The sequence below is a fragment of the Lagenorhynchus albirostris genome, chromosome 6 (assembly GCF_949774975.1).
Source record: "Lagenorhynchus albirostris chromosome 6, mLagAlb1.1, whole genome shotgun sequence".
NCBI lineage: Eukaryota > Metazoa > Chordata > Mammalia > Artiodactyla > Delphinidae > Lagenorhynchus > Lagenorhynchus albirostris.
Window position 1 is genome coordinate 121366259 of NC_083100.1, and position 143053 is coordinate 121509311.

The window sequence follows — 143053 nt, forward strand, 5'->3', positions numbered from 1 at the left end:
TTTTATATGCCAAACACATCATTATGTGTGTGTTTGAAGCCGCAGAATTCTTAGGAGGAGGAGACCATGCCTTATCCTTGCATCTCCCACAGCCATTGGCACAGTTCAGAGTGAGTACCCAGTAACTGTTGGTCAAGTGGGCAAAAAAATTAATTCACTTGCTTATATAGTAGATTGCTTTTTACTTTTCTGTTTTGTTGCCCCAACAAGGATGTAGATTTCAAAACAAGTATTATGTTTCCCATATTCCCGGACCTTTCCACCCGAGATCAAACCATCAAATGCTTATCTCCATACACTTTTTAAGGGGTATTGGGTAACATTTTAAAATTTTCCTTTAAGTTTTTTGTTTTGTTTTGTTTTTTTGGCCACACCTCGCAGCTTGCAAGATCTTAGTTTCTGGACCAGGGATCGAACCTGGGCCCTCAGCAGTGGTAATGCAGAGTCCTAACCACTGGACCACCAGGGAATTCCCTGATTTTTCCCTTAAGTTTTTAAATAAATTTGCCGAATTCCCTATTTTATATGTAAAGATAGATAGATAGGGATATACATATAACATGTAGGTCTCTGTACAATCAATTAAGCAAATTGCATATTATTGTGTAGTGTTCACTGTTGGTCACCTGCTTCCACTTTCTTACAAACAGAACCGCAGCTTTGCTAAGATTTCTCCCTAATCCCCAGTTCTGTAGACCCCACTTAGATTCTGATTAGTCTATACCAATCATCGAATTTCCAATCTTCTTGCCCACGATTGATTTATGGTTGAGTACGTAACTCAATTCTGGCCACAGAGACATTAGAGTAAGGCTTCCAGGGGATCCTGGAAAAAGGCTTCCTTTCTCCTAAGAAAGAGACATACAGTATCTTTCTCTTTCTGAACAGTGTAGTATCCAGAAGTGATTCCTTGGAAGTGCAGCAGCCCCCAGAGGCATTGAGGGGTCCTAGTGTTATGGTGAAGGTGGCGGTGGTGAGGATAGCAGAGCAGGAATGAGACTCCACCTGGATGATGTCATCTCAACTCTGATTGTTTGGTACCCAAATCCCATGACCTCTTTCTTTCAGCTGAAAACATTTTGACATACAATGATTTCTAAACACTCACTAATCAAAAGTGGTAGCACAGAGGCTTGTTAGAAATGCAGAATTTCAGGTCACCTCGGAACGCCCGAATCACAATCTGCATTTTAATAAGAGCCCCTCCCCAGGAGATTCATGGACACATTAAAGTTTGGAAATGACCGAACTGATGCCGTACAATTCCAGCTGTTCTAGATCATCAATTATTTAATCGATTCATTTACGTACTTCACATTTATTTCACTTAGCGTTTGCAGTGAGCAGAATACAAGGGTATCCCAGCCTCTGACAAACTAATGCAATAAAATGGGTGTGACAAGAGGCACGGAAGCTGATGCACAGGGGAGCGGTGAATTTCCTTGCCTGAAACTCCTCGGTGGCTTCACATTGTGCAGAAAATAAAATTCAAAATCCTTAACACAACATTCAAGGCTCTGCAGGACCTGACTGCTGGCCCCTCTCTCCACCTTCTCCCTCACCCCTGGCTCCACTCTTCTCCCCCCACAGCCCTTTGCCTGGTGTGGTGAGTTAAAGCTGGCTGAAGGTTCTCTGGCACTCCTCCCATGAGAAGTGGGGACCCTGTGCCCTCCCTTTGAATCTGGGTGGGTCTGGGACTACTTTAACGGCCCAGTCCAGTCCTGCCGGAATTTCTGACCCCAAAATTCATGCAATAGAATAAAATGGTTGTTGTTTCAAGCCTGCAAGCTCTGGGATACATCTAGCTGCAGCAATGAATAATGGAAAACTTGGCTAAGTCCTACTCAGCCTAAGGACCCCTTCCTTAGAGGGGCTTTTCCTGGCTTCCCTAGCTAAATCATGTCCTACCCCATCATCCTCTCTCCCAGCCCCAGGTTCTTTTCCTTCATTGCATTTTTCGTAGTGTGTGATTCTAGACCGATGGCTTTACCTCTTTGACCTCTGTCTTCCTAGACCATAAGCTCAGCGAAGTTTGACTTGCTCACCACCATATACTCATCACCTTGCACACTGCCTGGCACGTGGTGGGACCTCCAAAATATTCAGAGAATTAAGTCATTAATGAATTATGCCAAGAGAGTCCTAAACTTTTATATATATATATATATATATATATATACACACACACACACACACATATACACACACACATATATACACATACACATATATACATACACATATATACACATACACACACATATATATACACACAATATATGTATACACACACACATATATATTTAGAACACACACATATATATACACACACATATATATACACACACATATATACACATACACACACATATATATACACACAATATATATATACACACATATATATTTAGAACACACACACATATATATACACACACACATATACACATACACACATGTATATACACACATACACACATATATATACACACACATACACACACACATATACACACACTATATATACACACACACATATACACACACACATATATATTTAGAACACACACACACATATGTGTTTGAAATATAGGCAATATATGTTCAAAATTCAAAAAGTAAAAAAATCTCCCCCCTACCCCTGTCCATAAGCCACCAGGTTCCCTTTCCTAGAGGTAACACATGTCGCCAGATTCTTATTTATCTTTCCAGGCATATGCTATGCATACACAAGCAATTATATGTATGCTTCTACTTGTAAGCAGTTCATCCCCTATTTAAAAGCCAAATTGCTCACTCTTCTGTCTCCTCTTTTTTCCACTTACAATAAATCTGAGTGATCATGAAACTGTGCCCCACAGAGTCCACAGGAGCTGATAACTAATAGAAATTCTTGAACTTGTCTTACAGAACAATAGCTAAGGGCACAGCTTGTAAAGCACTTTGCTTCTGTCTTCATTGTCAACAGCCTTCACTGATGACGTTTGCTTTAGTTTCTTTCCTCCCTCCCTCCTTCCCTCCCTTCCTTTCTCTCTCTCTCTTTAATTGCATACCTTCCCAGCCTCACTCAGCCCACTTATTTTACAAGATCTTTCAGCTCCTGCCCTGTGTGAGCCAGCTGGGGCTGGTTGAGACCACAGACCCTAAGACTGGGCCTGTGCAGATGCCCTATGAATGGCCTGTTGACCTCAGAGGACTGGAAAACCGCACCCCCCAATCATGGTCAGTGCCTCCATTTTGAATATCCAGAAGCAGGTATCCGAGATGCACCTGCACAGAACAGCAATTATCTCACCTCTCCTCTACCTCCAATCCCCTTTCCTCACGCCTAAGACCACCCTGCTTATCCCATAAATATCCCAAGGCCCTTGCCTTTGGGGAGGTGGATCTGAGACTGGTTCTCCCATCTCTTCACTTGGCTCCTTGTGAATAAACTCTTTCTCTGCTGTAAACCTTGGCGTCTAGTGGTTGGCTTGCTGTGAGTCCGGCGAACGGACCGTTCTGTAACAATCATTCCGTATCTGTACATAAGGTACCTCCTCATTCTTATTTTATGGCTGCGTATATTCAGTATTTTATGTAACCTGTCCCCTATTGTTGGATATGTGGTTGTTCCTGATCTTTCACCATTATAAACAATGTTGTAGGATTTCCCTGGTGGCGCAGAGGTGAAGAACCCGCCTGCCAATGCAGGGGACATGGGTTTGAGTCCTGGTCCGGGAGGATCCCACATGCTGTGGAGCAACGAAGCCTGTGTGCCACAACTACTGAGCCTGCACTCTAGAGCCTGCAAGCCACAACTACTGAGCCCACGTGCCACAACTACTGAGCCTGCTCGCCTACAGCTTGTGCTCCACAACAAGAGAAGCCACCCAATGAGAAGCCCGCACACCGCAACGAAGAGTAGCCCCTGCTCACCGCAACTAGAGAAAGCCTGTGTGCATCAATGAAGCCGCAACGCAGCCAAAAAAAAAAAAAAAAGTGTTGTAATGATTTATACAATGCATATATCATTTCTACAGACTTTTGCATATATACATTCACGTACATGTGAGTATATCTGTAGGAAACGTCCCTAAAGTAGAAGTGCTAGGCTGAAGGGTCTGTGCCTCTGTCCTATTGATAACTATTGTTGGGTCACCCATCATGGGCTTTGCATTAATTTTTGCTCCTACTTGCAAAGTGTGAGGTCATTTGTTTCCTTACAGCCTCACTAACAGAATATATTACAAAACATTTATACTTTTGCCAATCTGATAGGTGAAAAATGGTATTTCAGTTTGGTTTGATTTTATATCTCTCTAATGATCAGTGAAGGTGAGCATGTTTTCACATGTTTAGGAGACATTTGTGTTTCCTTTTCTGTAATCCATGTCCCTTACTCATTTTTCCATTGGAGTCTTGATCTTTTTCTTATTGACTTGTTGAAGCTCTTTATATATCAGGGAATTTGTCTTTCATTCCTTGATAAGTGTTGCAAAAATTTTTCCAACACTTGTCATTTGACTTTGCTGTTAATGGTTTTTGGCTTGCAGAATTTAAAAAAAAAATTTATGTTGTATTCATCATGTATTGCTCCATAACAAATTACCCCAAAACTTAGTGACTTAAAACAACTATGGGGAATTCCATCACGGTCTAGTGGTTAAGACTCTGCACTTCCACTGCAGGGGGCATGGGTTCGATCCCTGGTCCGGGAATTAAGATCCTACATGCCACGTGGTGCGACCAATAAATAAGTAAATAGTAAAAAAAAAAAAAAAAATTAAAAAAAAAACTGCAAGCACTTACTATCTGTCGCGATTTCTGTGGGACAGGAGTTCAGACAAGGCACAGCAGAGATGGCTTGTTTCTGCTCCATAATGTCTGGGGCTTCAGTTGGAAGACCCGAAATCGGGGAGGTGAAGTTGTCGGAAGGCAGTTGACGCTAAAGCTGCCAGCTGCAAGCGTAGATGAAGATCTTGCCCAAAATACCAACAAGTGGCCTGGACTTCTTCACAACATGGTTGCTGGGTTCACAGGGCAAGTATCCCAGGAGAGAGCCAGGTTTAAGCTGTGTTTCCTTTTTAAAATTTTTTTAAATTGAAGTATAGTTAATTTGCAATGTGTTAGTTTCAAGTGTATAGCAAAGTAATTCGTATATATGTATATATCCTTTTTCAGATTCTTTTCCCTTATAGGTTATTTCAAGATATTGAGTAGAGTTCCCTGTGCTATACAGTATATCCTTGTTGGTTATCTATTTTATATAGAGTAGTGTTGGTTATCTATTTTATATAGAGTAGTGTGTATATGTTAATCCCAAACTCTTAATTTATCTCCCAACCCCCCACTAGCTCCTTTGGTAACCATAATTTTGTTTTCTATGTCTGTGGGGCTCTAGGTGAGCAGGCTTCAGTAGTTATGGCTCATGGGCTTTAGAGCGCAGGCTCAGTAGTTGTGGCTCACGGGCTTAGTTGCTCCGCGGCATGTGGGGTCTTCCCGGACCAGGGCTCGAACCCGTGTCACCTGCATTAGCAGGTGGATTCTTAACCACTGTGCCACCAGGGAAGTCCCGCCACATGCATCTTAATTAGTATCGCTAGATAATTTAATTGCACTGGATTATTTTCAACCTCATGCAATGCTGAAAGATTGGTATTATTTTCCCCACTTTACAGATGAGGAAATCGAGGCTTAAAGGGCTAAAGTAACTTGCCCAGGGTCACAGTAATTGATGACTAAATTAGGAACAGAATCCAAGTTTGTCTGTTGCCAACCTTCTTTTCTGTGTGCCAAGTCAAACTGCCTTAGTAGGCAGAAAAGCAGGGAGCCTCTGGGAGGCCAGCGTGCACCTGACCTTTCTTCGCTCCGTCCAGTGAAGATAAGGCCTGGGGAGCATTAGCAACGCTGTCTTTCAGATATGGTTTTATTTGCTCTCTTTTATCTGATCTCTTTTAATGATAATATTTCATACAAATGTTTAAACGGATGCTGACAAATGGAGGAGGAAAGTTAGAGAAGTAAAAACTGCTTTCCTGAAAAAGCCAGCCCCCATACCAAAGTAACCAGTGGGCCCGAGCCCTAAAACCTCATGCAAACGTCAGTGTACACCTTTGCACTTCAGCACTGAATAGGAAAGCATTCCGGCCCCATCATTTATGGCTTATCAATAATGCATTAGCTTGAGTCCCAGAGGAGCTCACACGCAAGGGAGAACAGACCTTTTTGTTTGGTTTATTGATTAGCTGAAGGGGCAGAGCAAGTTCAGTGAGGTTTCGCTGGTGTAGTTCGTTCAGGGGGCTTAGACCTGGACCCCCAGGCCAGCTCCTCGCTCCCCCACCACACCCCTCCCCCAGCACTCTCTTCATCCCCCCGCCCCCAAACCAACCCCTGCAGCTCAAGCATCACTGTCCTGGGAAGCTTCCATAGTGTATGCAGGGCTCTTTTTGTTACAAGTGACAGAAATGAATTCGAAAGTTAAAAAAAATAAAAGTTTAAAAACTATCTGTCTGAGGGAACTCTATTCAATACCCTGTGATAATCCACAATGGAAAAGAATATGAAAAAGAATACATATGTATGTATAACTGATTCACTTAGCTGTACAGCAGAAATTAACACAACACTGTAAATCAACTATGCTCAACATTTAAAAATAAAATAAAATAATAAAAATTATCTATTTAACCACGTATCTATCTATCTACCTACCTACCTATCTATCGAGGCGTCCACCACAGCTGCGGGCAGGTGCCAGAGGATGGCTTCTTTGTCCCTTGGGTCTCTCCGTAACATTGGAAGGCTGCCATCTTGCTACCAGCTTCTGTGTAATATGCCATCACGTAGGTTCTGTTGGTGCCACTCCTATTGGCCCTGCTTCAGCCGTGTGTCCATCCCTGAAGCAGTCACTGTGGTCAGTTGGCGGGGGCAACTCTCCTTGCCCAGGTCTGGGTCACATGCTCACGCCTGGGTTGCCTGTGGTGCAAGTCCCACCCAAGCCACGTGGTTTGCGAGTGGGGACGGCCAAGGGAGCTCCTTGTAGCAGAAGAAGAGGGAATGGCGGTTGGCCAGACACAACCACCACACGCCTAGGAGGTTGAACCTTGTAAAATCATCACTATTCAAATGTAATTTATCGGGCTTCCCTGGTGGCGCAGTGGTTGAGAATCTGCCTGCTAATGCAGGGGATACGGGTTTGAGCCCTGGTCTGGGAGGATCCCACATGCTGCGGAGCAACTAGGCCTATGAGCCACAACTACTGAGCCTGCGCGTCTGGAGCCTGTGCTCCGCAACGAGAGAGGCCGCCATAGTGAGAGGCCCGCGCACCGCGATGAAGAGTGGCCCCCGCTTGCCGCAACTGGAGAAAGCCCTCGCACAGAAACGAAGACGCAACACAGCAAAAATAAATTAATTAATTAAAAAAAAAAAAAAAATGTAATTTATCTACAAAGATGATGAGTGACATGACAGCCTACTACATTAACCCTCAAGGCTTAGTCTGGTCCTTTAGTATGTATACGCTCCCATAGAATTCATCCCAGTTTATGATACCCACCATACATTCTGCAGTTGCTTACTTCAGCCAACCAATAGGTTTGTTAAATGTGTGGTTGTGCAAACTTCTGAAATCTTGACTACCAGCCTCAGTCATCTTTCCAGGCCTCCTGGGAGTGGGGTGCAATCACAGCACCATGGGCTTCATGCAGGCAATTTCCCCAGGCCTCTATTGGTCCGGCTCAGCACCTGGAACACAGTAGCTGCTCAATAAATAAGCACTGAGTGGATGTGCTTAGCTAAGTTCTCTCTCTCTATATATATATCCTAATTACCTGTTGAAGTAGTTAAACATAAATCTCCAGCCAACCATGTGACCCCTCTCCACAAAATGAAGAAAAGAATGAATCAGTTTTATTATTGAGTGACCATTAATAACCAGACTCTGATGCACATCACTGGCAATCCCATGGCAAAGACAAATAGAAATCTTACCCTTTTATAAAGCCAGACAGATACAATCCATAGCACACATGCTAATTGTCTTTAACAAAGGAAAAATAAAACTTCTCCTATCCTTTTGACAAGCAGGAAATTACAACTTGGAGCCAAGTGCTTGGGCTAAACTCCCACAGCGTTAGGAAGACAGGGCACCATCCTCCTTGACATTCACATTGCAAAGAGATGGTTCCAAGACCTTCATGAAAGACATTCCTGGGATGCAAAACTGGCAAGAGGCTATTGAGCTTTTATAAAGATCTACATACATCTCAAAGAGACAAATGGGATTTATAAGTTTTCTAGAGGAACTGTTGAAAGAAAAGGGAGAGAAGAAAAGCTCTCTTTCCCTTTTGATGCCACGGAAATGTTTATATTTCACTTTGGTAGGGGGTGGGGATTTGCACTGTAGGGGAGGAGAAATCTCATTCCCTCTCCCCTCCCAGGTTCAATGGCTGAAGCCTGTGCGAATCGGTCTGATAAAAGACAGATTAACAAGAGAAAAAACAGTTTTAATTACCCACTTATGCACGGACTTTCACAAGGAAACCAGAGTCCAGGAGGCAGCCAGATGATCGGGGTTTATTTATAATTTTAAAAAATATTTAATTATTTGGCTGCGCCGGGTCTTAGTTGCGGCATGTGGGATCTAGTTCCCTGACCAGAGATCGAACTCGGCTCCCCTGCTTTGGGAGCGCGGAGTCTTCACCACTGGGCACCAGGGAAGTCCCCAGATGATTGAGGTTTATATACTGTCTTAGGCTAAACAAAGGAAAAGTGGTTTCGGGGCTTCTGGGTGGGGAGCTGAGCTAGGAAGGAGGGGTGGCTGGATGGTGAATGAGGTTTGTCTCGCTGTGCAGGTAAGACTCTCTCGGATGATAAGGCTTGTCTTCAGGAGTAGCTCTCTTCCTGCTACAGAGACTTCTTATAAATGGAAATTTCCTTTACAAAAGGGCAGCTTTGGACTTTACTTTGGGCAGTTCTGGGGAGGTGAAGAGCTTTTCCTGTGTCTGCTGCTTCTCAATTCCCTTTAGCTCAAAAGAATCCTTATGCCAAAGCGGCATATTCGGGGTGACGTTCTGGTGCCCTTCCGTATTTAGCCTTACACTCTGCCTTACAGGGGTGATAAGAATATCTGTATGAAACAGTTAGGGAACAAGTTACCCTGGAACCAAATACAGGATCTCCCACCCTCAGGGTAACTTAAAAAATTTTTTTTTATTGAAGTATAGTTGATTTACAATGTTGTGTTAGTTGCAGGTGTACAGCAAAGTGATTCAGATATATAATTTATAGATAGATAGATAATCTTTTTAGATTCTTTTCCATTAGAGGTTATTACAAAATATTGAGTATAGTTTCCATGCTATACAGTAGGTCCTTGTTGTTTATCTATTTTATATATAGTAGTTTGTATCTGCTAGTCCCAAACTCCTAATTTGCCCTTCCTCCACCCCCTTTCCCCTTTGGTAAACTTATGTTTGTTTTCTATGTCTGTGAGTCTGTTTCTGTTTTGTAAATAAGTTCATTTGTATCATATTTTAGAGTCCACATATAAGTGATATCATACAGTATTTGTCTTTCTCTTTCTGACTTACTTCACTTAGTATGATAATGTCTAGGTCCGTCCATGTTGCTGCAAATGGCATTATTTCATTCTCTTTTTATGGCTGAGTAGTATTCCATTGTTTATATATACCACATCTTCTTTAGCCATTCCTCTGTCGATGGACACTTACACTTAGGTTGCTTCCACATCTTGGCTGTTGTAAATAGTGCTGCTATGAACATTGGGGTGCATATATCATTTCGAATTAGAGTTTCAGGGTAACTTTTAAGTTACTGTTGTGAGAACATGACTTCTAGCGTTTGAAGCGGTCATGACTTAGGTTTATATGCCCCACTCCACCTCTGCAGTGTAACTTGGAGAAAGGGATAGGACTGAAGACCTAGAAAATCATCAAAATCAAATAGACGCCCCTCTCTGACGCTCATAGGGGTTATAATGAATTTAGAGGGTGGACATACAGTTTCTTTCCACATCCCACCTAGCAGTACTTAGGGTTTCACATGCTCCTCCAGGATCTTCCTACTCTTCCATCAAGAGGCGGCATCTATTCTGCCTCGCCTAGAACCGGGGCCGGCTTTTGTGATTGTCTAGACAACAGAAAGCAGCGGAAGCAGCACTGTATGACCTCTGAGGCTGGGTCATAAATTACGGTATACTGTCCACCTGCTCTCTCTTGGGACAAGCACCTTGGGGATCAAGAGCCACGATGTAAGAAGCCCAGGCAGGGGACTTCCCTGGTGGTACAGTGGTTAGGACTCTGGGCTTCCAACGCAAGGGCCGCAGGATAGATCCCTTGTCGGGGAACTAAGATCCCACATGCCACACAGTGTGGTCAAAAATAAATAAATAAATAAATAAATAATACATAAAAGATAAGTTAAAAAAAAAAAAGAAGCCCAGGCACCCTGAGGCTGCCTAACGCTGGGACCATGTGAAAAAAAAGAAGCCCAGGCACCCTGAGGCTGCCTGACGCTGGGACCATGTGGAGGGAGCACGCAGAGATCCACGCAGAGATAGAGGGGGACCCCGAGGAGCCCCAGCCACTCCAGCCCCAGCCATCCAAGCAAGCATGTCTTAGGGTGACTCTGACTGCAACCACGTGAGACACCCCGAACCAGAACTGCCTGCCGAGCCCAGTTAGCCCCCAGGACTTCGAAAGGATAGTAAATCATTGCTCTGATTTTCCATCACTAGATTCAGGTGTAAGGGGTATAAGCATGATGGAGACAACTCAGGGCTGGGAATCAAAAGACCAGCGTTTCAGTACAGACAGTCCTGTGTGATCTGGACCTTTGGCCCCATCCACTTTGGTTTCTTCATCTGTTAAATGGGCACAATGATATATCCAAGTGGGGTTATTCTCCTTTTGCCTCAACCCTACCTTCTCCACGCAGAAGGTTAAACTCTGTGGACAGTTTCTTCCCCCTCTGTCTGCCTTGTTTCTGGCTTTGGGTTGGGTCCAGCCGATGGAGGACACTGCCAGGAGATTCTGCGGGCAGAGGAGAGGTCAGGGTATTTATCCCAACCTGACCCCTTGCCAGGCCACAGCTGTGACAGGGGCTGCATTCCCAAGGGCAGCTCTTGCCAGCTTCGGGGGACACTGCTTTCTCTCTCTGCTCCTTGTTAAAGGAGGATTATTCTGATTCTTGTTAAAATGGTAAGGAAGCCTTTATTCAAGACTGTTACAATAGCCAGGACATGGAAGCAACCTAAATGTCCATCGACAGAGGAATGGATAAAGAAGATGTGGTATATATACACAATGGCATATTACTCAGCCATAAAAAGGAATGAAATAATGCCATCTGCAGCTACATGGATGGACCTAGAGATTATCATACTAAGTGATGTTATTAAGTCTGACAGAGAAAGACAAATACCATATGATATTGCTTATATGTGGAATCTAAGAATCGGGTACAAATGAACTTATTTACAAAACAGAAGTAGAGTCACGGCTGTACAAAAAACAAACATCCAGATTACCAGGGGATAAGCGGAGGGAGGGATACATTGGGAAGTTGGGATTGACTTATACACACTACTATATATAAAATAGATAACTAATAAGAACCTACTGTATAGCAAAAGGAACTCTACTCAATATTCTGTAATGACCTATATGGGTAACAAATCTAAAAAAGAGTGGATATACATATAACTGATTCACTTTGCTGTATGTACAGCAGAAATGAACACGACATTGTAAATCAACTATACTCCAATAAAAATTAATTAAAAAAAGACCGTTACAACAGAAGTATTACAATAGGGCAGAGAGCTGGGGCTCAACTTCAAATAGAGCAAGAACAAGCGGGGATTCGTAGCCAGGGAGCAGGGTGAGGGCGGCAGTGGATGGAAGACTACTCAGAGGAGGCATCAAGACAGGGAGATTTCCTGCTAAACTGAGAGAACAGCCTTCTTGCTGAAGGCAGGGTGGGATTACACATCACAGGTGGGGGACGAGGAGCTCAATCAGACATCAAGGGGGGAGGATTCCCAGGAACCGAAGGCCGGAGTCTCGCTGAGGCTGGGCGTGCAGGCCAGAGACAGACGGGGCCAGGTCAGAGCCTAGTCGAGAAGAGGCTCAGAGGAGCCCGACCAACGTCTGGTCAAGGAGAGGGTCTCTGTCACCTGTCAGGCCCGCTACGGCCGAGCCCGGCACCTCACGTCCCCTCTCGGTTCCCTCAGTCCTGCCCACACCTCCGCACGGTGTTCTTTCATTAAACTTTTCAATGAAACCATGTGAGCCATGGGGTCTCCCTCTCCTTCAGCCCCTGATCGTTGGTCCTACCGACCTCTGGAGTTGTTTCTAGGATCAAAGGAGATGCTGCAGGCAAAAGAGCTTTGGAAACCCTGAGGGTAAGGAAGTCATCTTCACGATTGAGAGAAATCCTAGTGGCCCGCAAAGGACGCAGGGCCGGGGCTTTGGGCTCAGTCCTGGGCAAGTGTTTACCTTCCCCAAGCCTCCAGTTCCCATCCTATTCATCAGACAAAGTGAATGCCTCTCACTGAGTCTTGGAGGATTGGCTATGGTAACACACCCCAAATTACTAAAAGACTCCCTAGCACATGGCGGGTATTAAACACATGGTTAGTTTCCTACCTTCTCCCTTCCACTCCTATTCTCAAATTGTTTTCTCAGGCAGGTTTTACAAAGCCACTGACTGCATCCACGGCTTCCCACAGAGCATTTCAGATCTTTTTCTCAATACTCTGAGAGACAGAGCATCCTATTTAAGGAAGAATGGTTTGCCACAGGCCAGAAATTGATTGAATTGCCCAGAACAAATGTCGTTTTGCTTTTTCACTGGCAATCACGACACAGTGGTTACAGAAACTATTCAAGTAACACGAAAGTCTATACAGTAAAAATGGCACGTCTTTAACTCATGCACTTTCTAATGCACGTTTATGATGTCAGGGTTTAGGGAAACCCAGTTGATAACTTTTTTTTCCAGCCTGAATCTTGAACAAGTTGAGAAATACGATTAAGACAGATGGGGCCCAATATCACTTTTATTAGTGATAACGTTGGTCTTGGAGAATATGGCTTATACTTGTGGGCAAGTGGGTTTGTCACTGATAATGTTGGAGAATGTGGCTTATACCTGTGGCCTGGAATGAGATAGAAACCACCACCTGCCACTGACCACACTGGATCAAGGCAGTCAGAACCTTGACCTCCAATGACAGCCTGGCCCAGGGCAATCCAGTTATAGGCTCTCTGCTAGTGGGAGCACTGTGCGTGCACGTGCGTGCGTGTGCGTGTGTGTGCGCACGCCCGCAGAACCTCAGGCCAATCCTTATCCCAAATGCGTCAATCACGCAGAGCTCGCCTCACCTCCACGTGTGCAGGAGCGGGTGGGGGGAGGGGGAATTCAATGAGCTGACGGACTTTAAGTGCCTGAGAGAAAGATCTAGATAGGAGAGACACGAGGAAAGGGAATGGGCACCAGGGCAGAAAAAGAAAAACTTGGGTCTACAAAAGCCATTTGAAGATGCCTTGTACCGAGAGGCCAAAAGCCAACCAGGACATCTGAGGCCTCAGACTCAGCATGAGCGGCTGCCGGGCACACCTGCCTGATGCTGAAATAGCCTCCCGGGGACACCAGGAAGCACAAAGCCTCCAGCACAGCCCCAAACGCCTGGGTACACCGGATGGTCTTCCTCCGTCTCACCTGATCATCAAAGGCTTCTCAGTGTGATGGGTGTGCAACTTTCTGGAATGAGCGTGTGTAACTAATCAGAAAGAAAAATAAAGTGAAAATCGGAAATAGAGTAGCTGCCCCCCAGAATAGATGCCATAGCGATTTCCCAAGCGCCCGCTGTGTCCCAGGGCACTCGCCCAACCTTCTTTCACCGGAAGGTAGGTGGGTATTATTAGACGTGTTGTTCCGGAGAACAGAGGCTCGAAAAGGTGGCGCACGCCGCGCAGCGGCGGCGGGGCTGACCCGGGCTTTGGGGAGGGCTCTTTCCGTCCGTGGGGGTGTGGCGGCGGGGCAGGCCGAGCCCGTGGGAGCCGCTGCGGCCGCGCCTTCCCTCTGCCTCTTCCGCCGCCGACCTCCGCGCGGGCCCCCAGCCAGCCGCGGTGGGCGGAGGACTGCACGCCGCGCCGCGTCCTTATCAACCGGCCGGGCGGCGTGGCTCGCGGCCACCTAGTCCGAGGAGGCGAAGTCTCGGGTGGGGCCATGGCTCCCCGGGGCGCGGGGGCCGACCAGGGTCCGAGAGGAGGCTGGGAGCGCTGAGCCCGGAACGGGTGGTGCGCGCGGGCAGGCGGCCGTCGGGGCGCCCAGGGAGCGCACGCGGCACCATGCGCGCCCTCCTGCCTCCGCTGCTGCTGCTTGCCTGCGCCGCGCACGCCGTGAGTACGCGCGCCTCCGCGGGTCCCACGCGGGGTGGGGGTGGGGGCCGATCTTCCGCTGGGGAGTGGGAGCCCTTCCTCCGCATGCGTCCCCCACAGCTACGATCTCTCTCCGCTCCTCTCCGGACGGCCCGCTCCTCCAGCACACCATCGGCATGAGCCTGGGCGCAGGCAGCGCTGAGATAACCCCCTTGCCCTCCAGCCCACCCCTTCCTCCCGGCTGCGCCTGCGGGGCCCTCCTAGGCGGAGTTCTGGAGCCGCCCCTGGCCGTGCGTTTTGTGTGCCGGGCGCTTTGCCTGCGTTATCTCCTTGAAACCTCATCATCGCCTTTCGAGGTTGATGTTTTCACCCTCACTTTGCGGACAAGAAAAGCGAGACTTGGAAAGACCAAAAATCTTGCCCCGATAAAAGACAACTGGAACCCAATCCGTCTGCTCCAAAGCCTTGACATTTGCACACACACCGGGCTGCGGATGGGGAGACCTCCGAAAGCTCTGGCCGCAGCAGCTGCTGGTTCTGTGATGGGACCGCGTCTGCGGCTCTCCCCCTCGTCTCTCCTGTGGGTTTGGCTCCCCAATGTCTGTGTGTCTGGGGACTCCTGGGAGCAGCTGGTCTCCCCAAACCAGGCCCAGGGAGGAGCTGGCCGAGAACAGAGAAGGCAGCAGTGGGTGGCGTGTTTTTCTTTCTTTCTCGGAAACTCCAGGGAATCCGGGCCTCTCCCTGTGGGATTTGTGAATGGGAAAGTGGCTGCACCCAGACTGGCTGGCTGGAAGCGAGGGCGGGGGGTTGGGAAGTGGGCGCACAGATTCCAGAACCACCCTTTCCCACCAGCCTTCCAAACTGGCCGCCGGGGCCTCTGTCCCAAGAAACTTCCCAGGGAGAGCACTTGGGGACCTAATTCTGAGTCTGCGGTCTCTGTCCTGGGCAAGTCCTTCCTGGCGTCCAGTGACCTTGCCTTCCTGTGGTCCTATCCTGTTTGACTGCAAGAAAGACCTGCTTCCCGAGCTGACGGGAGTGTTGGCACGCAGTAGGGGCGGCTCTGTGGCATCCAGGCTGGCGTTTGGGGCTCTGTTCCCAGCTCGCTTGTAACTTGGAGCCTCTTGTCCCAGGGCTGGAGTTGGAAGGTGCTAGGGCAACAGCACCCGCTCGTTAGTCTGAGCTCCCACTTCGGGGAAACGCCACCTGAGACGGTGGGGACAGTTCGAAGCCCAGTGCAGCCTCCAGGTGTGTTGTGATTCGGTGCCCAGGGCTGGGAGGCAGCCGCTCCAGGTAGCTGGGCTTCAGGACTGAGGTTCAACCTACATTTTAATCTCAAGGGGACCCCGGTGTTATCTCAGGAATAAACAGAGGGGAAAGGAGAGCCTCCCCTTGGTTCAAGTCTTCTGTGTGCCTTGGAAGGATGTTTTATTATGCCCTGGTCCAGTTACCTCCTTTTACAGGGGAGCAAACTGAGACCCACAGAGAGCAGGGACCTTCTCCACATCAGTTGGTTTGTGGCAGCGCTGAAAATAGAGCCCAGAGCTCTGTCCGGGATGCTCTTTGTCTTTACGTGCATTTTCATACACTCCGGTACCGCTTTGTGTTCTTCGAGGTGGGTTCCTGTGTGTAAGTCTTGGTTCTCTGGTGATTTTATGGGCTTATCCAGACCTGAGGTTCACACTTCTTGGCAGAGAACTCCTTCAACAAAACAAACCGACTACTTCGGTTGGACTATTTCCCAGCCTATGAAACCCTGCTTTTTTTTTTCCTGTTTGTTTGAGGCGTCAGACATTCGATTTTGAAATTGAAGGGCATTCAAACAATTCTGTATTCATTTTGTGCTCCCTCTTGAGGGAAATCATAGGCATATTTCTAATTGCGGGGGGGGGCAGTCACTAAGGCCAAATGCTTATTACTATCCCCTCCCCTGCCTTTCCACACAGGGTGATGTCGGGAGGGTCCCTTGCCAGTGGACTAAGTGCTGATGGCTGATGGGGCAGTTTTCTGAGACCTGGGTAGGAAACCCTGGCCACACCTCGCCTGTCCCCACCCGTGTCTCTCATGAGGACTTCTACCTGGAACGCTATTATTCACCAGCACATCTGTCCTTCCCGATATGTTCACTTCGAGCTTGAGCCTTGAGACTTAGTCTCGCTCATCCTTTATCCCTAGAGCCTGTCCCAGCGTAAGGGGGAGTCAATGAGTGTGTGGGGGCTGAATGAATGCATGAATGAGTGAATGAAATGATGCTGCTATCCATAGTGGCTCTCCTCAGCTGGGACAGTTTCATATAGCAACAGGTAGTGAAGCATGACATCTTGAAAGCAATCGTTGCTTACAAAATTGTACACAGATACGTCAGCAAAGGAGGAGGAGTCACTCAGGGGAGGGCTTTTTAATCCAGGGCATCTGGCAAGCTGCCCATCCGAGAACCTGAGTTAAGGGGGGTGCAGGGCTGCTTTTTCCTTCAAGCAGGGTTTCTTAACTTTGACGCTGTAATCCTGGATATTAAACCTGGGCTTTTCACAAGGGGTGCTGGGAGCGTCCCTGGACTCTAGCCACCAGAAGCTAGTGCCATCTCTCCAAGTCGTTCCAACACAAAGTGTCTCCAGACATTGCCAAATGCCCTTGGGGAGCAGGCAGGGCAAAACTGCCCTGGTTGAGAACCGCTGTCTTAAATGTAATGTTTCAGGGGAAATGCGTGAACAGGATTCACAATAGGTGTCACTGGATGTTGGATTCAGGGTAGTGGGGTTGGTGACAGGGAATCTGAGCCGGAGAACAGAAGCAGGTGTACCCGATGGAGACCCACTTCCAGACAAGAAGACTTCTGCAGGGCATGGGTTCCTTGGGCTTCTCCACCCTCCCCCCCCCCATTCCATCTCAGTTGACTGCGCAGAAACACAGAAACTCGAAGGATGGGGTCTGGTACACATGGTGGTCCCCGCCCCTCTGTGGGCTACGTCTGGACCCAGAGGCTGACGAGCTCTGTGGCATCTGGGTGAGCAGAATTTTGGGAAGGCCTGCAAAGGCCACCAGAGGATCTGGCTACTGTGGCCTCTTAGAGGAAAGTCACTGGGAGTTTTGGACAATATTCTGAGGAAGTATCTGTGCGTTTCTTTTTGAGTGTTTACTGTCCCTAAGTTAACGTGACTGATGACGATGGTGGTGATGATGGTGAAGGCTTCCCTTACTGAGCACTTACTTCACACCAGGTACTCTGCTCAGTCCTTCCCGGCACTGATTTACTTCTCACACCAACAATCAGTACCCTCATTGTGCATATGACACAGAGGCTCAGAGAGGGGTGAAGCCACTGGTCAAGGTCACCCAGCTGGACACGGTGGCGTGAGGACCCAAACCCAGCTGTTCTTAGCCAGAATGTGGTCTGCTCCCAAAGAGAGGCCGCTCTGGTTTCTGGTGCCCAAGGCGCTGTCATGAAATTCTCTCCCAAACCGCAAAATGACACTAATTTCAGTTTAATCTAATCACTTCATAAAACATAAACAAAATACTGTCAGGACACAGCATTTTAATGAGGGGGCCAGAGGTGAGCTTGGGGTCACGAAGTCCAACAGGAGGTGTGCTTCCCACACTGTTTAGGGGAGTCCTCTAGGCTTTGGCACCCCCTTTAGGAGATGCTGTAGAGTTCCCCTCCCTCTGTCCCGTCCCCAGTATTCCCCATGCATGCCAGGGACAGGCAGAGCTTTCTTCCTGGCACCCCTTGTTGAAAGCGCAGACTTAATAGCCAGGATTAGAGCTCTGCCCACAGGGCGGCCCCTGCAGTGGCCCCTGGTTTGGCGCCTGCACCCCTGCCCTTAGCAAGCTGAGGTTTCTCACCACTGACCTTCACTCGGGCTCTGGAACAACCTGCAGCCCAAGGCAAGCCCCACAACACTCAGATCCTATCTGCTTGCTTACATGACAAACAGAGGGCTGCCCAGCATTCGAGAGGACGCGAGAAAACAGGGATCTCCTGGGACCCACCCAGCTTCAACAGGCCCTGTCTGACAGAGTCCAAGGGGCCTCTGGGGAAGGGACCTCCCCGGTGCATCATGTCCTGCCCGTCATGCTGCCAGGATTCCTGAGTTTTCCAGGCTTCAGAATCCCTTCGTGCCCCACATCAGTTCCCTTTACCTTGGCTCCCAGAGGCTCCCCCTGGTGTCTTCTCAGATTTCTGACCTCACCACCTCCTCTTTCATTTTCCACAGACCCGGTCTACCTCCCATTTCCTGAGAGTCAGAAAGAGGAAAGAGCTTCCTCTGAGCAACATCTTGCTCTCACAGATGTGTCTGAATTGTACCCTCCTGTGCCCTTCCTCCTGCCATAACAGAGCACCACAGACTGGGGGCCTTAAACAGTGGACGTTTATCTTCTCATAGTTCTGGAGGCTGCAAGTCCCAGATCCAGGGCCAGCATGGTCGGGTTCTGGGGAGCCCTCCCTCCCCACACGGCTTGTAGACAGCTGCCTTACCTTCACATGGCCTTTCCTCTGAGCGGGCAGAGAGAGAGAGTGAGTGAGCCCTCTGGTGTCTCTTCTCATAAGGCCACTAACCTATCAGATCTGGGCCCCAACCCCTTAGACCTCATTTGACCTTAATTACCTCCTTATGGGCCCGTCTCCAAACAGAGCCACACCCGGGGTTAGGGCATTAATGTATTCGTTGGGGGACACAGATATCCTGTCCACAACACATCCAGGCGGAACAGAGGCTCTGCTCCGGCCCACGGCCATCCCTACACCTGTGCTCCCACCCCCGCCCCTACCATGCTCAGTGACCTGTGTCCTGAGACGACACAGAGGCAGCCCAGTCCTCACCCACGACCCCTGCCTCCACCTCCGCCCATTTCTCAGCCAGCCGCACCCTGGCTCCCACGCGCCACCCACGGGCTTCAGTCACCAGGGCCTGTGTTGCCACATTCACTAGACAGGGTGCAGTCTTTGGTCTACCCGGGGACCACGTGACTGATGAGAGGAGCTGGACGTTAATGAAGAAAGAGATCAAGGTAGCAGGCACACACCCAGACTGTCCTGGTCAAACTGGGCAGGACACCCATGGGACCCCAGCCTCTTGGAAGCATTCCGTGCCAGGACACCCTGTCCCTTTCCCTGCCTTGGCTCCTACCCTTCGCTGTTCCCACCACACCTCTCGAGACGTTTCTCCTCTCGCACGGTCCCTCCAGTGGCTAGGCCCCTCCTCTCGCGTGGCTCCTCCTCTCGCGTGTCTGGCTCCTCTCGCGTGGCTGGCTCCTTCTCGCGTGGCTGGCTCCTCTCGCGTGGCTGGCTCCTCCTCGCGCAAGGTCCCTCCTCTGGCGTGGGCCTTTCTTACGCTCTTAGTCCCAGCCTGAGCGGGTCGTTCCCCGAGGCTCTGTCTCTGGCCCTTGGTCTTCTGGACCTGCTCCCTCTTACCGTGTGAGCTTCTTTGGCTGTCTTACCGCGTCACAAACCCAGTCTTGCTCAACCACACTTCTCTCACCTCAGCTCCCAGGCCTACATCTCGTTTCCTTGTGCTTGGAGCTATCGAGGCACCCAGAGCAGACGCACCATGGGAGCCACGCCAGCCCTGCCCTCAGCCGGCCCTCAGGCCCCCATCGGCTCCGTCTCGTCCGTCCGCATCCTCTCCGCTCTGTGAGGATGATTTACCGGGTGCAGCCGCCCCCCGGGGGCCCCTGCCGCCGCTGGTGGTCCATCATGACCTGGCGGCTGCCTTCCCCACGCGCTCCCGCCTCGGGCCACTCTGACTCCTTGGAGCCGGTGAGCTCCGGGAGCAGCACCCGCGTCCATTCGCCTTTGATTGCGGGGCGTCCTGGGGGCCCAGTAAGTGTTTGATGACGTTTTGTGCTTCGAACTGGTTGTACGATCGAGTGCCCTCTTTTTCTTTCTCATCCTATAAACTAGACTAGTATTTCTCTTGTTTCCCCCTTGAAACTATTCCTTTCCGGTCTCAATGTTGGCAGGTGAGTAATTATATTGTAAAGTGTGATGAGCAAAGTGATGCTGCGTTTCTTCACCTCCTTCAGAATTCAACAGGTTTTCATTGTATCTCCTCCCAGATTTTACCTTTTCGGGTTTAAGAGTCCAAAATAGCTAACAGAACCCTCTCTTAACATCTTTCCTCTCTTATTTTGGGGTCTGCCTCGTTATTTTCTCTCTCTGCAGGTTGGACTTTTCTATCTCCAAATTATTAATTAATTGGATAATTACTCAAGTGAATAAGAGCTTTTTCACTCCTTCAGAGATTCAAAAATTTACTTCCTCCATGTGCTTTCTTAGGAATTTACTAGAGAACGTGATTCTGTAAAACAAGGAAGAAGAGTAAAGAAAAAGGGAGTCCAGGAAATGGAACTCCGGCAGGGGGAGCGGGGAGCAGCCCCCAAAACCACAGGCCGGTGTTGGGAAGAGGAGGGAGGTCTGTGGGAGGGAGGGCTCCAGGGGAAAACGAATAGGACTGTTTTTCTTTTAACATCTTTATTGGAGTATAGTTGCTTTACAATGGTGTGTTAGTTTCTGCTGTATAACAAAGTGAATCAGCTATACGTATACATATGTTCCCATATCTCTTCCTTCTTGTGTCTCCCTGCCTCCCACCGTCCCTATCCCACCCCTCTAGGTGGTCACAAAGCACCGAGCTGATCTCGCTGTGCTATGCGGCTGCTTCCCACTAGCTATCTACCTTACGTTTGGTAGTGTATATATGTCCATGCCACTCGCTCACCTTGTCCCAGCTTACCCTTCTCCCTCCCTGTGTCCCCAGGTCCATTCTCTATGTCTGCATCTTTATTCCTGTCCTGCCCCTAGGTTCTTCATGACCATTTTTTTCTTAGATTCCATATATATGTGTTAGCATACGGTATTTGTTTTTCTCTTTCTGACTTACTTCACTCTGTATGACAGACTCTGGGTCCATCCACCTCACTGCAAATAACTCAATTTCGTTTCCTTTTATGGCTGAGTAATATTCCATTGTATATATGTGCCACATCTTCTTTATCCATTCATCTGTCGATGGACACTTAGGTTGCTTCCATGTCCTGCCTATTGTAAATAGAGCTGCAGTGAGCATTGTGGTACATGACTGTTTTTGAATTATGGTTTTCTCAGGGTATATGCCCCGTAGTGAGATTGCTGGGTCGTATGGTAGTTCTATTTTTAGTTTTTTAAGGAACCTCCATACTGTTCTCCATAGTGGCTGTATCATTTTACCTTCCCACCAACAGTGCAAGAGTGTTCCCTTTTCTCCACACCCTCTCCAGCATGTATTGTTTGTAGATTTTTTGACGATGGCCATTCTGACCAGTGTGAGATGATATCTCATTGTAGTTGTGATTTGCATTTCTCTAATGATTAGTGATGTTGAGCATCCTTTCATGTGTTTGCTGGCCATCTGTATGTCTTCTTTGGAGAAATGTCTATTTAGGTCTTCTGCCCATTTTTGGATTGTTTGTTTTTTTGATATTGAGCTGCATGAGCTGCTTGTAAATTTTGGAGATTAATCCTTTGTCAGTTGCTTCATTTGCAAATATTTTCTGCCATTCTGAGGGTTGTCTTTTCGTCTTATGGTTTCCTTTGCTATGCAAAAGCTTTTGAGTTTCATTAGGTCCCATTTGTTTATTTTTGGTTTTATATCCATTTCTCTAGGAGTGGGTCAAAAACGATCTTGCTGTGATTTATGTCATACAATGTTCTGCCTGTGTTTTCCCCTAAGAGACAAACTTGATTTTTAAAAACTGTTTAAAGGGAACTTTTCAGTACTAATAGCTCTTGTTTTGAGGAAAATTTTATATTAATTTTAGCAATACTTTCACCTTCACTTGTTTCTCCTCCTGTGAATTTTAAGTAAAATTATATTTAATACTTTTTTTAAAAGGGGGTGAACTATAGATGATAGTTTTTTTCTTCTTCATCTTTTCTTTTTCTTTTTTGTCTTTAAAAATATATTTTGGCCCCCTGTATTGGCAGCGTGGAGTCTTAACCACTAGACCGCCAGGGAAGTCCCAGTTTATTCAATTTTAATGGAAGGATAAGGGTAAAAGAAATGTGGGATGATTCACTTCGTACCCACTAAGATGGATATTATTAACACAGAATAACAAAGGTTGATGAGGACATAGAGAAATTAGAACTCTATGCATTGCTGGCGGGAAGGTAAAATGGGGCAGCTGCTGTGGAAAACAGTGTGGTGGTTTTTTAAAAAAGTAAACACAGAATTACCATATGATCCACACGTTTTGCTTCTGGGTATGTACCCAGAAGAATCAAAGCAGGGACTCGAAAAGATATTTGTACACCTTTGTTCCTGGCTGCAATATTCACAGTAGCCAAGAGATGGAAGCAACCCAGTGATGAATGGATGAACAAAGTGCGGTCTGTCCATACAATGGAATAGTATTCATCCTTAAAAAGGAAGGAAATTCTGCTAGATGCTACAATGTGGATGTGAAATGAGCCAGACACAAAAAAGCAGATATTGCATGACTCCACTTATATGAAGTACCTAGAACAGACACATTCATAGAATCAGAAAGTAGAATAGAGGTTACCAGGGACTCCGGGAAGGGTAACGGATAGTTACTATTTAATTGGTACAGAGTTTCTGTTGGGCCAGTTGAAAAGTCCTGGAGATGGATAGGGGTGATCATTGTACAACTTTGTACACTAAACCACGGTTAAAATGGTGAATGTTATGTATATTTTACTACAACTTAAGAAGAAGAAATGTAGAATGAAAAGAAAAAGTTAAACTGTCTTCTGATGTTTTTTTTCCATAGTCCCAGGGAAAAACACAAAGGAAGTTAAATTTTTCTTGGAGAGGTTCCCATTGTAGGTGTTCCCTCATTCCTCATCTTGCTCCATCGCTCTCAAGACCCTCTTTGCTGCAGCGCCCCTTTCTTCATTTCTAGCAATGCACATGGCCACCCACTTTCGGGAAACGTCACTCCTACCCAGTCAGCTGTGCTGTGTAACAGTCACAGAAACTCAGTGGCACATAGAAATGCACGTTTACTTCTTTCTTAGTGTTTGCAAGTGAGCTGGGGTTTGACTGACCAGCTATGATACTGACGTTGATCCAGTCAAGGTGCAAAACAAGTCTGCAACCCTGAGGACCCTTCGTGGTGTCCTGTTAGAGTCATACCTCCCTCCCTCCCACCCTCACCCTCCCTTCACTCCTGACAACCACTAATAGGGTCTCCATTTTTATTGATATAATTTTGCTGTTTCAAGAATGTTATATAAATGATGTGGAATCTAAAAAAAATGATACAAATGAATGTATTGACAAAACAGACTCACAGACATAGAGAACAAACTTACGGTTACCAAAGGGGAAAGGGGGTGGAGGGATAAATTAGGTGTTTGGGATTAACATATACACACTACTCTATATAAAATAGATAACCAACAAGGACCTACTGTACAGCACAGGGAACTCTACTCAGTACTCTGTAATAACCTGTATGGGGAAAGAATCTGAAAAAGAATGGACACATGTATAACTGAATCCCTTTGCTGTACACCTGAAACTAACACAAAGGTTGTAAATCAACTATACCCCAATATAAAATAATTAAATTTTAAAAAGAATGTTATATAAATGGAATCATACAGTATGTAACCGTTTGGGATTGGCTTTTTTCATTCAGCATATTTCTCTGGATATTCATTTAAGTTGGTCCATGTATTACTACTTTGTTCCTTTTTATTGCTGAGTAGAATTTCATAGTATGGATGTACCATAGTTTGTTTAACCATTTACCCATTGAAAGGCATCTGGACTGTTACAGTTTTGGGCTGTTAGGAATAAAGCTGCTACAAATAGTAGTGTACAGGTTTTTTTCTGAATATACGTTTTCATTTCTCCAGGGTAAATGCCCAAGAGTGCAATGGCTGGGTCATATGATAGTTGCATGTTTAGCTTTTCTTAAGACACTGTCAACCTGTTTTCCAGAGTGGTTGTCTCATTTTACAGTCCCACCAGCAACGTGTCCGTGACCTAGTTTCACCACAACCTTGCCAGCATTGTTGTCAATTTTTATGTTAGATATTCTGATAAGCATGTAGTGATATCACATTACGATTTCAATTTGCATTTACCTAATAGCTAATAATGTTGAACATCTTTTCATGTGCTTATTTGCCATCTGTGTGTCTTCTCTGAAATGTCTTTTCATGCATTTTGCCTATGTTCTAAATAGATTTTTTTTTTTTGGGCCACGTTGGGTCTTCGTTGCTGCGTGCGGACTTTCTCTAGTTGTGGCGAGCAGGGGCTACTCTTCTTTGCGGTGTGTGGGTTTCTCATTGCGGTGGCTTCTCTTGTTGTGGAGCACAGGCTCTAGGTGTGCGGGCTTCAGTAGCTGCAGCACACAGGCTCAGTAGTTGTGGCTCACAGGCTCCAGAGCGCAGGCTCAGTAGTTGTGGCTTGTGGGCTCTAGGGCTCACAGGCTTCAATAGTTGTGGCGCATGGGCTTAGTTGCTCCGCGGCATGTGGGATCTTCCTGGACCAGGGATCGAACCTGCTTCCCCTGCACTGGCAGGCGGATTCTTAACCACTGCGCCACCAGGGAAGTCCTTAAATAGATTTTTAAATTTGTTTACTATTGAGTTTTGAATGTTCTCTGTCTGTTCTAGATATTAGTTCTAATTTGCGGATTGCAAATATCGTCTCCTCATCTGTAGCTTGCCTTTTCATCCTCTTAACATGGTTTTTCTTGGAGCAAAAGTTTTTAATTTTGGTGAAGTCCAATTTATCAGTTTTTCTTTTTATGGATCGTGCTTTTGGTGTCAAGTATAAGAAATCTTTGCCTGGCCCTACATCTTGAAGATTTTCTATGTTTTTTCTAAAAGTTTTAGTTTAATGTTTTGCGCTCAAGTCCATGATCATTTTGAGGTAATTTTTGTACAAGGTATGAGTCTTAGTTCAAGGTTCATTTTGTTATCTAGCTGTCCAGTCACTCTAACACCATTGCCTATTCTTCTACTAATACCAGGCTGTTTTGATTACTGTAGCTATACAGCGAGTCTTTAAACTAGGTGAACTGATTTCTCCCACTTATTCTTTTTTAATTAATATAATTTATTTTGTTGAGAGGATTTAGGTTTACAGAAAAATTCTGCAGAAAGTACAAAGAATGACCATATACCCCCTCAACCCTTCCTCTCCAGTGTCTCCTATTACTAATGTCTTGCATAAAAGTGGTGCATTTGTTAAAATCGATGAGCTAATATTGATACATTAACTAAAGTCTCTAGTTTACATTACTTTTTTTTTACAAGTCTTTTTTACTGAAGTATAGTTGCTGTACGATACTGTATAGGCTATAGGTGTACAATTAGTGATTCACAATTTTTAAAGGTTATGCTCCATTTATAGTTATTGTAAAATATGGGCTCTGTTCTCTGTGTTGTACAACGTATCCTTGTAGCTTATTTTATACCTAGCAGCTTGTACCTCTTACTGCCCTGCCCCTAGCTTGCCCTCCTTCCCTCTCCCTGCTGGTAACCACAAGTTTGTTGTCTGTATCTGTGAGCATGCTCTTTTTTTGTCATATTTACTCGTTTGTCTTCCTCATTTTGAGTCTCCATTGTCTGGCCCCGCCCTGTGTACTAGACTCAGCTTCGTGGCAGTGACGAGCATTCTCGGCTTTGGGCTTGCAGGTGGGAGCCCTCCCTCGGCTGTGCGCTGTGCTGCAGGTGCTGCGGGAAGAGCGGGACCAGTGTCTGCAGGGACTCGCCGAGGAGAGGGCCAGGCACCCGGCCCCAGGTACGTGCACACCTGGGCCCACTCTGGGATGTGAGTTGCGTCCAGGTCCACTGGGTTGGGGGCAGGTAGGGGCTGGAGCGGCTGCGTCCTTTCAGAGAATAAGCTGAGGGGAAGGGCCTGGAGTGACCCTGGTGACCAGTCTATACACACCCAGAGAAACCACGTCATCGCCTCTCTTTGGTTCTCTGAGTTTGTGGTTACAGCCAGGGTTGTTGAACCATTAGCTTCTGCATGATGACTTCACCAAGGTAAGCTTTTGGTGAGAATTACTTATCAAGGCAGTGTACTTCTCACCCATTCTCTCACCTCTACTGCTAGTTTGATGGGAGAGGCAGCGTGGGGTCTGGAAAACTTGGAGTCCATTGCTGGCTGACCCTCAGCGGCTGTGTGAACACGGACAAATTATTTAACCTTCCGAGTCTTGCTTTACTGATCTATAAACACAGGTGATGAAGTCTACATCAGAATTATAAAGATATATGAGATAAAGTATGTTAATACAGGTGTTTCTTAAATATTATTAATTTAAATATTTGTTATTAGTCGGGACTGTAAATATTATTAATTTGATATTTACATGTTAATTTTGTTTCTGTTCCCTTCCTTCACTTACCTGCTTTGCTTTCACTCATCTAAGGGCAGGGAGGGATGTAGCATTACGAGAAGAATCCTTTACAGATAGTCAGACAAAGACTTGTACAGGCAAGGTCTTGGCAGCACGGGTTACAATAGCCAACAGGTGGAAACAACCCAAGTGTCTGTCAGCTGATGAATGGGTAAAGAAGATGTGGTCTGTACATACAATAGAACAGTATTCAGTCTTAAAAAGGAATGAAGTACTGATACTACCACATGGATAAATTTTAAAAAACGTGAAGTGAAAGAAGTCTGTTGTAAGAGGTCATGTGTTATATGATTCTCCTTGTATGAAATGTCCAGATTAGACAAATTCATAGAGACAGAAGTTAGATTCGTGGTTGTCAGGGGCTCAGGGGAAATGGCTGGGGAGTAACTGTGTAGGAACTGCCTTTTGGTGGTGGTGAAATGTCTACAACTGGATAGAGGTGCCGGTCACACAACACTGTGAATGTACTAAATGCCACTGATTGTACGCTTTAAAATGGCTAATGGTTAATTTTATGTGATGTGAATTTCTTTTTAATAGACTTTATTTTTTAGAGCAGTTCCCTGCAGAGTGGAGCGGAAAGTACAGAGCATTCCCACATACTCTCTGCTACCCGCTCCCACCCAAACACAGTCTCCCTCACCGTCAGCATCCTGCAGCCGGTGCTACATTGGTTACAGCTGATGAACCTACACACCATCGTCACTCAGAGTCCACAGTTTACATTAGGGGTCACCCTTAGTGTTCGTATTCAGTGGGTTTTGAAAAATGTATGATTGCATGTATCCACAATTATGCTATCATACAGAGTAGTCTCTCTTGCCTGAAAATCCTCTGTGCTCCGCCTATGCATCCCGCTCTCTCTTCTAACCCCTGGCAACCACTGATCTTTTTACTCTCTCCATAGTTTTGCCTTTTCCAGAAAGTCATATAGTTGGAATCATGCAGTGTGTAATCTTTTCAGGTTGGTTTCTTTCACTTGGTAATATACATTTAAGGTTTTTCTCATGTCTTTTCATGGCTTGGTAGCTCATTTCTTCTTTGAGCTGAAGAATATTCCACTCTCTGGATGTGCCACAGTTTATCCATTCTCCTACTGAAAGACATCTTGGTTGCTTCCAAGTTTTGGCAATTCTAAATCAAGTTGTTCTGTGCAGACATAAGTTTTCAATTCATTTGGATAAATACCAAAGAGAATGGTTGCTAGATCGTATGGTGAGAGCATGTTCAGTTTTGTAAGAAGCTGCCAAACTGTCTTCCAAGTGGCTGCACCATTTTAATTTCCCACCAGCAGTGAATGAGGGTTCCTGTAGCTCCACGTCCTTGACAACATTTGATGTTGTCAGTGTTTTGCTTTGTTTTTTTAATTGTAGTAAAATACATGTAACAAATTTTACTGTCTTAACCATTTTTATTTCTTTCTTTTTCTTCCAGTTTTATTGAGATATAGTTGACATACAGCAGCGTATAAGTTTAAGGTGCACAGCATAATGATTTGACTTACATACATCATGAAGTGACTATCACAAGAAGTTTAGTGAACACCATCATCTCTTATAGGTGCAGAGTTAAAGAAATAGAAAAGAATGGTGTGACGAGAACTCTTGAGATTGCTCTCTTAACAACTTTCACATATAACACACAGCGGTGGTAACTGTATTTATCATGCTGCACGTCACATCCCTACTACTTATTTATCTTATAACTGGAAGTTTGTACCTTTTGACTACCTTCCTGCAATTCCCCCCAGCCCGGCCTCTGGTACCTACAAATCTGATCTCTGTCTATGAATTTGTCTGTTTGATTGTTTTCAAAGTATAATGGACCTACAACGCTATGTTAGTTTCTGATACAGAACATAGTAATTTAATATTTCTATACGTTTCAAAATGATCGCCAAGACAAGTCTAGTTATGATGTGTCACCATACAAAGATATTACATAGTTATTAACTACATTCCCCACTCTGTACATTTCATACCGGTGACTCATTTATTTTGCAACTGGGACTTTGTATCTCTTAATATCCCTCACTTATTTCTTTCCTCCCCCACCCTGCCTCCCTCTGGCAACCACCTGTTTGTTCTCTGTAACGTGTTTCTTTTTAGTTATGTCTGTTCATTTGTTTTATAGATTCCACATTTATAAAATCATAGAAATCATAGTGAAACCGTATAGTATTTGTCTTTGTCTGACTTATTTCACTTATCATAATACCCTCTAGGTCCATGCATATTGTCACAACTGGCAAGATTTCATTCTTTTTTATGACTAACATTCCATTGTGTATATATGTACCACATCTTCTTTATCTGTTCATTCATCTGTTGATGGGCACTTGGGTTGCTTCCGTATCTTGACTATTGTAAATAATGCAGTGAACATAGGGGTGCATGAATCTTTTCTAATTACTGTTTTTGTTTTCTTTGGATAAATACCCAGGAGTGGAATTGCTGGATCATATGATAATTCTATTTTTTAAGTTTTTGAGGACTTTCCATAGTTTCTCCCCAGTGGCTGAAGCAGTTACATTCCCACCAACAGTGCACGAGGGTTCCCTTTTCTCCACACCCTTGTCAACACTTGTTATTTCTTGTCTTTTTGATAATAGTCATTCTGACAGGTGTGAGGTGATATCTTGTGATGGTTTTTTTTTTTTTTTTTGTGGTATACGGGCCTCTCACTGTTGTGGCCTCTCCCACTGCGGAGCACAGGCTCCGGACGCGCAGGCTCAGCAGCCATGGCTCACGGGCCCAGCCGCTCCGCGGCATGTGGGATCCTCCCGGACCGGGGCACGAACCCGCGACCCCTGCATCGGCAGGCGGACTCTCAACCACTGCGCCACCAGGGAAGCCCTTGTGGTGGTTTTGATTTGTATTTCCCTGATGATCAGTGATGTTGAGCATCTTTTCATGTGCCTGTTGGCCATCTGTATGTCTTCTTTGAAGAAATTTAAAAAGAAGTTTAAAAAAACATGTAAATTTCATCAACTTAACCATTTCTCAGTGTACAGTACAGTTGTGTTAAGTTCACATTACTGTGCACCCAATCTCCAAACCTTTTATCTTGCAAAACTGGAGCTCTATACCCATTAAACAACAACTCTTTTCCTCTCTTCTGTTATCCCCTGGGAACCATCATTCTGCTTTCTGTTTCTGTGGATTGAATGGTTCTAGGTACCACAGATAACTGGAATCATACGGTATTTGTCTTTTTGTGATTGGCCTATGGTATCTCATTGAGGTTTTGATCTGCATTTACATGATGATTAGTGGTGTTGAGCATATTTTCCTGTGTTTCTTGGCCATTTGTATGTTTTCTTTAAAGAAACGTCCCTTCAAGTCCTTTGACCATTTTTAAGTAGGGTTGTTTGGTTTTTTGTTATGGAGTTGTAGTTCTTTATATATTCTGGATATTAACCCTTTATCAGATATATGATTTGCAAATGATTTCTGTCGTTCTGTAGGTTGCCTTTTCGTTCTGTTGATTGTGTCCTTGGATGTACAAGTTTTTAAGTTTGATGTATAACCTAACATATCTAATTTTACTTTTGTTGTCAGTTCTTTTGGTGTCATATCCAAGAAAGCATTGCCAAATCCAATCTCATGAAACTTCCTCTAAGAATTTTATAGTTTTAGCTCTTACATTTAGGTCCTTGGTCCATTTTTGAGTTAATTTTTATGTGTGGTATAAGGTAAAGGTCCATCTTCATTCTTTTGCACATGGACATTCAATTTTCCCAGCACCATTTGTTGAAAGACTGTCCTTTTCCCATTGAATGGTCTTGGCACCTTGGTAAAAAAATCACTTGACCATATATGTGAAGGTTTATTTGGGGGCTCTCTTTCCTATTCCATTGGTCTATATGTCTGTCTTTATGCCAGTACCACACTGTTTTGATTACTGTAGCTTTCAAATGGGTTTTGAAATCAGGAAGTATGAGATCCCCAAATTCGTTGTTTTTCAAGATGGTTTTAACTATTCCCAGGTCCTTTGAGATTCCATTAAGAATTTTAGGATGAATTTTTCTATTTCTGAAAATAATATTAAATACATAAATATTAAATGAAATATTTCTGTCATTGGGATTTTTTTGTTGTTGTTGGTTTTGTTTGTGCCATGCATCTTGCGGGATCTCAGTTCCCTGACCAGGGATTGAACCTGGGCCATGGCGGTGAAAGCCCATAATCCTGACCACTAGGCAACCAGGGAACTCCCTGTCATTGGGATTTTGATAAAGATTGCATTGAATCTGTAGATCACTTTGGGTAGTATTGACATCTTAAAAATATTAAGACATCTAATCCATGAATACAGGTTGTCTTTCCATTTATTTGTGCCTTTAATTTCTTTCAGCAGTGTTTGGTAGTTTTCAGTGTGCACGTCTTTCACGTTGGTAGTTAGGTTTATTCGTAAGGTTTTTGTTCTTTTTAATGCTATTGTAAATGGATTTGTTTCATAATTTCCTTTGTAGGTTGTTCCTCACTAGTGTATAGGAATGCAACTAATTTTTGTGTGTTGATTTTATATCTACCCTGTCACTTTGGTGAGTCCATTTGAGGCATCATTAGGGTTTTCTACACATAAGATCACATTGTTTGCAAACAGAGATAATTTTACTTCTTTCCTCCAATTTGGACACCTTTTATTTATTTTTCTTGCCTACTTGCTATACGCTAGGGCTTCCAGTACTATGCTGAATACAAGTGGCAAAAGTGGGTGTCCTTGTCTTGTTCCTGATCTTATAGAAAAAGCTTTCAGGCTTCACCATTGAGTATGATGTTCACTGTGGCCTTTATATATAAATGGCCTTTATTATATTGAGATAGTTTCTTTTTATTTCTAGTGTAAGTGTTTTTTATCATGAAAGGGTGTTGAATCTTGTCAAATACTTTTTCTGCATCAGCTGAGATGATCCTGTGGTTTTTGTTCTTCATTTTGTTAATGTGGTGTATCGCATTGAGCAATATTCACATTTTGAACCACCCCTGCATCGCAGGAATAGATCCCACTTGGTCATAGTGTATAATTGTTTTCATGTGCTGTTCAATTCAACGTGCTAGTATTTTGTTGAGAACTTTTACATCAATGTTCATCGCAGATATTGGTCTGTAGTTTTCTTTTCTTGTAGAGTCTTTGTGTGGCTTTGGTATCAGGGTGATGGTGGCCTCATAGAATGATTTTGCAAGTGTTTCCTCCTTCACAGTTTTCTGGAAGCCTTTGAGGAGGCTTGGTGTTAATTCCTCTAAACATTTGGTAGACCCTGTCAGTGAGGCCATCTGGGCTTTTGTTGTTGAGACATTTTTTATGACACATTCCATCTCCCAACTAGTTAGAGGTCTGCTCCGAGTTTTTACTTGCTCATACCTCCGTCTTGGTAGGTTGTGTGTTTCTGGGAATTGATCCTTTCCATCTAGGTTATCTGGCTTGTCGGCGTACAGACCAGACAGGTCCTTCTGCAGTACTCTAATCTCCAAGTCATGGCCTTTGCTCTTGGGATCCTTGGACTGTTGGTCGCCCACTTTCTCGTCCCCCACGGCCAGGCCGGTGACTCCTTCCCCGCCCCCCTCCCAGGAATCTGGCTGCCCCCAAACCGCGGCTGCCGCTGTGCCTTCTGGTCCTCTCAGCTGTGTCCACCAGGCCTTCCCCTCCCCTCCCTCCCCTCCCTCCCCTCCCTCCCCTCCCTCCCGTCCCGCATCCCGCTCCCTGAACACAACTGTCTGCCCTCTGGTGGCGATGGCGGCTCTATGTGTGTGGCTGCAAGGGGAAGGCAGCCCCATCTCTGCATTTTCCAAAAGAAAGAGAGAGGAAGAGGGGTGCAGAGGGGGAACGGGGAGCCCAGGCTTTTAAATTAGGCTGTGTGATCTTGAACAAGTTCTATGTCTCTGGGCCTCAGTTTCAACATCTGTTTTATGGGGTTGGTGTGAAATTGAAAGAATCCGTTCAAAAAATATTTAGCACTTCTTGTTGTGAGGTGAGAATGGTGAGAAAAAAGGAGCTTGGACTCCTCTCTTATGGCTTAGGAATGTGCTTTTGCACATGTGGCAGAGACTTGGTAAGCGAGCTTCATCAAATAGGGGTTGGTTTCTTAGACACCACAAAAGATCCAGAGCTGGTGCAGAGTTCCCAGGTGTCCAGATTCCTCCTGTCTTTCTGCTCAATGTGTGGCATTCGCCTCCTGGTCGTAAGGTGGCTGCAGCACTTCCAGGGAGGAGGGGGGAGTATTTTGGGGGAGAAGAGATGAAGGTCGTGAGTTCAGTTCTAGACACACGGAGTGGAGGCTCCAGAGGAGGCCCGGGCTGGGGAACACTTCTGTCTGGCTGGCAACTGAGGCTGAGGTTGCAGGAGGAGAGGGTGAGGGAAGGGGAGGAGGAGAGGGCCCAGGAGTGGCCTCGGGCCCCTGCATGAATCCATCAGGAGCAGCCGGGGACAGGAGGAAGATGGTGCCATGGGCGGCAGAGGCCCAGCAGTGCAGGTGCTGCGATGGGCTTCAGTGGAGTCACCCGTCCTCTGCATGAGGGACGGGGCAGGATGACAACTTCCTTCCATAGGTTGAGCCTTTCTTTCCCCTCTGCTGGCTGTGGCAGGTTCTTCGGGGGAGCCAGACAGTAGTCTTATGGCTCACAGGGGCCCACCATTGAGCCACAGCCTCCTGACTTCCTGGGTCCTCCTGTCACCCCAGAAACTACAGCTGCCTGCATGTCCCCAAGGTGAACGCCAGAAATTCCCGTGACAGAGTGTGGGACTTGCATTCAGGCCTGAGGGATAAAGCCTAGAATGGCAAGCCACTAGGAGAGATGATGGTGAACTTTAGTTCACACTGAGAAGTTACAGACGGTTATTTTAAAAATAAGCATCTGAAGTGTTTAAATGTCCTATTGCTCCCCAGTGGCTGCAGGATGAGGTTCAGCTCCTCACTCCCTTGTCCACGCATCCATCCCAGACATTTCCACTTGGCTCAACCAAATTGCTTACAACTTCCTGACCGTGTACGTTTCTCTCATGCCTCTGCGCCTTTGCACATGCTGATCCCTCTGCTTCAACACCATTCCCTCTTTTCCACTCTGCCAACCACTCTCCTCTTTAGACTCCTCCAGGAACGATTTCTCCCCGTGCAACTGGCCACCCGGACTTCTGCAGGACCCTCTGTTTCTCTCCCTCCTGGCACCTCTGCACTGCATCGTAGGGATGTGTTTCCTGGATTGGGAGGGACTGTGTCACTTTCCTCTTTTTCCCCAGTGCAGGGCACAGGGCCTGCAAGACCTAGTAGTTGTGTGTTTGTTGATGACTTACTGGGTGAATGAGTGAGTGCAGACGTTTGACTGAGAGCAGAGAGAGAGGAGACTTGAAGGAGAGAGAGAGAGGTGAAGCAGAGCCTTTGCAGCAGAGGACATGGACGCCCCCGGCCTGCCCCGCTCGTCACAGACCAGCTGTGGTGAGAAGTGTAGCCACGTCACCCATGGGGAGTGCTCCCCAGAGCCTGACCTGGGGGCCCGTCACCCTGTGGAAGCCAACTTCACATTGCAGTTCCTGGGAGGCTGCGCATGTGCCCAGACCTGGAGCACCGACCTGGAGCAGGTCTAGCCATCTTCTGTCCCCAGAGGCTCCCATGGGGTCCTACTTGTGCATCCAGGGCTGAGAAGGCGCAGTGGGACTCCTGCCGGGTTCTGCCGTGAGCTCCCTGGGGAGACCTCGCTCTCCTCGTGTGCGATGGGGCTGTGCTGCACACGCAGTAATTGCAACTGTGTCTGGCCAGGCCGTGGCAGCTGGGTGAACGGGGCAAAGGCTCGGGCCGCTTGCATCTGTTTTGCATTTTGGCCTTCTGCAATTTTCATTTAGGAAAAGGGGTCTGTTGCTTTGAAAACCTGGTTTAAAAGCCCGTGAGCCAGAAGACTTCTGAGTCTTCCGAGGACCTGGACTCCTGGGAAAGTCTTCAGGCCTGTTCTGCTGTCAGGTTGAGAAAGCTGAGCCAGAAGACCCATCGTGGAGCTTAGAACCGACATGTGGCCGCGGGGGAAGATTTCTTCAAAGAATGAAGACAGGAGAAACAGCAAAGGCATGGAGCCCTTGGTCAGGCTCCGCCCCGCGGATCCCCATCAGGGCCAGGTTGCGGGGATGGGGGCCGGGGCTGAGGCCGCCTGGGGGGGATCCGGCCCCATAACCTCCACTCAGGAGCACGACTCCTGAAGTCCTGGGCACCTGGGCCCACAGGCCGTCCGTCCCCAGCAAGGATCTGTCTGGCGCCTGAGGCGGGGAGGGGCTGGCGGACTCTCTGTTGGGGGTGTAGGTTAATGGTTAAGCTGCCTGGTCTTCCCTGGGGAGGAGGTTAATGTTTGAACGCCAGAAGAGTCCCAGGAAACGAGCTGTCACCAAGCCCTGCACACTTATCACGAATAAAAAATTAACTCTTCAGCTATTCCGGGTTAGGTGGCCAAGGCCTTCGGAACATTTTGTGGGAACATTTCAGGGTCACCCTAATAGCTGCATGGCATGCTCTACCCGGCTATTTATTGCTCTGTTTTCAGAAGCTGATACCCCCTCAGAGCTGGCCGGTTGAAGGGCTTTGCCTCTCCCTAAGGAAGAATGTTCCCAAGAGACAGTGCCGTGGCAGGAAGGATGTGGGCTTAGCAGTTTGGACAGACCTGGGCAGGTGTGCTGCTCTGTCACTTAGGGGCCGTGTGACCTTGGGCAAGACCCCGATCCTCTCTGGACCTTTGTGTCCTCGCCTTCAAAATGGGGACACAGCATCCCCTTTTCCTCTTGTCTCTGCCGGCTGGTTGCCCACTCCCAAAGAACATGGGCTGGCTCCTAGCGGGTGGCGGGAGGGCAGTGCTTTTTTATTGAGGTGAAATTCACAATATTAACCATCCTAGAGCAAACAACTCAGTGGCATTTGGTGCATTCACAGTGCAACCACCACCACCTCTATGTAGCTCCAAAGCATTCTCATCACTCCAAAATGAAACCTGTACCCGTTGAGTAGTCCCTCCTCATCTTGCCCCCGCTCTGCCCCTGGCAACCATGCATCCACTCCCTGTCTCTATGCTTTTGCTGACTCTGGACATTTCATAACAAATGGAGCCACAGTCCGTGACCTTTGTGTCACCTCCTTGCACTAATGTTTCCAAGGTTCGTCCACGTGGTGGCGCTGCTATCAGTGTGTCTTACGTGCTGGCTTTTAATGCAGTTTCTCTAACAAACATTCCAGTCCTTTTCTGGCTTCTCCTGGCTCCTGAGGGCCACTGGCAGCCAGGCAACCTGGGACCTCCCTCCCCTGCCCAGAGCCCAGCTCTCTTCACCCTTTCCTTGGCACTACTGATCTGGGCTTGTTTTTCAGAAACAAGTAACTTACGTTCATGTAGCATTTTTGACATATTTTTTCAGTTCTTAAAACAACCTGTGCAGTAAGTACCGTTGTCATCCCCACTTCACAGATGAGGAAATTGAGGCTCTCAGAGGCACAGGATCCCCCAGAGCTGAACAGGACTCTCAGCCCATATCTTTTGAGTGCAAATCCTGAGGATTGTCTATTTTACAATCCAGACTGAGCTGTGAGGGACTGATATTCTCACCCTCCCAAGAAAAGATTAGCATTTGGAAAGAAAAAAAAAAAAAGAGGAAGAGAGAGACTGTTGACACCAGTTAATGTCTATGTAGTGTGAGAGGCGGTGTGAAAGGAGGCGTCTCAGCCAGGGAGGACGAGGAGGACTTTTCAGGCCCCAGATGCAGCTCCTGCCATCGGGGGAGGGGAGGCTCGTTGTGCTGTCGGGGGAGGGGAGGCTTGGCGTGCCTTCGGGGGAGGGGAGGCTCCGTGTGCCTTCGGGGAAGGGAGGAGAGGCATCCGGGGCTCAGAGGCCACACTGAGCAAGCCTCCCGCAGGCAAAAGAGCCAGCCTGCCTCAGGGAAGCGGCGCTCAGCCTCACATTCAAAGGGTCCTTCGTCTCATCCCATGCAGCCTCCTAACTGCATGACCCTCTCTGCTTGAACTCTCTAGGTGGTGGGCACCCCACTACTCCCCAAGATAGTTCTGTGGAATGGTTTGTGCTTCTTGGCTTAAAGAGGAACACCCCCAGACTCGTTGCTGTCGCTCCTGTGCCATGCTTTTAAATGCCGTTGCCACCCTGGGCCTTCAGTTCCTCTAACCCACCCTGACCATGATGAAGCCAGGAAACAGGCTGTCGGTCCTGCCCATCTGGACGTGTTCCCGCAGCCGTTTCTCCTCTGGGCTTTCCCGCCATCTGGGGCGAATGGGCAGCAGTGCACTCATGCCTCTTTCTGGAACCTTCTGTGTGCCTGCTCATCACATCACCCCTTATCTCCCTAGTCTGAGGGGAAGTCTTGCTCTTCTTCTGTTTTCTCCTAAGCGTTTTGATTGCACCAGAATTCCTCTTTATCCCCCTGCCCCAGGGACCTTTGGAAGCCCAAGTCAGGGAGAGCGTAAGTTTTCCTGCCCTCCTTGGAGACTGTGAACTAGTAATCTGAGGAGGAAGGACAGAAAAAAGGAAACAAATAACCAGGAGGAAAAAAAGATCCACTGCAAACACAAATCATTAATTCCCACCAAAATCCTGGGGGACGTTACCATGCCCATTTTATAGATGAGGAAAGTGAGGCTCGTAGAGGTAAGTGGCGTGTCCAAGGCTCAGTCCGTCTCCACCACACTTCACTTCAACCGAGGATGCCATGCTGTGCCGTGGGCACCAGGCAGGCACCCCCCTGGCCCCTCCAGATGACATCTGTGGTCCCATGGTGTCTTTTCTTGTTTCCCTACTTAAACTTGCACACCCTTCCATCCCTTCCCCTCCAGCCAGGCAGTCAGTGTCAGCAGATGACCTCAGAGATGGTGGAGGGTTGTGGGGATGCCTTGGGCCCTGCTTGCCCTGCAGCAGCCAGTTTACATTCATTCCAGCCCTGCCCTCCCAGAGTCGCTGAGCCCTCCCTAGTGGCTCTGTGTACAAAGCTCCCCTATCCCTTACCTCATGGGTCCCCCTCAATCCCGGCTCAGGCGCTGAGCTTTACTGCTCTGGGTCTAAAACTCCCAGCCCCCCACAGTGACCCGAGTTCTGTGCTTCGTCCCTTCTGAGCCAGAGCCCCAGGGGAGGCCAGACCAGGACGCCCCCTTCCCTTTCCTGTTCCACTTGTGCAGCCTTCCCCACACTCAGAGCAGGAGCCTGTGGGGAGTGGGGTCAGGCCCTCCACTCACACCCTGGAGCCGCGGAAAAGGGGTCCCTGCAAGCATCCGGGGGGCCGCACAGACCCCTGCTCCCCCGGCCATAGTCCCTCCAGCCCGCTTGCACCATGCACCTTATGTACTGTGGTTTCCTTAATATTTTTTCCTTTAAATCAATTGGCTGACTTTTTTTCAGCACTCTGTATGTTAGCTCTTAGGCTTATTCATCATATCTGACTGCAGCTCTGGAATCTTCGACCAACCTCTCCGCCTTTCCCTGCAGCCCCAGCCCCTGGTAACCACCATTCTATTCTCTGCTTTTGTGAGTTTGACTTTTTTGGATTCCACATACCAGGGAGATGATAACAGTGTTTGTGTTTCTGTGTCTGGCTTACTTCACTGAGCATAACGTCCTCTGAGTTCGGCCGTGTTGTCACACATGGCAGGATTTCCTTTTTGTTGTTTGTTTTTGGCTGTGCGGCGTGGCACGCACTATCTTAGTTCCCTGACCAGGGATCGAACCTATGCCCCCTGCAGTGCAGAGTCCTAGCCACTGGGCCGCCAGGGAATCCCAGTAGGCTGAATAATATTTCACTGAATAGTATTTCACTGTACTTTTCCTTACCCATTCACCCTTTGATGGACACTTAGGCTGTCTCCGTACTTTGTGGCAGATAACGCTGCAGTGCGTGTGGGGTGCAGATCGCTCCTGAGATAGTGACTTCATTTCCTTTGGGTGTGTGTCCAGCATTGCTGGGTCATATGGCAGCTCTAGTTTAATTTTTTGAGGAAGCTCCATACCATTTTCCACAGTGGCTGCGCCAGCTTACCTTCCCACCAACAGTGCATGAGGGTTCCCTTTTTTTTCAACTGACTTTTTTTTTTTAACTTAGCCTCATCCTAAACAGTAGTAACCCTCAAAGTCACAGCTGTGAGGTGCTTGTTCTATAACCTTTTCATGCATGTTCAATTCTCTTTTTAAAAATGTATAGCTGTTTGGGGCTTCCCTGGTGGCGCAGTGGTTGAGAGTCGGCCTACCGATGCAGGGGACACGAGTTTGTGCCCCGGTCCGGGAGGATCCCACATGCCGCGGAGCGGCTGGGCCCGTGAGCCATGGCCGCTGAGCCTGCACGTCCAGAGCCTGTGCTCCGCAACGGGAGAGGCCACAACAGTGAGAGGCCCGCGTACCGCAAAAAAAAAAAAAAAAGTACAGCTGTTAAAATTAAAAGGGTTCAACCATGTACCAGCTAAAGGGGCACACCGCCACCATGCGCTCCTCACACGCTGGTCCCCTGGGTCTGCCAGCACCTGCCCTGCCCTGCCCAGACAGCGAGGCCAAGGCTGGGAGAGTGTGGCCATGTCACAGGGCTTGGGACGTGAGAGATGGCATGTGGAGTCAGCATCCAGGCCTCCTACCGCCAGTGGTCAGCCTGGCGGTGGGATCTCAGCTCTACCAGTCCTGCTGTCACCCTGCATGTCACTTTGCCTCTTGGGGCCTGGGTTCCTCGTCTCTGCCGTGGGACGGGAACCCTACTCGACCCCTGCGGTGCACAGTGCCTGCTGTGTGTCCAGCACAGGGCTGGACGGCCCCTTCCCAGCCTCTTCTCCCTACTTGGCTGATAGGAAGGGCATGGGTGTGAACCAGCTGTAGGGGGATCCCGCTTCCCTCCCAGTCCCCACCAGCCGCCCCCGCCCGGCCTTCTGCCGGCACAGGCCAGTGTCCCTGTGGGCCTGGCCTGACATGCCCCAGCTCAGGAAGCCCGCCAGACACCCTGGCCCCCTTCCCATCTGTCTGGCCAGCCGGACATGGGTCGTCCGGCCTCGTGGACTGGGGCCATGGACCAGTGCCCTGGCTGACCTGGCCAGCCTCAGCCCTGAAGCCACTTCTCCCAAAGTGAGGGAAGAGACTCCCATGTGTTTCCACAGTGGGGAAATGCCCCGTCTGCTCCCAGGAGGTGTGCCTGAGCCGGTGGGGCTTCTTCAGAAGCAACAAGGCCGAGGGGTCCCCTCACCCTCCAGCCTCCAGGTGTGGGAGAACTCAGAGCGGAGGCAAACTGTGCTCGTCTGTCCAGGGCCCTCAGGACCGTGTCACTGTCCCAAGGGCATCCGGGGGCCAGGTGAGCCACGTCCATGGTGGAAATCTGGAGGACCGGCACCCAAAAGTGGCAGAACCCTGCCTGGGTGCCCTGGGGAGTTTCAGGAAGAGAGAAGGTCCAGCCCGCCCTCGTTCGGGGTGCTCTGTGAGAGCTGGGGTGAAGCCTCAGGAATATCCAAGGGGGTCTCAAGTCCCACATTCCTTGAAGGACGCAGGCACCTGGTCCTTGGACTCCTGGATGCCTTCACTGTCCTTGTGGGAGCCCCATCCAGGCCCCGCCCTGTGTGCCCATGGCGGCTCTCCTCCATGGCCCTCCCCTCCTTGCCCAGGGCCACAGCCTCTCTGTCCCTCCCGGGGCTCTCCACCTCCAGAGCCCCCCAGACACCCTCCTCCAGGAAGCTGGGGCTGGTGCACTGGAGACAGGCAGGTGGGCGGAGCCTGGCTGGACGGTCACCTCCCAGCCTGTCCGTTCCTGGCTGTGTGACTCCAGGAACCTGCCTCTCCCTGCTCTGCCGCTTCGTTTGTAAACCGAGGACAGAGCCGGGCGCCTGGCAGCACTGCTGTGCATTCAGTGAGCTGCTGTGTGTGAAGCACAGAGTGACTCCTGCTGGGACCAAAGCGGAGCTGGTGGCAGAGAACCGGAAGGCCAGGACCTTAGCGTGGGGTTCAGAAGTCAAGTGGGCATCACGGCGAAAGCCCATTTACAAGGGATGGGCGATGGGGAAGGGAAGGGGCCGGAGGCTGGGGCATTCATCCATTCCTTAGACGCTCGTGGACGCCTGTGCCTTGAACAGCCCTTGCGGGCACAGGCGTCCAGCAGTCAGGAATCAGGTTCCTGCTCTCCGGACTGTCTGCCCGGGGTGGGGGGAGCCATCTGCACCCAGGCACCAGGAGGTGATGTCACTGTGACCTCCCTGGCCTCTCACCATCATCTTGGATGTGCTCCTGGGAGCCCAAGGCTGGTCTGAGCCCGGAAACAGGGGCCTTCGCTGTGGGGAGGTGCAGTGCAGAGATTCTCAAAGCAAAGCCTGATGACACATACAGCAGCGCCTGTAGGGAGGTCTTCACATGCAGATTGCTGGGGCTCAGGATGATTGAATTAGAATCTCGCAGGTGATTCTGACGTCCACTGCAGGATCAGAGCCTCTGAAGTGGGACAGATCACCAGGGGACTTTACATGGAGTGGACGAGGGTGTCAAGGAGGATATTGATGCTTTGAGCCTGGTTTTTATTCATGCCTGGAAAGCGACTCTTGCTCTTTACAAAAGCTGGGAATTAGCCGTCTGGGTAATCCAAGGGCCCCCTTCAAACCACACGCATCTGCCAGTCCCTGCAGCTAAAAATTGCCCTGCAATTCAGAGGACCCAGCCTGGCCTGCCCTCCCCATGCCAGGCTGAAACAGGAAAGGGCTTGGGGAGGAAGAAGACTGGGGAGGACGGCAGGAGGGAACTGTAATTCCCCTGCACCCACTGAGTGCTGGGCTTTCCATGTGACATTGATCTCCTCCTCCTCTGGACAACCTCAGGAGGAAGGCATCTGTTTCCCCTAAAAGAGCTGAGTGAGGAACCGGGCTCGGGCAGCGAGTGTGTGGTGAGGCAGATTGGAGCCCAGGTCTGTGGGCCTCAGGAGTCTGGGTTCTCTCTCTGAAGGTTGGGGCTCTGGGTTAGTGTGGTCTGCTCTGTGCTCCCCAAACCAGATGTGGGGTGACTGCTGACCTCATGGGTGTCACCTCAGCTGTATTTCCGGTCTGCTCCAGACCTCCCCGGGTGATGCCCTCCCAGGTGGCATGGGCCCCCAGAAGCCTGTCACAGGAGCAAGTTCCCTGGCTTTGTTCCCCCGGGACCCAACTTTGGGAGAATTGGTGGGTGGTTATGTTAACTGATCATTTTTGTTGTTGTTGTTGTTTTTGGTTTTTGGGTTTTTTTTTGCGGTACGCGGGCCTCTCACTGTTGTGGCCTCTCCCATTGCGGAGCAACAGGCTCCGGACGTGCAGGCTCAGCGGCCATGGCTCACGGGCACACCCGCTCCGCGGCATGTGGGATCCTCCCGGACCGGGGCACGAACCCGTGTCCCCTGCATCGGCAGGCGGACTCTCAACCACTGCGCCACCAGGGAAGCCCTAAATGATCATTTTTAACAGAGTATAATCATAACTCACGGGCAAATGCAAAATGAATACCTGCCAAACATTGTCCCTAAGTAATGAGAGAACCAGCAAGATGCTACCACTGGTTCACAGGAAAATTCAAAGTACTGTACGTATAAGGCGGTAAAATGAATTTACAAATAGATGCAAAACTGGCTGAAAACAATTCTGTATAAATTGTAGATAACTGATAGTCATACAAATGCAAAGGAAGAGATAGAAATGTGGATTCAAATGCCTTTGGACAGGACATCAGTTGTCTACAATTTATAGAGTTGCAAAATAGCTCAAGGACGTAAAAGGCCAGAATCAGGTAACCCAGAAGGCTGTGATTGGACAACGCCTAGTTTTGCCTTGAAGACACCTGATAGTCTTTTCACTTCAAAGCCTTTCTGTCACCAGAAGTGGGCCACAGATCTGGCTCTGAGCTTCCTAGCAGCCAAACACGGCAAAAAGGAAACAGCCTCAAATTCAGTGTCTATAAGGACAGCTGTATACTAGTTGTTCACCGTAACTCCAGCTTCGCGGTGCCTTGAGACCATGTTCTCCTTCAGGGGTGGGGCGGGGGCCTCGTCAAGGGAACCCAGTGCGGTGAAAGCAGCATCCTCAGTGACGTTCCTACCACAAATGCAGCGCTACTTCCATAGCCAAGGCAGCGGTTCTCAAAGTGTGGTCCCAGACCAGTAACACCAGCCTCCCCTGGGAACTTGTTAAAAATGCAAATTCTCAGGCTCCACCAAGACTTTGGGGGTGGGGTCTCAGCCATCTGTGTTTTAACAAGCATTCTGGATAATTCTGATACGAGCTGAAGTCTGAGAATCATGGGACAAAGTTCTCAACCCTGCCATCACGGTAGAATGACCCAGAAAGCTTTAACACCGCATCATGCCTGAGCGCCACGCAGGACCGATGAAATCCGGCTCCCTGGATGTAGGGCCTGGTTAGGCATGTTTTTAAAGCTCCCCGGTGGTTGTACTGTGCAGCCAGGCTGCAGGCTCACTGCCATGGAGTCAGAGGGTGCGAGCAGAGGCCAGGAGATGCTCCATCTTCTGCTCCGGAGGAGCCCAGCCCTGCCCTCGCGAGGCTTATGTGAGATGGCGTGTCCCTGTGTGTGTGCAGCACTGAGCACTCACCATGTAGATGCCGAGGCCACCGCCCCAAAGGTGACAGGGCCCATTAGACGCCGCGGTTCCTGGTCCCGGGAGCGCAGCTAGTGGGGACGCCCAGGCGCGGGTGCTGGGGCTGGTGCCACAGTGCTGGGGAGGCCCTGCGTCCACGCTGCGACCCGTCTGACTCCGCTTCTCTCCTCGTCAGGCTGCCAGGGGCTGTGGGACAACACGAGCTGCTGGCCCTCCTCTGCGCTGGGACAGACGGTGGAAGTGGCCTGCCCGCGGTTCCTCTGGATGCTCGTGGGCAGAAACGGTAACCGCTCAGCCCAGGGGCCCAGCTGGGAGGCTGTGGGGCGGCCCTCTGGGTGGGCCTGGGCCTGGCGGCCTGAGGCCGAGGAGACTTCTCTGGGGACAAGGAGTGAGTAGAAGGGTGGGGGTGGTCCTCGCTGAGGATGGGAAGCCTTGACTGGGGAGGTGTGGTGTGGCCTCAGTTGTCAGGGCGCCAAGCAAGGGCGCCGGGGGCCACATACTGGGGAAGTGGTGAAGGAGGCCAGGCCTGCTTCTCCCTGCCCAGTGCCCTCTTCAAGAGGCTCCCCTCCTCCCTTCCACGCTTCTGCCCCCTCAGCCCCCGGGGCCCTCGCTCCAGCCCTCGTGTCTGGCTCACACCGGGCCCAGGCTGGCCTTCCAGGACACTTACTTCCTCTGTGCCCTCTCTGCCAGGCCCTGCTGGTGAACTCTGCCCTCCCTGGAAGATTCTGGCAAAGCTGCAGTTTATAAGGGTTCCCTTAATTTCAGGCAAGGGAGTGAGGATGTTGTCTCGGGGGACACGCAGGGACGAACACTGGCTAAAGCCCTGTCACGCGCCAGGCATGTTTAGAGACGTGAGCTCGTTCAGTCATCACAAAGCCCCTGCAAACCACAGACCTTTTCCCTGCGCTTGACCCAGTTCAAGAGTAAAAGTTAACAGCGTCGAAGAGGGCTTTAGCCCTTGGCCTCAGGTTCACGGCTGGGAGGTGGAGAGGCGGGGACTGCCGTTTCTCCTCTCTGCCACGCGGTGTCGCTGTGGGGCTGCAGGACCCGCCACCCGCCCGTCGGCACGGAGGCGCTGCCCCTTGGCTGCGCTGCCTGGCGTCTGGGGCTGGGTGGGGGGATCATCTCAGCCTGGGTCCCACCGTGCTCATGCCCAGCAGCAGGTGCAGGGCACCGGCCAGCCCAGGAGCGTAGGTCGGGTCGGGACAGTCCAGCCTCAGTTACCAAGAACCATCCTCCCGTGGAGACACCTCGGGTCCGGAGTCCGGGGGAAGGCTTCTTGGTGGTGTTCCAAGGGTTCCAGGGCTCCCTAGCCAAAGCAAGGAAGGAGCACCCAGTGAGGACAAGCTGGCGCTCCAGGCCCTTCCTTTTGAAAGAAGAAAGAAACAGAATAAGTTAATTCTTTCTCAGGGCACCCGCTACATGGGCCCAGACGGAATGAGTGTCTGTGTGACTGGGGAAACTGCAGGCTGGACTCTGCCTCCAGATATTTGTCTGTCTGTGCCAGGGCCTAGAATGTTCTATCTAGGGTGCATTCCTTTGATGCTTAAAAGGGCGCCGGTCTTCCAGAGTTCCTTATTAAAAAGCACACTTGCCGAGTGGGGTCAGGCCTTGGCGTTTTTTCCCTTCTACCTTGGTGGGGATGGGAGCCTTATAGCAGCAGAGATTCCTAACCTGACAAGGGTCCTGGGGGCTTTTGAGAATCAGATAAAAGCTTTGGCCTGGCTCTTCCCCAGACTGCACACACATATACGTATATGTGAACAGAAATGCTGACTGTAGTTTCGGGGGCCCTTGAGGTGTTCATTGACCTGAACTTGGGGCAGAATCCCTTACCTATTAGGAATTAAACCCAGGGGAAGTGGGTGGGAGGAAGGGGCTACAGAGGGAGCCCACCCCTTGTCTCCTCTGCAGTTCTACTAAGAGCCCTGTCAGCAGAGGGCACTGCCTTGTTTACTGCTCTGGGCGCCTGGCCTGGATCACACACAGCAGCATCTTGGGAATCCTGTGGGGTCTGTGGAGAGAGGCCCCTGGACAGGCAGCCTGGCCTCCAGGGACACGCTGTCTGATAACTGCTTTTGGATTCCAGGCAGTGTGTGTGCTTTTAATTCAGCCTTCTCATCCAGCCAGTGTACCTTTGACCACGGTTCTTTCCTCTCTGACAGCCTAGCTTGTTTGATATAATTATAGAAACCTTCCACCCATCTCCTAAATTCCAAGACTCCAAGCCCCACCGTCCCGGTCCTTTTTTTTTTCCAGTACACGGCCTCTCACTGTTGTGGCCTCTCCCGTTGCGGAGCACAGGCTCCGGACGCGCAGTCTCAACGGCCATGGCTCACGGGCCCAGCCGCTCCGTGGCATGTGGGATCTTCCCGGACCGGGGCACGAACCCGTGTCCCCTGCATCGGCGGGCGCACTCTCAACCACTGCACCAACTGGTCCATTTTAGAAAGGCCAAGAGCAGAAGGGAAGTAGCCCTGTGGCTCCCACTCTGTCTGGCACCAACCTGAGTGACATCCGTGTGCTGTCGTGTTTCCTGACGCGTGCAGCAGTGTGGGTGATTATTCCCATTTGGCACAGAGAAATGATGCACCTAAGGGTACACAGCAACAAAGAGCCAGTGCTGGGTTTCGAACTCAGATCTAGCTGGTTCTAAACCAGTGCTCCAGGTCTCATGAGCCGTCCTAGACCTGGCACGCCTAGAGCCCGAAGGCCACGGTCTCCTGCTAGAGCTGCCCCTGGGACCTCAGGGAGAGGGCCAGGCAGGAGGGCCGTACAGTGACGGGCCACATCCTGGCTGCGCACTGTTGCCCAGTTCTGGGCCTTGGTTTTCTCGTCTGCGAGATAGGTCAGCAGCACCGCCCTCAGTGGGGCGCTGTGAGGATGAGATCAGGATCAGTACATTAGCCTAGCGGCTGGTTCTAGAAATGCCCACCATATTTCTCCAGCTCAGTGGAACCCTGAGAGCCAGTGGCCCTGTCAGAGAGGAACACACCAGGCTCAGCTGGGGTGGCTGGGGGCCCTGGACAGGATACTGATTAGAGCAAAAGGAGCAGCAGGGCCCCTCTGTACAGGATCAGCTCCCTGCACCCCTGCAGCCTCCACAGCAGCCAGACCCGGGGACCAGAACACGGCCCTCCTCGGCAGCCTGGAGAAGAGGGTGCAGCCGGGCCGGTCAGGGCAGGCAGGGCAGCCCCCGCTGCTGTCCCAGACTTCCTTCTTGACCGACAGCTCCTCTACCCCAGTCTTTGGGCTCCTGTCCTGAGAGCTCCTCGTGGGCAAGCTCTTCCCTCTCCTCTTGTAGAAGTGCTTGGAGGAGGCTCTTCATCCCCCCTCATCTGCTTGTCTAGCCAGCCAGCCAGCCTGCAAATGTCTGATGAGCAAGCGCTCTGGGCAGGCCCGCGGGAGCCTTCGGGAACAGTCGTCTGCCAGGGAGGCAGGGGGGCCGTTGTCACCTCCGTGTGGGCGCAGGCTGCAGCCTTGTGCTGGAGGGATGGGGCGGTGAGCCCCGGGACGGGGAGGGAGGGCTGCGGCTACCTTGTGATTTGTAATGCAGAGATACGCAGAGGTGTGACCTGGTGTCGTGGTTAAAGAGCTAATCATTCCATCCTCAGGGGTGGCTGCCTGGAGGGCTAGCTCTGCTGGTTTTCAGATGCTGGGGAGCAGGGTGTGAAGTTAGATGTAAAATAGAACTTGGTAGTGCAGAAGTAGGACCAGGAGCCTGAGGAAGGTCCGCTGTGGGCGGCGCTGGGTCCTCACCAGCCAGGCAGATTCTCTGGGGGACCCACCCTTAGATGGCTGCAGGGCCTGCGAGCAGGAAGGCCAGGAGTAAGAAAGGGCATTAGGACAAAGCCTGCGGCCAGGAGTGTAGGCCTGAGCCCCGGGCTTCACATCCCAGGGCCCCCATTTATGTGGTGTGATCTTGAGCAAGTTATTTAACCACGGGGTGCCTCAGTTTCCCCAGCTGTAAAATGGGTGTAGTATTTACATGTTACAGTACATTTTACTGTAAAAGTAACAGTGCTGGCCTCCTAGTCCTGTTAGGATTAAATGAGTTAATACCCATCACATGCTTAGAACAGTGCCCAGCACGTAGCAGTGACTGTGTATTGTTACAATAGAGCACGAAATTTTTTAATTGAATAAACACACAGCCGTTAGTGTGAGATCAACATTGTTTGATTCAAGGTGTGTAACCTGCTCTTCTTAAGCACTGCATCCAGCCTCTCTCCTCGTAGGAGACACTGCAGTGCCTCCCAGCTTGAAGGTTCTCCGGGGGCACCCAGGGAATCGAGTGGTGACGCTGGAAGTTCTGCTGGGCCTGGGCCTGGGGCATGTGTCAGTCGTCTCCCTCACTGTGGAGCTCGGTGCCTGGCACAGTGGCCGTGAGGCGGGGGCCGGAGGGGTATCGGTGCAGGGCCGGCCAGCTTTGCAGGTCGACGTATCCGGGAGCCGCGGGTCTGTTCCACGCTCGCACATCTGCTCTAGGCCATCTGCCTGCGCACCTTTCCCGCTCCTTTTCCTGACTGACTCTTACTAAGGCTCCCAGGGCCAGCTGGGCCAATTGCAGCTGCCTGTGTGGTTCAGAGAAAGGGACAGGGTGACGGAAGGAAGCTCCAGCTGCCCCTCAGACGCGGCGAGGGCACCCGGAGAGCCGGCCTTGGGTCCGGTCCCCACTGCTCACTGCAGGCTGCTTGGCCTCCACAGGTTCCATATTTCGAAACTGCACGCAGGCCGGCTGGTCAGAGACCTTCCCCAGGCCTGACCTGGCCTGTGGGGTCCACGTGAACGACTCCTCCAACGAGAAGAGGGTAAGCCTGCCAACACCTCCCTGCGGGGCAGAGGTGGCTGGGGAGCAGAGAGTGAAGCTGGCTCAGGGTGAGGTTGGGGACCCCGGGCTGCCCCTCTCAGCCCCACACCCCCTTGCTCCCCTGGGCTGGATGGGCCCACTTCCCCGCCCTGGTCCACCAGCCCAGAGGTGATGGTCCTGAGGAGCATGGCACAGTGAGAGTTGCCACGTGCCATCGGGATGCTGGCGTGAAACCCAAAGAGCAGAGACTGGGGCTAAACGCTTGGGGCCCGGTGGTGAGTCTGAACCTGCCTGTGACCTTGGGGGTTGGGAAGGATGTAACTTGTCTGTGCCTCAGTTTCTTCATCAGGGAAATGGGCTTAGTAATGGTCCTGACCTCACAGGCTCGTGAACCTGTGGAAGTGCAGGCAAGCGTGCCTGGCCGCGGTGCCTGGCCGCAGTGCCAGCTCCCAAACGTCCCTTCTCAGAGGAGCTTCGGGCTCCAGAGGCAGGAGAGCCCGGCGGTGGGCAGGCCTGGTTTGAGACAGGATGTGGGTGCGGTGGCTCCCTGAAGGGGCCGTCTGGTTCAGAGCCCTTCCCAAAGGAGACTGAGTGGGGCCTGACGTGGAGGATGGAGTTTCTTCTCTGCCGGGTCTTATCATCCAGTCAGGGAAGACACATGAGGTCTTCAGATCCGATGGGAGTAATTTAATAAGGATACCTGTGGTCTTGGAGGGCCAGTGGATGGGCTCTGACCTCTGTAGATTACCCTTTCTGTCACTGACCTATATGAAGACAGGAGGCTTACGTGTATCACGTTTGTAAAATCCGTAAGATTAAGAGGGATCATGTGTATAGTGGGTGGCAGGACGGAGGTTCGAAAGTGACAGAAATTTCCAACTGGCTTCGTAAGCTAATGTGGCTCACGTAGCTAGGGATGTGGAGAACGGGCATCAGGACCCTTTCATGAGCAGTACCCCAGAGCCACCCAGGACCAGGTTCTTTCTGTCTCTCCTCCTGCTAGCCTGGTGGTTTATCCCAAGGCTGGCTCTCTTCCTGTTGTCAGATGACGGCCATTGGTGACTATAGCCGCAGACTCCCCAGGCCTGCCGGTCTAGAAGGAGGGACAGCCTTACTTTTCTTGCTAACAGCAAGAAAGTCTCTCAGCCAGGCCGCCAGCAAGCCTGTCCTGACATCTCACTGGCCCAACGTGACTTGAGCCTGTCCACCTCCAGACCATCCCTGGCAGAGGGTTGGGACACATGCTTGGCTTGGGCCAGCAGTTCTCAAACTTTTTGGCCTCGGGATCCTTTTACACCCTTGGGAGTTATTGAGGACCCTAAAGAGCTTTTGGTTTTGTGAGTTATGTATATGAAAACCACATATAAGAACTGTTGGTTTTGACTAATCAGCTGGGTGGGAACGGAGCCCAGGGCCTTAACCATGTTATTCACGGCCGGGTTGAAACTGTAAAATGCCAGAAGAAGGAGCAGAGATTTAACAAAGATAAATGCAGGCTTCCCTGGTGGCTCAGTGGTTAAGAATCCACCTGCCAATGCAGGGGACACGGGTTCGAGCCCTGGTCCAGGAAGATCCCACATGCCACGGAGCAACGAAGCCCATCACCCCAACTACTGAGCCTGTGCTCTAGAGGCCGTGAGCCACAACTATGGAGCCCGCATGCCACAACCACTGAAGCCTGTGCACCTAGAGCCCGTGCTCCACAACAAGAGAAGCCACCACAGTGAGAAGTCCACACACCGCAACCAAGGGTAGCCCCCGCTCACCACAACCAGAGAAAGCCAGCATGCAGCAACGAAGACCCAACACGGCCAAAAATAAATAAATAAAATAAATTAAAACGAAGATAAATGCAAAGTTCTGGACTTAACTCAGAAAATTAGTTGTCTAAAATAGTAAAAAGCTGACCTACCGTGGCTTCAGCTCACATAAAAAAAAAAAATCCCTAAGACTGGTGGAAGGGTTTCCAGACCATGTGATTCACTGGTCCTTAAATGTCAGTCCAGAGACAAGCACAGACTTTGTCTTTTTTTTTTTCTTTTTGGCTGTGTTGGGTCTTTGTTGCTGCACGTGGGCTTTCTCTAGTTGCAGCGAGTGGGGGCTACTCTTTGTTGCGCTGAGCAGTCTTCTCATTGCGGTGGCTTCTCTTATTGCAGAGCACGGGCTCTAGGCGCTCTGGCTTCAGTAGTTGTGGCTCGCGGGCTCTAGAACGCAGGCTCAGTAGTTGTGGTGCACGGGCTTAGCAGCTCCACGGCACGTGGGATCTTCCCGGACCAGGGCTCGAACCCGTGTCCCCTGCATTGGCAGGCGGGTTCTTAACCACTGCACCACCTGGGAAATCCAGGGCTTGTGGGATCTTAGATCCCTGACCAGGGATTGAACCCAGGCCCTTGGCAGTGAAAGTGTGGAGTCCTAACCACTGGAATACCAGAGAATTCCCACAAACTTTTTCTTTTATTCTGAGAATTGGATCATCCTTTCTTAGTGTTGAAATGTCTTTTTCTCTTTTAATCAAATGATGGTGAAAGTATATATTTGTTGGTTGTCTTTTTGCAACTTCCTGACTTGGCACACACCAGTTGCCAACAGTGGACTCAGATCAGCAGAAAGACCAGGCAAAGCTGCCACTTGGGTAAAAAAAATGGAGTTTGCTTACCCAGAGCAGAGGTTAGAAAACTAGGACCCTTGGGCCAAATCCAGCCCACCATCTGCTTTTGCAAATAAAGATTTATTGACACACAGCCACACCCATTTGCACCGAAAGGGCAGAGTTGAATAGTTGCAAAAGAGACCAAATAGTACCCAAAGCCTAAAATGTTTTCTGTCTGTCCCTTTATGGAAAACGTCTGCTGTCTCCTGATGTAGAGGATAGAGAAGGAGGGGGCCCAGTCGAGACACACAGCAGAGAGATGGGCAGCTTGATCCAGGACAGGCAGCAGCCCTCTGGGGGGCAGGGGGTACAGAGCTGCAGAGGTTGAGGCCTGGGGCACTGTGGTCACATCTGGCTTCCTGGGAACAGGGCTCTTTTGGGGTCAGATCTTACAGACAAAGGCAGAGCAGGCCAGGGCATCCTGAGGGTACCCCGGTAGACAATAACCCAGCCACAGGACAGCACGGGATGCTCAGCCAGGACCCTGCACGCTTGTCACCCCATGCCTCCTCACGCTGCCATAGGCTAACCCGATGTGCTCCTGACCCGGGGCTGCAGATCCAGGCGTCCCCGGGGTGAGGCCGACGCCCTCAGCTGTGGGGCATATCCCACACGTGATGACATCCTAGGCTGACACATTGGTCCTCCGATTTTTTGACATTTCACTGCTCTTTGACGTCCCTACATCTAGGAGCCATTCATCCAATGCAACTTACTGCCGTTGTGGCTCCCCGCTTGTTGCTGAGAGGTGGCTTCTGGCTTCTGGAATTGCAGTCGCCTCAGTGCAGAAGCACAGGGTCACATGGCCAGCCCGTCCAAGTTTCCCTCTGCTGCCAGGAAACTTTCGGTCGGTCTGAGTCCTGTCGACTTTGTGCTTACTCCCCTACCCCTGGGGCTCACAATTAAGTCTCAGGAGTTTTGGTACTCAGCTTCCCTAAGCTTGTTTGTTTCCTTTAGGGTGCAGTGTAGCCAGTTCAGATGACAGTCACCTTCCTCCGGAAATGCTCCACTTTACTAATGCTCCTCTTAAAATAACATACCCAGAACTGGACCAAACACTCCAGACATTCCAACGTGGCCTGCTTCACAGCACTCCATTAATGTAACTGAGAAGAGACCTAATAGTCCTAGCAGCTACCTCATACCCATACCTCACACCGGCAGTGTCAGACTGCTGACTCAGACTGAATGGTGGTTGGGGGGGTAGAGGGTGGAGATGGGGAAGAATCAACATGTGCTGAGTGTCTTCCAAGTGCCAGGCACTGTCTAGATACGCTACCTGATACCCTGTTTGTTCTTCCAAAATGCCTGCACGGTGGATATTATCCCCATTTTGCAGATGAGGAATCTGAGGCTCAGAGAAGTTAAGTAATTTGCCCAGGGTCACACAGCTGTTGAGTAGTAGCAGTCCTGGGTTTGGAACCCTTGTCTCTTGACTCTGAAGCCTGTGCATGTTCTCTCTGCATACACTTCTTCAATGCCATGGAGCTTGGGCCACTCAAACCTCAAAGTCATTTTCATATGAACAGCTGTCAGGTTTCCCCAATAGTATTCTTGTGCCTGTGGTTCTTTGTTTTTTATTACCCTTTTCTTCTGGTTATAAGATAGTACTTACCCACTGAAGAAAAATGAAAAGTACAGAAAAAAATACAAATGAAAATAACGACTCTATCCACAAGTTTATACTCCAAAGTTAACCACTAATAATGTCTAACACACCTCCTCACAGTCTTGTTTCTGTGTGTGTATGAGACTGAACCACATGAGATGGCCAATATGCAGTCTTTTTCGATGTACAGAAAAGGACAGTTTCATACAATTCAACCTAACACTTTTTTTTACATAAAGCAGAAATCACACTGTACATGTAAAGTTTGTATTCTACCTTTTCAGTTAACATTACATTATGTCCTGACATCTTTTAAAACTCTTGGTAAGCACACTTTTTTAATGTAGTCTAACCTTTGGATTTAAAAGAATTTAGTTAACTATTCTTCTGTTGTTGGACATTTGCATGTTTTTCATCAAAAATGGTCCTGTGATAAACATCTTTATATATGAATATGCTTTTATATTTCTGATAGTTCTTAGAATTAATTCCTAGAGGTAGAGGGGTGGTCAGAAGGAATGTATGTTTCAGAGGTTCTTGATACATGCTACTTTCCAGAGAGACTGAACCAATTTTCACTCCCACTATACCTTCACCTACATAGAACATTAGTACTTTTAAATATTTGTTAATTTGATTGGTAAAAAAAAATGGTATGGCATTATTGCTTTACTTTTTATTTCCTTGATTCTTTTTAATGTAAAATAGATAGCTAGTGGGAAGCAGCGGCACAGCACAGGGAGATCAGCTCGGTGCTTTGTGACCACCTAGAGGGCTGGCATAGGGAGGGTGGGAGGGAGGGAGATGCAAGAGGGAAGAGATGTGGGAACATATGTATAACTGATTCACTTTGTTATAAAGCAGAAACTAACACACCATGGTAGAGCAATTATACTCCAATAAAGATGCTAGAAAAAAAAAAGACTGTTGTACAATTTGGTTTTCTTTTTGAACCTTAAAAATACAGGTCTTCACATTTATTTCTGTATGTCACATTATTCCATTCCATTGAGATCTTCTTGACTCAAAGATGAGCCAATAGTGTGAGCTGGCTGCTGAACAAGTAAATGACTGCTTGGCTGCATTTATAAGAGTGCAGTGCATAGATCGGGGGAAGTGACGGCCCCACTCTGTTTCTTCCTGGTCAGAGAATGCATCTGGAGCTTTTCAGCTATCTGGTTCTGGGTGTCTTGTTTAAGAAGGACATTCACAGACTGGAGGATATTAGTGGAGAAAAATGGTGAAGGGTTATGGAGAGAGATTAAAGACACAGGGAATAGTTAATGCCCAGACGATAAGTGGGGGACAGATGGGCAGAAGAATTGTATTCAGAAAGGACAGGCCTCTCTGTAGAATCTTTGTGACTTTTCTGTAAGTCTAAAGCTACTCTACCGTGAAAATCTTATTTTTAAAGTAATTATGGGCTCTAGGTACAAGACAAATTCAACTTATTTTCAGTGACTCCAGAAGAAGAAAAGGGACCAATAGGTACAATTTAAAGGTAGTAGGTTTTAGATTCACTTGAGAAAAAATTATCTAATACTTTGCACTGTTGCATACCCAGTGACTTCTTCAAAAAGCAGTGAGTGCCTCATCCGTGGAGGTATTCAAGCAAAGGCTTGAATTCAGGGTGATGGTCAGGGGCCCTGTGTACGGGATAGAATTTTGAACTGGTATCAGAGGATCCCCAAGGTCTTTTCCCAAGCCAAGATGTCGTGAGTCTATGAATGCGTGTCCTTGGGGTATGAACAGAATAGCGGTCAGAGTTGAAGGGGCTTCAGCAGCCTGGAGCAGGTGCACTCTGTGGCAGAAAAGGGCAGGTTCAGCCGGGTGGGTGGGTGGGGCTGACACGGCCCTCTCTCTCTGCAGTACGAGTACCTCCTGAAGCTGAAGGTCATGTACACCGTGGGCTACAGCTCCTCCCTGGTGATGCTCCTGGTGGCCCTTGGCATCCTCTGTGCCTTTCGGTAAGAACCTGCTGCCAGCTCTCCATCTTCCCAGCCTTCCCCAGCACAGACTTCGGGTCTCTTTTAATTGTTCTGACCAGAGAGAGGAAGGTCTGGGTGGGCCACTTTGTCCCCTCTTGATCTAAAGCTTACCTGTGGCAAAACTTGGAAGTTTCTGTGACCTCGTTCATTCCTTTATTCATTTGACATCTACTGAACATAACGAGAACTTACTGCACCAGTTGCTTTACATGTATCGTTTCTGATTTTCACACAATGCTGTGAGATAGGTATCATCCCCATTTTACAGGTATATTAGCCAGACTCTTGGTTGCAAGAAACAGAAATCCGCCTTAAAGCACCTTAAGAAAAACAAAGGTGACCTGATGCACACAATTGACAAGTTCAGGGGCACCTGGCTTAAGGTGTGCCTGGATCTAGGTGCTCCAAGGTATCAGCAGAACTGGGTCTGTCTCCTGCCATTTCTTCACCTTGCATTGGCCTCAGGCAGGCTTTACGCGGGGCTGGCACAGACAACCACCAGCAGCTGCAGACGGACATTCTACCAGCTCAGCGACACCGGGGCCAAGGACCCCCTTCTTCATTAGTTGCAATGAAAGTCCTGGGGGGATTCTCATTGGCTGGCTTGGGTCACATGCCCAGCCCTGAGCCAATCACTGCAGCCAGGTGTGGAGCTCTGATTGGTCAGGTCTGTCATGAGGGTGGGGCTAGCGTCATCCCCAACCAGAGATGGGATGCGTTCCCCGAGAGAAAGCCTTGTTCCTGAAGCGGAAGGAGGGGAACAGTTAAGAGACTTCTGCCCCTACAGCAAGGGGGAAACCTAGGCTCTGGCTGGTGAAGGGCTTGCTCTAGATCGTGTAGCTGAAAAGTGGCAGAGCCCGGGTCTGATTTCTCCCCACAGCCTGTGTTCTTTGTGTGCCACTTGCCCCCTTCCCCACCCCCTTCTGACAATTCTGGGAGCTGGAGGTGGTCGGAGCAGAATAGGATCTCGCCCTTATAACCCCAGCTTTTTTTTTTTTTTTTTTTAATTGCAGCATGAGACAGAGTAGGCTGGGCACCTGGGGGCCTGGGCTCATTCAGGTTCTGCAAACAGGGAGATTTAGAGAGTTGTCACGTCCAGGGCCTGGGTTTCCGTGGTGCGTGGGGGTGGGGGGAGGGTGGGCGGCTGAGCCCTGGGCCTCTCCGGCTCTGGCCCCTACGGCCCTGCATCCTCTCCCTCCAGGAAGCTCCACTGCACCCGCAACTACATCCACATGCATCTCTTTGTGTCCTTCATCCTGCGTGCCCTGTCCAACTTCATCAAGGATGCCGTGCTCTTCTCCTCCGACGACGTCGCCCGTTGTGATGCCCACAGGGTAACACGCCTGCGTGGCCCACGGCGTGGCCAGGCCTGCCTGCTCCCCCGCTGCCCCCGCTGTCCCTGCTGAGGCTGCACTTAATGCCTAGAGTAAAGGGGCCAGTGCTGGGGAGGTTCAGGGAGTCTCATGTCCCCAGATGCACAGTCTGGGACCCACATGAAAGCAGTTTGTCGAGAAGCCCATGGGGCTGCTGTTCAACTCCCAGTGTCCTGCAGTGGATTAGCCATTCTGGGAATTAGACACATAGCAATCCCCTCCCTTCCCTGCTCCTGCCAAGTCCCAAATGTAGACAGATAGCTAAAGCTAGAGGGTTGGGATTGTAGAAAGAAAAAGGTGAGCATATGCTTGTGTGTCTGCACACCCAGATGTGCAGTAGAACAATCGTTTTGTTAAATCTAACCCTCGTCCTCCTTCTGAAAGCTCAGATGAGTCTTCTTTCATTGCAATGTCACTGGGAACCAGTTGAGGATCCCTTTCGCTGTACGTAACAGAAAACTGTACATCGGTGCCTTAAACAGATGGGGGTTGTTCCCCACAGAAGCAGTCCACAGGTGGGTGACCCAGAGGTGGCACTGGCTCCATGCCATCATGGACACAGTCCTTTCCCCTTTCTGCTCTGCCATTCTTGATCCCATGTCCCATGCTTTACACTGCATGTTAACAACATGGCTGCTGCAACCCCAGGCCTCACATCCATGTTCCAGGCAAAAAGCAGGAAAGTCAAGGTTGAACTTTTTTTCTCTTTGGGAGGCTTTGCCTCTTCCCAAGACTATGTCTGCATCTCACGGGCTAGAACTGTGTCATGTGACAACATCTAACTGCAAAGGAAGCTGGGAGATTGAGTATTTTACTATCATAGTCTCCACAGCAGAAGCCAGCAAGGGAGAAGGGGATTGGAAATCGAGATTGGTTTAGTCAGCCTGCCCGCCACTTCCCACCACTCACATCTGTAATTGCTCCCAGATCTGTCAGGTTTGCATTGCTTATAGTTTTCCACGTGCGTGTGTGTATGTGTGTGTGTTCTGACTCAAGACTGAGAGGTCCCTCAAGGAGGGCCCCTGTGTCTCAGGGAATTTCCTGGGAGTCAGAAGACAGATTCAGGCCCCACCCCATCACTGACCAGTGGAGAAGTCCAGCAGTGCCCAGCAGGGAACCTTTCCAGGTTCTACTAAGCCGCAGACTAACGAGCCAGCCACAGGCCACGCCTGGAGTCGGAGTGTCTGGGAGGCCACAGGCGGCCCTGGGCGCTCCTCCCCTGTGGACGTGGATGTGACCTGCGCTCTGTGCAGCAGCCCTCGGGCCATCCCAGGAGCTGTCCTCTCTTCAGGGAACAGCGCGGTGAAAGGAAATGCGGCCCTCACAGTGCGGGAGTGGGAGCCGTGCTGGTATAGAAGCCTCGGCCCGACAATCCCACAGGCATAGCTTCCAGGGATCCCTGCAAGGGACAGGCCTGCCACAAGAGTCACAGCATTAGGCAAGGCCAACCCTGGCACCCCCCTCGGGTATTCAGAGGCCTGCAGTCCAGACGCAGTGCACCAGGCAGGGTCGTGTACTCTCATGAGTGTTAGCTCGTCCCTTCTGCATCTATTTCCAGGAAAACTAAGCCTGGAAAGGATTTTATTAACCTTTTGCTCAGAAATCCCTTTCCCTCTCTAGGCCTCAGTTCCCTCATCTGAAAAATGCCCTCATTTGCTGCTGGGAATTGGGCGATATCTGACCGTTTGACGCCTGGCAGCCGGTTGCAGAATTTGAATGCCGCTCCTGCTGCTGCAACAGCCCTTTGGCCATCTTGACCAAGCCTGCTGGCCTGTGGATTTCCACTCTAGAGAGCTCTATGAGCCTGGTCTTCTCATACTGGAAGGCCAGAGGGGGTGGCCGTGAGCCCCAGAGGTTCGCTGCTTGACCTGGCTGCTGACCCCTGGCGCACCCCCCCTCTCCTGGAGGGAAGCCCAGGGCCGCCAGCCTGGGGCTCAGCTGCCTCTCTTCGCAGGTGGGCTGTAAGCTGGTCATGGTCTTCTTCCAGTACTGCATCATGGCCAACTACTCCTGGCTGCTGGTGGAAGGCCTCTACCTTCACACGCTCCTCGTCATCTCCTTCTTCTCAGAAAGGAAATGGCTCCAGGGATTTATTGCCCTCGGATGGGGTATGTTTCTCCAGGGGTACGGTGGCTGCATGCCATGTGGGAAAGGGCACTGAGGCAGAAGGGGAAGGGTGTGGGTTCCAGTTTCAGCTCTATACTTAGTTAAGTTCGTGAACTTAGACAAGTGGCTTGATGGTTAACTCTCTGGCCTCAGTTTGTCTGTCAAATGGGAAAAAATAGCTAAAATTTGGATGCCCCAATTTCTGGCATCCAAAGCCTTTTACAGTTTGACACCCCCAACACTGTTGCCTCGTCTTCCCCAGACGTTGCATCCATACGTCCTCATTCCTGCTTCCTTTTGTATCAGTTAGGGTGCTTTTGACTGTAGGTATCAGAAAACCTGGCTTAGATAGGCTTGAAACATCAAAGAAATTAATTGGTTCATGCAACTGACAAGTCCAGGGATCACCAGCTTCAGGTGAGGCTGAATCCAGCAGCTCAACGTTTCTTTTTGTTTTTCTGCTTTGCCTTCTGTAACATCAGTGTTATCATTAGGTGCTCCCAATGTAACTGCCAGCAGCTCTGGGCTTCTTCCTGGCTTCATTGTTACATCTGATGAAAGAGAGGGGCTGTGTCCAAGCACTCCTGGCAAATACTCTGAAATTCACTCTGATTGGACCAGCTGAAGTGTTATACACAGCCTTGAACCAATCACAGGGGCCTGAGAGAATGGAATACACTGATTGGCTTAAGCTACTCAAACCACATAGCTTCCCAAAGGAAATTCAGGATTCAGTTTCCAGGAAGGAGGGGAAATGGTAGTAAGACAGCTAACTGCAGGCCCCATTGCTTCTCTTCCCCCTTTCCTTTCTGGTCAATGAAGATGATAATAATTCTGATTTCTTGAGCACCTACCGTATGCCAGGCTTTGAGCTCAACACTTTGCATGCATTATTTAATCATCACAACAACCTCCAGAGGCCTCTTAGAGGAACCTTGGCTCAGAGACATGACATAACATGCTCAGCTCACACTGTAGACAAGGGTAGAACCAGAATTCAAACCAAGGCCTGTCTATTTGCAAAGCCCCTTAACTCTTATTCTGCCATAAACAAACATCCATCTATCCATCCTTCCGTCCATCCGTCCATCCGTCCATCCATCCATCCATCCATCCATCCATCCATCCATCCATCCTTCCATCAATCCATCCACCTATCTATCCCTCCATCCCTCCATCCATCCACCTATCCATCCATCCATCCATCCTTCTATCCCTTCCTGCCTCCCTCCCTCCCTCCATCCATCAGCTGTTCATTTGATAAACATATGTAAGTTCCCCACTGGGTTCTAGACAGTCAGGTTTCTGTGAGTGACTCACAGGCTTACAGGGGTAGTCATGTGTAGTAGCCATTAGCTTCATTTACTTTCTTCTTGGTGCCTTTAATTAAGAAGTGCCCCTGCCAGGAATGCCCCCCACTGTCTTTCCTGCTTGTCTAAACCCTTATGTGCAAGGGCTGTATCTCCTCATTAGGGAAGTTGCCTGAGCCAGCAGAGTTCACTGAGCCCTCCTGCTTCTGAACTCTGGCAGCCTGATTAGCACATGACCCTCAGTCAGCAGGAGATGCAGGGCTCTGCAGATCTGGATTTCCACATAGGCCAGTAGTTCCAGAGAGCCTGGGACAAGGGACTTGCCTTATGCTGCTAACTCTGCCCCAGATGCCCCCAGTGTCTAGCCACCTCACTGAGCCTTGACTCCCAGATCTGCCAGGATTTCCCTGTATGAACGTGGACAGTTTCATCTTCTATAATATCAGGATCATAATTTGCTGAACTTTCTTTGAGCACTTCTTTGTCCTCAGAAGGGCTTATGGAGATTACAAAAACAAAACCAAAGATGGTTCCATCGCTCCAGGGGTTTGTAGTCTAGCAAGGAGACAAAAGTGCATTGTGATAATATCTCCATCACGGGTTTTTAGGAGGTTTAAGTGAGATAATGAGAGCCTTCTTTTCTTACTCAAGTATATTTTTAAAATATTTGTTTATTTATCTGGCTGTGCTGGGTCTTAGTTGCAGCACGTGGGATCTTTAGTTGCAGCAAGTGGGATCTTTTGGTTGCAGCATGTGGGATTTAGTTCCCTGACCAGGGATGGAACCCGAGCCCCCCTGCATTGGGAGCACAGAGCCTTAGCCACTGGGCCACGAGGGCAGTCCCTCTTCCTCAAGTATTTATTGAGCATCTAGTATATGCCAGGCCGTGGGGATAGAGCAGCACATTAAACAGCAGCGGTTCCTTCTCTCTGTGCCTCTCTGCCTGCCCAACCCCCAGGGGACATGAAGGGACTCAGGAAGATCTAAAGCTGTCTGTCTCCGAGAGGCTCTTGTCTTGCAAAAGCGGCGGCCCCTGCCTCAGTTTGCATTCACCCCCCTCCCCAGAGATAGGTTGCTGAAATGAGTATGTGGCCACCATAAAACTCTGCAAAAAAAAAAAAAAAAGAAATTTTAAGTAGGAAAAAAAATTACCATAGGCCCATGGAAAATGTTGAACATTTTCTAGGGTTTCCTTCCAGACTTTTTTTATACTTCCAGTTTTTCCCACGTGGTTGCAATCATCCTGTATGTAGAATTTTGAATCTTGCGTCTTTCCATGAACACAGAAGCATGCTCTGTATTCTTTCAAATCTTCAGTAGACATTTTTAACCACTGTGTGGATGTATGCAGCCAAATACCTATTTTTTGGATGTTTAGGTTGCTTCTCATTTTTCACTGTGATAAATAACACAGCGAGGAATACTTTTTTTTTTTTTTTTTTTGGTGGTATGTGTGCCTCTCACTGCTGTGGCCTCCCCCGTTGTGGAGCACAGGCTCCGGACGCGCAGGCTCAGCGGCCATGGCTCACGGGCCCAGCCGCTCCGCGGCACGTGGGATCCTCCCGGACCGGGGCACAAACCCGTGTCCCCTGCATTGGCAGACGGACTCTCAACCACTGCGCCACCAGGGAAGCCCCGAGGAATACTTTTATGGGCAAAGCTTATTCCATGTGTAATAGAGAATCCTGGAATTGGGACCCCTGAGTCAGAAGGCACAAGCTTTTGAAGTTTTTATTACTTATCCAAAGCTTTTACTTTTTCAAGGTGGCTGGGGTGTCAGTCTGTGCCCAGGAAAGAGTGATACCTCTGGCTTTTATAGGAGCTGCGTCAAACTCCCATTCACTGAGGGAACTCAGACTGGTGGTGCTCCAGCTGGAGCTGCGTTGGAACCATGCGGAGGGCACGTCAACCTGGTTGCCTGGGCCCCGCCCCACAGTCTCAGTCCAGTGGGCCAGCGGTGGAGCCTGAGACTCTGCATTTCTAACCAGGTCCCAGGTGATGCTGATACTGTTGTTGCAGGGACCACAGTGAGAACCACGACTTCAACCATTATCCGCTTTTCAGACTTTTCCACTGACTCACTGTTAAAGATGTAAGACAAATAATCATAAACAGGTGGCCCTCAGAATCCATGTTTGCCCAAAGTACCCAAACTGAGGCAGAGAATTTTTTTTTTATCAAAGCCATACGTGTACTTGGTTTAAAGAATTAAATAGAACTACAAGTCTAAAATGAAAAAGCAAACAAAAGCAAGCAGTCTCCTGAAGAGGCTCCCACTTCTGCCACCCAGATGTAACATCCTCCAGCTCTTGAGCTGCTCCTTTTGATATCTGCTCTCATGTTTCTAAACAATATTCTACTATGTTTTGATTTGTCCATCTGAGGCATTTTTTTTTTTAACTGTCTATTCACATCCTTGGCCCACTTTTTAAAAAATATTTATTTGTTTATTTGGCTGCGTCGTGTCTTTCTTGTGGCACGCAGGATCTTCGCTGCAGCACGCGGAATCTTTTTGTTGTGGCGTGCCGGCTCTAGAGCGCACAGGCTTAGTTGGCCCTCCGCATGTGGGATCTTAGTTCCCAGACTTGGGATCCAACCCGCGTCCCCTGCATTGGAAGGTGGATTCTTAACCACTGTACCGCCAGGGAAGTCCTGAGGCATTATTTGTTGACTCCTTGTGATTAAAGGGAAGGGTATAAAATTCGTCATCTGCCACCTCTATCCTCCCCTCAGAGTCTTTCACAGTTTGGGGCTAAATCACAGTATTCAATGTATACATCATCATGTCTATGTAAATAGTGTTTACTACCGAGCCAACTGGTACACCTTGATTGTACTTCCAATATTTAAGTTTTTATGTTTTATGGAGTCATTTCTTAATTTAATTTTTATTTTATTTTGGAGTATAGTTGATCTACAATGTTATGTTAGTTTCAGGTGTACAGCAGAGTGGATCAGTTAAACATATACATATATCCACTCTTTTTCAGATTCTTTTCCCATATAGGTTATTACATAATATTGAGTAGAGTTCCCTGTGCTATACACAGTAGGTCCTTGTTGGTTATCTGTTTTATGTATAGTAGTGTGTGTGTGTTAATCCCAGACTTATGGAGTCATTTTTTATTGACTCATTTTGTGTTGCTGTCACTAATTCTCCCACATCCTCAACAGAACTGGAAAACCCTCCAGTGCTGGTTCCCCATCATCAAATGCAACAACATGAAGTCCACTAGTTCCTATCTGTCTGGTTTATTCCTGCTGTATTAATGTCCTAGGGCTGCTGTAACAAGTTACCACTTGTCTTAAAACAACAGAAATTTATTGTCTCCCAGTTCTGGAGGCCAGAAGTTCAAAGTCCGGTCTTGGCAGGGCTGCTTCCTTCTGAGGGCTCTATATGCTCTATGCCTCTCCCCTTGTTTCTGGTGGCTGCTGGCGGTCTTTGGCCTTCCTTGCCTTGTAGGAGCCTCACTCCAATCTCTCCCTCCATCTTTACATGGTCTTCTTCCCTCTATGTCTCCTCTGTGTGTGTATCTCACAGCCTTCTTAAAGTGATGCCAGTTATATTGGATTAAGGTCCTTATAAGTATGACTTCATCTTAACTAATAGCACCTGCAAAGACCCTATTTCCAGAAAAGGTCACATCCTGAGGTTCTAGGGATATGAACCTTTGGGGGGGATGTTATTTAATGTGATACACCCACCCATGTTCTTTCTAGAAGAGCCTTCTGCCCTCCTGCTCTATTTGGGCTGGTCATTCTCTAGAATTGCTCAACTCCCTTAACCTTCAGGCTGAGATTTCCTTCATTTTCCTCCACGAATTCTATTCCTTGACTTCTTGTCTGCCTCTCTTTGGGTAACTGTCAAGTCGTGTTGGAGCACATCCTCCAGTGTCTGTCTTAACAAAGAGTGCATGGAAGCTACATTTGTTTTTTTGGCTGCGTTGGGTCTTCGTTGCTGCGCGCGGGCTTTTCTCTAGTTGCGGCGAGCGGGAGCTACTCTTCATTGTGGTGCACGGGCTTCTCATTTGCAGTGGCTTCTCTTGTTGTGGAGCATGGGCTCTAGGCGTGCAGGCTTCAGTAGTTGTGGCGCATGGGCTCAGTAGTTGTGGCGCATGGGCTTAGTTGCTCCGTGGCATGTGGGATCTTCCCAGACCAGGGCTTGAACCCATGTCTCCTGCATTGGCAGGCAGATTCTCAACCACTGCACCACCAGGGAAGTCTGGAAGCTACATTTTTTTGCATTGCATATCTAAACATATCTTTGTTCAACTTTCACACCCAATTTGTAGTTTTGCTGGGCATAGAAATTAGGTTGACAGTTATTTTTCCCCAGAATTTTGAAGGCCTTCTGTTTTGGCATCTGGTGTTATGCGACATGCCATGTCATTCTGTTTCCCGAGCCTTTTTACTCACCTCTGTATAAGCTGTAGAATCTGTAGAATCTTCTCTCTGTCTCCTGTGTTTTGAAATATCATAGGGATTGCCCCCATGCAAGTCTGTTTTTATCCTTTGGCTGGTATGTGGTGGTCCTTTCATCTGGAAACTCACAGCCTTCATTTCTTGGACAATGTTCTTACACTGCCCCTTTGATCATTTCCTTCCCTCTGGTTTTTAATCCTCTCTTTCTGAAACTTTTAATCAGATGGTGCACGTCCTGGAATTGGCTTCTAATTTTCTCTTTTCTTTCCTCTTACTTTTTATTCCACACTTTGTGTTCTGCTTTCTGGGCAGTTCCTGGTCTTTATCTTCCATCCCATCTATGGAATTTTAAAAATCTTGATCATCATATATACAATTTCCAAGCCCTCTTCCTTATTCTCTGAATACTCCCTGTTTTCGGCCTCCTGTTTGTGTCTTGGAGAAGTAATCGTCCCTCTAATCTTGCTGATGATATTCCTTAGAATTGTTTTGCTCAAGTTCCTCGTACAGCCTGTATGGTCTGTTTCCTCTGAGTTCCTTTTCTCTGGTTGTTTTGGTCCTTGCCTTTTATGTAATCAGCTTTCTTCAGATGCTGGTGACCTTGACTGTTCATATTTAAGAGTGAGTCACTTTCGGTGTTGACTGAAGGCCCTCTGTGTGTGTGTGGAGGGGAGCGGGGGGACATGTCTCTCGAGGGAGACTGGGCTGGAAGTGGCCGCTGTGTGGGTGGGTCCTCAGCATCGCTACTAGAGGCCCTTTGTCTGGGGCTGTTTGGTTCCTCCAGGGAAGAATCCTGGCATCTCCTGCCTGGGGTGGGGTTTGGAGGGCTCGAGCAAGGGTGCAATCTCGGCTGTTAGAAGTCTGAGAACTGAGCAGCCTGGGGGTGGGCTTTTACCAGTCAGCGGATGACAGGCATATCCATTAAAAATAGAATCTGAGCTATATTTTATATAACTTAAAATTTTCTAGTAGCCACAGTAAGCACAGTAAAAAGAAACTAATTAGTTTCATTATTAGTAAAATTAATTTCAGTAGTATATTTTGTTTAACCCAATATAACCAAAATATTAACATTTCAATGTATAATTTAAAAGATCATTAACAGCATATTTTACGGTCTCTTACTCCTGCAAATCTTCCAAATCTGCTATCTTGCACTTTGAGCACAGCTCACCTGAGAGCAGCCACACATCAAGGGCTCAGTGGCCACACGTGGCAGCACAGGTGTAGATCCTCTCTTGGTCCCCGTGCCCAGCTGAGTACCCCTCCCACCCTCTGCTGGGCCAGAGCCCCATTCCCCTTGGCTCTGCTTCTCCAGAGAATGCCCTTCTGTCGGGGATGAACTCTTTGGCTGTAGAATGGTGGTGCTGGCCACCTGGGGTGGTTACGTGCTTCCTGTCTTCCAGCCCCACCCTCTCTCCTGCCTGCTGGCATCCCCGGTGCCCTCACCACCGGGCCTGGGCGCCTTCCCAGCAGCAGCCCCCATGCTGCGCTTGTGTTTCAGCTTTGTCTGCTCTGGGACATCGGTTACTGCTCCTCTGCCAGCTCCCAGGTTCCTAAGTGTGCTGACGTCTCTCGTGCACTGTACCCTCCTTGCCCATTCTTTGTGCTTATGAGCTTGTAGCTTTTTTATTTCTTTACTCTCATGTTGGGGGGGCTTCAGTGAGAAACGGAGATAAATGTATAAGTGCAATTTGTCATGTTCAGCCAGAAGTCAGGAAGTGTTCTTGTATTTTATGTTTAAATTTCCTGTGTACTTACAATTCTCTAGTCCAAAATGTATTTTTGTTTACATAACATTGATAGCTTACATTACCAGCCAAGCTTTTTACAAACCAATATTCAAACAAAACTAAATGTTCTCCTGTGGCCTTGTATCCCCCCCCCAAACATCCCAGTTTGAGAAAGGGGCTCCACCAGTGGCGTCCACAAGCTCCATGGGCCTGCCCAGGGGCCCTGGTCCCCTCCCTTCTCCCCCGCAGAGGTCCTCCGGAATCTGGCCCAAGCTCCCAGGAGCCCCCTGCCCCCCAGTGGCCTTCAGGACCTGTCTGATCCTGCCTCCGTTCTCAGGGATTCCTTGGCACCCTTGAAGCGCGAGGCTGCACATTTACACGGGATGGCAAGGGGGTTTCCATGGCAACCAGCCCTTGGCACCTGCTTGCTCCCTGGCCTGGAATCACTGATTGTCCTGTCTCTCATAAGGGTGCTGAAAATTGAGTCCTCTCCTTTCTGCCCCCTCCCCTTTACTTTTAACCCTCAGGTTCCCCAGCCATTTTTGTTGCTTCGTGGGCTGTCACCAGGCACTTTCTGGAAGATGTCGGGTAAGCTGGTGGACGGAGAGAGGTAACGAGGGAATATTTTATCTCGTCCAGCTCTTCCAGCAGGACGGACCCTCCTTTGGAGCTGTTACCTAGGAGAGGCCTGTGTCTCACACTTGGGGCCACAGGCGAGTTTTCTGCAGCACAGGCTGCCGAATGCCCAGCCCTCCTGGGGTGGGCCGGCCCAGCCACTCTGTGGTTGGGTCAGGTGCCCGACGAGAGCTGTGAAACACTGGCAGCTGCTCTAAGGACCAGCCCAGCTCTTCCTCTCCTGGCAGCTCCCTCCTCTGACACGGGTGTGTGAGTCCCACAGGCCCAGGAGAGCAGGAGAGCAGCCTTATAGCCCTGACGGGCACCAAGAGCTCTAGTCTCATTCTCCAAAGACTTGGGCTCAGGGACAGGGTAAGCCCGGGGGTTCCTGGGAGCAGGCTCATGGAAGGAAAGCATGGAAGAAGCCCGGGAGGAGGTGCAGCAGCCGGGCCGAGGGGGAGGGAGGCCGTGTGTCATCAGTGTAATGACACAGCCAGGCCAGAGAGTGGACGAGGGCAGACGAGGCGTGCCCGTGTCTTGCAGTCCAATTCAGTCCAAAATAATCCTTTTTTTTAAACGTTTTTTATTTCTTTAATGTTGTATCTATTTTATTTATTTATTTTTGGCTGCTTTGGGTCTTCATTGCTGCACGCGGGCTTTCTCTAGTTGCGGCGAGTGGGGGCTGCTTTTCGTTGCGGTGCGCGGGCTTCTCATTGCGGTGGCTTCTCTTGTTGCGGAGCATGGGCTCTAGGCACGCCGGCTCAGTAGTTGTGGCACACGGGCTTCAGTAGTTGTGGCTCGTGGGCTCTAGAGCGCAGGCTCAGTAGTTGTGGCACACAGGCTTCATCGCTCTGCGGCATGTGGGGTCTTCCCGGACCAGGGCTCGAACCCATGTCCCCTGCATTGGCAGGCGGATTCTTACCCATTGTGCCACCAGGGAAGCCCCCCAAACAATCCTTTTAATTGGATAAATTCCCTTTTAAAAAGTCTGGATTTTCAGCTTCTTTAGAACAAATGGAAAGTTCTATCAACATTCCTATGGGCCCTTGTGGCAAAAATGAGCCGGACGGAGTTGTGGCCTCCTTAGACCAAGCACAGGCTCTCCAGTTGCCAAGTGCCCCTGTGCCTGATGTCCCTGGGGCCGAGGTCACACGTCAGTCACCCGGACACTTCACTCCCTGAGGCCACCTGCCTGGCCACCATGCTCCCCGATGCATTTTGACAGCATGCTGGCTTTGGGGTCCAGAATCTTCCATCTCAGGTCCACACGCTTCTGCTCCCCAGATGCTCCCTTGGCCCCGGCAGTGCTCCTGGGCAGCAGAGGACAGTCATTTCTCAGGGTGCTGAGCACACAGCCTCTGGGGTCAGGACCACAGTGTGGGTCCTTCCCGCAAAGGGGACGTCAGAGAACTAGTCTCTTCTGGTCAGCCAGCTCCCCACTCCTTGTGATGCCTGGCTGTCCCTCCCTAGGTGCTGGGACATCAATGCCAACGCATCCATCTGGTGGGTCATTCGAGGGCCTGTGATCGTCTCCGTCCTGGTAAGTGGCCATCCCCCTGAGCTGGGCTCCAGTGGGAGAGACCAAAACAGGACCGGCTTGCAGGGCAGAGGGCCAGGTCAAGGCCAGCATTGCTGCCTCTGGGTGTGCGGAGGGATAAACCGGACCTTCCGGGGGCTGGGCAGTGGCAGGAGGGTCTGGAAGCTCCGCCCCCTAGAGACCAGTGGATGGGAGGGCAATGAGGCAGGCGGCAAGAGCTTGCCTTCGCCTGGTCCACGGTGGCAGTTGCAGTGTGGCGAGCAGAGCTCCTTACCCGAACTGGCTGGCTCAGGCTGGCCTGAGATTCCCCCTCCACTGGTTCAGAACATTGGTGCCTGATCATTTTTCTTGGTGTTCTCTGGTTAAAGTGGGCAGACTCACTGAGCTGGGATTACAGGAGGGGGGTTGCACCTGGGGAAAGCCGAGTGCCAAACTGGTCTTGGGCCTCTGTGGTGCTGTGACGGGGACAGGCCCGGAGGGGTGGCCCCAGAGGAGAGATTCAGGAGGGACTCGTGGACAGGGGAGCTCAGGGGTCTCGACCCTGACTGGACTCTCAACCTGGGAGCTTTCTAAAAACCGTGATAGCAGAGATGCAGGGTCTCCTTGTCTTGGGGAGGGGCCTGGGGGCTCGTCTTGGTTTTCAGTTACCAGGTGATTGTGCTCTGCAATCCAGAGGCCCTTAGCTGAGCCTGTGGGCCTGGATAAGAACAAGAAAGACACAGGGGGTGGGGGGCACACTGGGGCAGCCCCTTCCCGGAAGTAATGTGCACAGGCTCAGAGGAATGCCAAGGCTGCAGAGCCAGGTGACAGAGCATGCCCCTCCTGGGCTCACAGGAGGGCAGGACAGGGCAGCAGCCCCCTCCTCTGCTGATGGCTGACTGGCTCGCCTCCTGGGGCCATCCATGACCACCTTCTTTTTTTCCCAAAAATAATAGAATTTTATTTGATCCTACCTACCATCTCAACTTGCAATAGGAGAGCTGGAAATTGTAGAGCAATCCGAGTAGCAGCCACATTAGGCCACTGAGTAGCTCAGGAGAGTATAACGACTTCCTATTTCTGCTTTTCTTAGCAGGTGTGAGGGCCATTCATTAATCTGGAACCACTCAGGGAAGAGGGCGTCTGATATGGTAGTAATGCAGAGTGTGCTGCTAGCACAGGGAGTATCTAGTACTTTAAACAAGACTTTATGTTTGCTCCCCTAAGACATTGCTCCCCAAAGTCATTTTATGGTAACAAATAATTTGATTATCATTTTTATTTGCTAACCTTAGCATAGTGTTTTATAATCTTACTAAATTGAAGCTTAGGGGATAATGAAAGATATTAAGCTTTCATTTCCTACTATAGTCAATAGGCTGAAAACAGTATAATGAAATCTGCTATTATTTACCAAAAGTTGTTTTTTGTCAGCTTGTCACATTTAGATAATGTCAGAACCTTTTTTATTAGGTTGATAATGTGGTGGAAAAATATTGAGTCTATCACTATGTTTTAATAAGAATGTACTTGTTTTTCTGTAAAATCAAAATATATTGTCATTTCTAAAATAAAAATAATGGAATTCATGTAAAAAATTGGAAAATACGGGCTTCCCTGGTGGCGCAGTGGTTGAGAGTCCGCCTGCCGATGCAGGGGACGCGGGTTCGTGACCCACTCCGGGAAGATCCCACATGCCGCGGAGCGGCTGGGCCCGTGAGCCATGGCCGCTGAGCCCGCGCGTCCGGAGCCTGTGCTCCGCAACGGGAGAGGCCACATCAGTGAGAGGCCCGTGTACCACAAAAAAAAAAAAAAAAAAAAAAAAAATTGGAAAATACAAAATACATTTTTAAAAAGGGAATAAAATCACCCATATTTTTAGTACCTAGATGCACATTGTGATCATGTGCTTTTCCTTCCTATTTTTTTCTTTGAGCACATGTACTTTTTCAGAAATGCTCAGTGTAGTTTTGTGTCCCAGTTTGTTCTTTTCACTTAGCAATAGATGTAATCTTTCCCACGTCATTTGAAATTATTTGACCAGCTGATGTGCTGTAGCTGCATAACAGCTACAGCACAGTTTCCCTGCTGCAATTGTGGGGCTTGGACAGCCCAGCCCGCGAGAGCCCCAGGGCCCAGGCTGCTTTCACAAGACTAGTCTCTCTAGTGACTGACGGAGGTTGGGTGGGCACTCCTGATGCAAAGTTTCTCCCTGCCAGCCTGCCACGGGGCCTAGAATTCCACTATTTAAGACTCATCCTTGGGATAGTTAAGATTTTCCCTCTTGCTTTCAAGTTCTCCCTGTTAAATTAAATACAATTCAAAGGCAAAAAATGAAATAAGGTAAAAGAGCCTTTGTTAGTTTACACCACGCACGGCTTAGAGCAACATGCACCAACAGCGAGCTGAGAAGTGTCCTGAAGCAGGGGCGCTGGGCTGGGGTTCCAGACTGGCCACTAATCCAGTGTCTTCTGGCCAGCGTCCCCAGGCCCCAGGCTACTTGTCTGAACAATGAGGGGGCCCAGCCAGTCAGCTCCACTGATCCTGCTTCTGCAAAATGATTCTAGAGCTGGTGGGGGAGGGGAGGAGAGGGGCCGACGCATGGGCAACTTCATAGTGTTGCTGGCACTGGGCACTGGAGTTGGGGAAGGGGACAGCAAAAGAAATAGACTCCGTTCCTGTCCTTTAGAAAGTTAGGATTGACTTGATGATTAGTGGACACACCCAGATGCTTGCATTTGGCCCCTTTCAAGTATTCCAAGTGCTCTTACAAGTAGCATCATCCCTAACTACAGTGAATCAGGAAAAGGAGGTAATCAAGAAGGCTTCCTGGAGCTGGTGATTGACCTGCAGAGATTCTGTAAGTCTCCGAAGCAGTGGTTCTCAAAGTGTGGTCCCGAAACCAGCAGCTTCACCTGAGAGCTTGTTAAAAATGCAAATCTTGGGAATTCCCTGGCGGTCCAGTGGTTAGGACTCCGTGCTTTCACTACCGAGGGCTTGGTTGGGGAACTAAGATCCTGCAAGCCATGTGGTGTGGCCAAAAAAAAGAAAAGAAAAGCAAATCTCATTTGCATTTACTAAACCATAACCTTGGGGGTGGAGCCCAGCAATCTGCACCTTAAACTTTGAGAACCTCTGCTATAAAGCCTTTGCTACTCAAAGCGTAGTCCAAGGACCAGCTTTGGCATTCATTCCCTGGAGCTTGCTAGAGATGCAGAATCTCAGGCCTACTCCAGGTCTGCCGTTTAACAAGATTCCAACGCATTCCAAGTGTGAGTAATCCATGCTGCAACTGAGCAGACCTCAGAGCTCCGGAATCCCAGGGGCGGGGGGCGGTGCTGTGGCAGCCATCCCTGCCTAGACAGTGTGTTTCACCAGGACTGGGGGTGGCGGAGGGAGTGATGAGCTGTCCTGGTGTGGTCTGCAGTGCCTTCCCTGCCCAGGGGCCAGGGCCAGGGGTCAGGACCTGGAGAGGTGCTGGGAAAGCAAATCACCTTTAGCCCCACCTCTGCCTTGTGTTTTACAGATTAATTTCATCCTTTTTATAAACATCCTAAGGATCCTGATGAGAAAACTTAGAACTCAAGAAACAAGAGGAAGTGAAGGGAACCATTATAAGTAAGTGGAGGGCAAAGACCTAGGCACGCTCGCTCAGTCAGCAGGCATTTACCGAGCACCTACTGTTTACCCAGCTGGTGCTGGGCACTGGTGGAGGTGGAGGAAAAGGAAAAGCCGGGACCTGGAAGTTTACAGTGGACCAGGGGAAGGGAGAATGGGTCCATGTGACCCTGAGACCCGGCCCCAAGGGTGGGGAGAAAAGAAATCTAAGCAGGATCCCGGGAGGCAGAGATCTTACCCTTGGGACAAGGCTAGGGAGTCAGAGAGTGGGCTTCGGGGACCCAAATTCAAATCTTTACAGGGACAGTGGCCCTCCTTGTCTGTGGGTTTTGCATCTGAGGATTCAGCCAACCTTGGATTGCAGATCGAAAATATTTGGGAAAAAAAATTCCCAATCAAAACATTTTCATTGTAGGAGGTATTATACGTAATCTAAAGATGACTTAAATACATGGGGAAATGTGCGTAGGTTATATGCAAATACTACCCCATTTTATATAAACGACTTGAGCATCCAAGGATTTTGGTGTCTGCGGAGTGTCTGGAACCAATCCCCGTGGATGCCGAGGGTGGACTGTATTTTCCAGGTTTTCGCTAGACCGTAGCTTTCACCAGACCTTAGCTTTCAGCAGATTTTCAAGATAATGTGATCCAAAAATACTTTAAAACCTTTAAGATGTTCAAGAAAGATGTTGTGTTAGTCTGCACAGCCTGCCACAATAAGATACCACAGATTGGCTGGCTTAAATAAGAGAAGTTTATTTACTCACAGTTCTGGAGGCTGGAAGTCCAAGATCAAGGTGTTGGCAGGTTTGGTTTCTCCTGAGGTCTGTCTCCTTGGCTTGGAAACGGCCATCTCCTCGCTGGGTCCTCACGTGGCCTTTTCTCTGTGCACCTGCATCCCTGGTGTCTCTTCTTACAAGGACACCAGTTGGCTGGACTATGGTCCCACCCTGATGGTCTCATTTAAACTGGTCCCTGTCTGCAAGTACAGTCACATTCTGAGGTACTAGGGCTTAGAGCTTCAACTTAAAATTCTGGGGGAACACAGTTCAGCCCATGACAAGTGTTGAAGACAAATCAGTGTCCAACAGAGGCTTTCTCTGTCATGGTCTGAGTTTTGAGAATCTGGCAGAGGCCTGGATTACTGGATGACAGATTCCCCAGGATGTCACTAGAATAGTGGCTCCAAAGTAGGGGGCAGCTGGGGATCCAGGACAGAGTTGCCAGATAAAATACAGGATGCCCAGTTTAATTTGAATTTTGGATAAACAACAATTTTTTAGTACTTACACCAAAATAAACACTACCCATTGTTTATCTGAAATTCAAATTGAACTGTGTATCCTGTATTTTTGTTTGCTAAATTTGGCAACCCTAACCTGGGGAGAAAACAAAAGAGCTTCTCCTTACAGATATTTATTATCAAACAAATGAAAATGCTGGTTTTGCTAATAATATATTAGACACAGAGTGATAGTAAAACATGCAGATATGGTATAAATCAATAAAGTTATTCATGTGGGTATGGGTTCAAAGCGTTTTGCTGATAGGGTGCATGAACAGAAATTTGGGGACTGTCCGTGGACTGATAAGTATTGAATCCGGGTGACGGGTACGTTGGAGTTGGGACTTTCCGAAACGGAAGTGAAAACAAACAAGCAGGTGGGACGCTGCTGCAAAGCCTCCTGCGGTCAGGCGAGAAGGGAGGCCCCTGGGTGTGGAGGGGCCTGAGACTACAGCACCTCTGTGTCCTCAGGCGCCTGGCCAAGTCCACCCTCCTGCTGGTCCCCCTCTTTGGAGTCCACTACATAATCTTTGCCTTCTCCCCGGAGGATGCCATGGAGACGCAGCTGTTCTTTGAATTGGCCCTTGGCTCATTCCAGGTAAGCTCCAGACTGTGACTTTACGGTGGGAAGAGGTGTTCTCTCTCTCCTGAGAGAAAAATGGAGAGGCCGAAAGCCAGATCTTCCCAGAGGCAGAGGGATGCCTCGTTTGGCAGAGACCCAAGAGACGCAGGGGCAGGACCTCACTGTGCTGCGTGACCCTCAGTGGGACCCAAGTTCCCCACCAGTCACGTGAGGGTGGGAGATGCAAGTAAGGAGAGAGAGACTGACTCCAGGGAAGACAAAGGGAACATAAGCCAGCACACACGATCACACGAGTCTCAGTAATTAGAGTCAAAATAATGTAACCGCAGAGGGCTGGGGCTCAGCCATCAAGCAGTAGGACAGGAAGACGAGCGTAGTGGGGGCGTGGGCGGGAGGTGGAAGGCTGTCCGAAAGAATGATAGCCTCATCTCCACACTGGGAAGTCCACAGAAACCGCCCCAAGCTGAAAAATTCAGAAGTAGCAACATCAGCATATAATTGAGAATCAGTCAAGAGAGTTCCAAGTCGTTGCCTGTGAGGAACAGGAAATGGGGGCAGGGGTGTCAGGAGCTTACTGTTTTTTCTTTTCTTTTTTTTGTGACAAGAGACATTTGACTCTTTGAAACCAATTACATACCCAATTTGCTAAAAATAAAAGCCAACTTTAAAAAGAGAACAAAGGGAGGGGAGAAACCACCTACCTTCTAATTCAACAAGATGTTGTAAAGTTAAAAAATAGAGTAAACCTGTTTGGACAGAAGGGGCTTTTAACATGAATCCCAAACGTCACAGTGTTATTTGTTTATTTACTCATAACTATCTCCTTCCAAAAATAATATGATGTAGCTTTCAGGGAAAACATACAAAGGACAAAAAAATAAGTAGATTGGATCAGCGAATAAAGAAAATAAAGCCAAAACTGAGTTCATACACAGAAACAAATTTGATGAAATTTTCTGAAGGTGGCAGAGGTGTGTCATAATTTTGGTTTGGAGCTTCCCAGTAGCCAAAGCAAAGACAGAAACACACTCTGTTTCAAGATTTAGATGAAAACAGGCTAGTCCCTAGGGAGAGGCCTGAGCGAACTCTCTCCCAGTGGGTTTTCCGGAAGGAGCCAGCCTGTCCTCAACAACACTGACCATCCCACAGTCTTCCTCACCTGGGCAGGCCGCGGCCGCCCTCATTCCCGGAGTTCTGTTCAGGACGGGTGTGCCCAGGGTGGTCCTCCTGTCACGCTCCTGTTCCAGGGAGGACGTGTCACTGGGAGCACGTGTCACTGGGAGCACGTTCCTGAGTGGGGTCTGGCCCTAAGCCGTGCCTTCAGACCACCCCCCCCCCCAGGGCTGTCCCCTTCACTCCCTCAGAGCCTCTTCTCCGCCCAGAGACCCCGGCCAGTCCCCCAGACCCACAGAGCACCTAGTCTCCTGTGTAATCCGTGATCTTTTCCTCTGGGCTAGGAAGCTTCCACGTAACGTGCGGGAGGCTGGGCTCACCGTGGCCCCTTTAGCAGGTGGCGGGGTCCAGGTCCAGATGGGTGGAAGGTCATGACCCGGTCAACAGAAGTGGGTAGTGACCCCGCTGAGGACCTGGAGACCCAGGTGTCATCCTGTGTGGAAGGGGACCTTCTGTCTCTGGAGCTGGGCTTGCGGCTGGGGCTGCAGACTGCTCGTGAAGGCCGTTTGCCTCCTCTCTGGGGAAATGCTTGTTAAGAGGAAACCAAAGCGCCTTCCTAAATGTTCCCATAGAAATGTTTACAGAGAAAAAGGATCTTTAAGACTTCTTTCAAAAAAAAGAACCACTGTTCAAATACAAACAGATATCATTTTATTATATATTATACATTTATACTGTATGCATATTTTTTAAATTTTGTATTATGGAAAAAATTTTCCATAATACAAAAGTGAAGTGGACGATATAATGAACCTCCGTGTGGCCCTTACCCTTTCATGGCCTGTCCTGTTTCACCTCTACCGCCACCCACCCTCATCATTTTAAGCAACCCCAAGCCATCGTTGTATTTCAAATGTAAATATTTTAGTATGTATTTCTAAGAGACGAGAGCTTAAAGAACACACACAGAACCATAATGTCATGATCACTGTCATATATTTCTAAAAACGAAAGTTTATTAGCTCCTCCTAATTGTAGAAATACTTGCTTATTGAGGAAAATTTGGAAAATAAGGAAAAGAAAAAGGAAAAATCCATCCATAATCTCATAACCCGATATAATGACCTCTGTTAAAATGTCAGTGTGTTTACTTCTGTCTCTTTTCTATCCAAGAAGACACACACATGTACACACACAAAATTGAGATTGGGACGTGTGGTTTTATATCCTCCTTGTTCTGTTTAATTCTTTATCATTCCATCATGAACATTTCTCCAGGTCATTAAAATTCTTCAAAGACCGCATATTCTTTATTATTATTTTTTTAATTTATTTTTGGCTGCGTTGGGTCTTTGTTGCTGCTCACGGGCTTCCTCTAGTTGCGGTGAGCGGGGGCTACTCTTCGTTGCGGTGCACAGGCTTATTGCTATGGCTTCTCTTGTTGCAGAGCCAGGCAAGTCCAAGACTGCATATTCTTAATGATTGTATACAAACCGTGGAATTTCGGAAGCTTGCTGGCTGAGGCAGGCTGCCCTCTGCATACCTGGGGCACGTCTAACCAGCCCTCACCCAGGGCTGCCCCCACCTCAACAGTGAGACTGTGTCTCCGGACCTTTGAGGCTGGGGCAGCCCTGGTCCAGTGAGGTGGCAGCAGCCTGACCACCAGCTCCCGGCCTGCCGACCCGGGACTCAGTCCCTCACCTGTGAAGCAGGGGTCCTCCCCACCCACATCCTAGGGCTCTGCAAGCATTGAATGAAGCACCTGGAAACCAGAAGCCCCAAATTACACAGGCTAAGCTGCGCCCCAAACCCAGCTCTCGTTTATTTCAAAGCCCGACTTTCACACCCTCTGACAGCGGCTCCTAATCAATGGTGCCCTTCTGAACCATCTTTCAGAGCTGCTGATGGTCTCACCCCAGACATTTGGAGTTGGGGCACAGAGTGCACCCTGGGCCAGAGCTCCCAGGTGATTCTAACGTGTGGCAAAACGTGAAAACCGCTACCTTGAGTCCGTGTTCCTGCCCCACTCCCGTGGTCCCCATTCCATGTGGCATCAACCACACCTGAGACTCTTAGAGCAGATCCTTCTAGTTTGTAACTCTTGTTAAAACGCCAGGACTGGGCTTCTGTGGTGGCGCAGTGGTTAAGAATCCACCTGCCAATGTAGGAGACACGGGTATGAGCCCTGGTCCGGGAAGATCCCACATGCTGCGGAGCAACTAAGCCCGTGTGCCACAACTACTGAGCCCGAGTGCCACAACTACTGAAGCCCGTGCGCCTAGAGCCCATGCTCCGCAACAAGAGAAGCGACAGCAATGAGAAGCCCGTGCACCGCAACGAAGGTCCAATGCTGCCAAAAATTTAAAAGAACTAAATAAATTAAAAAACAAAACAAAAAACCACCAGGACTCCTGAGCAGTCGTGTGGAGGAAGCCCACCATAAACAGGCTGGTTCATCCCTCTCTGGGGTCCTGTCCATGTCCTAAGTAGCTAGGGGCAGGCCTGGCTGGCACTGGGGGGAGGGGCTGTGGCACCCAGGCCTCTGTGGGGAGCCTGAGGGCAGGGGCTTGTTAGGAAGGACAGGCTGGCCCTCGGAGGGCCCTGAGGTGAGCAGGGCATCCGGACTGCGAGACCCTGCTCATAGCTCACGGTTCCACGCAAACCTCTTCGGCTCAGATCCTGCATCTCATCCCGCAGCCCTGCCTGGCAGCCTCCACGCCAGGATTCCGGGGGTACCACTGGGAAGAGAGGAGCTCCGGATGCTAGGGAGGGAGGGTCCTGGTAGGCACAGACCCCCACCATCCCAGGGAACCTAAAGCATACGTAGCCCTGAGGCCTCTGACCTGGACATGAGGGGGGAATCATGCCCCACTGTTGTCTGGCCGGTACCTGCCTGCGACCTGCACGCCGGCTGTTCTGACCACACGGCTACACATTTGTCTTTCAACTTGATTAGCTGGCCCTGTTTAAATCTCTCCAGATTTCCAGCTGTCTTGCAGATGAGCCCACCGAGGCCCAGGGGCTCCCATGGGCTGCCCCACCCGCTGAGCTCGGGCGGATGGGCATCGCTCGGGTGCCATTGCTCCTGCCTCTCCCAGATGGCCCACCTCACCGGTGACCTGCCTGGTCCCTGTGGCCTGCACTTGATGTAACTGACACCACCCTGGTGCAGGGGCCCTCCCTGGACACGGTGGCGGTCCTTGCCCCCAAGGGTGTCAGCCTGTGGGTGATGCCAGCACAGCTAGGGGCACTGAGGGCCGGAAGAAGCAGCCTCCACTTCCCCTGGAGGGGGAGAGGCGCGGGGAGGCTCTGCAACAGCTGTGGGGAGCAGTGAGCTTGGGGCTGGTGATGAGAGGACCCCAGGCGGGTAGGAGGCTGGGTGCTGGGCCCGCACTCATCCCGTTGCCCTGCTTCTTCCGCAGGGCCTGGTGGTGGCCGTTCTCTACTGCTTCCTCAATGGGGAGGTGAGTGTCCTGGGCTGGGCTGCCCGGGTGCAGGGGAGCTCCCTCACAGCCGTACCTGGAAGGGGTGGTGGGGAGTGGGGTGTGGCGTTGGTGGGGGAGGCCGGGCCCTCCTGGCTTGGGCCTGTCTTCCGGGAGTCTGGGCTCACCTCCTGGGGGCCCCAGGATCGCCTGCAGGCCTTGTTAAAACAACTGCTGGTTCCTACCCTGTTTCTAAACCAGCAAAAATAGGTCCCGGCAGTCCGGGCTGGAGGCTGAGAACGTCTTAACTAGCACTCCAGGTGATTCTTATCCTTGGGCACGTTCAGGAAATGGGGGCAAGTGCAGGCGCCCCAGCCCTAACCGAGGCTGATGACTGTCCGCTTGCTCGATGGGTGACGCTGGTCACTGCCCTGCTCTGGGCCTCAGGCCTCTCGCCTGTAAAATGAGTGACTCAGGTGAAATGTTTGCTGCTCCGTCCTCTGAGACCTCCAAAGGGTGTGACTCCTGGCAGGGCGGGGGGCTGCGCCCTTAGCTTGAGGTCTCCGCCCTGCCCAGAGCACTGCCGGGACGTGAGGGCTCCTGGCACAGAGGCTGTGCAGTTGATGTTACTTAGATGCGGTGTTGCCCCACTTGAATGGGAGTCGAGATGGTAAATCTATGAGCGGCCTGCAGGAGGGGGAGGCGTGCCCGCTGGGCAGACGTGGCAGAGCCCGAACGAGGCCCCAGGGGAGCAGGACCCTGGGCAAGGGTCATCTTTCCCTCCGGGTGACGGCTGGTCTCTGGGGGCAGGTGCAGCTGGAGGTTCAGAAGAAGTGGCGGCAGTGGCACCTGCGTGAGCTCCCACTGCACCCGGTGGCCCTCGGCTCCTTCAGCAGCGGCACCAAGGCCAGCCCCTCGGAGCAGAGCCGGGGTACCTGCAGGACGAGTGTCATCTGAGGCTGGAGCAGGGCCACCCAGACAGGCCAAGATGGGTCCTGAGGGCCGACTGCTGCCCATCTTCCTGCCAGATGCCATGTGATCGCTCCTGCGACTCTAACACCCCTCCTCCGGGCCTGGGGCAGGAAGAGGGCCTGGGATTTGGGTCTGTTGAGTTTTCTGGGAAGACTTCAGGGGTCCCAGGAGGGGGCAGGGGAATAAACGGTAACTGGGATGAGACTTGGTATTTGTCAGCCCTGTTGCCCTTGAGCCTCAAGGTGAAGGATGCTGTCCCCCGCCACTTCCTGGAGGACGGGGCTTCCGTGATCCCCCTGCTCCAGTTTTCAGGGACAAGCTTAGCAGAAATTGAGGCCCTTGGCCCTAGGAGGACCCTCCCCACCCCTCACTGCAACTCACCCACCCAGTGGCTCTTCCCCCAGAGCCTTCTGACAACCGGGTCACAGGGAGCCCAGGAGAGCCCCAGCCCTTTCAGTCGCCCTAGCATGGGATGAGGCACCTGTTCTTCCTGCTTTCAGCTAAATTATCTGCAGTACAGCAGGAAATGGGGCAGAATCCCATTTGACAGAAGAGAAACTGGTTCACCAAGGTCCTGTGACTTGACCAAGATACTCAGCAGGGAAGTGGCAGCTCGGTCCAGGGCTTCTGGTTTCAAATCCCCAGGCTCCAAGGCTGTCTGTCTCCCCTGCTCCTGGGCAAGGGCGGACAGGGCCCTGTCTCCCCGCCCCACTGGGGATTTTAAGTCTCACCCTTTACTCTGAATCTCAGTTCCCTCAATTATTAGCAGCCATGTGAGGGTTAAAGGACTAAATATTTGAACCCTTTTACAAAACAAAGCCTGCGTGCTCAGGGGAGAGTATTCTTTTTTTTTTTTTGCGGTACACGGGCCTCTCACTGTTGTGGCCTCTCCCGTCATGGAGCACAGGCTCCGCATGTGCAGGCCCAGCGGCCACGGCTCACGCGCCCAGCCGCTCCGTGGCACGTGGGATCCTCCCGGACCGGGGCACGAACCCGTGTCCCCTGCATCGGCAGGCGGACCCCCAACCACTGCGCCACCAGGGAAGCCCAAGGGGGAGAGTATTCTTGACAGAAGCAGAGGCGACCCTCCCCGCGGCTAGAGAAGAGGGCATCTTGCTGGTAGGTGGGCCCAGCTCTAGTTCTGGCTTTAGGTGACCCTGGACAAGTGGCCCTGGCCCCCAACTTCTGCATCTCACCCCTGAAGACAAGGTCACCCCCTTTGCATCTTATAGTCTGCTACTGGGGTGAGAAGGCCAGATATCCATTTTCCAGGGCGCTCTCCAGGGACCTTCATGGACTCTGTACATCTTGGAATCAAAAAGTTAAAAAAAAAAAAAAAAATCACAGGAGAGGTAGAGGCACCCAGTCCAGCCCAGAAAGAGGACCTGGCAGGGCAGAGACCAAAACCCCATGCAATCAGTGGCAGCCAGAATGAACCAGGAAAGGCCTGAATTCATCAGGTGGGGGAGGGGCACGGGGCTAGTGTTGAATGAAATGGGCTGAGGGCAAAAAACCCACCTACTGGGCAGAAAAGGGACTGGAAAGAGGCCAGTTTGGTGCACAGAAATGTAAAGTGGCCAGCAAGGGTGGAAATCTCCACCGGTTCCTGGTCCCCTCCACCTGCAGGCCTCTGCATCCAGGGTGGTTGTTAATCATTACCTGAGGTCGGGCCAGTCCCCAGTACCCCCTGGAGTCCAGCAGCTCCGGACACGTGCTCTTTGAAGTGTGCTCTAGGATAAAAATGGTACCCTGAGGCTGTCGGGCCCTTACCGAAGATGGATTGCCCACGCTTACCAAGCCAGGCGGGCCCTCCTGGAAGGGCTTCAGGCGGGATTGACAGGGAGAGTCCTGAGGCACAGCCAGCTGCTGGAAGCTGGGGTTATCCAGGGATTACGGGGTCCCCCCGACAAAGGGCAGGGCTCAAATAAAGTCAAACGGTTGGAAAAGCTTCTGCACCCCAGCAGCCCTGAACGCTGCCTCCCTGACGTGACCAAAGCTAAAGCAGGGAATCTGCACGAGGCCCTTTGAGCTGGTGAAGCAAGTCCTCGGCACTGACTGGACACCCTTCGCTGACAGACGATTCACTCTTAGCAAGCCCGGAGGCCCCGGGGGCCCTGCAGCCCATATCCCAGCAGAGTCACTAAAACAGGTGTGAAATGTACTTGGCTGTGCGGCCAGCCTGAGCACCGGTTACCTGAGCTGCTTCCACATCTACTCCCATCCCAGGAAGGACTCAAGAATGGGTTTCAGAATATGTTTCTTCTTGTGAAGTCAACATCCTAATAACGTGGCTAAGCTGGTGCAGCTGGTGGCTCGGAGGCGCCCACCTGCCCTCTGGGCTGCAAAGGCCACTGGCCCGACCACCCCAAGGCCGAGAGGCGGCAGTTCGAATGTCACATGTTGGAGAAGTCCCATCTTGACCACACTTTCTGGTAGAACTCAGCGCCCTCGCTGGGGGGGCCTAAAGTTTTGCAGGCAGGCCCCAGGGGTACGTGACGCTGTCAGTCCGGCTGATACTGTTGATGTGGAGGCCGCTGATGGCGTTCAGGAAGAAGAGGAAGGAGGCCGTGAATTCGCTCCAGAACGTCAGGCTGAGGCCCATGAGCGTGACCTCGTTCCTAAGGAGGGTCAGGAAGCTCAGGAGGCCCCCGAAGGAGAGGATGGAGGCGAGGAGGAAGAGGGCGGAGCCCACGGCCCACTTGTGCCACGAGTGGGCGTCCTCGGACACCTGGGACACCATGAGGAGCTCCAGGCCAAAGATGGCGACCACCACGGCCAAGGTGGCCACGCTGCGGGCCACAGCCATGCCCGAGGCTAGCCCGGGCACGTGGGCCTGCCTCAGGTCTCGGAGGCAGTGCAGCTCAGCCTGGTTGGAGGTGGTGCAGAAGTGCCACAGCCCGAACAGACGGTCGTCGGCCAGGAGCCAGTGGCCATCGCAGATGGAGAGGGAGGAGAGGACCACGGCCAGGGAGGCGCACAAGATGATGAGGGCCCGGATGGAGGGTTCAAAGAAGGACCGGCGGGGCCTCCTTTGGGCCAGCAGCTTCTGGGCCTGGAAGACAGCACGGGGCAGCATGAGGGAGGGCCCCCGCCACAGCGCACCAGCCTCCTCAGGGAAGACCCAGAGCACACCTTGTAGCTTCCGACAGCCACGGTTTCTGCTTCGGTCTCCCAGGATGCCCGGGAAGCCCACCTTAGTCACAGCACAGACCCACCTCCTGGTGGGGCGGGGGGGACCCTCCTCCCATCCTACCTGTTCCCCATCCGTCCTCCATTCGAGACCTATAAGCATTGCCTGTGGATCCAGTTATTCATCGGGCAAAGAGTTCCCTGACCTTTCTTTAATGATCTTTATAATGCGTAAGAAACCCAAATTGTATTGACAGGCAAATCTTGGTCCATTCTGAAGTCAGCAAACCTGTCCGGCTTGGCAGACGTGACCTTGAGCTAGCAGCCAGCCTTGGTTTCTTTGTATGCAAAACAAGAATACTGCACTAGACATTATTAGCACATCAGTGAAGGTTACACAGCTCCCTCTTCTGGCCCCTGGTCTTCCCCAGTTTCATTCTAATCTGCACCCAGCTTTTTCTGCACTTTTCTTCAGTGCGCAGTGATGTTTGCACTTTGCCCTTCAGTCTGGCTCAGCCTGTACTCCGCCCAGGACACGGCACCGCTGTCTGTTCTAGAAGCTTCTGGGCGGGGGAGTCCCTGAGGCTCCCCTTCAGTCTATGGTTTCGGCCCCGCAAAAGTACACCCTATCCTCTCTCCTGACAAGCTGGGCCAAGCGTCCAGTGAGGTGTCCCTTCTCACAGCCCCGGGACACCCCCAAGCCACCGTCCCCAACCCCCAACCCGGAAGCAAAAGGAATGCTTCAAAGGGTAAAACTCCTTAGACGGCCCACAAGCCCTCCCAGGGCATCCTCCCGGCCACCTCGCATGCCTAGGACAAGCCTAGAACTCTCCTCCTCACACCTACTGGTCCCTCCACCTGAAAGGCTCTTCTCCCGGCTGCCCCCCTTTCTCCATTCTTCATGTCTCAGCTGAAACATCGCCTCCTGGGAGAGGTCTGTCTTGCCCACTCAACCCAGGACGGACCCCTCCGGTCACTCTCTGTCAGGAACCGTTCTGACAAGTTTTCCATTCCTGTCTGATGCATAGTGGGAGGGCAGGACCGTGTCCCCAGCACCCGGTGCCAGTGCCGTGCTCAAGAGCCACGAGGTCGAGTTTGCAGCCGCTGCCACTTCCATCTGAAGCTCCCTTTAAACCACCTCCTGCCCAGTCATAACTTACGCCCTTTACAGTGTGTGTGGAAGCAGCCCAGGTCACGCCCCAGTTTGGGAGGTAAGCAAAGCACACAGCTCATGCGTGACGGTCACTGCTGGGAAGCAAACCGAAAGGGGACTCTGGGGGTGAGCCCTATGCCACGTGCAAGTGGAGGCGTCCAGAGGCGGTCTGGGCCACCCCTCTCGCTGAGGGGCAGAAAGCAGAGCCACGCTCCCGGGAGGCCCCGGGATCCTTATGGATCCGGCTTGCTTTCAGCACTTCTGCCTTGTTAGGGTCCTGTCTCACTCTTAAAACCTGAGTCTGGTGGGGTAGGGTGCTCCATGGCGGGGGGCGGGGGGCGGGGGGGGGACGGGGCGGGGTATGTAAAAAGGGAAACTGTCACACACAGGTCAGGGGACCAGCCCAAGAGCATTCACCGAGATCACAGTAAAGCCTGGCACAGCTGCCCGACAACTGTATCATGCGTAGTGGGGGGGATGCACACAGCCGGTAAGTACCCACTGGGGCCTTCGTGGGAGGGGCTCAGTACGTGGTGAGAAGGGCTGGAGTGGCCAGAGGGACGCCCAAGGGCTCGGGACCCGACTCAGACCAGAGGCAAAGGCAGTCGGGGGCGCTGTAAAGAACACTCAGGCGGGGAGTCTGGGCTCTGGTTCTCAAACCGCATCCCCTTGTCTCCTTGAGGCCTCCAGGTGCTAAAGCAGGGGGCAGGGGGTCAGCTCCCGGCCCCTCACTTCAACCACAACAGGTCCCTCTTACCTGCTGGAGCCGCTGGGAATCTAAGAGTCTGTACTGGATTTCATTAGGAAAGAACGGCTCTACTAAGAAACAAACCAAGGGAACTTTGAAATCTCTGTGACTACAAACCATAAAGGTGTTTGTCTTTGCGAGGTTTCTTAACCTCCTTGACCCTTATTATCTACCGTTCCGTAGTTACATTTTGTAGCAGGAGTTAGTGATCCCTGCAGGAAAGAGTAGCCATGAAGGCACCCGGAGGTTATAACTCCCTACAGGTTGATAAGTTTCTAGGATGGGAAAACCCCAGACGCAGGCAACAAGTCACAAGAACGCAGCACCCAGAGGCCTTTTGACTTCAGACATCACGCTGTCTGGAGACAAAGCACATGCCATCCTACCCCCAGCCCCACCTGTCCTGCACACAGAGTGAACTTTAATCTCCAGGCCCTCAGACATCACACTGGGATCAGGAAAAGACAGCCGACATCAGGTCATTTTCCCCCTCCCGCCCCAGAGGAGGGCATCATTCAAACTCTGACACCAGTAAAACTCCCAAGGATTAAGTGAGATCATGTATATAAAGGTGCCCAGCACAGAAGCAGTTCCTGATTAATATTAGTAACAGTAATAAGGTAACTCGGGAGTCCTCCTTCCTCACCACTGCCCCACACCCCGGCTGCCAGCACCTCTGTGAACTTCCAGTGATGCAGGGCCTGAAATCCTCTCCCGGAGGGCAGCTGGGCAGCAGCGTGGTCAGTGGAAGGTCCGTGGACCAGAGGGTATGAGGGCAGCCTAGCCTTGCCCCTGACCCACCAGCCTCTAGCTCTGTGACCTTGGGCAAATCACTTAAATCTCTTACGGCCTGGACCATCTCCACTGAAAAAAAAGAAAAATGGAAGCATTTCCCTTTTTCATCCAGAGCCCCGAATGATTAGTAGTGACCTGTAGAACAGTGTCACTTGGCACTCCTGGGCCACTGAGGCCAATGCCAAGGTCTTGTCTTCCTCTGGAACCCAGCACCCCATCTGATCCCGTCAACCCCTAAGTAGTGGACACTTTGGGTTGCTCACTACTTTTCTCCACATGAAGCCCCCGCCCCGCGCCCCTGCGCTTCCCCCCCCCGCCCCCCCTTCCCAGTGCCCACTCAGCCCAGGCCCAGGTCAGACCCACCCCCTCTTCAGCTGGAAATCTCCTCTATAGCCTCCCAAAGAGTAAGCCCGCTCCGCCTGCGTGACCGCAGGGCACCGGGAGCCAGCACGCTTGCCTTTTAGCTCTTTGGCCTCCGGCGAGCTATTTACCCCCTGAAGATAACAGTACCTGCCTCCTGGCCCCCCGGGGGGAGCCGAAAGGAGACCTAAGCACCCCAACCGCTTAGAACAGTCCCAGGCAGGCGGTTAAGTGCTCCTAAGCATCAGCCCCGCCCCCCTTCTTTCACTAAAAGGTCAAGTCTGTTTACCTGGCTGCTCTCCTGCCCTCCCCACCCCCGTTAATCCTGCCGCAGTTTCTTCACCTCTTAATCTAGCACTCGCTTCCCCAAATCACTCCTAAATCCCGCTGTGCACGTCTCTCCCCCGCAGGGCCGTCGGCTCCCGAAGGCGGGACCGCACCCGCTCCCACCCTCCTCACTGCCGGTCCCGGAGGCGGCTTGGCCGGGACCCCAGATTATGCCCAGAACGAGAGGAACTCGCTGCATCCGGCTCCAGGGTTGCGGTGTCCCGGCCACAAGGGGCTTGGGGCGCGGCCTGTGGGTGGAGTTTCTCCTGTTCGGGCCCATAAGTCTGGTTCGACTCGATTCTATCGCTGAGCCGGCCGCCACGGGCGGGTTACTGCACCTGAGCCTCGGTCACCGCATCTACAAAGTGCGCGCAGCGGGATCAGCCCCGGAATCTGCGCTGCGGGGCGCCGAGCACTTGCAGGCAGAGGCTGCGGGCCGCTCTCACCGTCCCGACCGTCCAGTCGGGAGGTAAGGAGGCGGGACGCGTCTGCTAGGGAAGCTCGGCGCAGGGCAGCGGAGAGCCGCACGCCCGGGGGGTGGAGGTGCGGATGGACCCCTCGTATCATTCATTCTAAGGAGAAACCCCATCTCTGCGAGGCGGGCCCCTCCCCTCTCTACAGCCTGTCCTGAGGTTTCCGCGTGCCCCAGCGAGTCCACCCCCTTGCCCGCCCCCCAAAATCAGTTTTGGGAGGGGAGATGGTCTTGCTGCCCCCGCCCAGGAAAGTTCTGGCTTCCCCAGAGATTCTTCCTCGTGTGACAAGGCGAGCCTCATTTTTACGAGTGGATTCCGTCCATCCTTCGCTCCAGATGCGCCCCCTTTTAACAGGAGGGACCCCTCTGGTGCACCTAACAGAGGAACACTGCGGACCCCAAAGAGAAGCACAACACTCCTCCCCAGCCGTTTAGGAGCCTCGGTGCCCGCAGGACCTCGAGGAGACCGCGCCCTGGGCGGCTTCCCCCCCCCGGACCCCGGCCGGGCCACTCCACACCCCCCGCACCGGGCTCTCGCCCACCTGCACGCCGAGGGCTGTCATCCCGCGCCTGGGCTCGGCCGCGCGCTCCCGCCTGCTTCTCTCGGGGCTCCCGAGCGCTGCTCTGCCGGGGCCGCGGCTCCCGACTCCCGACCTCTTCCCGGGGGCGGGGCGGGCCGGAGGGAGGAGCGGGCGGAACTGCTGCCCCCGGGCGGCTGGTCGGGCCAGGCCCCTCCCCGCCCGCCCGCCCGCCCGCCGCGGCTCGGTTTGCGCTGAGTCAGCGGGGCCGCCGGAGGAGCCCCCGGGCAGGGGCGGGGGCCAGGACCCGGCCCGAAGGGGAGGCTCGGGCCCTGGGGGAGGGCTGACCCGGCCGACTCGCAGGCCCGGAGCCGCTCCCCAGTCTCAGGGCACGGCTGTGCCCGCGGCGCCGATTCCTCGAGGGCCCGGGGCCCAGGAGCCGGGTCCGCCCCGGCGGGTCCGCCCGAGCGTCCGGGGAGGCGGCGGCGTCCAGACGGCAGGCGCGCGCCCGGGCTCTGCAGCTCCACCACCGTGGGCCGTTGTGATCCTGGCCTCTTGTTTCCGTCTCTGAGCCACGGGCGATAAATGAGATGATGCCCGTGAAAGGTCGGGGGTCTTGCGAGGCTTCGGTAAATGTGAACGGAGTGGACTCCCCGGGGCCGTCTTTCCTGCGTCCCTTTTCTCTCCCCCAAAGCGGGGCGTACAGCCCTGCTCGCCTCCGCAGGGACCATCCAGAAGGCAAATAGGACAAGACAAAAGTCATTGTTCTTCCTGGACTTTTGATGGGGCTTGAGTTCTCAAGGGGGCAGCGCACAACGTCCCCGCCCCAAGAAGGGTAAATTCCAGCTGAGACCCTCCCAGCCCTTCTCAGCTGTTGATAAACAGGGAGGGGGTTGCCGCCTAAGGTGAAGCAGGGTCTCCTTTCTCCGTCTCGAGCAGGGAGAGGGAAGTTACTTGGCCCACTCAGGCAGGCAGCTCCCCGGTGACTTTGCCGGGGACGTTCTCAGCTGGCACCTGACGCTCCCGCCGCCCCACCCCAAGCCCCATCCCGGGCATCTCCCTGTCCGAGGTTCATCTGATTCTGTCGCTGCCGCAGAAACCGCGTCAGGTACGTTAACCTAGCGCCTGCCTTGTTCCGTGTGTGGTCAGGACTGTTTGGGGGTCTGCTGCCTGTTATGCTTTCTTGGTAAGAATAGAAAGTCTTGAATCGGTGGAATTTAGAGCGACATGTCAGCAAGATTGCTGGAGAAGTAGAAATGACTGAGGAATGATGAGGAGGAAGTGATGGTCCGCTTCCAATTATTTTATGAGCGTAAGAAAGCCGGGGGACTTCCCCTGGCGGTCCAGTGGTTAAGACTCCGCACTTGCACTGCAGGCGGCGCGGTTAGGGTTCACCCGGGCAGGCCCTTCATTTGCGCTATTTGCTCTCCTAGGTCCCTCCGTGGTGCCGGAGCTGAGCAGAGCGGGTGTGGCAGAGTGAGAGACAGCAGCTCCACTCAGCAGGAGTGACTGTCGTGAGGGGCAGGGGCTTCCCAGTGCCGGGGGTGGGGGGGGAGGGGAATGACAGGGTGGGACCTTCAGGGGCTAAAACCAGGAACAGCCTGGGGGTGAGTAGTGGGACAGCACAGAACCCACCCTCTTGCTTGACTGTCTCTGCCTTTTCTCCTCCACCTGTCCTGCTTCTAGGCCTGGCCAGCGTTGGGGAAAGAGCAATTGCATAAAGGGAGGATGTGGCCCCCCACTCACCCCTCTGACTACTCCCGTCTGATGAGAAAGTCCCAGGCACTGATCTTAGGAAGTTCCAAGGCAAGGGCACAGGTACCGATTAATGAATCAACAAACTCAGTGAGCACCCTCCCATCTCCGGGCCTTCGTACTTGCTGCTTCCTCTGCCTGAAATGTACTTCTTCAAGATATTCACAGCTAAGACTCACCACCTCACTCCCCCAAGGAGGTCGGAGAGAAAAGCCTGCGGTGACCACCGCACCTGAGACAAAGGTCCTCCATTCCCTTCTCCCTCCCCTCTATCACCACAGGAGCAAGGACTTTGCCAGGCACGACAGTAGGCGCTCAATAAATATTAGTTGAATATATGACTGAGTTAATTGTATACCTACTCTGTACCCGCTGGCCTGGCTAATGAGGGACAAAGGAGAAAGAGACAAAGTCCCCGTCAGGGGTAAGATGCTTGGGTTTTAGGGTCAAAATCTGCGTCCCCTTCATTTCTGCTCCCTCCCCAGCCTCCCCAGTTCAGGCCCACATCCTCCTCCTGTCTCTTCCCTTGCACCCCTGGTCCACCATCCTCTCGCCAGCTCTAGGCCCATCACCTCTAACGTGGAGGCCTGCGTAACAGCCTCCTGCTGGGCCGCCCTGCCTCCACCCTCAGCCTCTGTCCTGCAGCTTCCCGTCCCCTCTCTCTGCAGGCCCACCCCTCTGCCCTCAGCTCCAGCTGCACGTGCCCGCTTGTGCCCTGGGCGGGCACAAGCTCTGTCCAGTCTCAGGGATGCTGTGTTCACGGTTCCCTCTGTGTGACAGGCCTTCCCTGGGGGTCTGCTGGGCAGACTGTCACCTCTTCAAGGACCTCCCTTGAGTTCACCAGCCAGAGTAGCATCCCACACACACTTGACCCTGTTACCTTCGTGTTTTCTTCCTTTCTTTTTTTTTTTGTATATATTGTCTCAGTCATTCCTTTTTTCTTTTTCTTTTTTAAATTTATTGAAATATAGTTGATTTACAGTGTTGTGGGCCTTCGTATTTTCTTGATCCTTAGCTGACCTTCTCTATTTGTCCGTTTCCCTCTCTGAAGTACAGCACACAGTTGATTGCTAGGCCTGTCTCTCTTTCACCCCCGCGTGCCCGGTTCTAAGAGCAGGGACTGGGCCGTAAGGCTTGCGAATTGATGGAGCAGCCTCAGATGCATTCTGGGCGAATCACTTCCCCTCCGTGAGCCTTGGTTTTCTGTCAAACGGGGAAACGCATCCTTTGGGTGTTGCGAGGGTCGTGGGGGCAGTGACGCTGTCAACTGCGCCTGGCGCAGGGTGGGCACTGACCCCTGACCCCAGAGAAGCTTAGCTGGGGCAGGCTCCACTCTGCCACTAGGGAGGCCCCTGCCCCGGGTTTTTCTCCTTTGAGCACTTGGGGTGTGGGTTCTTAGGCCGACACGTGGGGAGACCCAGAGGCAATAACGGGGAGTCTGCTAGGAGCTGCCTAGTTCACTGGGCAGTTTCAAAGCTGATGACTAGCTCTGCCTGCCCGAAGCCTGGACTCCTGGTCCCTGCAACTCTCTGTTCTTTGTGGACCCGCCCACTTGCCTCTCCCTGTTCCCTTCCCGTCCCCTCCCCACCTTCTCCCCAGCGCCCTGCCTTCACCCACTGGGTCTTTCTCTTCTCCCATCGCCCTCCTCAGGTTTCCGGAGTCCAGGCCGGTTCCATCCCCTCCAGCCAGACCTCCGCCCGCCCTTTGCCCCCTCTGCCTCAAGCTCTAGCCCTGCATCCCGACCTCTTCCCAGTCGCCTGACTGCAGCAGAGACTTTGTGTAGGCATTATAGTGGCCCAGGGGCTTCCCCGCCTGCCCTGGGGCTTTGCTTCACAGTGCTTTGCTCTGGGCCAGGTGGGTAGCAGGTGTAATGTTTTTTTTTTTTTTTTTTTTTTTTTTCTTTTAAATTTTTTTTTTTTAACATCTTTATTGGAGTATAATTGCTTTACAATGGTATGTTAGCTTCAGCTTCACAACAAAATGAATCAGTTATATACATACATATATTCCCATATCTCTTCCCGCTTGCGTCTCCCTCCCTCCCACCCTCCCTATCCCACCCCTCCAGGCGGTCACAAAGCACCGAGCTGATCTCCCTGTGCTATGCGGCTGCTTCCCACTAGCTATTTACCTTACGTTTGGTAGTGTATATATGTCCATGCCTCTTTATCGCTTTGTCACCGTTTACCCTTCCCCCTCCCCATAACCTCAAGTCCATTCTCTAGTAAGTCTGTGTCTTTATTCCTGTTTCACCCCTAGGTTTTTCATGACATTTTTTTTTCTTAAATTCCATATATATGTGTTAGCATACGGTATTTGTCTCTTTCTTTCTGACTTACTTCACTCTGTATGACAGACTCTAGGTCTATCCACCTCATTACAAATAGCTCAATTTCGTCTCTTTTTATGGCTGAGTAATATTCCATTGTATATATGTGCCACATCTTCTTTATCCATTCATCCGATGATGGACACTTAGGTTGTTTCCATCTCCGGGCTATTGTAAATAGAGCTGCAATGAACATTTTGGTACATGACTCTTTTTGAATTATGGTTTTCTCAGGGTATATGCCCAGTAGTGGGATTGCTGGGTCATATGGTAGTTCTATTTGTAGCTTTTTAAGGAACCTCCATACTGTTCTCCACAGTGGCTGTATCAATTTACATTCCCACCAACAGTGTAAGAGGGTTCCCTTTTCTCCACACCCTCTCCAGCATTTATTGTTTCTAGATTTTTTGATGATGGCCATTCTGACTGGTGTGAGATGATATCTCATTGTAGTTTTGATTTGCATTTCTCTCATGATTAGTGATGTTGAGCATTCTTTCATGTGTTTGTTGGCACTCTGTATATCTTCTTTGGAGAAATGTCTATTTAGGTCTTCTGCCCATTTTTGGATTGGGTTGTTTGTTTTTTTGATATTGAGCTGCATGAGCTGCTTATAAATTTTGGAGATCAATCCTTTGTCAGTTGCTTCATTTGCAAATATTTTCTCCCATTCTGAGGGTTGTCTATTGGTCTTCTTTATGGTTTCCTTTGCTGCGCAAAAGCTTTTAAGTTTCATTAGGTCCCATTTGTTTACTCTTGTTTTTATTTCCATTTCTCTAGGAGGTGGGTCAAAAAGGACCTTGCTGTGATTTATATCATAGAGTGTTCTGCCTATGTTTTCCTCTAAGAGTTTGATAGTTTCTGGCCTTACATTTAGGTCTTTAATCCATTTTGAGCTTATTTTTGTGTATGGTGTTAGGGAGTGATCTAATTTCATACCTTTACATGTAGCTGTCCAGTTTTCCCAGCACCACTTATTGAATAGGCTGTCCTTTCTCCACTGTACATTTCTGCCTCCTTTGTCAAAGATAAGGTGACCATATGTGCGTGGGTTTATCTCTGGGCTTTCTATCCTGTTCCATTGATCTATCTTTCTGTTTTTGTGCCAGTACCATACCGTCTTGATAACTGTAGCTTTGTAGTATAGTCTGAAGTCTGGGAGCCTGATTCCTCCAGTTCCTTCTTTCGTTCTCAAAATTGCTTTGGCTATTCGGGGTCTTTTGTGTTTCCATACAAATTGCAAAATTTTTTGTTCTAGTTCTGTGAAAAATGCCAGTGGTAGTTTGATAGGGATTGCATTGAATCTATAGATTGCTTTCGGTAGTAGAGTCATTTTCACAATGTTGATTCTTCCAATCCAAGAACATGGTATATCTCTCCATCTATTTGTATCGTCTTTAATTTCTTTCATCAGTGTCTTATAATTTTCTGCATACAGATCTTTTGTCTCCTTAGGTAGGTTTATTCCTAGATATTTTATTCTTTTTGTTGCAATGGTAAATGGGAGTGTTTTCTTGATTTCACTTTCAGATTTTTCATCATTAGTATATAGGAATGCCAGAGATTGCTGTGCATTAATTTTGTATCCTGCCACTTTACCAAATTCATTGATTAGCTCTAGTATTTTTCTGGTAGCATCTTTAGGGTTCTCTATGTATAGGATCATGTCATCTGCAAACAGTGACAGCTTTACTTCTTCTTTTCCGATTTGGATTCCTTTTATTTCCTTTTCTTCTCTGATTGCTGTGGCTAAAACTTCCAAAACTATGTTGAATAAGAGTGGTGAGAGTGGGCAACCTTGTCTTGTTCCTGATCTTAGTGGAAATGCTTTCAGTTTTTCACCATTGAGGATGATGTTTGCTGTGGGCTTGTCATATATGGCCTTTATTATGTTGAGGAAAGTTCCCTCTATGCCTACTTTCTGGAGGGTTTTTATCATAAATGGGTGTTGAATTTTGTCAAAAGCTTTCTCTGCATCTATTGAGATGATCATATGGTTTTTCTCCTTCAGTTTGTTAATATGGTTTATCACATTGATAGATTTGCGTATATTGAAGAATCCTTGCATTCCTGGAATAAACCCCACTTGATCATGGTGTATGATCCTTTTAATGTGCTGTTGGATTCTGTTTGCTAGTATTTTGTTGAGGATTTTTGCATCTATGTTCATCAGTGATATTGGCCTGTAGTTTTCTTTCTTTGTGACATCCTTGTCTGGTTTTGGTATCAAGGTGATGGTGGCCTCGTAGAAGGAGTTTGGGAGTGTTCCTCCCTCTGCTATATTTTGGAAGAGTTTGAGAAGGATAGGTGTTAGCTCTTCTCTAAATGTTTGATAGAATTCGCCTGTGAAGCCATCTGGTCCTGGGCCTTTCTTTGTTGGAAGATTTTTAATCACAGTTTCAATTTCAGTGCTTGTGATTGGTCTGTTCATATTTTCTATTTCTTCCTGATTCAGTCTTGGCAGGTTGTGCATTTCCAAGAATTTGTCCATTTCTTCCAGATTGTCCATTTTATTGGCATAGAGTTGCTTGTAGTAATCTCTCATGATCTCTTTTATTTCTGCAGTGTCAGTTGTTACCTCTCCTTTTTCATTTCTAATTCTATTGATTTGAGTCTTCTCCCTTTATTTCTTGATGAGTCTGGCTAGTGGTTTATCTATTTTGTTTATCTTCTCAAAGAACCAGCTTTTAGTTTTATTGATCTTTGCTATTGTTTCCTTCATTTCTTTTTCATTTATTTCTGATCTGATTTTTATGATTTCTTTCCTTCTGCTAACTTTGGGGGTTTTTTGTTCTTCTTTCTCTAATTGCTTGAGGTGCAAGGTTAGGTTGTTTATTCGAGATGTTTCCTGCTTCTTAAGGTGGGCTTGTATTGCTATAAACTTCCCCCTTAGAACTGCTTTTGCTGCATCCCACAGGTTTTGGGTCGTTGTGTCTCCATTGTCGTTTGTTTCTAGGTATTTTTTGATTTCCTCTTTGATTTCTTCAGTGGTCACTTCATTATTAAGTAGTGTATTGTTTAGCCTCCATGTGTTTGTATTTTTTACAGATCTTTTCCTGTAATTGATATCTAGTCTCATGGCGTTGTGGTCAGAAAAGATACTTGATACAATTTCAATTTTCTTAAATTTACCAAGGCTTGATTTGTGACCCAAGATATGATCTATCCTGGAGAATGTTCCATGAGCACTTGAGAAAAATGTGTATTCTGTTGTTTTTGGATGGAATGTCCTATAAATATCAATTAACTCCATCTCGTTTAATGTATCATTTAAAGCTTGTGTTTCCTTATTTATTTTCATTTTGGATGATCTGTCCATTGGTGAAAGTGGGGTGTTAAAGTCCCCTACTACGAATGTGTTACTGTCGATTTCCCCTTTTATGGTTGTCAGTATTTGCCTTATGTATTGAGGTGCACCTAAGTTGGGTGCATAAATATTTACAATTGTTATATCTTCCTCTTGGATCGATCCCTTGATCATTATGTAGTGTCCTTCTTTGTCTCTTCTAATAGTCTTTGTTTTAAAGTCTATTTTGTCTGATATGAGAATTGCTACTCCAGCTTTCTTTTGGTTTCCATTTGCATGAAATACCTTTTTCCATCCCCTTACTTTCAGTCTGTATGTGTCTCTAGGTCTGAAGTGGGTCTCTTGTAGACAGCAAATATATGGGTCTTGTTTTTGTATCCATTCAGCCAATCTGTGTCTTTTGGTGGGAGCATTTAGTCCATTTACATTTAAGGTAATTATCGATATGTGTGTTCCTATTCCCATTTTCTTAATTGTTTTGGGTTCGTTATTGTAGGTCCTTTCCTTCTTTTGTGTTTCTTGCCTAGAGAAGTTCCTTTAGCAGTTGTTGTAGAGCTGGTTTGGTGGTGCTGAACTCTCTCAGCTTTTGCTTGTGTGTAAAGGTTTTAATTTCTCCATCAAATCTGAATGAGATCCTTGCTGGGTAAAGTAATCTTGGTTGCAGGTTTTTCTCCTTCAACACTTTCAATATGTCCTGCCACTCCCTTCTGGCTTGCAGAGTTTCTGCTGAAAGATCAGCTGTTAACCTTATGGGGATTCCCTTGTGTGTTATTTGTTGTTTTTCCCTTGCTGCTTTTAATATGTTTTCTTTGTATTTAATTTTTGACAGTTTGATTAATATGTGTCTTGGCGTATTTCTCCTTGGATTTATCCTGTATGGGACTCTCTGTGCTTCCTGGACTTGATTAACTATTTCCTTTCCCATATTAGGGAAGTTTTCAACTATAATCTCTTCAAATATTTTCTCAGTCCCTTTCTTTTTCTCTTCTTCTTCTGGAACCCCTATAATTCGAATGTTGGTGCGTTTAATGTTGTCCCAGAGGTCTCTGAGACTGTCCTCAGTTCTTTTCATTCTTTTTTCTTTATTCTGCTCTGCAGTAGTTATTTCCACTATTTTATCTTCCAGGTCACTTATCCGTTCTTCTGCCTCAGTTATTCTGCTATTGATCCCATCTAGAGTACTTTTAATTTCATTTATTGTGTTGTTCATCGTTGCTTGTTTCATCTTTAGTTCTTCTAGGTCCTTGTTAACTGATTCTTGCAATTTGTCCATTCTATTGTCCATTCTGTCTCCAAGATTTCGGATCAACCTTACTATCATTATTCTGAATTCTTTTTCAGGTAGACTGCCTATTTCCTCTTCATTTGTTAGGTCTGGTGGGTTTTTATCTTGCTCCTTCATCTGCTGTGTGTTTTTCTGTCTTTTCATTTTGCTTATCTTACTGTGTTTGGGGTCTCCTTTTTTGCAGGCTGAAGGGTCGTAGTTCCTGTTGTTTTTTGTGTCTGTCCCCAGTGGCTAAGGTTGGTTCAGTGGGTTGTGTAGGCTTCCTGGTGGAGGGTACTAGTGCCTGTGTTCTGGTGGATGAGGCTGGATCTTGTCTTTCTGGTGGGCAGGTCCACGTCTGGTGGTGTGTTTTGGGGTGTCTGTAGACTTACTATGATTTTGGGCAGCCTCTCTGCTAATGGGTGGGGTTGTGTTCCTGTCTTGCTAGTTGTTTGGCATAGGATGTCCAGCCCTGTAGCTTGCTGGTCGTTGAGTGAAGCTGGGTGCTGGCGTTGAGATGGAGATCTCTCCGAGATTTTTGCTGTTTGATATTATGTGCAGCTGGGAGGCCTCTTGTGGACCAGTGTCCTGAAGTTGGCTCTCCCACCTCAGAGGCACAGCACTGACTCCTGGCTGCAGCACCAAGAGCCTTTCATCCACAGGGCTCCTTAATTTGGGATGATTCGTTGTCTATTCAGGTATTCCACAGATGCAGGGTATATCAAGTTGATTGTGGAGCTTTAATCCGCTGCTTCTGAGGCTGCTGGGAGAGATTTCCCTTTCTCTTCTTTGTTCTCACAGTTCCCAGGGGCTCAGCTTTGGATTTGGCCCCGCCTGTGCGTGTAGGTCGCCGGAGGGCGTCTGTTCTTTGCTCAGACAGGACGGGGTTAAAGGAGCCGCTGATTCGGAGGCTCTGGCTCACCCAGGCCGGGAGGTAGGGAGGGTCACGGAGTGCGGGGCGGGCCTGCAGCGGCAGAGGCCGGCGTGACGCTGCAGCCTGAGGGCGCAGTGCGCTCTCCCGGGGGAGCCGTCCCTGGATCCCGGGACCCTGGCAGTGGCGGGCTGCACAGGCTCCCCGGAAGGGCGTGTGGCTAGTGACCTGTGCTCGCACACAGGCCTCCTGACGGCAGCAGCAGCAGCGGCCTCAGCGTCCCATGTCCGTCTCTGGGCTCCGCAATCTTAGCCGCGGCTCGCGCCCGTCCCTGGAGCCCTCTCAAGCAGCGCTCTTAATCCCCTCTCCTCGTGCACCAGGAAACAAAGAGGGACGTAAAAGTCTCTTGCCTCTTCGGCAGGTCCAGACCCCTCCCCGGACTCTCTCCCGGCCAGCCGCGGCGCACCAACGCCCTGCAGGCTGTGTTCACGCCGCCAACCTCAGTCCTCTCCCGGCGCTCCGACAAAAGCCGGAGCCTCAGCTCCCAGTCCCGCCCGCCCCGGCGGGCGAGCAGACAAGCCTCTCGGCTGGTGAGTGCCGGTCGGCCCGATCCTCTGCGCTGGAATCTGTCCGCTTTGCCCTCCGCACCCCTGTTGCTGTGCTCTCCTCCGCGGCTCCCAAGCTCCCCCACTCCGCCTCCCGAAGTCTCCACCCGCGAAGGGGCTTCCTAGTGTGTGGACACTTTTCCTCCTTCACAGCTCTCTCCCGCTGGTGCAGGACCCGTCCCTATCCTTTTGTCTCTGTTTAGTTTTTTCTTTTGCCCTAACCAGGTACGTGGGGGGTTCCTTGCCTTTTGGGAGGTCTGAGGTCTTCTGCCAGCGTTCAGTAGGTGCTCCGTAGGAGTTGTTCCACGCGTAGATGTACTTCTGGTGTATCTGTGGAGAGGAAGGTGATCTCCGCGTCTTACTCTTCCGCCATCTTCCCGGAAGTCCAGGTGTAATGTTTATGCTGCGGGTGAGGGTGTCGCCTCAGGGGACCCCACGGCACCAGTTCCCCACCAGGGCAAGGGCGGTGGGGAAGGGGACTGACCGGTTGAAGGGATGAACGGATGCAGCAGGGATGTAGGTGGGCTCAGAGGGTGTCCTTTCTGTAGGGTCTCCCCTTTCTACAGGCAAGTCCATCCTGGAGATGGGTGCCCCTCCAGGGCACCAGGACCTGCAGATTTCCAGGCAGAGTTGGGGAGACTTCTAGCACCTTCTTTGCAGGCGTGGACCCTGGAGTTGTCAGCGCACTTTGAGACACTCCGTCTCTAGGCGATGGTCCCCGTAACTAGGCACACCCAGGGCAGCTGTAGAGAGCAGACTGACAGCCCGTCCCTTCCCAAGAGGGGCCGGTGCTCTTCCTTAACCAGGGCACCCCGCCTGCCGGATCAAAGGGTCCAGGAAGCAAAATTAGACACCGGGAATTGGTGGTGAGCACGGAATGATGACAAGAGAAGTTAAAAGCTGAGGCAGGGCTTTGCCTAGGCTCTGGGAAGCCCAGGAAATACCCATCACCCCGTTTATTAGCTTTGACCTTTACAAGGAAGGCATGCTGTCACAGGGGCCAGAGGAGTGAGAAGGGAGGGAGGGATGGTCCCCCACAGGGGCGTGGAGGGCTGGTCAGAGGGGATCCTGCAGGCCTGAACCAGCAGGGTCTGGGCGTCTGGCCACTTACCACCTCAGTCTGTAGACGTGTTAAAAGCAAAGAAGTGTTGTCAATTCAAAAACTGGGAGGTTTGGAGCTTCCCTGGTGGTCCAGTGGTTGAGACTCTGCGCTTCCACTGCAGGGGCCACGGGCTCAATCCGTGGTTGGGGAATTAAGATCCCGCATGCCGCACGGGGTGGCCAAAAAATTAAAGTAAAATAAAATAAATTGGGAGGTTTTACACTAGATTCTGGATTTATTGGCTTCTCTTGAAAATGAGACAGTTTGGACCCTGAGGGTCCCTTTTCTGCATGGGAACAGTGGCCACTTTGGGTGACTGCCCTTTGCATGGACTGTGCTCTGGGGAGCCCCGCAGTTTTACCGTCCCCCCCGTTCTGTTCACTCTTCTGTGTTGCCTGCCTGGCCCTCGTAGGATTTCCCTTTATAAGCCCAGCTCTGTGTTGTGCTGGTAAATAACCCAGCCATGCTTTCAGGGTCTGTTTCCACGCTACCACCACTGCCTTCCTGGCTGGCCCCAGTTTTTGTTCCCCGTAACTCTGCCCCCCCCCCGCGCCCCAGACCAGTCTTTCCTGCCCAGATTCCAGACCCTCCTGCTGCAGCCCTCACCCCGATGCCAATGATCTCCCCCTTCTGGGTTCAGGTTCCCGGAGAATCTCCTTAGTCGAGGAAAACGAGGCTGCTCGGTGTAAAGGGAAGCAGATGGTCTGAGCACTGGTGAGTCTGGGGCTAGGGGCCCGTCCTGGTCCAGAAAAGCTGTAACCAAGGGCTGGGGGCAGGCAGCCTCCTGGGCGGCAGGGGCTTCGGGCGAGAGCACAATGAGGCGGGGGCTGTGCACTCGACAGAGAGCCCCTCCCTGGAGTCATCGTGGCTCCCGCCATAAGCCCCCTCCCCTGGAGTGCGCCGGGGGTGCACTGACCGGCCAGGCCTCTGGGACCGCGCTCTTTGCCAGCCTGCAAGCCGACCACTTCCTTTTCATCTGGTATCACTTTGTCGGTGGTGAGGGGACCCTTCCTCCTCTCTTCCAACTTTGCCCTGGATGATATTTTGTCTCTGATCTTATGAATTGATTTTTTAAATACATTTCAAGAATTCTAAATGCGACATTCTCCAGCTCCTATGTATTTTCTGGATATTTATGTGATTCTCAAACTTTTCCAGTAAATTACCCCCCCATCTTTTGTTTTGTTGGACCCCAGTTCCGAGCCCAGCCAACCATTCTCAGATCACAGCACGCGGGCATCCTTGAATCCAGGTCCTCCTGAAGTTTATTTTCCGTTTTTCATTCGCGCAGTGGCACCACCTCTAATGTGTCTGATGTATATCCTTAACCATTGTGTATCCTTGTATGTGTGTGTGTGTGATTTTTGCTTTCCTAAGTGGCATTATGCTATAAATCTTGTTCTGTTTCCTACTATTCTCACCCAACAGCATGATTTGAGGCCACCCCTGTTGGTATATGTGTAAATCTAATTCAGGGTTTTACACATGATAGGTTGGGTCCCAGTAGCGGCTGGTGAGATCAATTCGACAGGGGCATAATCACCACTTATAATAAATGAATACAATGTAATAGGCAATATCAGAGTGCCTCAAACATAATTAGGGTAAATGTTGTTTCATGAATTTTTTTTTCAAAAAGAGATAGATACAGGTTGCAAAGTAAAAAGTATTTCTTAGGTGGGTCCCAGGAAAGTTTGAATGGTCTGGTTCATTGCTTCTTTTTTTTTTTTTTTTTTGCGGTCCGTGGGCCTCTCACTGTTGTGGCCTCTCCCACCACGGAGCACAGGCTCTGGACGCGCAGGCTCAGCGGCCACGGCTCACGGGCCCAGCCGCTCCGCGGGACGTGTGATCTTCCCGGACCGGGGCACGAACCCGTGTCCCCTGCATCGGCAGGTGGACTCTCAACCACTGCGCCACCAGGGAAACCCCAGATCACTCTTTATCTTGACTTACATTGCTAACTATATGGATGGACATTGTAATAACATGTAATTCTTTTTTTAAAAAAATGAATTTATTTATTTAGTTTTGGCTGCGTTCTGTCTTTGTTGCTGCACGCGGGCTTTCTCTTGTTGAGGCGAGCAGGGGCTTCTCATTGAGGTGGATTCTCTTGTTGCAGAGCACGGGCTGTAGGCGCGCAGGCTTCAGTAGTGTGGCACGTGGACCCAGAAGTTGTGGCGCATGGGCTTAGCTGTTCCGCGTCATGTGGGATCTTCCCTGACCAGGGCTCAAACCCGTGTCCGCTGCACAGGCAGGCGGATTCTTAACCACTGCACCACCAGGGAAGTCCCTGTGGCTTTTTACTGTTGATGTGACCCTGGTCTCCTGGCTGAAGGAGGGCTTGTCAGGTTCCTCCACTATAAAGTTCCTCTTTCCCCCAGTCCATTCTGTCTGTACCATTTGCAAGGGTGTCACTAGGCACAGCCCATGTTTAAGGGGTGGGAAGCTGTGCTCCACATCCCTGGCAGTTATAACATTTATATTAATTTTTTGGGTTTATGCCTGAAAGATTCCCACGCTCCCATATTATCTATTTATTTTTTCCAGAAAAATAGCTATAAAATTGACTGTGAGTTTACGAAACGATGCTCCGCCTCGGTAATGATCGGAGGGATGCTGGATGCAACCATCTATGCCTTGAATAGTGTCTGGCACGTAGTCTGTGCTCCGTAAATATTTGTAAATATTTGTCAGTGAGTAAGACATGCAGAGTGTCACCGGTGGCAAAGCAGAGTGAAGAGCAAGGGAACATGCCACAAGGAAGGGACGTGCCTGGCACTTTTGAGGACCCTCAGGAATGCTGTGTGTTTGAAGTTAAGTGAGCAGGGGACAGAGTCCTGGGGGTTGTGAACAGGCTTGTCAGCCGTTGAAAGGACTTTGGCTTCTACTCTGGGTGAAATGCCCGGGAAGGGTTTTAAGCAGAGGAGGGACGTCATCTGACTTACTCTGGCTGCTGTCCCACAAATGGTCTGAAGGGGCAAAAGGAGAATCAGGGGGCCGATTAGGAGACTGCCATAGTGAACCAGGTGGAGCTCAGGCAGGTTGTAGGTGCGTCTTTGCAGGTTCAGTAAGGGCCAGCCCCACAGGTGTGACACTTCTGCTGTCACACTGGGTCCTTTGCTCAGAGAAGCCTGTGCTTGTTTTCATGCTCTGCTGTCACCGTCTTGAAATATTTTTTCCGGCTTTATTGAGATACAATTAACATAACACTTGGTCAGCTTAAAGTGTACAACATAGTTATTTGATAAACCTGTATATTGTGAAACAATGACCATAGGTTATTTAACTATTTATTTTTTGTGTGATGAGAACATTTGAGATCTACGTTCTTAGCACCTTTCAAGAATATAATAGTTTTGTTAACTATAGTCACCATGATGTACGTTGGATTTCCCAAAACTTATTCATCTTATAACTGGAAGTTGATACTCTCTGACCACCATCTCCTCATTTTCCCCACTTCCCAGGCCCTGGCAACAACCGTTCTATTCTCTGTTTCTCTTTTAGAGTTTGGCTCTTTTAGAATACACATACATATAAGGTTATACAGTTCTACTTTTAATTTTTTTAAAGTTTACAGTGTGATCTGAACCATTTATATGCTGCAATCTGATTACCACCATAGCTTTACTTAACATCTATATCACATCCCATAATTATAATTTATTTTTGGTGAGAACATTTATGATCCAGCATCTTAGCAATTTTGAGATATATAAAACAGTATTGTCGTTTGTGATCACTGTGCTGCGTGTTAGGTCTAAGTAACTTATCCATCTTCTAGTATCAAGTTTGTGCCTTTTAACAACATCTCCCCAATTTCTCCACCCCTCACCCCCTGGTAAGCACCGTTCTACTCTCTGTTGCTAAGGGTTTGGTTTTAGAGTCCATATATAGGTAATATACAATATTTGTCTTTGTGGGGCTTATCTCACTAAGTATAATGCCCTCGAGGCTCATCCATGATGTCTCAAATGGCAGGGTTTTCTTCTTTCTTTCTTTTTTTTTTCCTTCTTTCTTAAGGCTGAATAATATCCCATTGTATGTAAACACCACATCTTCTTTATTGATTCCTCTGTTGTGAATAAGGATGCAATAAACATGCGAGTGCAGGTATACTTTTGATACCTTGCTTTTATTTCCTTTTGCTATATACCAGGATGTGGTATTGCTGCAGCATATGGTCGTATATTTAATTTTTTGAGCAACCTCTAGTTTTTCCATAGTGACTAAACTGTTTATATCCCCACCAACAGTACACAAGGTTCCCTTTTTTCCATACTCTCACCAATGCTTACCTCTTGTCTTGATAATAGTAATTCTAAAGCTGTGAGATGATACCTCATTGTGGTTTTGATTTGTATTTCCCTACTTTTTAGAGATGTTGAGCATCTTTTCATGTACTTGTTGACCGTTTAGAAGTCTTCTTTGGAAAAGTATGTATTCAATTCTACTGCCCATTTTTAAATTGGATTTTGTTTGCTGTTTTTGCTTGTTTGTTTTTGCTGTTGAGTTGTATGAGTTCAATATAAACAGATTTTGGATACTAACCTTTCATCCAATACATGCTTTGAGAACATATTCTCCTTTTTCTGTATTCTCCCTTAACATTTTGTTGATTGTTTCTTTTGCTGTGCAAAGGGTTTTTGGGTAGATGTAGATCCACTTACTGATTTTTTACCTTTGTTGCTTATGCTTTTAGGGTCATATCCAAAACGATCATTGCCAAGACCAATGTTAAGGCACTTCTTCTCTATGTTTCCTTCTAGGAGTTTTAGGGTATCAGTCCTTATGTTTGTCTCTAATCCATTTTGATTAATATTTGTGAGTGCTATAAGATAAGGGTCTAATTTCATTTTTCTGCGTGTGGTTTTCCAATTTTCCCAACAGCATTTGTTGAAGGTGCTATTCTTTCTCCATTCACAATAGCATCAAAACCAATAAAATAGTTAGGAATAAATTTAACCAAGGAAGGGAAATAATTGTACAATAAACACTTGAAGATTTTGATGAAAAAAACTGAAGAAGAAAAAATAAAATAGAAAGATATACTATGCCCATGGATCAGAAGAATTAATGTCATTCAGATGTCCATAGTACACATCTATAGATTCAATTAAATCTCTATCAAAATTCTAATGACATTTTTCACAGATATAGAAAAAAGATCTTAAACTTTATCAAACGAAAGACCCCAAATAGCCAAAGCAATCCTGAGAAAGGACAAGTTGGGAGGCATCAAACTTCCTGATTTAAAACTATATTACAGAGATACAGTAATTAATACAGTATGGTACTGGCAAGAAAATAGTCACATAGTCAGTGGAACAGAATAGAGAGCCCAGAAATAAACTCCTGCATATAAAGTCAAGTAATATTTGAGAAGGGAGTCACACATACTCAATGGGCAAATGATAGTCTCTTCAACAAATGGTACTGGGACAACAAAATGACTACTTTTAATTTTTTGAGGAACCTCCATACTGTTTTTCACAGTGGCTGTAGTAATTTACATTTTCACCAAAAAGGATTTCCTTCTGTCCACATCCTTGCAAACAATTGTAATCTCTTGTCTCTTTGACTGTAGCCATTCTAACAGGTATGAGGTTGTATCTCATTACAGTTTTGATTTGCATTTCTGTGATGATGAATGATGCTGAGCACCTTTTCATGTACCTGTTGGACACTTGTACTATTTTTTGAAAAGTGTCTAATCAGATCTTTTAACCATTTTTAATCAGATTATTTGTTTTTGTTTGTTTGCTGTTGTGTGATTTATTTATATACTTTGATAATTACCATTTATGATAAGACGGTTTGTTAATATTTTCTCCCATTCCATATGTTGGCTTTTCATTCTTTGGATTATTTCTTTTACTGTGCAGAAGGTTTTTAGGTTGACATAGTCCCACTTGTTTATTTCTCCTTTTGTTGCCTGTTATTTTGGGGTCATATGCAAAAAATAATTATTGCCAAGACCAATGTCAAGGAGCTTTACTCCTATATTTTCTTTTAGGATTTTTATTGTTTCAAGTCCTACATTTAAATATTTAATCCATTTTGAGGTAAATTGTGTGAATGATGTAAGATAAGGCTCCAATTCCATTCTTTTTGATTCCTACGATTGTACCAGTTTACACTTCCACCAAAAGTACATAAGAGTTGCCCTTTTTTTTTCTTCACATAAGCATTCTAGCAGGTATGAAGTGATATCTCATTGTGGTTTTGATTCGCACTTCCCTGATACTTAGATGAGCATCTTTTCACGTATCTGTTTGTCGTTTGGATGTCTTCTTTGGAGAAATGTCTATTCAAGTCTTTATCCCAGATTTTTATCTTTTTAGCCATTGAGCTTTATATATTCTTTATGTATTTTGGATAAAGCCCTTATCAGAAAGATGGTTTCCACATATGTTCTCCCATTCTGTAGGTTTCCTTTGTATTTGCTGATTGTTTATTTTGCTATGTAGAAGTGTTGTTTTTTAGTTTAATGTTTTTTGCTTTTCTGTTATTTTAGTTTTTATTTCATATGAAACAAGTTCCACTTGTTTATTTTGGTTTTTGTCACTTGCACCCTTGGTACAAATATCCAAAAAGTCTTTGTCAAAACCAGTATCAAAGATGCAAGAGGGAGGAGATATGGGGAGATATGTATACGTATAGCTGATTCACTTTGTTATAAAGCAGAAACTAACACACCATTGTAAAGCAACTATACTCAAGAAAGATGTTAATAAAAAAAAAACCAATATCAAGGAGTTTATTCCTTAGGTTGTCTTCAAGTAACAGAAGAAGTAATAGTTTGGGGTCTTACATTTAAGCCTTTAGCTCATTTGGAGTTAATTTTTGTGAGAGGTAGAAGAAAGCGGTTTAGTTCATTCTTCTGCTTGTAGTTCTCCAGTTTTTCCCACACATTTGTTGAAGAAACTATTCTTTTACCATTGCATCTCTTGGCTCCCTTGTCAAATATTTGTTGACCATGTATGAGCTGGTTTATTTCTGGGCTCTTGATTCTGTTCCATTTGTCTATGTCTCTATTTTTTGCCAGTATCATGCTGTTTTGATTACTATAGCTTTGTAATAAAGTTTGAAATCAGGAATTGTGATGCCTATAGATTTGTTCTTTTTTCTCCAGATTGATTTGGTTATTAGGGGTGTTTTGTGGTTTCATACAACTTTTAGCGTGGTTTTCTTTATTTCTGTGCAAAAGTCATTGGAATTTTAATAGGAATTGCATTGAATCTATAGATGGCTTTGTATACTATGGACATTTTAACAATATTAATTCTTCCAATCCACGATCACTCTTTCCATTTATTTGTATCTTCTGAAGTTTCTTTCATCAAGGTCTTGTAGTTTTATAGATCTTTCACCTACTTGGTTTAATTTATTCCTAAGTGTTTTATCTATTTTTGAGGCTATTGTAAATATGATTGTTTTCCTTACTTCTTTTTTCAAATTGTTTGTGGTTAGTATATTAAAACACAGCTGTTGGTACTTCCCTGGTGGCACAGTGGTTAAGAATCCGCCTGCCAATGCAGGGGACATGGGTTTAATCCCTGGTCTGGGAAGATCCCACATGCCACGGAGCAACTAAGCCCATGCACCACAACTACTGAGCCTGCACTCTAGAGCCTGTGAGCCACAACTACTGAGGCCATGTACCACAACTCCTGAAGCCCATGCACTCTAGAGCCCATGTGCCCCAACTTCTGAGCCTGCGTGCTGCAACTACTGAAGCCCACACACCTAGAGCCTGTGCTCCGCAGCAAGAGAAAACACTGCAATGAGAAGCCTGCATGCTGCAATGAAGAGTAGCCCCCACTCACAGCAACTAGAGAAAGCCTGTACGCATCAGTGAAGACCCAACTCAGCCAAAAATAAATAAATAAATAAAATAAAATACACCTGTTTTTTCTACGTTGATTTTGTATCCTGCAACTTGACTAAATTTCTTTATTAGATATAATGTTTTTTGGTGGAATCTTTAAAATTTTTCATATATAAGATGATATTAAATGCAACCAGAGACAGTTTTACTTCATCCTTTCCAATTTGGATTTCTTTTATTTCCTTTTCTTGCCTAATTGAAATGGCTAGGACTTCCAGCACCATATTGAAAAGGAGTGATGAGAATTGACATGCTTGTTTTTTTTCCTATTTTTAGCAGAAAATCTTTCAGAATTTCACCATTGAGAATAATGTTTGCTGTGAATTTGTTCTTTATGGCCGTTATTATGTTGAGGTACATTTTTCTAAACCAATTTTGGGAGGATGTTCAATTTTGTCAAGTGCCTTTTCTGTGTCTATTGAAATTACCATATGATTTTTATGTTTTATTCTATTAATGTGGTGCATCACATATTTTAATTTACATATTTTATTTAATTTACATTGAAGCATCCTTGCACCCCAGGGATAAATCCCACTTGGTCATGCATGGTGTATGATCCTTTTTGTATACCATTGAATTTGGTTTGCTAGTATTTTGTTGAGAATTTTTGCATTTATATTCATCAGGGATACTTCCCATTTTTGTTTTTCTTTTTTTCTGGTAGTGTGCTTATGTAGGTTTGGTATCAAAGTTACGTTGGACCCATAAAATGAGTTTGGGAATGTTCCTCCTCTTAATTTTTTTGGAAGAGTTTGTGATAGATTTGTATTAATTCTTATTTCAGTGTTTGGTAGAACTTCCCAGTGAAGCCATCTCATCTTTACCTTTTTCTGTTTGTAGGTTTTTGATTAATGATACAATCTCTTCACTCATCACTGATCTGTTTAGATTTTCTATTTTATTTTGATTCAGTCTTGGTAGGTTTCTAGGAATTTGTTTCTTTCTTCTAGTTTATCCAATTTGTTGGAGTATACTTATTCATATTTGTCACTTATGATGTTGTATTTCTGTTGTATCAGTTGCAGTTTCTCCTCGTTCATTTCTGATTTTGTGTATTTGAGTATTCTCTTTTATTCTTAGTATAGATAAAAGTTTGTCAATTTTGCTTATCTTTTAAAAAAAAATCACACTTTGCATGGATGTTTTCTATTGTTTTCATGGTCTCTATTAATATCTGCTCTGATATTTCATTCCTTTTGCTTCATATGTGCTTAGTTTTTTGCTTTTTTTTCTACTTCCTTTAAGGGTAAAGTTAGATTGTTTATTTCTGATCTTTTTTTCTTACTGTAGGTGTTTATAATGATAAACTTCTTAATTACAGCTGTTTTTGTTGCATCCTGTAAGTTTTGCTAAGTTGTATTTCCATTTTATTTTGGTCTATATATATATATATATATATACACACACACATATATATAGATCTATATCTATCTCTATATATGTATATTTGAAAGACATTATTGTAAAGCTGATGTAACCTTTTCCAGTTTTATTGAGATATAATTGACTTATGATTTGTCATACATCTATTGTGAAATGATTACCACAATACAATTAGTTAACATACATCATCTCATGTAAAAAGATTCTTTTTTAATAGTACATATATGTTGTATATGTATATAGCAATGAGCTTCATCATTTGGGGGGAATTGGATCCGGCTAGGGCTTGGCCCTTATAATGAAGTTTGATGTCTTTTTCTACTTTTCAGGTGCGGTATTGACATGGTTGTCTGGAAAAGTTATTTACTTTCTAGTAATTTCAGAGATACAGAAAACTTGCAGTAGCAGTACAATGTACACTTTATCTCTAAGCTCAGATTCCTCAGTCATCATTGATTTTCCACATCTGCCAATCTAAATGAAAACCTCCAGTGCGTTCGACCTCAAACAGAGACACTCTCCCAGTAGACCACTGCCAAATGAGGAATTATTATGGTTTTCACTTTATAATCCCATCCACAGGCCCTGTTCAACTTTCACCACTTGCCCCAACTATATGGAAATGTGGTTTTCTATTCTGATCCAGTTTACTTTTTCTGGAACAGTTCTTGAGACTTTCCCTTATTTATAAAACCTTGATGGATTTCAAGTGCGTAAATGAATACGATCTGGGTGGTCTTTGCTGTATGGCTTCTTTCTCTTAGGATGTTTTCAGTGTTCATTCATGTTGTAGCATGTATCAGTACTTCATTCATATTTGTCATTGTGATTAAATCCATACAACATAATGTTTACCATTTAAGCCACTTTAAGCGTATAGTTCTACGACATTAACCACATTTACATCCATTAAACACCAACTCTCTTCAACCCCTGGGAATCACATTCTACTTTCTTTCTTTGAATTTGACTTATGTGGATATCTCATACTAGTGGAATCATAGCATGTTTGTACCTTTTTGGTCTGGTTTGTTTCAGTTAACATAATGACTTTAAGGTTCATCCACATTGTAGCATACCCTAAGTTTAAAGGCTGAATCATATTCCATTGTGTATGTACCACAGCTTGTTTATGGAATCATCTATCCATGGACACTTGGATTCCTTCCATCTTTGACCAGTATGAATAGTACTGGTATGAATATGAGTGTACAAATATGTGTTTCAGTCCCTGCTGTCAAACCTTTTGGGTATACACCCCGAAGTGGAATTGACATATCATATGTTAATTTCACGTTTAAGTTTTTGCTATAATATTTTCCACAGTGGCTGCACCATTTCACTTTATTTTTTATAGAGCAGAAAAATGGAAGTCTTTGAATCTGCCCTATTTTTCATATCCATTCATCCACTGATGGAATTTTGTATGGTTTCTACCTTTTGGGCTATTGTGAATAATGTTGCTATGAATATTTGTGTACCAGTTCTTGTTTGAACACCTGTTTTCAGTTCATTGACGTTTATACCTAGGATTGGAGTTTTTGAAATAAACGGTAAGTATATTTTCATCTTTTTGAGAAAATGCCAAACTGTTGTATGTATAGTCTGTACCGTTTTCCATTTCCACAAGCAAACCATAAGGGTCCCAATTTCTCAACATTGTTGCTAATATATTTATTGGTTCTTGATTATAATCATTTAGTGAATGTGACTAAATATTGCATTGCAGTTTTAATTAGTATTTCCATAACAACACAAAAGAAGTATACCTAAGATAATTTTACTAGAAACTCAAACCTCAGGATACTGATTTGTAGCCATAGCTGTCGCATAACCAAAAACTATTAACAGTCACCCTAAATAAATTTTAAAAACCATTAAGCCCAAAAATGATCCATCAAAATTCATTGCAATAATACAACCAGTTCTACCATGGAAATAAACCCAAACCCACTACAAATCTGTGAAGGTTTGGAAGAAAAACCTTATAAAACTAACAACAAAAATAGTACTTAAAATACTATGTATGTCATCATTATTCTTACACGGAATGGAACCATGCCAATGTAATGAAAAATCATCGTTGTTTTTCAACTATAAGAACACTAGTGATCAACATTTGAAGATTCCACACAGTAATCAAAATCATTAACAGTGCATTTATTGATCTACCAGTCCCATCAAATATCTCAGCACAATGAAATGCCCATTCTTTGCTTTGTATTTGTTTAATTTTGCAAATCATAACAGGTTTATTTCTAGCAATACACATCAGGTACAATAACTGTCTTCTAATCCATAACTCGTATGTAACAAGATGTAAACAACCTATGAATTATTTGATAGTTTCATGAAAACAGAGCTTCTATATTCTTTTTTTTTGAATTTTATTTTATATATATTTTTTATACAGCAGGTTCTTATTAGTTAACCATTTAATACATATTAGTGTATATATGTCAATCCCAATCTCCCAATTCATCCTCCTCCCAGCTTTCCCCTCTTGGGGTCCATACAATTGTTCTCTACATCTGTGTCTCAATTTCTGCCCTGCAAACTGGTTCATCTGTACCATTTTTCTAGGTTCCACATATATGCATTAATATACGATTTTTGTTTTTCTCTTTCTGACTTACTTCAATCTGTATGACAGTGTCTAGATCCATCCATGACCCTGCAAATTACCCAGTTTTGTTCCTTTTTATGGCTGAGTAATATTCCATTGTATATATGTACCACATCTTCTTTATCCATTTGTCTGTCGATGGGCATTTAGGTAGCTTCCATGTCCTGGCTATTGTAAATAGTGCTGCAGTGAACATTGGGGTGCATGTGTCTTTTTGAATTATGGTTTTCTCTGGGTATATGCCCAGTAGTGAGATTGCTGAGTCATATGGTAATTCTATTTTTAGTTTTTTAAGGAACCTCCATAATGGCTGTATCAATTTACATTTCCACCAACAGTGCAAGAGGGTTCCCTTTTCTCCACACCCTCTCCAGCATTTGTTGTTTGTAGATTTTCTGATGATGCCCATTCTAACTGGCTTGAGGTGATACCTCATTGTAGTTTTGATTTGCATTTCTCTAATAACTAGTGATGTTGAGCAGCTTTTCATGTGCTTCTTGGCCATCTGAATGTCTTCTTTGGAGAAATGTCTACTTAGGTCTTCTGCCCATTTTTGGATTGGGTTGTTTGTTTTTTTTTAATATTGAGCTGCATGAGCTGTTTACATATTTTGGAGATTAATCCTTTGTCCGTTGATTCATTTGCAAATATTTTCTCCCATTCTGAGGGTTGTCTTTTCATCTTGTTTGTAGTTTGCTTTGCTGTCCTAAAGCGTTTAAGTTTCATTAGGTCCCATTTGGTTTTATTTCCATTACTCTAGGAGGTGGATCAAAAAAGATCTTGCCGTGATTTATGTTAAAGAGTGTTCTTCCTAAGTTTTCCTCTAAGAGTTTTATAGTGTCCAGTCTTACTTAGGTCTTTAATCCATTTTGAGTTTATTTTTGTGTATAGTGTTAGGGAGTGTTCTAATTTCATTTTTTACATGTAGCTGTCCAGTTCTCCCAGCATCACTTATTGAAGAGACTGTCTTTTCTCCATTGTATATCCTTGCCTCCTTTGTCATAGATTAGTTGACCATAGGTGCGTGGGTTTATCTCTGGGCTTTCTATCCTGTTCCATTCATCTATATTTCTGTTTTTGTTCCAGTACCATATTGTCTTGGTTACTGTCGCTTTGTAGTATAGTCTGAAGTCAGGGAATCTGATTCCTCCAGCTCCTTTTTTTATTCCTCAAGACTGCCTTGGCTATTCGGGTCTTTTGTATCTCCATACAAATTTTAAGATTTTTTGTTCTAGTTCTGTAAAAAATGTCACTGGTAATTGGTAGGTTTATTCCTAGGTATTTTATTCTTTTTATTGCAATGGTAAACGGGAGTGTTTCCTTAATTTCTCTTTCAGATTTTTCATCATTAGTGTATAGGAATGCAAGAGATTTCTGTGCATTACAGAAAGTTGTATCCTGCAACTTTACCAAATTCATTGATTAGCTCTAGTAGTTTTCTGGTGGCAATTTTAGGATTCTCTATGTATAGTATCATGTCATCTGCAAACAGTGACAGTTTTACTTCTTGTTTTCAAAATTGTATTCTTTTTATTTCTTTTTCTTCTCTGATTGCCATGGCTAAAACTTCCAAAACTATGTTGAATGAGAGTGGTGAGAGTGGGCAACCTTGTCTTGTTCCTGATCTTAGAGGAAATGCTTTCAGTTTTTCAACATTGAGAATGATGTTTGCTGTGGGTTTGTTGTATATGGCCTTTATTATGTTGAGGTAGGTTCCTTCTATGCCCACTTTCTGGAGAGTTTTTATCATAAATGGGTGTTGAATTTTGTCAAAAGCTTTTTCGGCATCTATTGAGATGATCATATAGCTTTTCTTCTTCAATTTGCTAATATGGTGTATCACATTGATTGACTTGAGTATACTGAAGAATCCTTGCACCCCTGGGATAAATCCCACTTGAACATGGTGTATGATCCTTTTAATGTGTTGTTGGATTCTGTTTGCTAGTATCTTGTTGAGGATTTTTGCGTCTATATTCATCAGTGATATTGGTTTGTAATTTTTTTTTTGGTAGTATCTTTGTCTGGTTTTGGGATCAGTGTGATGGTGGCCTCATAGAATGAGTTTGGGAGTGTTCCTTCCTCTGCAATTTTTTCGAAGAGTTTGAGAAGGATGGGTGTTATCTGTTCTCTAAATGTTTGATAGAATTCACCTGTGAAGCCATCTGGTCCTGGACTTTGGTTTGTTGGAAAATTTTAAATCACAGTTTCAATTTCATTACTGGTGATTGGTCTGTTCATAGTTTCTATTTCTTCCTGGTTCAGTCTTAGGAGGTTATACCTTTCCAAGAATTTGTCCATTTCTTTCATGTTGTCTGTTTTATTGGCATAGCGTTGCTTGTAGTAGTCTCTTAGGATGCTTTGTATTTCTGTGGTATCTGTTGTAAGGTCTCCTTTTTCATTTCTAATTTTATTGACTTGAGTCCTCTCCCTCTTTTTCTTGATGAGTCTGGCTAATGTTTTATCAATTTTGTTTATCTTCTGAAAGAACCATCTTTTAGTTTTATTGATCTTTGGTATTGTTTTCCTTGTTTCTATTTTATTTATTTTTGCTCTGATCTTTATGATTTCTTTCCTTCTACTAACTTTGGGTTTTGTTTGTTCTTCTTTCTCTAGTTCCTTTAGGTGTAAGTTTAGGTTGTTTATTTGAGATGTTTGTTGTTTCTTGAGGTAGAATTGTGTTGCTATAAACTTCCCTCTTAGAACTGCTTTTGCTGCATCCCATAGGTATTGGATCATCATGTTTTCATTGTCATTTGTCTCTATGTATTTTTTGATTTCCTCTTTGATTTCTTCAGTGATCTCTTGGTTATTTAGTAACGTATTGTTCAGCCTCCATGTGTTTGTGTTTTTTGTGTTTTTTTTCCCTGTAATTGATTTCTAATCTCATAACGCTGTGGTCAGAAAAGATGCTTGATATGATTTCAATTTTCTTAAATTTCCTGAGGCTTTATCTGTGACCCAAGGTGCGATATATCCTGCAGAATGTGCGGTGTGCACTTGAGGAGAAAGTGTAATCTGCTGTTTTTGGATGGAATGTCTTATAAATATCAATTAAATCCATCTGGTCTATTGTGTCATTTAAAGCTTGTGTTTCCTTCTTAATTTTCTGTTTGGATGATCTGTCCATTGGTGTAAGTGAGGTGTTAAAGTCCCCCACTATTGTTGTGTTACTGTGTTACTCTTTTATAGCTGTTAGCAGTTGCCTTATGTATTGAGGTGCTCCTATGTTGGGTGCATGTATATTTATAATTGTTTTATCTTCTTCTTGGATTGATCCCGTGATCATTATGTAGTGTCCTTCCTTGTCTCTTATAACATTCTTTATTTTAAAGTCTATTTTATCTGATATGAGTATTGCTACTCCAGCTTTCTTTTGATTTCCATTTGCATGGAATATCTTTTTCCATCCCCTCACTTTCAGTCTGTATGTGTCCCTAGATCTGAAGTGACTCTCTTGTAGACAACATATATATGGGTCTTGTTTTTTGTATCCATTCAGCGAGCCTGTGTCTTTTGGTTGGAGCATTTAATCCATTCACGTTTAAGGTAATTATCGATATGTATGTTCCTATTCCCATTTTCTTAATTGTTTTAGGTTTGTTTTTTAGGTCCTTTTGTTCTCTTGTGTTTCCCACTTAGAGAAGTTCCTGTAGCATTTGTTGTAGAGCTGGTTTGGTGGTGCTGAATTCTTTTAGGTTTTGCTTCTCTGTAAAGCTTTTAATTTCTCCGTCAAATCTGAATGAGATCCTTGCTGGGTAGAGTAATCTTGGTTGTAGGTTCTTCCCTTTCATCATTTTAAATATATCATGCCACTCCCTTCTGGCTTGTAGAATTTCTGCTGAGAAATCAGCTGTTAACCTTATGGGAGTTCCCTTGTATGTTATTTGTCGTTTTCGCTTGCTGCTTTCAATAATTTTTCTTTGTCTTTAATTTTTTCCAATTTGATTACTATGTGTCTCGGTGTGTTTCTCCTGTATGGGACTCTCTGCACTTCCTGGACTTGGGTGGCTATTTCCTTTCCCATGTTAGGGAAGTTTTCGACTATAACCTCTTCGTATATTTTCTTGGGTCCTTTCTCTTCTCCTCTCCTTCTGGGACCCCTATAATGCAAATGTTGTTGCATTTAATGTTGTCCCAAAGGTGTCTTAGGCTGTCTTCATTTCTTTTCATTCTTTGTTCTTTATTCTGTTCTGCAGCAGTGAATTCCACCATTCTGTCTTCCAGGTCACTTATCCGTTCTTCTGCCTCAGTTATTCTGCTATTGATTCCTTCTAGTGTAGTTTTCATTTCCGTTATTGTATTGTTCATCTCTGTTTGTTTGTTCTTTAATTCTTCTAGGTCTTTGTTATACATTTCTTGCATCTTCTCGATCTTTGCCTCCATTCTTTTTCCGAGGTCCTGGATCATCTTCACTATCATTATTCTTTATTCTTTTTCTGGAAGGTTGCCTATCTCCACTTCATTTAGTTGTTTTTCTGGGGTTTTATCTTGTTCCTTCATCTGGCACATAGCCCTCTGCCTTTTCATCTTGTCTATATTTCTGTGAATGTGGTTTTCATTCCACAGACTGCAGGATTTTAGTTCTTCTTGTTTCTGCAGTCTGCCCTCTGGTGTATGAGGCTATCTAAGAGGCTTGTGCAAGTTTCCTGATGGGAGGGACTGGTCTATATTCTTTAATTGCTTATTTATTCATGTAGCATGAGGCCTGTATTGTGGATCTTACACCTTCTTAGAAACATGAAACATCAGAATCATATTACTGTTTTATTAATAGCCATAGCATTTGTAAGTTACCTCTTACCATGAGGCTAAATGTCCTTTTGAGGAAAAACAGTCATTACAAATTTCCTTTTAGCAATTCCTTACATTGGCACTAATGTAGTCAGAGGAGTCAAAGGAGAATTCTCAGTTGATAAAACCACCCTTACCTGATTCTTCGCCTTCCACTTTATTCTCCCATTTTTAATTGCAGCTTTAACAGTTGTTTACTTATTATTCCTTCATGAAATAGACTCTAATAATCCAACAGGGATCTCATCCAGTATGGGCAAAATCTCATTTCATCCATACTACAAAATTAAGGATATCTTGGTTGCTTTATTCTTATTAATAATCTTACGGATACTAGTAGTAGTCTCATCTGACCTTCTAGGAGACCCAGTAAATTATACTCCAGCTAAGCCCTTCAGTATTCCCCCTCACATGAAACCAGAATGATAGTTTTAATTTGCATGTGCAATTCTGCGATCCATTCACAGTGAATAGGAGGTGTATTAATCTTCTCAATCATGATTTTAGCTATGTTCCAATACTTCATACAGCAAAACAATAAAGTATAACATTCTGACCTCTTAGCTAATGTTTATTTGGATTCCTACTAGTGGGCCTATTAATACTTACATGTATTGGAAGGCAATCCATTGATCACCTATTTATTATCATCAGACAACTAGCATCTATTCTATACTTTCTTCTAATTCTTGTCCTCATACCACTAATAAGTGTTATTGAAAATAACCTCCTAAAATTAAGAGTCTTTTTTAGAAACAGCAACATTTCTCCCTAAGACTCAAGGAAGAAGCTCCAGCTCTCTCATCAGCACCCAAAGCTGAATTTCTGCTTAAACTATTCCCTGAACAATTTGCTTAGGGGACATAAACACTATTGTTGAGTGCTATATATAAGTATTAAAAATTGACATCGTAAAAACTAACATTACTATGTAATTTGAGAATTTTATGCCCTTCACATATAGAAGTACAATACATATGCTTTATCATATATAATACATAATATGTGTAATTGTGAATTATCTCATGTGTATAAGCATGTACATCAGTGTACTGATGTTATATAACACATTAAACGTTTCAGTGCACACTAGGTTCCAGCCTCTGTGAGTTTTTACAGGGGTAACTGAAGTGATTAATACTATATAGTACATATGTGTATTAATCATACATAATACGTTGTCAAATCATTTCCAGTCAACATGCTTATCATTGCTGATAACTAGGACTTAATGATGAAGCCACGAGAAGCCATCAGCTTGCCCCAAAATGTGCCTGTCTGCATTTCTGGCCCATGAACCATACAGATTTCTATAAATGAACTATATCTGGCATCTTGTTCTTACTTCAGGGTCATCTCACCTTCAGGGCCATAGCACCTACTCTTTCCCCTTAAATAGGACGTCACGATGGACTCGTGACTAATCAGGCCATGCTCACACATAACTGGTTTCATGCATTTGGAATTTTTTAATTTTGGGGGGTGCTGTGACTCGGCTATGGGCATCAGTGGCCTTAACACAGTCAAGCAACTTGTAGCTGAAATTAAATCGAGTATCATTTACCAGCATCATTCACCGTAACGTGTCATTGAGTCGGTGGTCACAGAACATAGAGCAATTACACACATAAGTGCCCATGCACATTTCAGGTAAATAGCTTGCTTAATCAAACCCCCTTACCTCCTGCTAAATCTCATACTTTGTATGCCATCAACAACCTGCCAGACTCCTAAAACAAGGCCAACATATAACTATACAAGATTTAGTTAACTTATCTAACAGTCATATTGCCCTCGCTTCTCCAACCCAAAGTTAGTTAACTGCAAGCTAGCCTCCTAACTGTACCAATTACTTAGATATGTAAGGCTTATAAGGACAGACAACCCATAGTTCTGCCATTTACTCTGAACAAAAGCAAAAATAAATGTCAGTGAGGTGCCACCTCACACCAGTCAGAATGGTCATCATTAAAAGTCTACAAGTACTAAATGCAGGAGCAACGGGAACCCTCCTACCCTGTTACTGGGCATGTAAATTGCTACAGCCACTATGGAGAACAGTATGGAGGTTCCTAAAACAACTGAAAATAGAGTTACCATATGATCCAGCAATCCCGCTCCTCGGCTTATATCTGGAAAAGGCAAAAACCTAATTCAAAAAGATACATGCGCCCCAGTGTTCATAGCAGCACTATTTACAATAGCCAAGATGTGGAAGCAACCTAAATGTCCATCGACAGATGAATGGATAAAGAAGATGTGATATACATACACACACACAGACACACACACACATACACACGCACACACACACACACTGGAATATTACTCAGCCATAAAATAGAAATAATACCATTTGTAGCAACATGGATGGAACTAGAGATTATACTAAATGAAGTAAGTCAGATAGAATGACAAATGTAATATGATTTCACTCATATGTGGAATGTAAAAAATTTGATACAGATGAACTTATTTACAAAACAGAAACAGACTCACAGACATAGAAAACAAACTTACGGTTTCCAAAGGGAAAAGGTGGGGAGGGATAAATTAGGAGTTTGGGATTAAGATCGTATTACTATATATGAAATAAACAACAAGGACCTACTGTATAATACAGGGAACTCTATTCAATATCTTGTAATAATCTATAATGGAAAAGAATCTGAAAAATAATAGCTCTATAAATATGAAAAAATATATGAAAAACATAATTTAAAAGATAATGTTCTCCCAACACTAACAGTCATCATAGCACTGCTCAACGTATGTTTATACATGTGGCTAAAATCCTCCACACCAGTAACTATACTTTCATTGATAAACAACAGAAACATAAAATGAGAATTTGAACATACAAAGTAAATAAACTTCCTATCATTACTAATCCTAATAGCCACATTATTACTACCCTTAACACCCATTCGATCAGTGCTGGACTAGGAATTTAGGTTAATATAGACCAAGAGATTTAGAAGGTGTAAGGAAGTATAATTTACTTAATGCCTTAAAATAAGGATTACAGAACTCTATACCAATTGAATGCAAATCAGTTTAAGTTAAATCCTTACTGTATTGATGTGCTTCCATCCCACACACTTTTTGTTGACAGGTAAATCCTCTAGTCAACTGGCATCAATCTGTTTCTCCCGCCATCCAGAAGGAAAAGGTGGGAGAAGGATTGGCAACATTGAAGGTGATTTTTTCTTTTTTTGGATTTGCAATTCACCACAGGGCTTGGCAAAAAGAGGGCACAACCTGTCTTTAGATTTACATTCCCAGGCTTGCTCAGCCATTTTACGTATGTTGACACACTGCTGATTATTCTGAACAAATCACAAAGATCAGCACTTCATATTTACTATGTGGTGCTTGAGCTGGAATAGTAGACACCGCTTTGCATCCATTCCTCCATGCTGTAGTAGGCGAACCTGAAGCAGTACCTGAAGACGAACGAATTTACAGTGTCGTCATAACATGCCATGCATTTGTAATCATGTTTTTAGTTATGCCCATTATAATTGGAGGACTTGGAAACTGATTTGTCCCACTAATAATTGGAGTACCCAATGTAGCATTTCCTTGACTACATAATAGAAGCTTTTGAATAGTTCTTCCAACATTCTTACTCCTACTCCTGTCATCAGTAGAAGCTGATGCCAGCAGTCCGTGAACCGTACACTGATCTCTACTATCCTCAGGCTGTACACTTAACACAACACGCACAAAGTTCAGTGCATGATTATATTTGTAGGAGTAAATATGACTTTCTTCCCGCAGCACTTTTTGGCTTTTCGTGGATGCCCCCGAGTTATTTCCGACTACTCTGATGTATACACAAAGTGAAATATCTTTGTATTTATAGGCTCACTCATGTAACTAACAGCAGTTATGCTAACACTTTTCTTAATTTGAGAAGCATTTGGATCCAAAGAAGAAATCTCAGTAGTATAGGTAACTGTCACTAATCTAGAATAATTACATGGATGCCCTCAACCATATCCTATGTTTGGGGGGTGTATTTATGCAAATTTAAAATAAGAAAGGAAGGAATCAAAACCTCTTCAACTGGTTTAAAGCCAACACCATAACCATTATGTCTTTTTCAATATGTGAGATGTTAGTAAAAAATTACGTAACTTTGTCAAAGTTAAATCAGAGGTGAAAATCCTGCATATCTCTGTAGCATATCCATTTCAACGAGGCTTCACAATGCAACATCACGTATTATGAAAGAACTTTACATTTTCATGATCACCCGTTCATCATCCTTTTTTGATAAGTTTTCTAGTTCTCTATATTATTTCTCTAATATTGACAGCTAAACTGACTCATACACATACAATAGATGCATAAGAAGTAGAAACAATTTAAATCATTCTACCAGCCATCATTCTAATCTTAATTATCCTACCATCATTATGAATTTTTTACATAATAAATGACATTAATAACCCTTCCCTAACCGTAGAAGCTATAGGCCATCAATGATACTGAAGCTAGAAATACACAGATTATGAAAACTTAAGTTTTGACTGTCCTTGAGCTCACCACAGCCTGGTAGATGGAAATTGTAAGAATATACTTCAAACAGTTTTTATTGCAATCTGTGTAGGAGTTCACTTTACACTCCTGCAAGCCTCAGAACATTACAAAGCACCTTTTCCAGTCTCAGATGGAGTCTACAGATCAACATTCTTCATAGCTACAGGCTTCCATGGCCTATGCATGATCATTGGCTCTTGTTTCCTAGTTATCTGCTTTTTACATGAACTAACATTTCACTGTATCTCTGATCATCGTTTCGGCTTTGAAGCTGCTGCGTGATATTGACACTTCTTAGATATATTATGGCTGTTCCTGTACATCTCCACTTATTGATGAGGGTCTTATTCTTTTAGTAATAATTACTAAAATTGACTTCCAGTCAAATAGTTTTGATAGAATCAGAAAAAGAATAATCAACTTTCTATTATTAGCATTATTTATGAATATATTACTAGTTTCATTACTTGTGTTTTTTACATTCTGATTTCCTGAAGTAAAGAGACAGAAAAATCAAGTCCGTACGAATGTCTGGCCCTATAGGATCACCATGCCTATCTTATTCCATAAAATTTTTTAAAGTGCTGTTATTTTTTTCCTCTGTGATGTTGAAATTGCCCTCCCTTTGCCTCTGCCTGTAGCATCCCAAAGAAACAAATCTAATAACAACACTAATTATAGCTCTAATCCTAATTTCACTGTTAGCAATAAGTGTAGCCTACAAGTGAAGACAAAAGAGGTTAGAGGGTTCCAAATATGATAATTAGTTTAAATTAAAACATACAATTTTGAGTCATTACATTTGATTAAATTTATAGTTACTAAATTCCTTTAGTATACATAAATATTCTTCTGTCCTTTCAGTTTCCCTCTTAGGGCTATTAATGTACTGATTCTAGTTAACACCCTTCCTACTATGCCTAGAGGGAATAATATTATCCTCATTCATTATAGCAACTCTAATAATTCTTTTTTTTTTTTTTATATTTTCAGATTGTTTTGAAGATTGTGTTTATTGGTAAAGATACAGAATGAATAATAGGGAGCAATTGTTTTCTTGCTGTCAAAATGCATGTTTTAGTAGGAGTAACCAGTTGAAAACAATCAATTCAGTGCTGGGAGCAGCTGCAGTATGCTTTTATGGAACACAATAATTTCAAATTAATTTAATCCAAGATGAATTACAAATTATTTTTGTAAACTACACATTAATCCTTAAGGGTTATTTAAACAGTTGAACTTGATGTCATTTGCCCCATCTGCCACAACAGATGCTTTATTCCAATATGAATATTAAATGAATTTTTAAGGCAATTTCCATTATTGTAAGAAATATTTACAGATTGGAGAAAAGATGACAGTTTCTCTGATGATTGGAAATGCTTTTCTGTAAATTTTATCATGAAAGGTATTAAAAATATAAAGCATGGCACAAACCTAAGTTTAACTGCAGAACACAAAGACATTAAATACCCCTCACATAGATAATTTTCAGTGTCAGCCTTTTCCCATAGATTATTTAAGCGCTTTATACATTAGCCATGCTTGTAAATTTTGGTTGAATTTACTACCTTCTTTCTAAATGACACATTTTAATTTTATTTACCATGACTTACTTTTAGACTCATGTATTTATTTTGATTGGAGAAAATCAGATTTGGCATATAGTTATCTTCTATTTTCTTTTTTTTTTTTTTTGAAAAGGGAAGAGAATATCACAGCCTTTTATTTTAAAACCGAAGTTTCAAAATGCATCATCTCCATGGCACATTCTGAATGTCAACAGTCTCTATGATATGGTTTCTTTATTTGACCCTAAGGTGGAGCTCAATATTAGTTTCTCAGCAATGTATTATCTTCTTAATTATTTTACTTTCATGTAAGTTATTGAACATAGATGTCCTTGTACCTAGATTGTAAATGATAACAAACAACTAGTACACCAAAAGGCTTATGTTACTTATGGTAAGTTTACAGTACAATCCACCAAATGTCCATTATTTACAATTATTTTTCTTCATGGACATTTCTTTTGGGTCTATTCTAGAATTCATGCTGATAATGAGTTTTTGAATACTAATTTTATATGACACAGGGTCATATTTGAAAGCTTTTTATCAAATAACTGGAGATGTAATCTTGTTGTTTTTGGATGGAATGTCCTATAAATATCAATTAACTCCATCTCGTTTAATGTATCATTTAAAGCTTGTGTTTCCTTATTTATTTTCATTTTGGATGATCTGTCCATTGGTGAAAGTGGGGTGTTAAAGTCCCCTACTATGAATGTGTTACTGTCGATTTCCCCTTTTATGGTTGTCAGTATTTGCCTTATGTATTGAGGTGCACCTAAGTTGGGTGCATAAATATTTACAATTGTTATATCTTCCTCTTGGATCGATCCCTTGATCATTATGTAGTGTCCTTCTTTGTCTCTTCTAATAGTCTTTGTTTTAAAGTCTATTTTGTCTGATATGAGAATTGCTACTCCAGCTTTCTTTTGGTTTCCATTTGCATGAAATACCTTTTTCCATCCCCTTACTTTCAGTCTGTATGTGTCTCTAGGTCTGAAGTGGGTCTCTTGTAGACAGCAAATATATGGGTCTTGTTTTTGTATCCATTCAGCCAATCTGTGTCTTTTGGTGGGAGCATTTAGTCCATTTACATTTAAGGTAATTATCGATATGTGTGTTCCTATTCCCATATTCTTAATTGTTTTGGGTTCGTTATTGTAGGTCCTTTCCTTCTTTCGTGTTTCTTGCCTAGAGAAGTTCCTTTAGCAGTTGTTGTAGAGCTGGTTTGGTGGTGCTGAACTCTCTCAGCTTTTGCTTGTCTGTAAAGGTTTTAATTTCTCCATCAAATCTGAATGAGATCCTTGCTGGGTAGAGTAATCTTGGTTGCAGGTTTTTCTCCTTCAACACTTTCAATATGTCCTGCCACTCCCTTCTGGCTTGCAGAGTTTCTGCTGAAAGATCAGCTGTTAACCTTATGGGGATTCCCTTGTGTGTTATTTGTTGTTTTTCCCTTGCTGCTTTTAATATGTTTTCTTTGTATTTAATTTTTGACAGTTTGATTAATATGTGTCTTGGCGTATTTCTCCTTGGATTTTTCCTGTATGGGACTCTCTGTGCTTCCTGGACTTGATTAACTCTTTCCTTTCCCATATTAGGGAAGTTTTCAACTATAATCTCTTCAAATATTTTCTCAGTCCCTTTCTTTTTCTCTTCTTCTTCTGGAACCCCTATAATTCGAATGTTGGTGCGTTTAATGTTGTCCCAGAGGTCTCTGAGACTGTCCTCAGTTCTTTTCATTCTTTTTTCTTTATTCTGCTCTGCAGTAGTTATTTCCACTATTTTATCTTCCAGGTCACTTATCCGTTCTTCTGCCTCAGTTATCCTGCTATTGATCCCATCTAGAGTACTTTTAATTTCATTTATTGTGTTGTTCATCGTTGCTTGTTTCATCTTTAGTTCTTCTAGGTCCTTGTTAACTGATTCTTGCAATTTGTCCATTCTATTGTCCATTCTGTCTCCAAGATTTCGGATCAACCTTACTATCATTATTCTGAATTCTTTTTCAGGTAGACTGCCTATTTCCTCTTCATTTGTTAGGTCTGGTGGGTTTTTATCTTGCTCCTTCATCTGCTGTGTGTTTTTCTGTCTTTTCATTTTGCTTATCTTACTGTGTTTGGGGTCTCCTTTTTTGCAGGCTGAAGGGTCGTAGTTCCTGTTGTTTTTTGTGTCTGTCCCCAGTGGCTAAGGTTGGTTCAGTGGGTTGTGTAGGCTTCCTGGTGGAGGGTACTAGTGCCTGTGTTCTGGTGGATGAGGCTGGATCTTGTCTTTCTGGTGGGCAGGTCCACGTCTGGTGGTGTGTTTTGGGGTGTCTGTAGACTTACTATGATTTTGGGCAGCCTCTCTGCTAATGGGTGGGGTTGTGTTCCTGTCTTGCTAGTTGTTTGGCATAGGATGTCCAGCCCTGTAGCTTGCTGGTCGTTGAGTGAAGCTGGGTGCTGGCGTTGAGATGGAGATCTCTCCGAGATTTTTGCTGTTTGATATTATGTGCAGCTGGGAGGCCTCTTGTGGACCAGTGTCCTGAAGTTGGCTCTCCCACCTCAGAGGCACAGCACTGACTCCTGGCTGCAGCACCAAGAGCCTTTCATCCACAGGGCTCCTTAATTTGGGATGATTCGTTGTCTATTCAAGTATTCCACAGATGCAGGGTATATCAAGTTGATTGTGGAGCTTTAATCCGCTGCTTCTGAGGCTGCTGGGAGAGATTTCCCTTTCTCTTCTTTGTTCTCACAGTTCCCAGGGGCTCAGCTTTGGATTTGGCCCCGCCTGTGCGTGTAGGTCGCCGGAGGGCGTCTGTTCTTTGCTCAGACAGGACGGGGTTAAAGGAGCCGCTGATTCCGGGGCTCTGGCTCACCCAGGCCGGGGGGTAGGGAGGGTCACGGAGTGCGGGGCCGGGCCTGCAGCGGCAGAGGCCGGCGTGACGCTGCAGCCTGAGGCGAGCCGAGCGCTCTCCCGGGGGAGCCGTCCCCGGATCCCGGGACCCTGGCAGTGGCGGGCTGCACAGGCTCCCCGGAAGGGCGTGTGGCTAGTGACCTGTGTTCACACACAGGCCTCCTGGCTGCGGCAGCAGCGGCCTTAGCGTCCCATGTCCGTCTCTGGGCTCCGCAATCTTAGCCGCGGCTCGCGCCCGTCCCTGGAGCTCTCTCAAGCAGCGTTCTTAATCCCCTCTCCTCGTGCACCAGGAAACAAAGAGGGACGTAAAAGTCTCTTGCCTCTTCGGCAGGTCCAGACCCCTCCCCGGACTCTCTCCCGGCCAGCCGCGGCGCACCAACGCCCTGCAGGCTGTGTTCACGCCGCCAACCTCAGTCCTGTCCTGGCGCTCCGACAAAAGCCGGAGCCTCAGCTCCCAGCCCCACCCGCCCCGGCGGGCGAGCAGACAAGCCTCTCGGCTGGTGAGTGCCGGTCGGCCCCAATCCTCTGCGCTGGAATCTGTCCGCTTTGCCCTCCGCACCCCTGTTGCTGTGCTCTCCTCCGCGGCTCCCAAGCTCCCCCACTCTGCCTCCCGAAGTCTCCACCCGCGAAGGGGCTTCCTAGTGTGTGGACACTTTTCCTCCTTCACAGCTCTCTCCCGCTGGTGCAGGACCCGTCCCTATCCTTTTGTCTCTGTTTAGTTTTTTCTTTTGTCCTAACCAGGTACGTGGGGGGTTCCTTGCCTTTTGGGAGGTCTGAGGTCTTCTGCCAGCGTTCAGTAGGTGCTCCGGAGGAGTTGTTCCACGCGTAGATGTATTTCTGGTGTATCTGTGGAGAGGAAGGTGATCTCCGCGTCTTACTCTTCCGCCATCTTCCCATAATCTCCTAATAATTCTTAACACTTATTTCACTCAAGCTAGCTTAATACCCATCATCTTAGTAGTATTTGTTGTTTGTGAGACTGCGGTACTTTTATCCCTTTCAGTAATAGTATCAAACACCTATGGCATAGGGGCAGGACAAGAATAAAGATGCAGCTGTAGAGAATGGACTTGATGATATGGGGAGGAGGAAGGGTAAGCTGGGACGAAGTGAGAGAGTGGCATGGACATATATACACTACCAAATGTAAAATAGATAGCTAGTGGGAAGCAGCCGCATAGCACAGGGAAATCAGCTCGGTGCTTTGTGACCACCTAGAGGGGTGGGATAGGGAGGGTGGGAGGGAGACACAAGAGGGAGGGGATATGGGGATATATGTATACATATAGCTGATTCATTTTGTTATACAGCGAAACTAACACACCATTGTAAAGCAATTATACTCCAATAAAGATGTTAAAAAGAAAACAACAAACACTTATGGCATCAATTATGTATACAATCTCAACCTTTCTCAATTTAAAAAATTATTATTCAAGCTGTTATAGTAATACCACTGGCATAATTGTCCAGAAATAATACAATTTGAATTAATACAACTTACAATTTGCTAATTAGTTTTATTATCCTATTTCTTTTTAACCAATTTAATGACAATAGCCTTAACTTTTCATTAACCTTCTTTGACTGTCAGCGTCTTTACTGCCTCTAAAAATACTCCTCATCAGCTCATTCCATCTACCTAAAGACTTACTACTTTTTACCTTTTTTTTTTTTTTTTTTTTGCGGTACGCGGGCCTCTCACTGTTGTGGCCTCTCCCGTTGCGGAGCAGAGGCTCGGGACGCGCAGGCTCAGCGGCCATGGCTCATGGGCCCAGCCGCTCCGCGGCACGTGGGATCTTCCCGGACCCGGGCACGAACCCGTGTCCCCTGCATCGGCACGCAGACTCCCAACCACTGCGCCACCAGGGAAGCCCAAGACTTACTACTTTTTAATAATTCAGTACTGAGCTCAAACATTATCTAAGTCTTCATCCAGTGTTTTCACTTGATTATCATGCAGGTTAGCTTTTATAGTAAAAATACCCCTGAATGGGTTAGAGCTCTGATTGCCAAAAGTGCAGGTAGAAGCTTCCATTGAGAAATCTAGAGGTCTTTCAGGTATGCTACTGCAATTGGTGCGTGAGGTATACCATGAATTACAATTCTAAACCCATTAACATACTACACAGTGTACCTAATGCTTATATAATTTTTATGAGGAATAATTATAACCAGCTCAATCTGTGTGTTCCTAATAGACTTACAATTATTCATCACATACTGCTTCACTGGTCAAGGGCACTTGTCATTGTATTCTCCTCATCCAAACACCCTGAAGTTATATAGGGAACCACCCTCTAATAATTGCCCATGGACTCACATCACGTGTACTATCTTGCCTGGAAAACGTTTGACATCTTTGCCTGTGCTTGTGGACAAATCATACATCTCATTTAGGGAAAGGTCTATTCAAGTCCTTTATTCATTTAAAATATGGGCTTGTTTGTCTTTCTGTTGATCAGTTGTAACAGTTCTTGATATATTCTGGATGGCAGTGTTTTATCATATATATAATGTGTCAGTATTTTCTATTTTTATTTTCTTTGCACTTTATGGATAGTGTCTTTTGATGCACAAAAGTTTTTAATTTTGAGGAATTGCATTTATTTTTCCTTTCTTTGATTATCTCCTGGTGTCAGATCTAAGAAACCTTAGCGAAACCCAAGGTCGTGAACGCTTATAGCCTTGTTTCCTTTGAGATTTGATATAGTTATTCTTCAGTATTCCTTGAGGAATGGTTCCAGATGTGCCCCGTGGATGCCAAAATCCACAGATGTTCATGTCTCTTATATAAAGTGGTGTAGTATTTGCATGTATCGTTCGTGCACATTCTCCTGTATACTTTAAATTATCTCTAGATTAGTCATAATACCTAATATAATGTAGATGCTATCTAAAGAACTAACTGGAAGTGAAATTCAGTATTTACACTTTGGAAACTTTGGAATTGTTTTCTGCAATATTTTATATCCATAATTGTTTGAATTCATGGTTGTAGAACCCACGAATATGAAGGACTGATTGACTTTTATTTATTTTAAGTGTCTTTATGGTGTGAGGCAAGGGTCAAATTTCATTGCTGTGCACGTGGATAGTCAGTTGCCTAGCACCATTTGTTGAAAAGACCATTCTTTCCTTAATTGAATGTTGTCTGCCTATGTCAAAAATTATTCTAGCAGGATGGGTTTATTTGGGGGTTGTTTATCCAGTTTCATTTATATGTATATCTTTATGCTAGTATCACAATGTTTCATTTACTGTTGCTTTGTACTGAGATTTTAAATTGGCAAATGTGTGCCTCCAACTTTGATTTTACTCTTCAAGTTTGTTTTTGCTTTTTAGGGGTCCCTAGAAAATCCATATGAATGTTATAATCAGCTTGTGTATTGCTTCCCAAATTTTCACTGAGATCACCTTGACTCTAGGTCTCTTTGTGCATTATTGCCATATTAACAATATTAAGTTTTCCCGTCACCATGAGATGGCTTTGTATCTATTTAGGTTTTCTTTCATTTATTTCAGCCATGTTTTTTCATTTTCTGTGTACCAGTCTTGAACCTTGATTAAAGCTATTCCTAAATATTCTAATCATATTGACATTATTTAAAATGGAGCTCCCTTCTTAAATTCCTTCCGAGTTTATTAACTGGTAGTTTATAAAAGTAAGTAGAGGGACTTCCCTGGTGGTCCAGTGGTAAAGAATCCACCTTGCAATGCAGGGGACGCTGGTTTGATCCCTGGTCAGGGAACTAGGATCCCACATGCCTCGGGGCAACTAAGCCCGTGCCACAGCTACTGAGCTCTCGCACCTCAACTAGAGAGCCTGCGTGCTGCAAACTCCAGAGTCCACGTGCTCTGGAACCCGTGTCCTACAACTAGAGAGAGAAAACCCACATGCCACAACTAGAGAGAGAAAACCCGCGTGCCACAACTACAGACAAGGCTGTGCACCGCAACGAAGGTACCGTGTGCTGCAACTAAGACCCGATGCAGCCAAAAATAAATAAATAAATAAAAATAAATCTTTAAAAAAGAAGTAAATAGCTTTTTGTGTATTGATATTTTGTCTTGTTATTTTGTGAATTAGTTGGCTAGCTGAAATTATTATTATTATTATTTTTTTTTTTTTTGCGGTACGCAGGCCTCTCACTGTTGTGGCCTCTCCTGTTGCGGAACACAGCCTCCGGACGCACAGGCTCAGCGGCCATAGCTCATGGGCCCAGCCGCTCCGCGGCATGTTGGATCTTCCCGGACTGGGGCACGAACCCATGTCCCCTGCATCAGCAGGCGGACTCTCAACCACTGTGCCACCAGGGAAGCCCTGAAATTATTTATGCTTTAAACTTATATATATACAGATGATGTCAACTGTATAGTGAAAAGACTTGGTTTTAATTTCTACTTTCATATCTGGATCCCTTTTATGTCTTTCCTCATGGATTTGGGTAGAACTTCCAGTACAACATTGAGCAGCAGTGGTTAAAGGCACCATCCTGACCTTGTTTCTGATGTTCAGAAGTAAACCTTTCAGTCTTCAATAATGAACATGACATTTGCTGCATGGTTTGCACAATGCTCCGCATCATTGTGAAAAAATGTGCTTTTACTCCTACTTTTGTGAGTGTTTATATCATAAAATAGGACTGGAATTTGTTTAGAGTTTTTCCTTCATCTAGTGATATAATCATGTTTTTAAAAAAATATTTATTTGGTTGCACCGGGTCTTAGTTGCGGCAGGTGGGCTCCTTAGTTTTGGCTCTCTGGCTCCTTAGTTGCAGCATGTGGGCTCCTTAGTTGTGGCAGGCAGGCTCCTTAGTTGCGCTCGACAACTCCTTAGTTGTGGACCACGGGCTCCTTAGTTGTGTCATGCGAACTCTTAGTTGCACATGCATGTGGGATCTAGTTCCCTGACCAGGGATTGAACCCAGGCCCCCTGCATTGGAAATGTGGAGTCTTATCCACTATGCCACCAGGGAGGTCCCTAATCATGTGTTTTAACTTCTCACAATTATTGTCATGTATTACATTGGTTGGTTCTATTTAATAATTTATTACATTGCTTGGTTTAAATGTTAATGATGTGGAATTTCTGGTGTAGAGACATTTGTTAGTGGTGCAAAATCTTTTCAGTGGGGTGTCGTTTCATACCACTATTGTGGAAGATTCTTACGTCCATTTTTGAAGTTTTATTGCTCTTTTTTGTTTTTGTTATACACTTATGTGATTGGATTACACTGTGGATGCCGTAGGTGGTTCAGAGAACTAAGACTCTGGCTGCAGGTAGTGTGGGAGCAGACCGGCTGTAATGAGGTTAGGGTTTATGGCCAGAGTATGCAGCGAAAAGTTTTGGTTGGGGGTAGGAAGATGAGGGAATAGGGGGTGAGGGTTAGGGTTAATGTTTAGGGGTACTCTTTACGGTTGAGGGTTAGGGGTTGGGGGTCAGGGTCAGGGTCAGGGTCTGGGTCCAGGTTCTGGTCAGCCTCGGTGTCAGGGTTAGGGTTAGGGTATGTATGTATTGTTAGGGCCCATGGCAGGTCACTTCAAAATATCTCTTAAAGATATATTGATTATTTTAAATTAATGTTACTGAAGAAAAGACCCACGCAAGACAGACACTTTCCACCTCCTGTTTGTCTCCTTGAAAGCAGGGAATAAATCTCTCCTGCAATAGGTACACACCTGGGGCTGAGGTCTGAGGGCTCAGGGCTGCAGGCGTGCTGGCTCCTGCAATTCAATTCATTCTGGGAACCTTATGTCGTGACTACTGAGGGGCCAGTTAGCTTTGTGGTGACCAAAGCCAGCTCCTCTCTCTGCCTATTTCTGAGAAAAGGCCTGAGTCTGAGCCACTCTAGACTCTGGATTTCTTGGCATATGGACTGACCCGCACCCTCTCATCCTGCTAACCCCTCATCCAGAAAATAAACAATGCACACACCCCCCTTCCCAATACCCAACAAACAGGCAGATATCCAGCTGCTCTCCTTCTACCTCAGCCTCTCCAGAGGGTCACTCTCTTAGAAATATCTTAAGCTCAATGACATACCGCTGTCTCCCTTTCTCTGGCACCATGCCATCCTTGGGTGAGCCCCGTCTTATGTTGGCTCGATGGCTTTGCTCAGGTGAGCAGGAGACACAACCCAAAGTGGCCCAATGGTAGCACTGTACATCGAAAATGACCTACACACCAAATCGGCCATAAACGTGGTGCCCAGAGACCAGAGATGTGCGTGTGCCTCCAACAATGCTCAGGAGACCCTGGCATCTATCATCCATCTTCTTCACAGTCTTCTGACTTTGGTCTTCTTCTTTTCAGCTGGTATCTTGCTAGATTGTTCATGGAGAAGTTAGATCCTACCTTGCAAGAGCAGGATCATCTTCCAAACACATGAGAAGGGAACAGGCATGGTCTGCACCCATCTTATCCTCCTCTGCCTGCCCAGCCCATCATGTCAGAAATATGTGTCCCTCCTCCTGTCAGAAGCCAACCCCCAGGGAAAGGACTTGGTTGTGAAGGAAACCAGAATATTGTCTTGAGCTACAGACACTTTAAAAAACAGCAAAAACAAAACAAACCCCCCTATACGGCAGGTGCAGGAAGGGCGTGCTGGGCCTTCCCCTCTTTCTTCTTGGAAGCAGGAGATAACATCTCCGTCTCCCCATCCACCGACCCCCATGTAAGAGGTCCATCCTCTGCTGGAAGGGGAATGACGTTGTTGTCAAGGGCAGAGTGTGGAGAGTGAGAGAATTCTGTGCAAACAGACCTTGTTCAACATAATTCTCAACCTCCTCAGCCTCCCCACATAGTGTAGTTCCTTTTCCGCAACCACCTCTCTTTGTTCAACCCAACAGAAAAGCATTTAGGTTTTGCCACTTCTCTGGGTCTTTCTTCATTTCCTTAGGAGGGCGCCCTGGGTCATGTAAAACTCATGGGAAATAAATGTGGATGCTTCTCTCCTGTGAATCTATCCCATGTCCATTTAATTCTCAGGACCAGCTGTCAACCCTAAGAGGATGAAAGTATGGTTTTGTCTTGGCGACATCTTTCTTGCCGACATCATTGAATTCTACCTCCTTCTTTGGTTTGATTCCTCAGTATGCTGACATACTCTCAGGTACCATCTTCAGAAACTGAAAATGAAGCACATTCTTACCATATGATCCAGCCCTCGAACTCCTTGATATCAATGGACCCAAATGAGTCAGATGCTTATATCTACACAGAAACCTGCACCCAGACATTTAGGGCAGCTTTATCCATAAGTTGCAGAACTTGGAAGCAACCAAGATGTCCTTTAGCAGGTGAATGGACACACAGACTGGACTCCATCCATGCAACAGAATGTTCTTCAGCACTGAAAAGAAATGAGCGATACGGAGCCACGGAGAGACGGGAGGGGCACCTTAAGTGCATATCACTCACTGAAAGAAGGCAATCTGGAAAGGTGGCATAGCTTAGGGTACCAGCTACATATGACATCCCAGAAAAGGCCAACCAAGAAAGGGTGAAAAGGTCAGTGTATAGCCAGGGGTTTGTGGCAGGGTTGAGTGGTGGTGGGTGATAAATAGGTCAAGCACAGAGGATTTTTAAGGCAGTGAAGCTATACAGTGTGGGACATTCGTGGTGAGATACATTTGTCAAAACGCGTCGAATGTACAACACTAGGAGTAATACCTAATATAAACGCTGGACTCGGGTGTCCGGTGGATTCATCTGTAGTAACCAGCACACAGAATGCTGATAGGGTAGTTGGGGAGGCGGAGGCTTTGAGCAGCCGTGTGTGGGGCTGGGGGTGGGAGGGTGGGATGACGGAATAGCAGCAGCAGAGCAGGGCCACATGACACTTCTCTGCACTCCGCCCAACTTTGCTGTGAACTCAAAACTTCTTGAAAAAAGAAACCCTATGGGCTTCCCTGGTGGCGCAGTGGTTGGGAGTCCGCCCGCCGATGCAGGGGACACGGGTTCGTGCCCCGGTCCGGGAGGATCCCACATGCCGTGGAGCGGCTGGGCCCGTGAGCCATGGCCGCTGAGCTTGCGCGGAGCATGGGCTCTAGGCGAGCAGGCTTCAGTAGTTGTGGCTCGCAGCCTTTAGAGCGCAGGCTCAGTAGTTGTGGTGCGTGGGCTTAGTTGCTCCGTGGCATGTGGGATCTTCCCAGACCAGGGCTCGAACCCGTGTCCCCTGCATTAGCAGGCAGATTCTTAACCACTGAGTCACCAGGGAAGCCCAACCCGCATGCTTTTAAAGTTTCATCTGACATCCGCTTTTTATCTCACTACACTCTTTTCTTTTTTTGAAGATAGTATTTTTTTCTTCTTTTTTATTTTTAAAATTAATTAATGTTTTTTTCTAAAATAGTATTTTTTTAAGATAGTATTTTTTTCTTCTTTTTTATTTTTTTAAGATAGTATTTTTTTTAAGATAGTATTTTTTTTAAGATAGTATTTCTTTTTTTTAAGATAGTATTTTTTTCTAAGATAGTATTTTTTTTTTCTTTTTTTTAAGATAGTATTTTTTTTTAAGATAGTATTTTTTTCTTCTTTTTTATTTTTAAAATTAATTAATTTTTTGGCTGTGCTGTGCAGCTTGCGGGACCTTAGTTCCTCAACCAGGGATTGAACCTGGGCCCTTGCCAGTGAAAGTACCGAGTCCTAACCACTGGACTGCCAGGGAATTCCCTTTTTCTCTCTCTTTTTTTAAAATTGATGTATAATTGACAGGTAATATTATGTTAATTTTCTGGTATACAACATAGTGATTCTATATTTTTATACATTACAAAATGATCACAAGGGTAAGTCTAGTTACCATTTGTCACTGTACAATGTTATTACAGTATTATGGACTCTATTCCCTATTCTGTACATTACATCACCCTGACATTTGTTTTATAACTGGAATTCGGTACCTCCAATCTTTCTCACCTTTTGCACTCATGCCCCCACCCCTCTCCCCTCTGGCAACCACTAGCATGTTCTTGGGATCTATGAGTCCATTTCTGTTATGTTGTGCTTGTTCACTTTTTTTTTAAATTAATTAATTTTTGGCTGTGTTAGGTCTTCGTTGCTGCGTGGGCTTCTCTCTAGTTGCAGCAAGTGGGGGCTACTCTTCGTTGTGGTGCACGGGCTTCTCACTGCAGTGGCTTCTCTTGTTGCGGAGCACGGGCTCTAGGCATGCGGGCTTCAGTAGTTGTGGCTTGCAGGCTCTAGAGCGCACGCTCAGTAGTTGTGGTGCACAGGCTTAGTTGCTCCGCGGCATGTGGGATCTTCCCAGACCAGGGCTCGAACCCATGTCTCTTGCATTGGCAGGCGGATTCTTAATGACTGCGCCACCAGAGAAATCCCTGTTCACTTGTTTTGTTTTGTAGTTTCTACATATAAATGATGTCATAAGGTATTTCTCTTTCTCTCTCTGCCATATCTCACTTAGCACGATAGGTCCATTCATGTTGTTGCTAGATATCATTTTTTTATGGCTGAATCATATTCCATTGTGTGTGTATATGTGTATGTATATATGAGAAAACTTCTTTATCCACTCGCCAATCGATGGACACTCTGGTGGCTTCCATGTCTTGGGTATTGTCAATAAAGCTGCCGTGAACATAAGGGTGTGTATATCGTTTTTCTTTTTTTAAAATCTTTATTGGAATATAATTGCTCTACAATGGTGTGTTAGTTTCTGCTTTATAACATGGTGAATCAGTTATACATATACATATGTTCCCATATCTCTTCCCTGTTGCATCTCCCTCCCTCCCACCCTCCCTATCCCACCCCTCTAGGCGGTCACAAAGCACCGAGCTGATCTCCCTGTGTATACCTTTTTGAATTCGTGGTTTTGTTTCCTTCAGAAAGATAACCCCAAGTGTAATTCCTGCATCATATGGTAGTTCTATTTTTAATTTCTTGAGGAACCTCTGCACTGTTTTCCACAGTGACTGCACCAATGAGAATTCCCAAGAGAATGCGTGAGGGTTCTCCTCATCCTCACCAAGGCTTGTTATTTGTTGTCTTTTGGACGATAGCCAAGTTTTTAGGTGTGAGGTGATAATCTCATTGTTCTTTTGATGTGCGTTTCCCTGATGATAAGTGATATTGGTCATAGTTTCATATGTCTCTTGGCCATCTGTACGTACTCTTTGGAAAAATGTTCGGTCCCAAGTTTTAATTGGGTTTTTTGTTTTTGGAGGTTAAGTTGTGTGGTTCTTCATCTATTTCGGATATGAACCCCTTTTCAGACATATTGTTTGCAACTATTTTCTCACATTTGGTAGGCTGCCTCTTCATTTTGTGGATGGTTTCCTTTGCCATTGAAAAGCTTTAAAGTTGGATGGAGTCCCATTGGTTTATTCTGCTTATGTTCCCCTTGCTTGGGGAGACAGATCCAGAAAATGTTGCTAAGACGGATGTCAAAGAGCAGACTGCTTATGTTTTCTTCGAGGAGCTTTATGGCTTCAGGTCTTACATTGAAGTATTTGATTTATTTTGAGGTTGCTTGTGTAGGTGGTATAAGAAAGGATTCCCGTTTGATTTTTGTGCATGTACCTGTCCTGTTTTCCCACCACCATTCGTTGAAGAGGCTATCTTTTCCACATTGTATAGTCTCACCTCCGTTGTCATAGATGAATTGACCATATATGCCTATGTTTATTTTGGGGCTCTCAATTCTGTTCCATGGATCTCTGTGTATTTCTTTTGTTCCTATACCATACTGTCTTGATTATTCTAGATATGTAGTATAGTTTGAAACAGGGAGTGTGATATGTCCAAATTTGTGCTTCTTTCTTAAGATCGTATTGACTATTCAGGTTCTTTTCTGTTTCCTTTCACATATTAGAATTCTTTGTTCTAGTTTTCATAAAATTCCATTGGTATTTTGATAAGAATGGCATCAAACCTCTAGATTGCTCTGGGGTGTGGAATCATTTTAACAATATGAATTCTTCCAATCCATGAACACATTATATCTGTCCATTTGTTTGTGTCGTCTCCAGTTTCTTTCATCAGTGTCTTCCAGTTTTCTGAGTACAGGTCTTTTACCTCCTGGGTTAGATGTATTCCTAGGTATTTCATTTTTGTTAATACCATTGTCAATGGGTTTGTTTTCTTAATTTCTCATTCTGAAAGTTTGTTGGCAGTGGATAGAGATGCAACTGATTTCTATAGGTTAATTTTGTATCCTGCAACTTAACTGAATTTTCCAATGAATTCTATTTGTTTTGGGGGGGTTATCTTAAGGATTTTCTAAATAGAACATTATGTCGGGACTTCCCCAGAGTTGCACGGGTTAAGACTCCGCGCTCCCAATGCAGGGGGCCTGGGTTCCATCCCTGGTCAGGGAACTAGATCCCACATGCATGCCACAACTAAGAGTTCACATGCCACAACTAAGGAGCCCGCCTACTGCAACTAAGGGGCTCACGTGCCACAACTAAGACCCAGCGCAACCAGAATAAATAAATGAATAAATAAATAAATAAATGAAATATAAAACATCATCTCATCTACAAACAGTGACAGTTTTACTTTTTCCTCTGCCATTGGATTCCTTTTATTTCTTTTTCTCATGTAATTACTATGTCTAGGACTTCCTAGACCATGTTGAATGAAAGTGGTGAGAGTGGTCAGGGTTAGAGTTAGGTTTAAGCAGAATCCGCCCTCTTCCCCTTCCTCCCTCCCCATCTCTCTGAGGCCTCCAGGAAGGACAGGACTACTCCTGGGTCACACATGACTCAGGGAGTTGATCTGGACCACTCTTTCTCTGCCCCCCAGTCCTGAGGATAGTTTTGTGTAATATCTGTGTACCTTCTTTGACCAGGTGTCCATTTAGAGCTTTCCCTATTTTTAATGGGGTTGTGTTGGAGTTTTTTGTATATTTTGAGACAAATTCTTTATTAGATACGTTTGCAGTTTTTTTCCCCCAGTGTGTGTTGTCTTTCGATTTTCTGAATGAGGTTTTTCACACAGTAGAAATCTTTAATTTTATAAAGTCCACAGAATCCCTTGTTTTTCTTTCTGGACTGCTTTTTTGTGTCGTGTGTTAAAACCACAAAGCTTGTGATGGACATGACCAAGCCCAAGCTCATATCAATTTTCTTTTATGCTTTCTACTATAATTTTGAATAGTGTTGCATTTAATACTTGTCTCTGAATAATTTTGAGTGAATTTGATGTAAGTTGTAAAGCTTGTGTCTACATTCATTTTATTCCATACGGTTTCCAATTCATTGTTCCTTAACTACTTTGGAGAAGCTATGGGATATTGTGTTCCTTTGAATTTCCACAATTTAATGGGTTCAGCCAGCAGGGGGCACTGTCTCCAGTGACCCTTGTGGGAGGCGCGGCCTGCACTTCCGGCACCGACCACAGGGTGGTGCCGAGCCCGCCTTTCTGACCCACAGCGCATGCGCGTTCCCCGCGGACCCGGGTCTGAGCGCAGCTGAGCGGAGTTGTGTCTCCTCAAGCACTGCTGGGCTGCGGCTGCTGACGGGCGCTCGTTCTCCTCAGGACTCGCTGGGGTTTCGGCTTCAGGACAACGTGGGGCTGCGTCCACGCTGACGGGACGTGGGTTTCCTGAGGACGGAGGCGTCGCCGGAGTAACAGGTGAGGAGACAGTGAGGAAAAGTGGGGAGAAGCTTCCTGGGGGCGACTGACGGCTGAGGGGGCCCGTATTCGTGCGACCCAGGAAGGGCTTGGTGTGCAAAGCTGGGTTTTTGGTCAGGCTGGTGTGCGGTGGAGCCGCGTGCGTTACGGGGTGTGCAGTCTTCCCCGCACCGTTTACCGTGGGGCTGCCCTTCCACTCGGTGTGTCCTTGGCCCCCTTGTCGTAACTTAATGCCCCCCTCCCCCACCATGCGGGGTGGGTTCTGGGCTCTCCGTCCCGTCCCTCTGGGCTGTGCGCCTGTTATGAGCCAGTTCCGCACTGTTTTGGGGACTGTAGCTTCGTGATGAAGTGTGAAGTCAGGGAGGGAGATGCCTGCGGCCCGTTCTCCTTTCTCAGGGTCGCCTTGGCTCTTCGGGGTCCTTTGTGGCTCCACACACATCTTAGGAGGATTTGCTCCATTTCTGTGAAAAACACCATTGGAGCTTCAGGACGGCCTGCCTTCCCTGTGTGCACCACTTTGGGTGGAACGGACATTTTAGCAACAGTAATTCTTGCATTCCATGAGCACGGGGAGTCGTTCCACCGACTTGTGTTTTCTTCAGTGTCTTCATGAGTGTCTTAAAGTTTTCAGGTCTTTCACATCCTCGGTTAAATTCATTCCTTGGTATTTTGTTCTTTTTGATGCAGTTGTAAATAGGGTTTTTTTCTCTTTCTGATGGTTCATTATTAGTGTTTAGAAATGCAGTTGAGTTGTGTGTACTGATTTTACGTCTTTACTGAATTCATTTATTATTTCTAACAGTTTTTTTTGGTGGAATGATGTGGAAAATTGAACTTCCAAAACCCCGCTGTTTCTACCACATCCAAGTCATCCACAACAGGGAAGAAAGGGAAGTCCTTTATATTGGGAAGTCCTAATAAGTCTTTCCACAGTGCCTCTAAATGACATGTGGACTTGGGGCGAACTGGATCTGGGTAAGGCTTGGCCTCTGTATGAAGTTTGATGTTTCCTCTGCCTTTCTGGCATGGTTTTGACATGGTGTTTTGAAAAGTACTTGACTTTCCAGTAATGTCAAACGTTCAGACAGCTTTACATACAGAAAAGCAAGTCTTGTATCTTGATTAAATATATTCCTAAATATTAATGTTGACATTATTTAAAATGGAATTGTTTTCATAAGTTCTTTTTCAGATTATTTATTGCTAGTATATATGTATAAGATAGATTTTTGTGAATTGATATTTTTTCCTATAACTTTGCTGCATTACTGCTTAATCAAATAATTTTTTGTTGTTATAGGAAGTTTTATATATAAGATGGTGTGATCTGTGTTCTGTGAATAGACACAGTTTTAAATTTTCCATTCACATATGGATGCCTTTGGTTTCTTCCCTCCAAACTCTGGGTAGAACTTCCAGTACACTATTGTCAGCGGTGGAGGCCAGCTTCCTGGCCTTGTTCCTGATTTCAGGAGTGACTCTTTCAGTTTTTAACATTGAGCATGGTGTTTGCTGTGGCTTTGCATACTGCTCTTTTTCATATTGAACAAACTTCCTTTTATTCCTACTTTCTTGAGTGTTTGTATCATGAAATAGCACTGGATTTTGATTATAGCTTTTCCTGCAGTAATTGATAGGACCATGTGCTTTGACTTCACTTCTTTATAGTTCTTCAGTACATTGCTTAGGTTTAATATGTTGAACAACCTGACATTTCCGGTGTGGAGATACTTGCTTATGGCATCATCCATTTAATGTTCTGTTGGCTCCATGTTGTTCTAATTTTGTGGAGGATTCTTGCGTTCATGTTTATAAGGTATACTGGTGTACTTTTCTTTCTTATGATGTATTTGTGTGACTTGATTAGATGTGGCTTGGTGTTGGTGCTTTGAAGGGTCAGCATTAGGGCTGGGACTGGGTCATGGTTGCCCTAAGTGACCCCGCCCGTCGCAGCCCAGGTTGCCCGCCTCTGACCACCGCCTCCCCCGGCCAGCTCCGGCCCGGCCCTCTAGAGACTCCCCCGTACCTGGAGGGCAGGGCTGACCACCCCTCGGCCTCCCTCCCCCCGCTGCCCGTCCGTACGTCCTCCCTGAGTCAGGACACCGCGTCCTCCTTGAGGCTCCTGGATTCCGGCCTGGGGGACCCACACGCCCCCACGAGCTGTGTCGACCACGAGGATTGTCACCTGAAGAGGCCCCGGAAGACAGACTCCCCGGGACCTCATAATGGGAGTTTGTGTGCAGATGGGCCACTGCAGAGCTGCCCGGGATGAGCCGAGGTCACAGACCTGTGTGCGGGCGTCCTCATGGGAGGCATTTGGACCCAGACACACGGGGGAGAAGGCGATGTCATGGCAGAGACGGAGACGGGGCTGGGAGTGGCCTGGGACCGACTGACCCCAGAACCCGCGGAGGAGCGGGCCCCCAGCACCTTGAACTCGGGCTCCAGGCCTGAGAGGAAGTGTCCTCTCTCCGAACCCCGCCCCCCATCTGGTGTTCTGTGCCGGGGCCACAGGAAGCCCACACCCGCCCTGCGGGGCGCGGCGCTGTGCTTGCTGACACCCAGGACCGTCACTGGCCACCCCCACTCTGGGTGTGACCCCCACTCCTTCTCGGGGAGGGACCCAGGGCCCAGGACCCCCGTCCCACACGTCCCCGTCACAGTGACCTCCCCCCCTCCCCCAACCAACCCTGGGGCATCTCGGGCCCCAGAGAGGAGCCGCAGCAGTGAGGTGACCTCGGGGAGTGGCCACAGGCCACCACACCCACCCAGAGACCTGAGTGTGGCCATCTGAGAAGGGACCCACCAGCCCCCTGACCCAGGCGCCCCGGTTCACAGGGCAGGTCCTGTTGCCAAGTCTCTGGAGGGGGGTGTCGAGCAGGGGTGACTGAGGCCTGTGAACATGTGGGCCAGAGAGGTCCTCCCCAGGAGCCCAGGCCCAGTGAGCCCGGGGCGTGTGCATCCCTCCCCTCCTGTACCCCACGGAGTGAGGATAAAGCCCCAGTGACCCCCAAGCAGAGACAAGACACCCAGAGGACTAGACCATCCACAGAGCGGGGACTGAGTGTCCACCTCATTTCCCCGGAGAGAACAATGTCTTCACCGGGACTGCAGACGGGCCCGTGTGCCCACAGACACCCAGCTTTAGTGAACCAGCCACACAGAAAACCCCCTTCCAGGGGCCCCTGTGTTACTAGACGCAGCCTTCGGGGGAGGGGGCTGGCCCGAGCAAGGATGCACGTGCTCCAGCGCCGGACACGCACTGCCCGTCCCGCTGCCCATCTCCCGGCCCCCTCCTGCGCCCTGTGGCCTCACCCCCTCAGGAACCCTGCTCTCCAGGCTCCGAGCACCCACATTTCCCACCTCCATCCCATCACTCTCCACTTCAATGTGCCCATTTCCCCGCCAGGTGAAGAGCACGGCAAACGTCCCGCACTGGTGTTTTCAGCAGCATAGACCAAGCTTCCTTTCTCTTGCCGGCTGGGGTCTGGCCAGACACCAGGAGCTTCCATCGTTGCGGGGCTAGGTGCCGCCCTGCAGGGAGCAGCCCTGATCCCGCCCTGAGTATAACAGCTTCAGGGAATTCTGGGAGCAAGAAAAAAGAAGCCGCGGAGGGGGTCCCCTACCCTGCAGTTGGGGGTCAGAAGTCGGTGGGGAGGATCTTGGGGCCCTGGAATCTGAAGGGCCCCCCTACCAGGGGAGGGGTGGGAGACCCTGGGTGGTAGTTAAGCTGAGTCCAAGGCCCTCCTGCGTAGGAGGCTTCCTAGCCCCGGGGATCCTGAAGAGGCCGGCTCCCTCCTCCCTTCCTCCCCCAGGCCTGGTCCCTGCTCCTGAGAGATTCCCTAGGGTGGGGTCCTGGTGCTGGAGGTGCCCCGATGCTGTGGCCTCCTGAGTCTCCAGTGAGGATAATGGGAGTGGGGGAAGACCTGTTCACAGAAAGGGAGCTTCTGCCGGAACAGAGCCTGGGTCTGCTGCCCCCGACCCCAGGTGCACTGGGGCAGGAATGTGAGAGCTAGAATTTGGCTAGAATGCAACTGTGAGACCCTGAGGGGTGAGGATTGGCTGACCTGGGCAGCCTGACCCTGCCGGCCAGCCCTCCCCAGGTGTGCCTGGGTTGAGGTCAGTATAAACACCGCTCCAGGCAGCAAGAGCCCCTGCAGCTGGGCCTGACGCCATATTCTCTGCCCCGTCAGCAGTGTCGGGGCTGGGCTGGTGGGAGGGAGTGAGGGGCCACGGCTCTGTGGGTGGCCCGGTGTGAGTGGGGCTCTGCTGGACTTTCTGCAGGAGTTGCCAGGCTGCTACCTGCTAAAGGAGAGTATGTGTCACTCGTACCTTCTCCTGGAATTTCTCCCCGGGCAGAGGTGAGGAAGGAAAAACGCAGTGGGGGCCGGGACAGGAGGGGTACCTCAGGCAGGGAAATCGAAAGCTTCCAGAAGAGCGCCCGGGGCCAGGAGCATCCTGGCTGGCCTGCAGGCACCAACTCGGCCTGAGTGCTGTGGCTGGTGTGACTCCAAGCGCTTTCCTCTAGGCTTTCAAGTCCTTGCACACATTCAGGTGTTTTACCTGGGAAGGGTGGGAACAGTTCAGCAGCAGCTGGCCTGGGCCTCAGCTCACGTTTACTCACAGACGCCTCGGCACCGTCCCCCAGCCTTGCAATGAGGACACTCCTTTTGGGGGAGCTGCTGGCTGCATGGGAGGGAGACGATTCCTCACCTCTGACCAACTTCAGAATGGTTTACCACTGGAGCAAGTGCCCTGATAGGGTTTTCATCTGTATAACTAGTGGGTTCTTGATTAGCAACGTGAAGGGTGACATCAGAAGTCATGAATCAGGATGGAAATACTTATCCCCAACAGGTACAGGCGTAAAAACCAGGGGAGGCCGTGTGCAGCCGGCAGCCTTAGGGATGGGCTTCTGCCTGACCCCTCAACATTCTGGTGTCCAGCCACTGCTTTAGGATTTCTGAGGCCCAATGCTGACCCTAAGGGTTCTGTAACCCAGCCTCTATGGGCCTTTAATGAGGCCCGCACTCCAGGGTCCTACAGAGCAGGGTCTGTGTGACCGTTCTGTGGCTTCTGTAACAAATGACCACAAGCTGGGTGGTTCAGAACAACAGGAATTCATCCTCCCCCAGTCCTGGAGACCAGACATCTGAGATCAAGGTGTTGCAGGACAGAAGTCTCTCCAAAGGCTCCAGGATAGGGTTCTTCCTGCCTTTTCCAGCTTTTGGGAGCTCCAGGCATTCCCAGGCTTGCGGCTGCGTCCCTCCCGTCTCTGCCTCTGTCTTCACGTGGCTTCTCCTCTGTGCCTGTGTTTCTCCTCTTTTGTGTCTCATAAGGACTTTCTCAATTGGATTGAGGACCACCCTAGCCCAGGATGACCTCACCTCGAGATCTTTAACTACATATAGAAAGACCCTTTTCCCAGATATGGTCCCGTTCACGTGTTCTGGGGGGGGGAACATCTTTCGGGGCCAGCATTCAACCCATTGCCTGTGTATAAAATACCCCTCATTTCAGGAGATTGCCAAGGTCCCGTATAGATTGGCACAGACAGCAGCCTTGTGGGTGGGGTCTGGGCACAGTGAGGACCCTGGAATCACCTGGAAAGGATGAAGTCCTGGCTGCATTAGGTGAGCTCTTCTACCACGGGGCACGTGGAAACAGCCACTCTACTCTGTCCGTGGAAAGGGACCTAGTGCCGAGTCCAGAAATGGTTATATTGCAAAGCTGGCTCTCCTGGGATCTCATCATCAATAGCATCATGTGACCAGTAACTACGGGCTTGGGGGAGTCACTCTCTGGCACGTGATGACAGCACTGTCACTTTAGGCTCATCCAGCCTAGAGTAGGAATGTTTGAAGAAGAGTTTGGGAGATTGTGAAGCTTGGTTGTCCAGGAAACTGAGAAGGTTTGTCAAGGAAACTTCTCCCTTAAACTGAAGGCAGGGCTGGGAGAGGTGAACTCCAGGGGTCTTTTAAAGGGGCTTCTCTGAAGCACCATCCCCTGAGAGGTGGTCTCAGCATGAGCTGTGGTTTGAGAAAAGTGTGATGAGATGAAGCCTGACTTTCTGTGAGAGCTGGGGAGGGGTTTGTAAAGCACCTTGGCTTTTAAGGCAAAGTTTGTTGCTGGAACAAAGTGTTTCCCAAAACTGGGCTGGAGCTCAAGATGTGTCTGTCCCCTTCTTGTGAGAGTCCAGGACAGGTGAGTGTCAGGTCCCAGGCTCTGGCCCCCTTGTTTCTCCTCCCTGCTTCCAGGTGAGGTCTCCAACCAGCAGGGAGCGGTGAACATCTGGGCTTCATGCCCTCTGTTGTAGGATGCAGGCTGGCTAAGGCCCTTACGACTTCCACCTGTTTACCTTGGTAATACGAGACTCTACGCCCCAGCTGGAAGGGGTGGGAAGGCTGGGAGGTGCAGGGTAGCTGTGGACAGGAAAAAGGCAAATGGGTTCTGATGGCCAGCTGCATGGCCCTGTTGTGACGGTCACCTGGATGGTAGTGCACAGACACTGGGTCCTGTGAAGCGTCGATGCTTTGTGGTTCTGGAAATCCTATAGGAGATGGTCCACAGCAGGTGAAGCTAATGCTCTCAGTGGAGCTGGTGAAGCCCAAGATCTGCAGTTGAGACTGAAGGTGCCGATGTACATGCAGGACAAAACCATCTCGTGGGATTGGACTTCAGGCGCGTTTAACATGAATGCAGTCGTGTTAATGCCTGGCATCTTCTATCTTGTGCCTCCCCTCAGGGACCCCCTCCTCAGTTCCTGGGGTTCCTCTAACTCACGTACAGGGGGATGGAGAGTGGGCTGTGTCCAGTCTGAGCCCTGAGTTAACCCTGCGTGTGAGTCTGCTCAGGACCGCCGTAACAAATAGCACAGACAGGGCAGCTTGGGTAACAGACCTATCTCCCAGTCCTGGATGCTGTCGGAGATCAAGGTGTGTGCACGCTGGCTTCTCCTGAGGCCTCTCTCCTTGGTGCTTAGACAGCCATCTTCTCCCCAGCTCCTCACATGGTCTCCCCCTGTGCCTATCTGTGTCCTAATCTCTTCTTGTAGGACATCAATCTTATTGGATTAGGATCCACCCTAGTGACCTCATTTTTACCTTGATCACCTCTTTAAAAATCCCATCTCCAAATACAGCCACATCCTGGGGTCCTGGGGGTTAGGGATTCAGCATGTGAATGTGGGGGGACGTGACTGAGCCTATACCATCCTCCTTAGGAACCAAGTGTGCTTCAGTCCTTCCTTCTCTCAAGTCACACGAGTTGATGTAATGGCTCAAGGAGAGGCCACTCGTGCAGAGTCTGTGTCCCAGCTGGGGAACCCTTCTCCGCTGTCTCTGATCAGGCCGTGGCAGTGCCGGCCCCGTCCTGAGGTGAGCAGTTCTGGGGTTTCCTGCCGTGTCTCCCGGCCTGCTGAGGTGCTCATTGTCAGGGAACTCAGGAGCCAGCAGCCTAGTGGGGTTGCCGGGGACTCTCAGGGCCTTGGCAGATGTCTCTCCCGGAAGATACCCTAGCGAAAGTGGGGAAACATTTGGGGGATTATAGGCGGGAGA

The 143053-nt window shown here is 47.6% G+C and overlaps 2 protein-coding genes, 1 long non-coding RNA gene and 1 other non-coding gene across 4 annotated transcripts; 2 read left to right on the top strand and 2 right to left on the bottom strand.

The window, feature by feature from the left end:
• Window positions 1–396: 396 nt before the first annotated feature.
• TRNAG-ACC (transfer RNA glycine (anticodon ACC)) lies at window positions 397–469 on the bottom strand. Its single transcript has one exon. It is a non-coding gene; the product is annotated as a tRNA-Gly (tRNA).
• A 19553-nt stretch (window positions 470–20022) lies between these two features.
• SCTR (secretin receptor) lies at window positions 20023–78771 on the top strand. The gene is made up of 13 exons (XM_060151196.1): window positions 20023–20205; window positions 26041–26146; window positions 43498–43605; window positions 48030–48133; window positions 54261–54358; window positions 55581–55713; window positions 57707–57860; window positions 65851–65911; window positions 67409–67478; window positions 70981–71072; window positions 72832–72958; window positions 77479–77520; window positions 78289–78771. The coding sequence occupies exons 1-13, from the start codon at window positions 20023–20025 to the stop codon at window positions 78433–78435; spliced, it is 1425 nt and encodes a 474-aa protein (XP_060007179.1). The 3' UTR covers window positions 78436–78771.
• Window positions 78772–80690: 1919 nt separating this feature from the next.
• TMEM37 (transmembrane protein 37) lies at window positions 80691–86078 on the bottom strand. Its single transcript, XM_060153165.1, has 2 exons — window positions 85977–86078; window positions 80691–81502 (listed from the first exon to the last, which is right to left on the bottom strand). Exons 1-2 carry the CDS (start codon window positions 85995–85997, stop codon window positions 80912–80914), a joined length of 612 nt encoding a protein of 203 aa, XP_060009148.1. The 5' UTR covers window positions 85998–86078; the 3' UTR covers window positions 80691–80911.
• Window positions 86079–87694: 1616 nt separating this feature from the next.
• Window positions 87695–98539, top strand: LOC132522462 (uncharacterized). The gene is made up of 3 exons (XR_009541220.1): window positions 87695–88131; window positions 97826–97899; window positions 98382–98539. It is a non-coding gene; the product is annotated as an uncharacterized LOC132522462 (long non-coding RNA).
• The last annotated feature ends 44514 nt before the right edge of the window (window positions 98540–143053 follow it).

Bases quoted from the DNA above. Each gene is read 5' to 3' on its own strand.
- SCTR (XM_060151196.1), top strand. From the start codon at position 20,023: ATGATTTACCGGGTGCAGCCGCCCCCCGGGGGCCCCTGCCGCCGCTGG. The intron at 65,912-67,408 runs GTAAGCTGGTGG...GTCCCTCCCTAG, and splicing joins CACTTTCTGGAAGATGTCGG to GTGCTGGGACATCAATGCCA. The intron at 77,521-78,288 runs GTGAGTGTCCTG...CTCTGGGGGCAG, and splicing joins ACTGCTTCCTCAATGGGGAG to GTGCAGCTGGAGGTTCAGAA.
- TMEM37 (XM_060153165.1), bottom strand. From the start codon at position 85,997: ATGACAGCCCTCGGCGTGCAG. The intron at 81,503-85,976 runs GTGGGCGAGAGC...GCTGTCTTCCAG, and splicing joins TGACAGCCCTCGGCGTGCAG to GCCCAGAAGCTGCTGGCCCA.